The 127,166-nt window shown below is 46.2% G+C and overlaps 1 protein-coding gene across 3 annotated transcripts; it reads right to left on the bottom strand.

The window, feature by feature from the left end:
* Positions 1-11,846: 11,846 nt before the first annotated feature.
* GNG2 (G protein subunit gamma 2) lies at positions 11,847-101,982 on the bottom strand. Of its 3 annotated transcripts, none has more exons than XM_084630696.1 (4): positions 101,793-101,982; positions 21,854-21,918; positions 19,164-19,279; positions 11,847-15,530 (listed from the first exon to the last, which is right to left on the bottom strand). In XM_084630696.1, exons 3-4 carry the CDS (start codon positions 19,248-19,250, stop codon positions 15,402-15,404), a joined length of 216 nt encoding a protein of 71 aa, XP_084486822.1. In that variant the 5' UTR covers positions 19,251-19,279; positions 21,854-21,918; positions 101,793-101,982; the 3' UTR covers positions 11,847-15,401. The 3 variants fall into 3 exon arrangements, with proteins under 3 accessions (XP_084486822.1, XP_084486823.1, XP_084486824.1); XM_084630697.1 differs by lacking the exon at positions 101,793-101,982 and adding an exon at positions 101,468-101,613; XM_084630698.1 differs by lacking the exons at positions 21,854-21,918; positions 101,793-101,982 and adding an exon at positions 20,386-20,489.
* Positions 101,983-127,166: the final 25,184 nt, after the last annotated feature.

The raw sequence follows: 127,166 nt of genomic DNA on the forward strand, positions 1-127,166 counted from the left end.
AGGTGGATAGAAAGCTGGCTAGATTGTCGGGCTCAATGGGTAGTGATCAATGGCTCCATGTCTAGTTGGCAGCTGGTATCAAGTGGAGTGTCCCAGGGGTCGGTCCCGGGGCCGGTTTTGTTCAATATCTTCATTAATGTTCTGGAGGATGGCATGGATTGCACCCTCAGCAAGTTTGCAGATGACACTAAACTGGGAGAAGAGGTAGATACGCTGGAGGGTAGGGATAGAATACAGAAGGACTTAGACAAATTGGATGATTGGGCCAAAAGAAATCTGATGAGGTTCAACAAGGACAAGTGCAGAGTCCTGCACTTAGGATGGAAGAATCCCATGCACCGCTACAGGCTGGGGACCGAATAGCTAGGTAGCAGTTCTACAGAAAAGGACCTAGGGGTTACGGTGGACGAGAAGCTGGATATGAGTCAACAGTGTGCCCTTGTTGCCAAGAAGGCCAATGGCATTTTGGGATGTATAAGTAGGGGCATTGACAGCAGATCGAGGGACATGATCATTCCCCTCTGTTCAACATTGGTGAGGCCTCATCTGGAGTACTGTGTCCAGTTTTGGGCCCCACATTAGAAGAAGGATGTGAAAAAATTGGAAAGCGTCCAGTGGAGGGCAACAAAAATGATTAGGGGACTGGAACACATGAATTATGAGGAGAGGCTGAGGGAACTGGGCTTGTTTAGTCTGCGGAAGAGAAGAATGAGTCGGGATTTGATAGCTGCTTTCAACTACCTGAAAGGGGGTTCCAAAGAGGATGGATCTAGACTGTTCTCAGTGGTAGCAGATGACAGAACAAGGAGTAATGGTCTCAAGTTGCAGTGGGGGAGCTTTAGGTTGGATATTAGGAAAAACTTTTTCACTAGGAGGGTGGTGAAACACTGGAATGCGTTACCTAGGGAGGTGGTGGAATCTCCTTCCTTTGAAGTTTTTAAGGCCTGGCTTGACAAAGCCCTGGCTGGGATGGTTTAGTTGGGGATTGGTCCTGCTTTGAGCAGGGGGTTGGACTAGATGACCTCCTGAGGTCCCTTCCAACCCTGATATTCTATGATTCTATGATCAGGCATGACTTCACCGCTGCGGATCCCCAATTGTTGGGTGTTACCCCCCACCAATCTAGTGCCATAGTGCCGAGTGCCTTCTGGCGAAGGCACTCTAGAGTCCTACTCCTTCTGCAGTGATCGAGTCCAAAACAAAAAGGAAAACAGTGAACTAAAAATCAGGGTCATCTGAGGATTTGTCAACAGGACCCTGCCTTTCTGCTCTGTGTTTGTCTCCATCTGGGTAGTCCCTTCTTCTCCATCTGCCTGGGCCTAGTCATTCCCATCCACCAAATGGCTCTACAGATCTTGTGTACACCCTATTACTCTCTTCTTCCATTTCATCTGCCAGCAACTTCTCTACACCTGTCAGCGAGTATACAGGCTTCAAGCCAGTCCATCTGCTTTTACTCCTGCCATAACTGGACCAAGTCCATTTGCTTCTAATGTGGTGAAAGGCTGGAAGAGTGCTAGGCATGCATATGCAGTCGATGAAATATGAATGAAAAGTTAGAGGCAAAATTAAGACTCCTTTTAAAACAAAAAGACAGTCAAGCCTCTGAATGCATCCGATGAAGTGAGCTGTAGCTCACGAAAGCTTATGCTCAAATAAATGTGTTAGTCTCGAAGGTACCACAAGTCCTCCTTTTCTTTTTGCAGATGCAGACTAACACGGCTGCTACTCTGAAACCTTTAGTCAAGCCTCTGTTTTTTACATGGTTGTAGAAAAATCCATTTCATGAACTAGAAGGCCATGGCAGAGCTTTCCCATAGATGGCAACTGAGTAACCGAGCCCAATGCCACCTTAAGATGACTTATAATTGTTATAAAGTCAGATTTTACGCCCTGTTGTAGGCTCCCCAGGATCACCTCTGTGCTGCTGAAGTTAATGGAACATGGCACAGTGCAGGGTTTGTCGCAGCATATGCTACTACAATACTGAAGCCTTATTTTGGACACATTCTTTAAGACAAGATTTGACCTTATTCTAAATATTCATTTTAGGAGGACTGCTTCCGTCAGAGACGGATGGACTTCCTCCTCAAATATGAAGTCTAAATTACAGTAATTTAACATTTAAGGCAGCAACTGTGTAGGAGTCAAATATCACTCATTTAATATTAAGAAAGTTACCGAGTCCAGTATCTACACTCACACTTTGCATTTAAGCTAAAACGATAGTTATGATTGTAGGATAACTAAAATGTCCAGGGAAACTCCCTTCTGTAAGCACACACTGTATGTGGCTGGCATTATTAAATTATTCATGTAAAGATAATCACTTTAGATCTTCAGTCCCCAGCCAGCTCACATTTAGGAAAGATGGGCACTTCTCCCACTGCCTTTAGAGAGCAGAAGCCAAGTAACTGTAAGAGTTTTGTTCTTACTGTTTCCTTGTGCTCCCCCATCACCTGTTGGCTATCATTTTGTACTTAGATTGTAAACTATTTGGGGTAGGACCCGTGATGTTTTGGGATTCATACCAGACCAGTGAGGGGTTGTGTCACCATTTGCCCTGCAGCCCAAGGTGCTCACAGCCCAGACACCAACAGCTGGCATACATGCATGCAGATCACACCCTGGCTTCCACTGTCCAGTTGCTATTTTCAGAGTGACTCCAATACCACCCAGTCCTGAATTTCCCCAAAATTGTCTCCCTGCGACATCCAGCCCTTGGACACTCACAGAAGTAATGAAATACCCTGCTCCTTTAAAGAGCAACTTGTTATCTTGACTGGAGCTAAAAATCAGTTCAATCAAAGCATTGGATTGGTTCAGATAAAAGTAAAACAGGTTTTAAGGGAGTTCACGTGTAAGGGATAGAGATAGAAAGGGTTACAAACAAACAAAGTAAAACTACTCTTGCTAATGGCTATGACCTAACTTAAGCTGCTGTCTTTGTTCAAGGTGGTTTCTTCACCAATTTTCCTTTTCCAGCAGTGGCTGACTAGCTCTTAGTCGCCCCACAGTGTCCAAGGTGCTGCTTTTCCTTGTCTCCTTATGTGAAGGATAATGTAGGGGTTCACTCCTCCGCTCTTTGAAATGTATTCTTCTGAAATGTATCCCCAGATAGAGTTCCTTTTCCCTGCTGGGTGCGAACACCACGCTGTCTTCTTCCCACTGGTAATTTTCACAATGCAAATGATCTCTTCCTGCAACCTCCAATACAAAGGAATAACCCACTGAATTTGGTCACACCTGGTTTCAGGTGCTGGCATCTTTCCTTTGGAGAAAACCGGTTTATCAACTTCCCCCTGACTTACCTGGTTTAAACACAATTTAATCACCTATTTCCGGCATATTATCTATAAAGTCCGTTGTGGGTTTGCCATGCATGCATCATGCAAGAATATTAATGATCAGTGAGTTATTAGTTTTCCAATGATACATTACATGCCACGTTTTGGTTATAGATTATGACAACAGTGTGTTAGATGTAGTGAGTATGTCTGGCCTGAATAAAAGTTGCTTACATAGCGTAGTGAACCACCACTGGGCTTGTGCCCGTTTTGCTCTGCCAAAACTGCATGTCTAACTGCCCCTCTTGTGTCCTTTCTTATTCTTTCTTCCATATGGTCCTGTGGGTTTAGAGCAGTGGTTCTCAACCAGGGGTACATGTATGCAGACGTCTTCCAGGAGGTACATCAACAACTCATCTAGATATTCGCCTAGTTTTACAACAGGCTACATAAAAAGCACTAGCGAAGTCAGGACAAACTAAAATTTCATACAGACAATAACTTGTTTATACTGCTCTATCCACTCTACCCTGAAATGCAAGTGCAGTATTTATATTCCAGTTGATTGATTTAAGAATTATATGGTAAAAATGAGAAAGTCAGCCATTGTTCAGTACTACTGCGCTGTGATACTTCTGTATTTTTATGTCTGATTTTGTAAGCAAGTAGTTTTTAAGTGAGGTGAAACTTGGGGGTACGCAAGACAAATCGGACTCCTGAAAAGGGTACAGTCGTCTAGAAAGGTTGAGAGACACTTTTTTCGAGCCCTTTCCGAAGCTGATCTGCCTGCACATTCTTCTTGCAAACACTTTCTTCTGAGAGGCTACATGCCCAAATTATCCTCTCAAAGTATTTACAAATTATAAATATTTGGGGGGGGGAAGATACATACTTAACATCACTATTCATTCATCTGCTTTTGGTACATCCTATTTGCTGTCCCTTGTCTAGTCACTGGCTGTTTAGAGTGTGCAACCTCTAGGGCAAGGACCATCTTAACTTAGCTATATGGACAGTACCAAGCACAGTTTGGGTGGTTTTTTTATAAATAAGAAAATACATTTACATTTACGGATCTCTGGCTTTCACCGCCTTTTGAATTTGAGTTCAAATAAGACTAGAACACGTGTTTCAAAGCTGCAGCATTCTCCACAGAAGGTAAGTACTCCAGCAGTTAGGCTGTGTACAGTAGAAGTCGCAGAGATAGATGGGCAATGAGACTGTTGTGCCAGGAAACAAGAGAAAGAATTGAGTTTCCCTTACCTGCCTGCTTTAGGTGGATGAAGTTAGAATTTGCCTGCAGAAGTCCAAACTGGCCAGCAGAGGGCTTATGAGAAATGTACTAATTCCTGATTCTTTACAGTGCATTTGTAAGAAAAGCGTGATACATTTATAGTAACGTTTTTCACATTTTAATTAGATACGATATGCATCTTTTAGGTGCAAATGCAAACATCCGTTCATAAAGCTGAACTTAAACACTGCTTTCTAGCTAAATACGGAGTTTTATGACCAAAATTAAAGAAAGGAGGATGAAGATGAAAGTTAGATTTCTATCAGGCATTTAAAAAATAAATATTAAAAGGGCTACACACCGTATGATTTTGCACACCCTTTTCTTCTCTTCATACCTTTCCTGTTATTGCTACAATCCACTTCCTCCTCTCACTGTCCCTATCTTTTAGGAAAAATATGGCCATGGAGCAGTTCTGTTAAGACACTCGCCAATTGCAGTCTTGTTCCTATAATAAACTCACAAGGCCCATGGATATGAAATAAGAATTTTCCTTTTATTGGCTTTAGCTTTGCCCATCTTTTCCTTTACATTTATTTTCCTAAGATCAACTTCAGTTCAACATCCACTTTTCAGGGAGGTGCTATTTTTACAGCTAGGCAGATTAAGGTGCATGGAAGCTAAGCTACCAGATAAGGAAAATGCCATGATAGCATGTGGCTTCTAACCAAGCTTTCACTGTGAGCAAAAATTGCCTTTTTATTTGGCCATTGTTGCACCAGAGTGAATTTAAAGTAACTCCAGCTGAGTTAAAGTCTCTTTGCACCAAATTGTATTACAAAAATTGTTTAGCTCATATTGCTCCTGACTTATAAGGTAGTCTCCAGGGCATGGAGTCCAGAAATGGCCCATATGGCTTTGGAAATGCCAATATTTGCTGCCAGATGACTACCAGACCCTACTGTGTATTTTACATCATACCATAAATATTACTGCTGTGTTTCCATTCCATGCCGCTCTGGAAGCAGAAGTACCAAATGACAGTGATGTAGTTCTCAGAACGGTTCCAGTACAATTTGTAAACAAGAGACTTGGAAACTGAAACCTCATTCTTAGAGCTCATCCATTCAGGAAACTGAACCCTATTGTATATCCAATCAAAATGAACCAACATGACTTGTATTTCGAATGCTGACTACACACTGCCGCCTAAGACCTTCCTGGGTCACTTTTAAGAGTTCTTCATAAAAACATTCACCAGGTAATTTCTAACAAATGCATTCAATAAAACAGTGAAAAGTCATGACCCTTATAGAATTCAACTGGAATTCTGGAGTCTTTTTGATCCTGTTAGCTTTTCTAGAGGTTTTTGGAACTGGCATAGAATTTAAAAGAGAATTATACCCCTGCTATAGCATTCTATAGGAAGATTCAAAGCACCAGTGAAAGGGTATCCTTCTCTATTGAATTCTGCAGGTTTTTAGAGCGTGACAGGATCCCCGGGGTGCAACCTGGGGCCATGAGACTGCTGTGCCCCCTTAACTCTCCAGTCTGGGCTGTCTCTCACAACGCTTTGCTAGTGACAAGCAGCAAGCCCCTCCAGGTGCTGTTATCACTCAGCACAACCACATGTGGAGTCCCCACACCCAGCTAGATTGCATGAATGCTCCCAGAGCCAAGCACGAATCACACAGAGAAAGGCACCAGCCTAATCCCCCCAGCTCCCAACCTTGTACCTCAGGAATATAACATCTTGCACTGCTCAAGACAAGCAGTGCAAATTTATTAATTGGCTCACCACTTCATCAGTGGAACGTGGATAGATGCCTGAACTATTTGGTAAGGGTGAAGTTACAGTAAAGATAAAGAGTTAAACAAAGTTATTGACTACAAAAGATAGATTTTAAGTGATTATAAGTGATAAGCAAAAAGTCAGAGTTACTTACCAAAGAAAAAGAAAATATAAGCAGTCAGTCTAAACTCGCAACCCTATAAGACTGGGCAACATCTAGATTAAGCAGTTTTTCTCACCCCACTGGCTACTGCAGTTCATAGTACACAGGTTTCACCTCTGAAACCTGGGCCAGTCCCTTCTGTTGGAGACTTCAGTCTTCTCAGTGTCCTTGTTACTGGCAGCGTAGGTAGGGGAAAGATAAAGGCCAAGCACGGGGCCCCTGTGTTCTGTTTTATACACTTAGTCTGTGTGCTTGGAGAATACAAGTCCAGGGCCAACCATGTCTGGTGGGCATTGCTGAGTCCACATGCAAGGTTGAACAATTCCCCTGGTGTGGCCTTATGCAGGTGAGTCATTGAATTGTATCTCCCTTGCTGGATAATGGCTGTTGATGGTTGTTTGACACCTGCCCGGGCATTGGTTATTTTCCTTGCTGTTTTCTCTGGGGAGATAATATCTGGCTGATTCCCCAACTTACAGCATGTGTGACTGACAACCATACAACACAATCTCATAACTTCATGTGCACTAATGATATATATATTTAGATAGAACAGTGACTTTCTGCAGATCCTAACCTTTCCCCGATACCATACATGGCATGCTATATATGCAAGATCACAATTATATACAAATGAGGAACACGGAGGTTACAGGGTGCTCCCCCGAGGTACAGAGTGTCACACAGAGTTCCTTATATAAAATCCTGTTACATAGAACCCTGAATAATTCTCTGAAAACATCCTCTCAGTGTGCAGCAGCAGTCAAAAAAGGTAACAGAAACCATTAGAAAAGGGATAGATAATAAAACAGTGAATATCATAATGCCACTATATAAGTCCATAGTACACCCACACCTTGAATATTGCGTGCAGGTCTGGTCACCCCATCTCAAAAAAGATATTTTAGAATATATCTTGGAAAAGACAGAAAAGGGCAACAAAATAGATGAGGGGTATGTGTTAGAGAGCTTATTCCTTCACTCTCTCACTTCCCTGGTCCTTCTCACATGAACAGAGAGCAACAATACCCAAAGTCCGAAGGTGCAAACAATTCGATGTTTATTGGGGTGAACTTCCAGCAAGCTTAAATACAAGTTCCTTTTCCTTATTTCCGAATCCCAACTTACTTCCTGTTTGCCCCTAATTTATATAGTAATATTCTTAGCTATACCTTAACCAATCATTCTACTAAAATTTAACTAACCAATCCTAACATATTGTAACATGATTATGTAACCAATTATATCCCACCACCTTAATTAGTTTACACCCAGCAAAATTAATTATACAGCAGACAGGAACAATCACAGAACCAGACAGAGATTATACAGACAAACAATAGCAAAGTGGGAACTATAATGGCAAGACAATACAGAAGTGAGGATTTCACGTCCCAGTATTGATAAGTGAGTTCTTGCCAGGCAGGATGCTATCAAACTTAAGTTTTCTTTTACATTTTCTAGGCACTTCCCTTTCTCTGGAGCTGATAGGCACTATCAGGACAGGATTGTATTCCTAACAGCCCAATAGCACCTTCTTTCCATGTGACTACTTTGGAATGTGAGGATGTGACCGGTCGCTTCCCAGCTTATGGCTGCCTCTGTCGCTTAGCCAAAGGCCTTAGCCTAAGAACAGGGCCCCAGACTGTCACAGTAAGAGAAGGACCTTACATTGGCAGACAGTGATTTTGATTCTTTCTTTTATACCTCTAACTAGCCAAGTGATAAGAATACACCTAAATTCTTAAAGTACAGGCCTTTACAGACAGGCCTGAATATCTATATCCTAACAGTATGGAACAGCTTCCATACAAGGAGAGATAAAAAAGACCGGGGCTGCTCAATTTAGAAAAGAGACGCCTAAACGGGGGATATGATAGCGGGCTATAAAATCCTGAATGGTGTGGAGAAAGTGATTATCTACCCCTTCACATAACTCAAGGACCAGGGTTCACCCAATGAAATTGGTAGCAGATTTAAAACAAACAAAAGGAAGTACTTGTTCACACAATACAAAGTCAACCCGTAGAACTCGTTGCCGGGGATGTTGTGAAGGCCAATATCATATCTAATTCTTTTTTGAACCCAGATACCTTCATGTGTTGGACTAGATTGATAACTGGTATATTTCTGATATGGGAAATGTAAGAAAGAGTGACTCCACAGCAGACCCCAGAATTTGGTCTGACCATTAGAAAGAAATATGCATCGGATGAAGTGAGCTGTAGCTCACGAAAGCTTATGCTCAAATAAATTGGTTAGTCTCTAAGGTGCCACAAGTCCTCCTTTTCTTTTCGCGAATACAGATTAACACGGCTGCTACTCTGAAACCAGAAAGAAATAGGTTTCTCAGCCACCCTGCTGAGTCTATGTCGACTGAAATTGCCTGTCAGTTTTACAAGGTCACTGTGAACTGTAGAAGCACATCCAGAGACAAAGAGATTGTTCCAAAAGTAACAAGCTAACAGCTGTCCTTTTTGGTTGGTACAACTTTGTTTTCCTGACCTCTGGAATAAGATGTGTGAACCCCCCACCCTTGCATGCTTATCTTGTTCATTTCCTTTTAGATATAATAAGTGGGATGAATAGACTTATTGAAGTCTGCCACGTCCCACTGATTTTAGAATGGTTATGTTAAAGGATGGGTAGATGATAAAATGCAGATGTAACAGGATATACATTGGCGTGCGAGTGTGATTGTATCCATGTATGTATGATTGAATGAAGAATGAAAGATTAAAGGTTGAGGTGCCAGCCTTAAAATAAGACTGTTTGGCTGAAGAATACAGTGGACGAGATAGCCCGATAACCCTGAGGGCATACTTGCCCCAAGGACAGGAAGGCCAAAGAACAAGATAACAACATACTGACATTCTGTCATTGCTGTGCCATCTGCATGATTGACTATCACCTCAAACGTGAGAACAGTGATTGACTATCACTTCAAACATGAGAACAGCATGATGAAGCAAACCCTGTAAACTTGTATGATGATAAATCCCTATGAAAACAGACCCTGAAGACTTTGGGTCTGATTCTGCAAACCAACCTCCAGGAGCATTGGATGTGCATCTGACAAGGCCCTGCTCCACCCTCGTGTCCAGGCCACCTGGCCAGTGACTTGGCATGAGCAACTCCTAGGCTGGTAACTATAGCAACTTTTCAGAACTTGTGTGGCTATGTGTGTGTGAGTGAATGAGATGTTATAGTGATAACTGATTGCTTACTCTGATTCTTTCTGTATTCACAATAAATGTGGCATTTTGCCTTATTCCCTTTAATAAGATCCTGCTGTTTTTTATTTTCTTGGTATAACACATGGAGGATAGGTCCATCAATGGCTACTAGCCAAGATGGTCAGGGACAACCCTATCCTCTGGCTCTCCCTAAACCTCTGACTGCCAGAAGCTGAGACTGGACCACTGGGGATAGATCACTTGATATTTGTTCTGTTCTATTCATTCCCTCTGAAACACCTGGCATTGGCCACTGTTGGAAGACAGGATATTGGGCTAGATGGTCCACTGGCCTGACCCAGTATGGTCATTCTTATGTTCATTTCTGTGGAATGCTGTTGGATCGTTCCAATGGAATTCTACGGTTCTTTTCCATATGGGGAACAAAGATGCTAAATTAAACCAAAAACAAATAATTCACTACAAGTTAACTAGTCAGCTTTTGCGAGGTGGACATCCCCTAGGAACACCTGAGCTGAGACCAACTGAATTTCACATACATCTTCTGTATAGTAAAGACTGTTAGTTACTATTGTACTGTCCTATATCTGAGCCTATGAGCGAGAGGCGAAAGCTTTCTGTATCCTGGGCCAGTATTGATCCCCTGAGCAAGCATTTCATTTCCAGTTAGTGCTTCAATAGAGAGAGACTCAGGGGAATGCAGCACCCTTCAAGATAAATGTTGATTTAATTCCTCTTGTTAAGGAGAGGCTATTAGTTAAGTACCAGCATGCTCAGCACTGTACGGGACACAGACAGTACAAGGAGCTTACACTGACCAGCTAGAAGGTCATTGCAACAGGGAGTGGGAGCCTTTCCTTTGGACTGGGAAAGAATGCACTTATGTTGTCCGCACAGAGGAAGTAAAGCAGCCACTCATGCTGTGAAGACCTTAGGAGAAGATGGTGGGAAAACAAAGCTTCCCCAGGAAGAAGACAGCTGCACACACTGGGTGGATGTATGCTTGTATGGAAGGGGAGACAGTTTATAGGAAAAAAAGAATGGAATCTGGATTATTTCCACAGGGGCATGACCACACGCTGGGCCAGTTTAAGTGAACCTAGGTGAGTGACACTAAGCTGGTGTTTCACACAGAGCTCCCATGCAGCAACTGGGAATTTGGAGTCTCATCCTGGAAAGGCTGAGCACGTGCCCCCACAAGAGAGGAGATCTGCCTTTTTCTGGGAGACAAAAGCATCTGCCGGAGATGGGGAGGTGAACTTGGAACCCTTTGCTTCCTGGTACCTTTTACTGATGGCAGACTGGTCATTTCCTCCTGGGCTGGACTTTCTACTCTAGTTCCATTATGTGTCCCTGGGACTTTGGAACAGGGGCAAGACAGATTCTCTCCTCCTCTCAATCCTTGCTCATAGATCCAAGAATTTATCCTCCGTTTCCAAAGCCTTTGACAGTGTCGAGTAGCTGAGCCAAATCACCAGCTTCTTCCAGAGGCAGACGCTAGGATGTGGCTGACAATACCCTCTCACCTCCAGGAGGCAGCAGCTGCGGCTTTTCGTGCTTGACTCCATTTTTACGTTTAGGAGGGGCTGAGGGAGAAACAAGGGGGTGGAATGAGGATGACAACTGGCCTTCCCTGTACAGACTGAACCTTCAGCTTCCCTGCAGTGGGATATAGTCACCATCCTCTGAAGGAGGTAGGTTCTAAACATTTACAACCCACTGTGCCCTGTGTACTGGTGATTTGCACCTGTACAGATGTGCTGCACTGGCAAAAAGATAAGCTGTATTGGTGTAAACCTAAGCTGATAACATCCCAAAGTAAACTGTATCAGCATAAACTCTGGGCAGCATGTCCCCATTAGGGGGTTGCAGCAGCTAACTACATCAGTGGAAATTTCCTTAAAAGTAGACAGAGGCTTAGAGAGGGTCCTGGGAAAGCTGAGGTTCTGAAAGGCCTCTTTCCCTTTCACACCGTCACAAAAGCTGCTATTGAAACCAGCAGCCTCGTTTAATACATTGGGGAGAAATCTGTGGTTTACTGTTAGTTTGGAAAGTTCCCTAAACCAACATCATACCCCAAACACATTTGGTTCTGTCATTAGGAGCAGGAGAGTAAGCTTGTGAAAAAGACCCCCCCCCCAACACTGCTACTTTAAAAAGCAAACAGACAATATTTGAAACAAATCCAAAATTTTATTTCATACACATACATTGATCACATGGGATGAGTGTGTGCACTATATCACAACTTCAAGTTTCCCTGTTTAAAAAAAAAACAAGAACAAAAAGCGAAACAAAAAACCCCACTGACATTTACACTGACCCTCTTCCTGAGGACAGATCGCTTCTTGTGTAGGTGGATGCATCCACCTATCTGGCTGACATGATATAATGTACATGTTGCAACTCACCACTGCTATAAACAAAGTTTGTAAGGCTGGGGTGGGGGAGGGATCAGGTGCCCGCACACAGATATTTTTATTGAAAAGACCTTCAGTATGTCAAAAAAATTATGTTGAATATACAGAATCAATATATTTTCAATATTGAAATACTAATTTTACTTTTTTATGGGGGAAAATTTTCGTGGTAGGTAAAATTTCTACTTTGCTAATGAAAGCGGGTCTGTGTAAATATAAATACTAGGGTGAGATTTTCTGGTTGCCTCCCCAGTTTAAAAAAAAAATATCAGAACTATAACAAAAAAAGAGACAATGAATGTTTTGGTGTAATTTAAAAATCTCCTTATATTCATTTCATGTAGCATTCTTCTAAAGAATTTAAGCTGTAAAATATGTAAGTCATTAAAAAGTTATGACAAAACTTCATGACAAGATTGGAGTACTGTTCCAGGATTAGTGAGATTTAGGGTCTTGGCTAATTAAGATATGCTTCATTGTCAGTTATAGTAGATCTTATTAAAAAAAACAGTTGCAATTTACATTGTTTTTACCACTACAAGTGAAAACAGCTGTAGAGTTACTCATTGGTCAAATGAAACCTAAGCTAGTCAAACATACAGTATAAAGATTGAAATACAGGATCTTGTATTTGAAAGCTAGCAAGGCAAGTCGTACACCATTTAGCTACTGGTTGTATTGTATAAATATTCCCAGATGCCGAGAATCAGAAAGAGAATCCACTGTTACAATAAGTGGTTTTTGCCACAGAAACCCTTCTGCCTGTACACAAGGATGTAAGTAGAAAAGTTAGTGTAAAAAAAAAAAAAATTTCTACTTTGTTACAGGCTATACAGATTTTCTGACAGGTACCTTAAGACTCTGTCCTTTTAAATACAAAAATTTGAACTCATACCTGATTTGGAACTTCATATTAACAGGGTTGCCATGGATCTGGAATTATCCTAATTTTATAGTTGCTGGGTTTTTGAACAAAAATGAAAGTGTTCTAAGGTTTCAGAATAGCATGAAAAGCTAGAGCCGCTCTCAACCAGTGGCACAGAACCTTATGATCAGATCCTTTATTAATGAGGTTTAGGTTTGAGGCGTATCGGTGTCTTTGCAATCACAGCAGTCCCACTTCAGGCCAAAGGCCAGAACACAATTTTAACAGCAGTAGAAAGGCAAAGCTGACCTTGAGGAGATTCATGTTTTGAGTCATATACTGTAACCTGTCTCTCAGAACTCTTTATGGGGCCATTTCAGATGGCCTCAGCCTCTACCTGAAATATTAGGTATTTGTGGTGTTCAAATTGATATGTTTGAGCCTATGGGCTTGTCTTCTCACTCTCCATCTGGTTATGGCAAGTTTCCTAAAGCTTATTAAACAAATGTCAATTTCAGGCTACATGTAAGCAAAGCACTGGGTGCTGCCACCAGGACACCATTCTGACGGTTTGGCTTTGCCCCGATTGGCAGGGCTCATCCGATCGATTAGGGAGCCACTTCTACATCTTTCTTAATGCCTCATTATCCCGCTTGTAGGCTTATAAATGGAGGCACATCTGTAACAGCAGCTCAAAACATTACATGCACAAAGCAAGGAAGTTGCAAGCTTCCACCTTAAGCCGTGAGGGGTATGTTGTGTCAATATTCCATCCTGTAGTTGGGGGCTTTATTGAAAGATGCGCCTGATTTTCTTTACTCTCGTCTTGTTTCCTGCTGGGATGTTAAAGCGGTAAGAAATACATGGTGAGAGCTCAGAAAGGGCTGGATAGTTAGTGACTGGATAACAGGAGTCCAACATATTAACAAAAGTTTCAGGGGTTGATAGATCACCCTTAGTCCTTCACTATGGAGTCCTCTCACTATTATAACCATATGCACATTTGCCACCTGCATTTGCCATTGTTGGGGTACAGAGTACTATGGCCCTTCTGTTATTAAAAGCATTTTCTGAATAATCAGTGGGGGAAGAGGGGATTGAATTTAGCAGTCAGAGTCGATGGCAGAGGGAGTTTAGAGCCAACAGAGTTGGGAAAAGATACCCCTTGAGGGCAGCATAGCAGAAGCAGAGAATTGGGCAGGGGGTGGACAAGCTTGCAGTGCCTTCCAGCTGAAGCCCCCCGCTGAGTCAAGCCGTGCTTGGATCAGCCACTTAGTACAGTGGAGCAGCTGGCTTGCTGTGTGCTGGTTCTGTCACGCTGCTTAAGGGACATGGTTCAGAAAAGATGTGCTGCTGTGAAAAGTTAATACAGATAGAGGGATATTAAAAAAAAAAAAAAAATCAAGATATATGGGGAAAGAAGAGGCACCGAAGGGTATGGGACCAGAGAAAACTTGGTCAAAATAAATGTATATCATTTTAGTTCTTAGTTTTACCCTGTGACCTCCAGGGATCTGAGTGACCCTAAACTCCTGGTATAAACCATCCCAATTTCAGGAATAGGCTCCTCAATAGCTGGCAACCCTACATAACAGGAGAGGTATTTCAGGCACATCTAAGGCATTTGAGTAGTTTCTCTTTGCTGTCAGAACATCTTTTGTTTTTTCTCTACAGCTTTTCCACCAGCACGTGGCTCCAAACAATAGAAGTTTCTAAATGGAGTGAACACAGGGATATTTTCATGCACTATTACTTAAAAGTAGTCACAAAAATATGAAGCACCAATCACAACACCTGATTTACTTTTACTTGCAAAATTGAAGCTACCATATACAAGTGTGAGAAATCGTGGTAATAGGTTGCTAGAAACACAGACAGACAGCATTCACATGGCAGATGTGAAGTATCACTGACTAAGCCCTTGCTAAACGGTTTAGTTTGTTATCTTTTGAGGAATCCCATCCATCTCTGGGCTACCCTAATGCAAAAAAAACAAACAAGCACAAGACCGAACATGAATATAATAGTAATCTAGCCTGTTGTGATATTTGACAATTCAACTTAAATAAGAGTATTATTTGGAAAAACCCAACAATAATCATTCCAGTGAGGTTATACACAGCCTCAGCCTTTACCTTGCTCAGCTCAAGTGTCTTTTTTAAAGATGGGAACAATCAAACAAGGGTTTGTTTTTTGTTGGGGTTTTTTGGGAGCAGAAAAGTGACACGCTTAATCTTTACATATTTTTCTACCTCAGATCTTCAGCCTCACGATGTAGATCTTATGCCCCAAAAGGTGACCAGTTTCTTTAAACATGCACATCTCTGGAGCTTCCAGGCCTTGTTATTTTTTAAATTCCGTGGACTAGAAAGTTGTCCACGTTGCTAAAAACGCTACATCAGTGTTCAAAGCGGGCCAAGTGCATGTCAGGCTCATGGAGGGCTTACAGAATCGCACAGAAGAACTTCTTCTCTCTAAAGGGGTTTTCTGAAGCTGGCACCGGGGTCAGTAGAGGGTCTTCCTTGGCATGGGCTTCGCAGTATGCCATCAAGTCTGCCGCTGCTTTTGACACCTGAAAATAAATGCACACACTGTATAACTTGGATGAACTACACTGTCTGGAGCGCCTCCACTTCAGAGCACACAAAGGAGAGAGTACTTCAGCAGCACGGAATTAAAGGGTCTTATTTGGCCGAATGGAAGACTGAGAAGTTGCCTCAAGTTCCTACTTGCTCCTCCACTCTGCTCACTACCAATGGATGGACTTTCTAGCTAGACATTACAATAATCATAGCACTGTCCTGGTTCACTACTGGGCATTCACAGTATCCCTTAGGTAGAATGGAATAGGCTAGGAATCTGAAGTACTCCTGAACTATGAGATCCATTTTAAAATGGTGCAGAAAGAGGGGAAATCCCCCTTTAAACTGCATTACTCTTCTACTTAGAGAACAAACCCTTCTGAAGCAGCTGTAAGCATCAGCAAACTTCCGTGCAGTTGGGCTAACACTTTAACTGCAATGTAGACATACCCTAAGTGACTAGTGCCAAACACCTGCAGCTGGCCCATGCCAGCTGACTTGGGTTCAGGCTAAGGGGCTGTTTAATTGCAGTGTAGACGTTCTGGCTCAGGCTGCAGCCAAGCTCTGGGACCCTTCCACCTCCCAGGGTCACTAGAGCCTGGGCTCTAGCCCAAACTGGATGTCTACACTGCAATTAAGCAGCCCCAGCCCAAGTCAGCTGGCATGGACCAGCTGCGGGTGTCTATTTGTAGTGTAGACATAAAGGCCAAAGTGGAGATCCTCGCCCAGGCTTTATTCAGTCCTTACTCATGCAAGTGGAATTTGCCTGACGAAAGCCTGAGGGAAGACCTCCAACCAGAAAATATAATGCAAACTGAACTTCACCCTTCCTAGATGCTAGTGCTGTAACAACTGGAACTTCCATTGTTTTTCTTCCCAGTATGGAGTATTTGCATTTATCACGTCTACACTAGACACCATAAATCGATCCCAGATAGATCGATCACTACCCGCTGATCTGGCGGGTTGTGTAGACATGGCCTGAATGTTGAAGATCCTCTCCTGGCCTTATAAATGGGCTGGTCACCCCCTCAACACTGCACATGCACAAATTCAGTGTCCCAAACTTTCATCCGCTCCCTGGAGATTTCCCAATTTAGTCTAAACTTAAGAACAATCGATGTAAATCTTTGCATAAGCTTCCTTGTAGGCAGGGTGTTGCTATGGTTATTTTACCCTGCAAGACCTCCTGTCTCATCTCCTAGCTCTTGGATTCCACCAGTTATCTTCCAGGGTTGGAGGCTAGGGGGCCATCCACCTGATCTGACTAGGCCTCCGACTCCTAGAACCTGAAAAACCTACTACAGGGCCACTCTCCAGCCAACCCTCTACTGCTAGGAGCAGACACCAATATTCGCCCGTGTAATCAATTCTGAAGCCCAGTTTACTTTGTGTTTCTGGAGCCTGATGAGGTCAATAAGAGGTCAGGGCAGGCCAGCTGGGAGATCTGACCTAGTAAAGAAGATCACCTGATCAGATGGCAACTTCCACTTTCAGTATAAAGCGGAAGAATAAAACAGACCTGCATTTTTGCTGTAACATCTTTGATGTCCAAATCCGAAACAATTTCTACACAATAAAATACATTTTATCAACTATCTAAAACTTGTGTGGATTTCTTTTGATGGTTTTCATTTGCATCTCTTTCAGGCAATCCAGCCTTCTAGTTCTCTACCCCCCCCCCCACCACCACCACCACGCAGCCTCTCTTCAAGGCATTTAACAGCTAACACAAATCTATTAGCAAAGACTAAGAGAAAATCTATGCGGGCTGCAAATCTATATTTATCTCCGTTGAGTTACAGGCAGGCTTTTGATCCATCAATACCTTTGATCTGATTTGATCTTACCAAGAAAAAAAATTCACACACTGTGCAGGTCACACTAGACTGCAAATAGCTTGCAAAAATACATGCTACAATATTTATCCACGATTATAAATAAAAAAGGGATGTGGCAGGTCATCTTTATACCACGTCGACCCCTTCCAGTGGAGGGTTGTGGTTGCCACGGTAACAAATATTGGTGGATACAGTTATCTATTCAGAACAGGAAACTGGCTCAGTGGAAACTCTGGAGCAGCGAGGAGACATTACCAAGTGATGAAGTTCAGATATTGGTATGTCCCACTTGGGAATCAGCGACATTTGACTTGGAGCCAACTTGAACACAGTTTAAGCAGCAGAGTTACATTACGCCTTTCAAAACCTGCACGTATTTGGGGGACAAGATTCGGAATATATACCGGAGCATGAAAACCATGCAGTTGAATGCATCAGATTGGTACTTAAGCTGAAGAAGCAGCCGCCATAGATGCATAATTCTCCTTTTGTGCAGGCAGCTGGTTTTTTGGCACGCACCATTACGTGTCTGTGCCCACATTCAATACAGGCACCCAGTTTGGAATGCTGGCCTCTAAAAACCGAATCTGTCCATGATCACAATTGTAATGATTGTTTATAGTAGCATTCATCACGTGCTAGGGGCTTTCTGGACAAACCAAGAAGGGACAGCCCAATCCTGAGGAGCTCACCGTTTAAGGACAGAAGTTGGTAAATATTGGAGGGGCAGAGGCAGAATTGCGCCCATTTACTACAACTCAGATGAACGTTATAGGGGCTCATTATTCCAGTGTAGTAACGTACGGACCAGCACTAAGAGACCTATATGCAGCCAACGCAGAGGAAGACCTCCCCGAAAGGATCACTCTTTTCCCCCCCGCCCCATTGGGAAAAGAGACTTGAAAGGATAACTTTGCTTTTCATTTTGCTGCATTTCTCTAAGCAAGTCCAGGTAAACCACTGAGCCCAATTTCATGCATTAACATTATCTGAAGAACAAAGTGTCTGAAATACATTAAATGAGATGCTCAACTGTAGTCGTCTTCAAACAATACCAATTCATTGTGAAAGAGCATCTTCCCGTTTCCTAAAAGGCCATATAATTACCACTGGTTTAACTGAATTTCCTAAACCCTCTAGTTTGCCCATTGGGTACAGTTCATGGTCACACCAGCAAAGTATCCATCACTGAATAGGAAAGCTAGGAAACTTTCTTAATGTCACAGATTTGAAGACAGGAGGACCATTATGATCATCTAGTCTGACCTCCAAGAGAACACAGGCCAGAGATTTTTGCCCAGTGAGATTCCTGCATCTAGCCTGACATAATTTAGAAAAAACTATTCAGTCTAGATTTAAAGACTCAATGATGGAGGATTTACCGCACCCCTTGCTCATCCATTCCAGCAGTTAATTACCCTGACCGTTAAAAACAAAACATTTGAAGTACGCAAGTTCACACTGGAACTTCCAGCCATTGGATCATGCCTTTGTTCGCCAGATTAAAGAGCTCTCGAATATCAGATCTCTTCTCCCTAGGTAACTGTAGGCCGCGATCAATTCCACTTAATGTTTTGTTCAATAAGCTAAATACACAGAGCTCTAGGGCTTGGGGGACACTCTAGACCTCAAATCTCCCGCTTGTGTTTTATAAGACGGGCTACATGGCTTCGGTAATCCTACCCGGCCTTAAAAATCTATGACTTGATAGGACTTGCAGAAGACTCGTCACAGGACCACGAAGAACACGCTAGTTACCCAGTGCTTCCAACCGGGCTTTACCTTTATTCGGTCAATGTTGGCCTCCATTTTCAGCTGTTCCACCAGCTTCCTGGCTTGCGCGACGCTGGCGGTGTTGTTGCTGGCCATCCGGGCGGCGGTCGCGCTTTTCAGATGTGCTGTGGGAACCAAGTGAGTTAAGGGTTCAGGGCGGCAGCCGTGTGAGTCTGTCTCCGCAAAAGGAACAGGAGGACTTGGGGCACCTTAGAGACGGACCAATTTATTAGAGCATGAGCTCTCCTGAGCTACAGCCCACAGTACGTCAGGGAACGAATAAACTGGATTTGTCGCAAGTGCCGCAGTGCCATGGAATCTAATAAAGGGTGCCTGTGATTAACAGAGATGTCGGGGGGTGGGTGTGAAGTTTAGTGTGGTCTCAATCCATTTTTTATATGGGTAAATGGCCTCAAAAGATGTAAAGCCTGGATGTAGTAACCTTGTCATGCTTCTCGCAATGTTCCTCCTCTTTGCAGGGTCTATAGCAGTTAGGAGTCAAAAATGATAAGGGTCCCATAGCCAGAAGCGCTATTCCAGCACTGAGCAATGTTCTCTCATCACACCACTACACAGCAACGAAGTTAAATCTAGATTTGCCTGTTGGCGTTAGGTGAAAGAAGCAGGCCCACCATTTATATCCTTACTTGGACAGGGAAAGGGAAGGAGATCTGGGGTTGGAGGCAGACGGGAACATACTTTAGTTTTACAGCTCTGATGGGGCTGAGTCTCCAGTGCTGTAACCATCCATCACCTTGTTGTTCCCCATGGTAGATTTTTAAACTGCACTTAGCCTGCTCTTTAGGCTACTGCTGTTGCTCTGATGCAGACCAGCTGTAAAGCCAATGGTGTTTTCACTGTTGGCGTAATGCAGCAAGCTTTCTAGAGAGCAGATAGTTAAATCAGTAATTAGGATTTTCACTTCCAGGTGGGTAGGAGAGAGAAGTATCATTAATGGAGAAACTTTTCCCATTACCTTCCCAATCAGAACAACAGCGCTATAATTATGCGCGGAATGCAAGCAAGCATTTCCTCCAGTCCTGGAACAAAGTAGCATCTACTATAAAAGCCCCTCTCAGTTTCAACTTTACATGACAGCAAACGGATGTTTTCAACAAGGTCTCTAGTCGACAGCTTGAAGTGTCTTTCAAGCTGCCTGTAGCAGTAATATCAGTCATTATACTGTATTTAAATACCAAGCTTTACTATAAAATAATTAGGAAATACGCACCCGTGCAGTTAAGTAGTTGGCTGTAATATACCGATTTCTAGAGACAGACATGGTGCATTGGTCTAGCATTTCACTGTCCGCACAACAAGTGAGCATTTAGATGCAAAACAGGATATTGTCACTTCCTGTTTCTTTAGGGTTTCCTACAAAAGGATAACTGCAATCGTTCATTATGTTGCCAAGTCTACACGGTCTCTATAAAGCATGCTTTTTTAAGTTGGCTCTGCCTACACTGGTCAGAAAAACCAGTGTGTGCATCTTTCCAGCAAGGGCTCCATTTAAGCAGGATTAGTACTTTGCAAGCACAGACATGATCAATGTAAGACATGAGACACAGTTGAAGTACATTGGGCTATCCCAGGCGGAGCTAGGAGAATAAACGGACTTTTCAGATTTCTGGCAGTTCCGGGGTGGGGGGTGGGGGTGGGGGCGGGAAATTAGTTTGTGTCCAACTGAAACTTTTGGAGAATTGAAAGATTTTATTTCAGGTATTTTAATAAAATGAAGGGCTCAATTCATAAAAGCTGAGGAGGCAGCAGTAATGCACCCCCCATAGCCTTTAGCCTGGTGGTGAGAGCACTCACCTGGGATGTGAGAAAGCCAGGTTCGAATCTCTGCTCCTGCCCCCCCGAGGCGTGTGCCCAAAGCACCAGGCTATTGGCTATTCTGGGCTCTCTCTCAATCTCACAGGCTGAAGATGTTCCACTTTGTCCAAACAAACAGTCACTGGAGCAGGGATTGGAACCCAGATATCCCCCCCCGCTCCCAACTGGGGACAGTCAGGCGTTCTCACTCTTTCTCCCAGCCAATGACTATCCAAATATTTTATCATTTCTCCCTGGGCACATGTAAGAATTTCTGAGCTAGAAAGACCAAGCTAGAGTCAGCTCTGTATTCTCTATGGCCCATATTTTCCTTCAGAGAGATAACGAGTAAGGGGGCAGAGAGGCATTTCTTCAAAACAACCCCCCCTCAAGGGATCTCCAACTGGCTCTGAAAACCGTCAGAAGGTCTAGTTTTGGCCATTTTAACCTGAGCCAGCTTAAAGGGAAGGATCCAAGGGTGGTCACCCTACAGCGCTTGTGTTAAATCCTTCAACTCAGGAACTCATCTTGGGGACTGCTCAGAGAAAACCAGAGCCTGACATGAAGCCACTGCAGTGCAGTTCCCATTTAGGCCTGTCAGCTTAGGATATGCTGGGGTAGCAACGAGGAGCAAGTGGCAAAGAAAGCTCATAGTGGGTTCTGGGAAGTGGGCAGGCGCAAGCCCACCCATGGCTAAATGACTCTCCACCAGCCTATGGGGACGATGCACTGAGTCCGGGACTCAGGCTGGTAGGTAGGATGTGTGTTTCAAGGAGACCTTGAACTCGAAGAAGAGCTCTCCACAAAAACCCCTCCTGATCCCCATGCCTTCTCCACACCCAATGTGCCCTTTGCACTTAGAATTAAGTAACAAAGTGTTTTACCAAAATGGTCTTCTCCGTGATTTGCTTCTCTAGTGAAAGGTCTGCTGATCTTCAGTAGTCAATACCTTTAAGTGGGGAAGGGGAAAAAAAAAAGAAAAAAAAAAAGAGAAAATTTATTAGACTGACACTTTACATTAGATCAAGGTCGTTGAATGACTGCAATGGTACAGACAGTACTTGGAAAGGAAGAAGTGTCAAAACATCATTCAGAGGCTCAGCAAGCTTTAAAACTCAGTTCAGAAAGGCAGAATGTACTGGGGGGGTGGGGTTATTCCAAGATGCTTGGAGAGATGACGTATTGATTTTTAGTCTATTCACTTTTCCGTACTGCAACAGGGGTGAGACTAGGAGGGCGGAGTTTCAGGATTTCTGACAGAAATTCCTTCCACTTGTCTCATTCCTCATATAAACAGGCCCGGTCTAGTCATAAGCATCAGAGGATGACTGATAGGTACACAGACCGATCAAATACTGATTCCAATTCACTACACTAGGAAGAAAGTTACACTACGTTTACCTTATTTACAAGACTTTTTAATTCACTTGGGTCAGGAATGGACTGAGAAATGTTTCAAGAGGAAAAAACCATTTAACAATGAAGGAGATCTGTCATTACATGTGCATTTAATTTATATTACATAGAATACATGAGGGTGATATGGTATAACATTGTCAGTGGCCCTCAGTTGGAAAAGCCAAACTGGACAGTCTCTATGTAAAAGAATAAATGGACACAAATCAGATGTCAAGAACTATAACATTCATAAACCAGTTGGAGAACACTTCAATCTCTCTGGTTACTCGATTACAGACCTAAAAGTCGCAATATTACAACAAAAAGACTTCAAAAACAGACTCCAACGAGAGACTGCTGAATTGGAATTAATTTGCAAACTGGATACAATTAAGTTAGTCTTGAATAGAGACTGGGAGTGGATGGCTCATTACACAAACTATTCCCCCCCCCCCCCCAATGCTCCTCAAACGTTCTTTTTAACTGCTGGAAATGGCCCACCTTAATTATCACTACAAAAAGTTCTCTCCCCCCCGCCCCCCGCTCTCCTGCTGGTAATAGCTCATCTTAAGTGATCACTCATTACAGTGTGTATAACACCCATTTTTTCATGTTCTGTGTGTATATAAATCGCCTCACTGTATTTTCCACTGAATGCATCCGATGAAGTGAGCTGTAGCTCACGAAAGCTTATGCTCAAATAAATTGGTTAGTCTAAGGTGCCACAAGTCCTCCTTTTCTTCCTGCATAGCTCAGTTATTATGCAACCACACCACATTCCTGCTATTAGAACTGTAATATCATGCTACAGCACCCCTTCATGTATTCTATTTTATATAGATTGTGTGATATGCACACAGATTATATAGACAAACATGGAGCTGTATAAGGAAATTATAAGACGACATTTTAAGAAGCAAGCTAGAGTTCTGAGATTTAAGATAAGTTGTTAAGCCTCTTCAGACAATACTTTATACATAACTACAACAGCAGTTGACCTCTTCCTCACTGAATTGCAGAGTGCATTAAATTCTATTAGATCTGTAGCTGAAAGATGGTTTGTTGGAGATCTGCTTGGAGAAGCAAGCCCTTTAGGGACCAGTGCACCCACAATTTCACTGCTTCTTGCCAACCCCTGGAGCAAGCACTGTTTACAGTTTACCTCCTGTTGATTTAGGAGCCTGGAATGCTGGAAGGAGTTCACTGGGTTAGAGTCTGCCTTTCATACAGATGTCCGCATTTACACTAGCTAATCTACATGTAAACTGACAAACTTGTTGCTTTGTGGTTAGCAGTGAACCGCTGTGACAGAGAAATACAGACAAGAGCTGGAAGAAAACAAGATAGCTTTCCTGTGCAGCTCTCTGCATGGTTCAGAGTACAGGGTAAGTTCATTTCAACTTTAGACTTGCTCCTCCTTACACACCTGGAGCTATTTCAGAGAAGTAAATGTTTGACCAAGATCAATACATGCATGATAAAATGAACTAATTGGCTACAGATGTGTCTCCAAGTGCCATTCTCTACAGTGCAGGCTTTTTTAAGCCAGTGAAGACAGACTGGGACCTAGTTTGGGTAAATTTGCCCAGTTTCATTGTGAAAAGCTTTTCAGCAGCTGCTAACATTTGAATGCGGTGTTCCCTAGCGGAACCTGGTGGGAGGAGCGATTCCTGTCTACCCCACAGGGAAGACCAAGTCATTTCTACTGCAGTTGCATCTCGAGGTCCCAGCTAAGCTCAGGCTCCCCTTGTTCCAGATCCTGTCCAAACATGCAGCAGCAGGGTGGCCAAATTTCTAATGTCCGAAAACCAGGCCCTCCCCAGCCCATGTCTTGCCCCCAAAGCCCCACTCACCCCTCTCCTGAGGTCCCACCCCTCTCCCCGCCTCACCTCCAGCATGAATAGCCCCAAGGGACTTGTGAACCCCAGCTCCAGCAGGCTGCCAGGGAGTAAAGGTCAGAAGAGCCCTGCAGCCACACAGGAGCAGCCCCCTCCCCCTCCGCTGCCCACCCCAGAGCACAGCCAGAAAAAGCACCTGGCTGGCAGGGCAGCTCGCCTCTCTCCCTCCTGGGGAACGATCCCTGCCCGCTGAGAGCTCCTTACCCCACTCGCCATGGGCCCTGCACTCTGGCCTCTGCTGCCACCCTGCAAACCATGCTCCTCAAAGGGGCTGCCTGCGGCCCGAGCTGGTGCCTGGCGTCCTGCTGCAGGACTTGCTGCTTCAGGGCTGGGCAACAGGCTGCCACTATTCCCCTCCCCCAGTAACCAGACTTTTAGTGTCCGGTCAGTACAGCTGACTGGACGCTGTCAGGTTTCCTTTTCAAGGGGTCTTTCTGGTCAAAAACCGGACAACTCTAAGCAGGAGGAACTTCCTAGCCCAGTGAATTTACAGTCTGAAGACACAGAGGTAGGAGGAAAAAACAGAGGCACAGAGCCAGAAAGTGACTTGCCCAAGGTCATACAGCAGGTCAGCGGCAGAGTTGAAGTCAGGTCTGCTGACTCCCAGTCCAGTGATCAAGCCACTACACCTCACTACCTCAAGTGCCCTGAGAGCCACAGATGAAAAGTGTTCCTGTACATACAGAGCATTATTACAGCATTTCCTTCACAGTGAAACGGGACAGTTAGGGTTGCAAAACAGTTTCCGCTACAACCCAACTAGCTCAGAGCCCTGAAGAATTCACCTGGTGGGGTGATGTTCTCCACAGACACTTGGTCTTTGCTCAAAGGGATTTTTTTAGAAAGTCCCTTTCACCATTTTTGAGTTGGGATGGGAAATATTTCCTTTCCACACCATGAAAAACCTAGACATTCCCCCCTCCCCATAATTTAAAGAAGGGGAAAGGAGATTTGGCATGTAAATAGTCTTCATTGGGAAGCAAGCCCATAGGCAGAGATCACATCGCAGGGGGGGCCACAAAAGGCAGGCAGGTTTGATAAATCAGGCAAGTAAAACAAGCAGAAAAGCACCCTTGCCTGTATTGTCTACAGGCTGGGGACAGAACTAGAGGGAAAAATCCCTTTGCCTATGCTATCCCTTAGGGAGACCTGTACAGTCTCCCCTACTCACAGGGTGATCACTCTGTGACATCAGTCCCCTCCAGAGCTACAGTTTCCCCTTACCAGGGCAGCCTCCTCCCTTTATATCCAGGTCCCCTTTGATTATTAACTGCAGCTGGAGGACCCTCCATCCAGGTCTGATGCTTCTGGCAGGTGTTCCTGATTTAACTCCTTGTCTCCAGGTCAGATCATTAACCCCTTGCTGCCCTCACCTGAGGCGGAGCTGGTGTACCTCACCACAGTCCATAGCTAGGTACGGGATGGGGAAGAAAGGAATTAACATTTGAAGACTGCAGAGTGTACACAGACAGCAGAAAGCATTAGCAAGTCTGACAGCTCGCACTTTGAGACACACGCTCTGGAAAGTGCAAACTACTGAGAATGTGCAATAGCCACTGACTGGCGCCAGCTTGCTCTACCTTTGAATGTCTTTTCTCATTATTTTCCCCCTTTTTACCCCTTTCCTACCAGGAGCAGCCCCCAAAGTGGAGAGTCCAGGGGGTGCAGACATGCATGATCGTAAAGTTAAAGTACCTTTGTGTTTGCAAGATTGGGGGCTGCTGTCGCAAAGTCAATCAGAAAAAAATGAAGGGACCATGTTAGTTCAATTTTCCACAGCCGTGCTCATTTAGCTGTGTTGCATTTTTATTTTTCCCTCCTCCCTTCTGAAATATGCACGCGAGAATGTTACTGTTTATGTTGGTAAAGTGAAGAGCCTGACTTTGCGATGCTCTGACTGGTTTCCCTAAGAAAACAGCAACGTTAGAGGGCCGAACCCTGCTCACCATTCTCTCTGAATAGCCCCATTGGATTCAGGGCGGTTACACATGCGAAGGTGAGTAGGATTTGCTGTAGAAGGTGGTTTTTAGCTCTGTTATCTGAAAAGGGTCATAGCTCAGTGATCAAGGAGACATCAGAAGTAAAAAAAGAGTGACAGAAAATCAATGCCTTTCGTACGCTATTCAAGAGCTGTTCACCATGCATGAATGCCATTTCTCATTTGAGGACATATGAAAAAAGGCCTTGCCATTGAGCTAAAGCTCCCGTCTCCGCCTCCATCATTCCCCCTGGATCCTTCCATTTAAAATGCAGGCAGACCCCCGCTGGCTCCAGGAGGCTCAGCACTGGCTCAGCTGCCGGGAGAGGCTCCGAGGAATCCCAGGAAATGATGGCCAACCAGAGAGTGGGGCTGATAGGGAGGATGGGGATAGGAAATGCCCAGACCTATGACATGGATAAGGGATGGTGACACCTCAGGCAGAAACAGGGATTAACGTCGACTTGAAACTAAACAACATGGTTCATTTTGATTCTCTTGGCTGAAAATTCCAGACATCAACTTTTCCCAATAGAAAACTTTTATTTCAAAGAAACCCCATTTCCCAATGGGAAAATGTTTAGTTTGAAATTTTTCTTCCAGCCCCAATTGTAAATTGCAGGACTGGGGCCTCTGATAGGACACGAACATGAGCATTTACCTTAACATATTAATATTTGATATTTCCAGATAGAAAATATTCCTAAAGAACAGAACAAATATAAAATTGTGTTTTTCTTTGAGACCATTACTGACATGCCTTTCAAAGTGTATGATTAGAGATGAAATTAAAAACTTATCAGTTGGTAGAAAGGTACTTCTGAGCAGAGGCTATGAATCAGAGACTGGGGCAGAGAAGGAGAATTGCAAAGAAGTTATGTGAAAGAGCGCCCTGCTGCAGGGAGCAAAATTGTGACCTGAATTAAAAGCAAAAAGAAAAATCCACTATCTACATTCCTGGGATCTCCCAAAGCTAGCAGTGACCCTATTCCTCAATAAGGAAAATTTAAAAATTTTGCAGTGAGTGATGCTTTCGTTCACTTTTTCCTTATCAAGTATGAGTGTGTGAAAGCAGGGTGTTATATGCAATTCCCATCTTTTGCTCTTATCAAAGCTTCCTTTCTGCTTAGCTAGAGATTTACAGTTTGAAACAGCACCATCCTTGGCCATGGAAGACTCTGAATGTAGCTGAAATGATATTGCTCTGATCCTCAGGGTGGCACTCAGAAGGTCCACAGCCTTCATGTGCTATGTAGCAGGGGCTCCTTCTGCTGGGGACGTGCTGCCCAAACTACTCTCCACGGCTCTGTGGCATGTGGACTGCAGGCCAAGTAAGTAAGCCCACAAGTGAGGAAGCGTGAGGTGTAAACTACTTGCAATATTGTCATTTGGCCACTAGATGTCTCTGTATGGTGTACCGGGATTCAGCCAGGGTGCAGTCCCTGGTAAGTAGAGGAGACACAGCTAGAGCTCAAGCTGTGTGGAAGCCCATGTGTGTGTCTGTAGTTTGCAGTTGCCTTGCTCAATAAATGCATCCTGCTGAAGATGGACTATGACTCTGTGTATCTCGCCTAGAAGATTTTGGGGTGGTGCAGCAGCTAAGGAAGAAACTGCAGCTCCGAACCTCTGCACCAATTACTTCCCAGGGTGAAACTCCATCAAACACAGCACATTTACTGAAGTTGTGCACAGGGGCTAGGATTTTTCCCTCAGTAATTCATCTTCACAGCAGATTTTTAAGATTATAAATTTTGAAGTGCTGATCATATACTACCCACCGTGTTCAAATACCCATCTTTTCAACCACAATTTTAAATGCACGCTTTTCATCTTATACGACGTTGATTTAAATTGCTATTTTGACAATACCAACTCTACTTTTGCAAAGCTTTTAATTCTTCTCAGTTCAGTTTCACTGTGGAGCTTTTCTGAATGTAAGTTTGTACATTATTTTCAAACCAACCAACCACACAACTACGCACGAGCATACACCTCCAGGAAACCGTGGACAATCTTTGGTCAATAATAAGTTCAGATACAAGAGCGCTCAATGAAATTAAAAAGAAACAAAGCACAGCTGGAGAAAAGAAATGCTTTTTTACACAATGCATAATTACCCTGTGGAACTCATTATTGCTAGATATTGAGAGCAAGAGCTTAGCTGATTGAAAAAGGATAGACATTTATACAGATAACAAGAGCATCTACAGTCATATTAGACAAAGGAAAAAGCGTATAAAAAGGGCTATAAACCTCAGGTTCCAAAGAATATGCCAACACTCATGAGTGTTTGGAAGAAACTTCTCCTATTATCAGGTTATTGCATAATTATTGCATAATTATCCACTTAAGATTTTTGGCACTTTCCTCTGAAACATCTGGTGCTGGCCGCTTTCAGAGACAGGATGTTGAACTAGCTGGATGATTGGTAAGATCCAAAGATGGTCCAAATACAGTGGTATGTCAGCTGCCATTGGGTGGATTTGTGCAGAAACAATAACACAGAGATTATTATTGCAGAATATGTGTGCATGCGTGTATAGTTAGGTATCCTATTTGTGTTACTGGGATTTCCCAGTATCACTTTCCTGCTTTTTTGTTAGACAATACACGCCACCCATTATCTCGAATAAGATTCTCATAGCACAGATGTAGTAATTATGCAGGACAACATTTTCCAGTGGTAAATTGGAACCAATTTAATCAGAGCCAAAGGGAAGTCAAGAGAAAATCCAAGACCAATAGTCTACCTGAATCTTAAGAAAACATACTAAGAAGCAACTTAACTTTACAGCAGTTCCTGAATCCCAATGAGGAATGAACTTTTTTAATATCTAATATAAATAAGAAAACCACACTAAAATATAGCAATATCCATTCTATAACAAAGAAAGGAATTTTTCTTCTTTGCAGGGAAAAGAAACCTTTTAGTGAAATTCACAATGGAATACAGACAGCCTCTTCTATCTGCAGCTTAATGATGCACATGTTTCGGATAATGGGGTTCTTGCCTTGGAGACCGCAGGTTAATGAGTAAGGATACTGTTTATTTCCATGATAATGATGTTTATAAAGTATAGTATATAGGTACTATGTCCCTGGGGTATTACACTTCAGTTACAGCTGTGTATTTCTCACGATTGTTTTGTTCCTTATCCTGTGTACACAGGGACTGTGGATTATTTATGGCATTTTGTAATGGGCTGGATTCATCTGACAAGCAAAACACAAGAAACTCAGACACTTCTCCAGGCCCTAAAACTTTCCAGCTGGGTTAGCCTCCCCAGCGCCTACACTCAGAAGAGCTAACCGACTTGTCTGAATTTCCCAGTTTTTAAAAAATAAATAAGAGTGCTTTGTATACTTGAGCAACATTTTCCTCTTTGATGCTTTTTTGGCTCCAGAACTGCAGACTGGCCACTTGTGTTCAGAGGAAAAATACTTCCATTTGAACAGAAAAACTAAGACCTTCCCCCCTAAGAACTATGGTAACTGGAGATCCTAGGCCAGGCTTTATTCATCTGAATCCCGTGTTTCTGAATTTATTTCATGCCGTACTTTAGAGTTCAAAAATACATGGAATTTAAAATGGTGCTGTCTACCAAAAACACCTTTCATGTTGTTCATTATTCTCAGGGTAACACCCTTATTTGGCCATTTACACTTGTTGCCTTCAAATTTAAAAATTACATTAACATTTTGTCATTGCCCTTTAAAGCCCCGATCCTGCAAATAAGCCATGCGGAGCCCTACAGGAGTCAGTGGGCCTTAGCCCAAGTGAACGGGTCCACCTGCATGGATCCCCTAGGTCCTGACCTAGGTCTACCCAGAGGGTGCTCGACCCCCCCTTGACCTCTGCCCTAGGCCTGCCCCCACTCCACCCCTTCCTACAAGCCCCTACCCCTGCCCTGCCTCTTCCTGCCCCTGCTCCGCTCAGACCCTGCCTCCACCTCCCCCCCTCCCCACAAGGCCCCTCCCCTGCCCCACCTCTTCCTGTCCCCGCTCCACCCCCTCCCTGCTCCCACCCCTGAGTGAACCTGTCCCTGTTTCAGTCCTCCCTCTCCCTCCAAGCACCTCCTGCACGCCACAGAACAGCTGATTGCAGCGGGCAGGAGGCGCTGGGAGGGAGGGAGAGGAGTTGACCAGCGGGGTGCCGACAGGCGGGAGGCACTGGCAGGGAGGAGGGGAGCTCGCCTTGCTAATTTTTTTCTACACCCATGGAGTCGGCGTCTCTGATGGATCCTATTGCAGGATCATGACCCAATGCTTCAATTCAGCAAGGAACTTAAGCCCACGACATCATTGGCAATACTCACATGTTTAGAGTTACGTATGTACTTAAACTTAGACTCTGACCCAGCAAGTTCTTAGAACTTGGAGAGCGTTTTACCTATGGGACATGATGATTCGGGCAGCTTTCAGGGTGAACATTAAACACAGGGGCCCATCACTTACTCTGTTTATCCATCTTTGCTACGTAAGTGTTCAGTGGATCAAGCAGTTGTCCGTTTGGAAGTGCCTTGGCTTGATTCTCTCTTCCTCAGAAGACATTTGTACTCAGTCCATCATTTTAGGACTAACACAGAGAACCTATTTTCCCCCACAATTATTGTGAATTTTGTTCGTCTCTGCCTTTGTTTTGTACTGCACGGACGCCCCGTATCTTCACCCAGGTGAATGGTGGTTGTAGCCTAACGTGTCTTTTCCGAATGTTAATCAACACTATATTCCATCGTGTTCCTATGACTTCTTTCCAGTCCTGCTGCAGTCATTTAACTCATGCTAAATTTGGAAAATACCTTTTTCTAGAATGGCCCATGATGGTACCAACTAATGGGAACATACTGCATACACAGAACAGAAAGTCTAATTTCATTTTGATCCCAAACCACTGGAGACTTTTTTAAATCAATGGTAGATTAATTTACAAAGTTGCCTGCTACTCCCTATCCAATACAAGTCTGTAGAGTGTTAAGATTCACTGAGCTACTCTAGCTAATAAGAACCATGCCTTTCCCTGTATCTTCCCCTCTAGAAGAACTCAGCAATGGCAAAGAGAAATGTAAATGGGTCGTGAAGTCAATGGTGCTACGCTCATTTATATCAGTTGAGGATCAGGCCCATGTGAGGCCACCAAGTTTATAATCCGGTTTCACCAACTCCCCCGCCTCCAAGAGATGGTGCCACTTCCCTGGAGTGGGGAAGGCCACCACAGCCCACACTAGGCAGAGACCCAAGGGAATACATGCAGAAGGCAGGCCCCCAAGTGCCGAGACGCCATCTGCTTCTGTGCTCCCTCCAATCCCGCTGTAGCAATGGGGCCAGGGCTAGCAGTGACATTAACCTGCCTCCCGCTCAGCTCCCACCCATCACTCCTCTGTAGGCTCAGAGCTGCAGCCAGGTGACTTCATGGCACATTTTACAGCGCAAACCCTGCTGTTCTGACAGGTGAACATGCAACGTAGAGCAGTTATTCCTTTGACTCCTGCCCTCTTCCCCAGACCCGTAGAGCCAGATGTGCCCCAAATGAGGGCGGGGAGAGGCAGTTACCAGATGAAATGCTATCACACAGCTCCTTTTCCCCCTCCTCACAGGCTGGGAGAGCAGGCTCCCCTCCACACAGCATGAATGGGTGGGACCACATGGATCATGGGACTTGAAAGTGTCTTGGAACTGGTGAGGTTCAGACCGCGCCATATCCTGGGTACAGCCCAGAAAGGACAGGTGGCTTGGTCTCTCCCACCAAGGGACAATCACTCCAGATTGCCCTTCCTGCTCAGCACTCTGGGAGGATCTGTAGCATCCTTCCAGACAGGCCTAAGGCTGTTTCCTTTCTAGCTGATTGTTGGCCATGGGGTTATTTTTGTGGCTGAGGGTAAGTTATTCATTGTATGCAGGGGTGGGTCCTTGACAAACTTTGGCTTTATGAGTCAGCATTGGCACTCAGTTACCCTCTGGTCTGACACCTCCACTGCAACACGTAGATACACTCCAGATTTACACCTATGTAAATGGGTTCAATACCTGGCTCATACTGGATGAAGAGTCCAATAGAAACTAGGTTTGGAAGGTTTTCGCCCAGAATTCCAGGTTCCAGCCCGCATCTTCTAAGGACTGGCTCAGCTTACCCAGAAACCACCTCACCCCTTGTGATCAGGTCTACAGAGGAAGAAGCGCCCAATGGTTAGGGTGCCAGCAGGGTTCAATTTCCTACTCCTGTGTGATCCTGGCAAAGTTAATTAGAACCAGACTGATTGCAATGGGAGCGAGGAGCCTAGATGCTTTTAAAAATCTCACTAGGTCCCTGCCTGCAGCTTTCGGTGCCTAAATACCTTGGCAAACCTGGCCCTCAGACATTTCTGCACACAGAACTTTTCTATACACTGGAGGTGTTTATAGCAGCATAGCTTATTCCTGCAAGGAGGGATCCACACTCAGGGTTGTACGGGTACAACGATTTCGGTAATGGGGGAAAAACCTCCCTCCCCATTGAAATAGTTTAACCGGATATAGACCAGGCCCTGATCTCTCTGTGCCTCAGTTTCCCATCTGTAAAATGGGGATGTTACAATGTATTTAGCCTCCAGACAGTGTTAAGACTGTGAGCTACCTCAGCCATCCCACAACAGCCGCAGTCCACAGAAATAATGGCACTGTTATCCTCAAGAGGGAGTTGGTTGTTTTTTATTTTATTTTATTTTTTTTTTTTTTTTTGTGTGTGTGTGTGTGTGTGTGTGTGTGTGTGTGTGTGTGTGTGTGTGTGTGTGTGTGTGTGTGTGTGTGTGTGTGTGTGTGTGTGTGTGTGTGTGTGTGTGTGTGTGTGTGAGAGAGAGAGAGAGAGAGAGAGAGAGAGAGAGAGAGAGCGCGCGAGCAAGTGCTTTCTCAGAAACTGCCCCCCACACCCTCCGGGATCAGGCGTGACCATGAAACTCGGTAACCTCACAGCAAAAAGCAAATCCCAGTTCCCAAGCCTAGTTCACAAAACGACCACAACCACCGCCCAAAGTCCGGTCCCTGCAGACCGGAGGTGAGAAAGGTAAAGATACCGGTGAGAGGACTGAGCCTAATGTTAGGGGGTGATGAGTCTAGTGCAAGAACACAGACCCACAGATCTGATAGGACAGCTGTAAATAAGTAACTATTTTTCCCCCCATCTACATAATTCCCCCCACTATTATCTCTCTCTGCCGTGGGAATCCCTCAGGCTAAGCTGTGAAAGCTGGTTGGGGTATTTTTTTTCAGTATTATTGTTGCTTCTGAAAAGGTTTCCCTCTAAAATAAGCTGCTCATAGTTTGAAAACAATTTTTATTAACCCCACCTTCAACACCCTACACTGATCAAAATAATAAAGCCAGGGGCCAAATCTCCAGCAGGAGTAATTTGATGCAGTTCTATTCACTTCAACACAGCTGATGATCCAGCCCAAAGGTATGAAAGATTTAATGATGCCCAAGTGACACGTATTTCATTATTTTCTTAACAAAGGGAAAAAAAATGAAACATTAAAATCGGGCGGAGGGGTTTCCTTAACTGGAACAAAGGTTTTGATTCATAAATCATGGTTAGTGTTCATACACTTAAGGATGCTTTCTTTTTAATGCAGTCTGTATTTGTGTGTGATTTATGAGGCGGTCTTTCAATTTTGAAAAGCAGTTCACAAATTGGAGGGGAGCCAGCAAAAAAGAGTGGTAACGAGGGAGTTTCCATAGAAATGGGTTCATTATCATGCTAGCATCGGATACCTTCTGAGAGCAGGAGCGGGGGAGGGTCCCAGGAAAAGTTCAGTTTATCATCATAGAGGTCTTTAAAAACAATGTTGGTTTGTTGCTGAGCCTTGTTCCTGGACAAGTCTCCCACTTGGGCTGGGTTTTTTGGCATGTTTGGCATGGTGATTGTGCGAACAATTGCTTAAAGCAGGCCAAAGGGCACTTGATGGGACATTTTGGTCCACTGAGCCCCCCTGCAAATAAGGACTTGCAGTGATTTCAGAGCAATCTGGGATTTGTGACAGTTTGGTAAGCAGTCCCAGAGTTTCACTGAACGTCACTGAAAAGGCAAGCTATCAAAGCGAGTCCAGGTGGATTGTTTTTAAAGGGCACAAAAAGCATTTCGGGGTACACTCCATGGTAGGGTTTAATAAAGAAGACTGAATAAACCTTCGGCATTTCGATTGAAAGTGTAGTACACCATCCAAAGAGAGATTTGCTTGTCCAGGTTGGGACTGGTATCATCCAAGTTAGAAAATGATGATTTGGGTTTGGGAGAGAGACAAACTCAGACAGCTGGGTTAACTTCAGCACTGCTGGTTCATAGTATGCAGCCCACTGGGCCCCAGGAGAAATGCATCCCTAAGGAAGGCGGATGGTGTTTCTGTCTCTGCTCTACCCCAGGGATGTGCTGTGGGATTGGGCAGGTGAAGTATCTCCTCCTTTAGACTGGGGCCACCCAGGAGGGTCACTGGCGGAGAAACTCCTTCACTGGGACAGCAACGGAAGTTTCTTCCGCCCCTGCAATGCCCCTTTTTGCATCAGCGACACCCACTTAGGCTGCTATCCATAAAGAGGGAGAGAGAGACACTTCCCCTGGATGCCAACATCCTCAGATGGCGTTCCTATTTGCAAGACCTCCATGTACACTGTGTACGGCAGCATAATTCCTTCCAGTGGCATTTATGCAGCAGTGACTTAGTGTTTGTCTACAGCCAAAGGTTGCACCACTTTGATTATAGATAAAGCAGTACAATCACCATAGCATAGACACAGTTATATTGGTATAAAGGGGCTTATTCCCATATGTGAAGGGGAATGAGCTATCCCAGCATATGCCACCTTCACACTGGTAGAACTGCACCCACTAGGGATTGTACTGGTAACTATTTTGGTAAAAAAATAATCACGCCCCTAATTGATAGTCACACTGGTACAAATATTGTGTCAAAAACAGGCCGTGGGGCTGTTAATAGAAGCAGCAGCCAGAGTTCTCAAGGGGTATTACAGAAATGGTGGGGGGCTGAAAGTGGAAATAACCAAGGATAGTTTGATACTTTGTTCCAGCACATAGAGAGACGAGAGCTGGCGTTTTTCAAAGAGTCTAAAGGAGTTAAGCACCTAAATCCCATTGAAAGTCAATGGAAGTTGGGCATGAAGGGTATGTCTACACGGAGATAAAAGACCCATAGCATGGCCGTGGCAGATAAGCTCCGATTCCGTGGGTGCTCTGGGGCTTGAGCACCCATGGGGAAAAAACAGTGGGTTCTCCAAACGCACCGGCAGCCCCAGCAATCAGCTCCTCCCCCTCCAGCGCCTCCCACCCGCTGGTGGGTCCCAGCAATCAGCTCCTCCCCCTCCCCACCCAGCGCCTCCCAGCCGCCAGTGATCAGCTGTACAGTGGCATGCAGGTGGTGCTGGGGGGGGGGTAGGGGGAGGAACAGGGTGGGAAGGGGTGGGGTAGAGAAGGGGTCGAGCACCCCCAGGAACTCAGGAACTCGGTGCCTCTGGTGGCTGGCCCGGGTCAGCTGACTGGGCTTGCAGGCTCAGGCTCCTGGTTTTAGTATTGCAATGCAGACAGACCCTGCGCCGGCATTTTTTTTTTCAACTTGATCAATTAAAACGGTCACAGTTGCATAAAATTATGGGTTTTAATTTTTACTGATTTAAATTTTCATAGTTGCAGGAAATTATGGGGGGGGAGGGAAGGTGTCAGACAATAATTATTTAATAACCACAGACATTAAGATTCAAAAAATGAAAGTGTTATAGCCATTAAAACACACAATTGTCAACATCACCTGTCAACATGTACAAAGTAAGTATCACTAAATCAAGCTCTACTAAGTTCTCAAGCTGCATTTTTCTTATGTTGCTTATCTGTAAATTTTGATGATTATCAATGGAAATATTTTTTTGGTGGTTTGGGGGTGTGTCTGTGTATAGTGAAATTGACATTCACCGACATTTACTGATCATAATCTAATCCTTCCAAGCCTAGTCATATGTAGGTACCCAGTATTAGAACAAACTACCAATGAAAAAGAGTCCTTTTTATTTTAAGGAATTCACATATTTTCCCTCAAGTGTTGGCAAGAAGCAAAGATTTCAGCAAGCACAACAGTAACAACATCCTTCCTGGAGTCACACCATCAAAGGCATAAAAATGGCAGTGCTATTAAAACAATCAAGTAACAATGCGTGTTTTTTATTTACGCTCAAGTAGCACCGACTGGCACCAATCACTTTGCAAGGTGTTAAACAAAAGACAGTCCCAGACCCGAATTATCAATGAGCTGCAATATACAAGTCTATAGAATACTCTATCTTTCCACTTTTGAAAGTACCTTCACAAGCAGAAGATATCTGATTTTAGGAGGTTCTTAATCTAGCAGCTAAAGGCAGAAAAAAGGTCTAATGGTTAGAAGTTGAAGTTAGGACATATCTAACGGCAAATAAAAGATCTACGTTTCAAATGGTGAAGCAAAATGAAAGGTGCATTTGGAGTCTTTAAATCCAGATGGGATGAATAGGCTCCAAGCTACAGCCATGCTCCAATTCAACCACAAGTTATTGGGCTTGATATTGTTCCTTTATGTCATGGGGAAGAATAAATAATTCCTTCCCCTACAGCGATTGCTGGGTGACATTCTGTAACCTGGGTTATGCAGGAAGTCAGGCTAGATGATCAGCGTCGTCCCTTTTGGCTGAAAATATCTATGAATTTATACGGCCCCGAGAGGCAGAGTGGAAAAATTCTGAGGAAATCAAGAAGTTCTGGGAGCTCTCTCGTATGGCAGAGCCAGAATATATGGAACACGGCTCCCGGAGGGGACACAGGCCACTATGAAATATACAAACAAATCAGGTCAGAGGAATCAACGGTATAAAGACCTGAAAAAGAATGAAAGAAAACAAGGCATACAAATTGAACAAAAACCCAACAATAATTCTAATATAGTTATATGGTGCCATAGGTGTGCATGGGACTTTTGAGATGAAATAGAAAGACAAGGACTCTGAGGTGGAGAGTTTACAATCTCCAGGGTGCAAATGTCACGATTTTGTTTTCTTAAAGCCCCAGCTCCTGGAGTCATGTGAAGGTGAGAGAAAAGCTTGTGTGACCTGAATCCTCCAAAAGGCAAAACAGAACCCCCCATTTATTTAATTTTTAAAATCCGCCGATTTCTCAGCCAGTCTCATGGTTCCAGGGCAGGCCTAACACATGATGTTTTAAACACTCAAGGTGGGCAACAGTCCAATCTCAAGTTAGATGAAAGGCAGAAAACAAACTGACGACACACACAGGGAGTTGTGGATTGGGAAAGTAAAAACCTTAGAATCAGAGGATACAGTTAAGCCCTTGGAGACATACAGACCCACAGTGCTGGAGACACGGTAACTGGTTACAGCTTGAATTTCAGCTATACTCAAACTGCCTTGGGCCTCAGATAAAATTATCAAAAGTGCCAAACTGATTTAGAAGCCTGCCTCCCGTTTTCAAAACTGATTCCAGTCCCTAGGAGTCTAAGTCTCATTGACAATGAATGGGATTTACGCTCCCCCCTGTCTTTGTCTGCACACCGAAGTTTCACCAGTTTAACTTAATTTGGTTAGTTTGCACATTCTTATTTCAGTTTAGCTTACACTGGTTCCCAGTTGCCATAAGCTAAATACATATAGATCAGGTTTCTATCAATGTAAAGGCATGTGTACCTTTGGGCAGCGTGTCAAGTACATACCCATGTAGCCCCCCAGCAGGGGTATGAAGAGCAGGAGAGGGTGAGGCGTGGTTTTACGCACCCAAGCCATGCCTCCCCATCTGCAGTGCCACAAGGAGCAGTGTAGTGTCTTGCTGCCCCTCTGCTACCGGAGCCTTTTCCCTCCTTGGGAAAACACTCCCCCGGGGAGGAAAGGCTCTCGCAGGAGGCGGGAGCTTTCCCCACTCCTTCCCCTGCCAGAGCTTTTCACGGACACGTGTAGCTACACAACGCAGTTTGGATGTAGCAGGCTTTTCACTGCGGCGTGTAGCTACATGGACCCAACATGCCGCCACCACGGGCGCATAGTGTGGACGTCGGCCAAGGGTGTCCAGGCTGCCTTTGGCACCAGTTTGACTAAAATCAATTTTACCTCGCACCTTTAGTTAAACCAGTGCAACTTTACATCTAGAGAAGTTGCTAGACTCGCACCCACCTACTCAGCTCCTCCAGATTTGGTCCAGGGAACCACACGTAAATGGTCACAAGACGAGTGTAGCAGGAAAAGCCACTAATGAGATGGGAAAGTAAAAGGTAATATAAAGCAGGGAGTGGAGAGGAAGAATGGCTCAGTGGCTACAGCACTAGCTTGGGACTTGGGAGATCAGAGTTCAATTCCCCGTCCCTCCCCCAAACACCACCATCATTAGGCTAATGGAAGTTGGGCAGCTAAAAGAATTAACAGCGCACATGATACAATAATGTTTGTAGAATCTTTGTTTGCCTTATAAATGCAAGGTTATAAAAATACGGACCCAGCGGAGATGTCAACTGTGATTGCACTCAGATGGAGTGGGGCTGACACATCTGCCTGCAGTCTGACTCTGAACTCACAGATGAGAGTGAGCTGTAGCATCCGATGAAGTGAGCTGTAGCTCACGAAAGCTTATGCTCAAAGAAATTTGTTAGTCTCTAAGGTGTCACAAGTACTCCTTTTCTCATTATAGTGTGTCTGGCAATACCCAATCTTTTCATGTTCTCTGTGTATATATATATATATATATATATCTTCCTACTGTATTTTCCACTGCATGCATCTGATGAAGTGGGTTTTAGCCGGCGAAAGCTAATGCTCAAATAAAGTTGTGAATCTCTAAGGTGCCACAAGTACTCCTCATTCTTTTTGCTGATACAGACTAACACGGCTACCACTCTGAAACCTGCCACAGTGGTGGTGTTTTAGGACATTGACACGTTTGTGAAATTAACTGAACTAAGCCGAGCCTCATTCTAGTCTCCATTTTGTCTGATGGGCTGGACAGAGAATAAAAATAACCAGAATTTCTTAATCTCACTCTCCCTTAGTGCCTTTGTCCTCTGGTCTAAAGCTCTGGGAACAAAGGACACCCCCCCAAACACAAGGTCGTTGACAATTTCATTGAGGACACCACTGATTTAGGGGAGGAAAAGAAATCACCCCGATCCTTTCTTAATGGAAAATGAAAAATAACTTAAGGGACTGGTTTAAACCTAATCAAATGTTAAAACTTACCCAGAGGCAAACCAGTAACTGAAGTGCTGAAATTCTACTATTTGTTTCTCGCAGAATGAAGAGGTAAGAATTAAGCCTCCCACCCCAAAGGTTCCCAAATGGGAACCATGGCTCCTGTATTTAAATAAAAAGCTACGAGTACTTCTGAAGTTAGCTGGTTGCAAAAAAGAAGAGAAAAGGCAAATGAATACGAGACTCATGAATGTTATCTGCTTGCTGGAAGCTTTCCGTTGTTACTTGATGCTCTTTAAGCAGTTACTCTGTACACCACAGTAGAGTACATCAGTGATTATCTCAAGGGAACAGGTCTTGGGTAAAACAGTATCTAGCTCTCTGGTGACCGAAAACTCACATTAAGGGATATCTGCAAGGTTTACAGGACTAAGATTAAACCTCTCCTCCGGGTTTTGGGTTTGCTATTAAGTACTTCCATTCCTCTACTCCATTCTTGTATGAAACAAACAAGGATTCTGATTTTAGGACATACGGCTAAGAAACCCAGCGCCCAGGTTTGTTGGTGGGTCATGCAACAGAGAAGGCAGGTTGTCAGAGTGTTGCAACCTTGGCTTTGGGGAGCTTGGAAGACACTTCAGGATCAGGATGGGGTTGGGTTTCTTTTCATTATTTTTTGAGGCTTATTAAATCGCAGTAACCTTAGCAGCACCCCTATAAAAAGGGAGAAATGTCTGGTTTTAGGCCTAGTACAGATGTACCGAGGACGGTGAGACTCGCACACTAGCTTTCTCAGAATGGGCTGTCCCACTTCATGCCTTAGTGAGCACCCAACGTTTCTCACGGAGATCAAGGAGATTGGAGGGAACTTTACAGCTTCCCAGAATACTCTAGTACCTGGCAGAGCTGAGCTCCTCTGCCGTCACACAATGGGCTTACCTTGTTCGGCCCTCAGTGGGACCCACATGTGCCCACTGACAGCAGAACATCACCCCTCAGTACTCAAGCAGAATTTTCCTTTCCTTAACAACCAAAAATATTCCTCAAAAAGTCCCCAGATTTAGTATTTACTCTTAAGAGAGAATTTTTTGGAGTATCAAACATACCATGAGATATTAATTCCTGCCATCCTCCTGCAGAATTACACAAATGGTAGGAAACAGACAAAAACTTTAGTTTAGACACCAGTGTTCTCACCGGCACTGAAAACACGCCCGGACTGTCCACACTACACAGCTGCATACTCGGCCTCAAAATGCAGCGGGGCATGTACAAACAGCTTCAGGGCTGCCCTCCTGGTTGATATTGTCCTCAGAATACTTGCTAACACCACAGCCTTATCTCTGGAGCATGCTTTTTTAAAAAGTTAATCACTGTTTAGAACTTAAAGGGGCCACTAAAATTTTGCCCAACTGAAGGCCACGCTAACAGCTAGCCAAAATCTTGTGTGTGGGAGAGTTGCTACTTTTTTGTAGGTGTAAGACCAAGTGTCTCCTTCCTCACTGGCTGCCATGATTTTGGCAAATCGTTAAATAGTAAACAATAGGGAAGGTCACATAGATTAAGTCCAAATGCATATGAATGTTTTCCTAACCCAGGGATAGCTGACAGGTTCCTTTCCTGCTCTGTGCCCTTCTACTACTTTAATAAAAGACCGCACGCATGATACCGGGTTTAGCTTTTTACATCGACAAAAAACACCATCTCAACCTGAGAGGCATTCCCTGCAGATCCAGGCTCAAGGACACTAGTGGGGCAGTTTGGGGAAGGAGCATGATCTAGCTGTTAGATCACGGAACTGAGAGCCAGGCCTCTTGACTCTGATTCTCAGCTCTGCTGCTGGCGCACCGCATATCCTGGGCCAAGTCACTTAGGCCCTGGTCCTGCAATGAGTGTCACACGGGCAGCCTGCTGCCCACTGTAGGCTCTGTCCGTGCCTGCAGATTGAGTCCTTCAGCCTAGACTGTCAAAAAAGTAGCAACTGATTTTGGATGCCTCTCTTCTATTCTATAGACATTTTTATACCAGGCCCATCCCCATTGTATCTGAGCACGCGACTGAAGTCGCCCATGCTATGGGATAGAAACAATAAAGGAAAGCCAGATGGACGGATGACAGGAGAGGAAATTTTTTTTCCAGGATTTATCACCTTTTTAAGCTTGTGCCTTAGAATAGGTCGAGACTAAAGCCGGTGGAAACTTGTCCATCAAACATATTTTTGATAAAAGGCAGCTTTTCAACAGTCATGGAAATTTCCTGTGGAGATTTTCATTTTGGTCAAAATTTTCTGGTTTTTCAGTGAAAGAATGAAAAATGTTCAATTTTGAGTTCTCTCACTCTTCTTTTCTCAGGGTGGAGATAGCTGAAAACAGATTTTTGTTCTTTCGTTTTGTTTTCATTTAGGCAAAAAAGCAAAAGTTCACGTTAAACCATTTTTTGTTTGTTTGTTTCATCTGAAACATTTGCAGAAAATATATGTGACCAGCTCCAGTCCTGACCTTTTTCCATGTGGCTATTTGTGCCGCTAAGGTAGTTCAGAAGACTCAACTGAAGTTGCAGCCACACTAGGTTCTGAGGATATTACAGAGAAAATGCAATGCCGGGGGATCCGGTGTGTAGGATGTCTTGATTTAAAAAATCAATCAATTTTCTATATCCAACTGTTTTAAAAAGTGAAAGCCCATAATTTTGTTAGCCATGATAGGAACACTTGTGCAAATAACTGTCAGAATACTGAACGTATGGGAATGTAAATGGTGTGTTCAACACCTCGCACAAGGAGTCCCCTGACTGGGGACTCTAAGCACTCTCCAGTACAAAGCCACAACAGCATCTGAACGATCTCCAGATCTTCCAAATGCCAAATTACACACTGAAATAAAACACACTGCTCTGGAATTTTTCTGTCATTTTTACAGCTCTTGAGCAGCATGTCTGCTGATGTAGAACTGTGCTAAACAGAGTGGATGTAACGTGTCGAGCTTGCAGATCAAGGTGCATGCCTGTTTCTGATGAAGTAGTCATTTTCCTTGCCCTGCTGGCTCCATTTTCATACCCAGGGTATCCTGGCCAATATTCATTTCAGTCAATGTTTTCCCTCCTTTTGCTACATAAGATGCAGTCGACTGTCAGGGAAAATAGTTAGCTTATTTTATTAGCCCTTGATAGAAAAAAAAAAAGGGGGGGGAAGGTGCTAAGTCCAGGACAAAGTAAGTGTTATACAGGGAAGGCTAGGATCCAATGAACACCCCCCCACACATACACATTTTATTGCTGTTGGAAAAGCCTTCCATGGAGATGGGGTACACTGTACATATTGTACTCACCTAATGTGATCACACCATGAAATTCAGTAGTATTTACTTACTTCGTAACATGTCATAATTGGGTGAATAAAACGAGCGTGTTCTCTCATGGGCCCATTTGTCACTGGTTGATCTGGAATACTGAATTGGGCGTCCCCTCTCCCTCCTTTTGAAACAAACATTGGTAGTCAACACCCAGAGCTGCTCTGCCAACAAAAGGTTATGACTTAACATTGGAATGTGTTCTTGAACGTTGCCCATCAAAAAAAAAAAAAAGTGTTTCTGGGACACTGCTCCCCCCTCAGTCCCATATCTCCCCAGGCTTATTATCAAACAGCTGCGGTTTTCCTTATTGTCCTGACGACTTTACCATCTTGCTGTGACTGGCTGTTGGTTAGGAAATAGTTGGGTGGAGTGTGTGTGTGTGGGGGGCTTTCCTTCACAAGACAAAAAAACAAACCAGCTTTGCTGCCTTCTGTGTATTGGTGGAGAAGTGATCTTGTTTTCCAATGCCCAAGAGCAAACAACGCCTTCTTCACTAATCTTTAATATTCACACTTCAGGGGAAATGATTAATTGCACTCTTAAACAATAATAGAAAGCTGAACTTACAAATGTAGAATTATGTACAGAAAACAACAGCATTCAAAAATAAAACCATGTAAAACTTTAGAGCCCACAGGTCCACTCAGTCCTACTTCTTGTTCAGCTAATTGTTCAGACAAACAAGTTTGTTTACATTTGCAGGAAATAAGCCTGCCCACTTCTTGTTTACAATGTCACCTGAAAGTGAGAAGAGGCATTCACATGGCACTATTATAAGCCAGTGTCACAAGATATTTACATGCCAGTGCACTAGATTCATAAGTCCCTTCATGTTTCAACCACCATTCCAGAGGACATGTGTCCATGCAGATGATGGGTTTTGCTCGATAACAATCCAAAGCAGAGCGGATCGACGTATGTTTATTTTCATCATCTGAGTCAGATGCCACCATCAGAGGGTTGATTTTCTTTTTTTTCGTGGTTCGGGTTCTGTAGTTTCTGCATCGGAGTGTTGCTCTTTTAAGACTTCTGAAAGCACGCTTCACACCCCGTCCCTCTCAGATATTGGAAGGCGATTCAGATTCTTAAACTGTGGGTTGAGTGCTGTAGCTATTTTTAGAAATCTCACACTGGTACCTTCTTTGCATTTTGTCAAATCTGCTGCGAAAGTGTTCTTAAAATGAACACGTGCTGAGTCATCACTTGAGACTGCTATAACATGAAATATATGGCAGAATGTGGGTAAAACAGAACAGGAGACATACAGTTCTCCCCCAAGGACTTCAGTCACAAATTTAATGAACACATTTTTTTAATGAGCACCGTCAGCATGGAAGCACATCCTCTGGAATGGTGGCCGAAGCATGAAGGGGCACACAAATGTTTAGCATATCTGGCACATAAATACCTTGGAAATAAGAAGCAGGCAGCAGTATCTCCCGTAAATGTAAACCAACTTGTTTGTCTTAGGAATTGGCTGAACAAGAAGTAGGACTGAGTGGACTTGAAGGCACTAAAGTTTTACATTGTTTTGTTTTTGAATGCAATTATGTAACAACAACAAAAATCTACATTTGTAAGGTACACTTTCACAATAAAGAGATTTCACCTCGTACACGTACTGTAGTGCATTGAAAAATACTAGTTCTTTTGTTTATCATGTTTACAGTGCAAATATTTGTAATAAAAAATAAGATAAAGTGAGCACTGTACACTTTGTATTCTGTGTTGTAATAGAAATAAATATATTTGAAAATGTAGAAAAACATCCAAATATATTTAATAAATTTCAACTGGCATTCTATTGTTTAACACTGCGATTAATCGCAATTAAATTATTGTAATCGTGATTAATTTTTTTAACTGCGACTAATTGATAATCCTAAAAAAAAAGCAATCCAGTACAGTACAGTTAAATGAAAACTACTTAAATAATAAAGGGAAAGTTTAAAAAAAGATTTGATAAGGTAAATAAACTGTTTCTGTGCTTGCTTCATTTATATTAAGATGGTAAAAAGCAGCATTTTATTTCTGCATAGTAACGTTTCAAAGCTGTATGAAGTCAATGTTCAGTTGTAAAACTTTTGAAAGACCAACCAGAACATTTTGTTCAGAGTTACGAACATTTCAGAGTTATCAACAACCTCCATTCCCGAGGTGTTTTTCTCAGGTTCTACTGTACATAAATCCATGGTACATCCACACCTTGCATACGGCATGCAGTTCTGGTCACCCCATCTCAAAAAAGATCTATTAAAATTGGAAAACATAGCGGCCAGGGCAACAAGACTGATCAGGGGTATGGAGCAACTTCCATATGAGGAGAGATTAAAAAGACTGGCGGTGGTCATCTTAGAAAAGAGACAACTAAGGGGTGATATGATAGACGTTTATAAAATCATGACTGGTGAGGAGTAGGTGATTAAGAACAAGTTATCTACCCCATCGCATAACACAAGAACCAATGAAATTAAAAGGCAGCATGTTTAAAACAAACCAAAGGAAGTACTTTTTCACACAACGCACAGTCAACCTGTGGAACTTGTTGCCAAGGGATGTTGTAAAGGCCAAAACTATAACTGGAGGATCAGTCCATCAGTGGGTATAAGGGATGATCAGGGATGCAATCCGTGCTCTGCCTAAGCCTCTGAGTGCCAGAAGCTGGGACTGAACAGCAGGGGATGGATGGATCACTCAATAATGTTCATTCCCTCTGGGGCAGCTGGCACTTGCCACTGCCGAAGACAGGATACTGGGCAAGATGGACCAGTGGTCTGACCCATTGTGGCTGCTCTTATGCCTCAGTTTCCCCATCTGTAAAATGGGGATAATGATACCGACCGCCTTTGTAAAAGCTTTAATGAAAAGCGCTGTAGGAGAATTTGCTGCTGTTATTACTCCAACGTGCCAAACACAGGGCAGAGAGAGAAATTCCCTCTCACTACTGGGAATCACAAAAGACGTGGCATCAAAAAGCAATCAGGGGAAACTGTGCCTGACCTGAGGAGAAAGGTGAGAGATGGCACCACGCTCCATTGCAAATCTTGCACTGGCTCGGGAGTGGACACTGCTGACAAACGCACACAGAGGTTGACACCCCAAATATTGTGTGGCCCTTCCCTATAACACAAACTCGCAGGGTCTTTCGCTCTTATTCTCCGGCACCACTAGCCGAGACTGTCATGTCAACAACATTGTATTGTACTGGAAGCAGCTTTAAACCTCTTGAAAAACAGTGCCTGAAAGATTGCAAAAGCTGATTGTGCATGAGCTTAATGGTACATGCACATGCAAGGGTCTGTCGGCCTGGCTTGTGCGCACGATCTTGGCGTGCACTATTTAACAATCTGCCCCCCTTGAATCTCCTGGTAGGAGTGGTCAGGGGCATGGACACCACCCAATTGAGCTAGAAGCACAAGCTGCTGTGTTATCACGGGCTTCCCCACCACAGCCTTTCAAGGTTTCAATTTCTCCTTTTGCAAACAGTGGTTTTATGAAGAGATGACCAGGCATTTCAGGTCCCAGTGACATTTCGTCTTTGTGGTGGTTAGACACAAGGCCGAAGGCAGCATGATCATCAGACCAAAAAAAACCACACAGGCCGGAACATCTTGTGATTCGAAGAAATGAACGGCTAAAAAAAAAAAATACGCATGACATGAGAAGCAGTGTAAGAAACCGATTTGGAAATAGTTAGGTGTAAGATTACACGGGAAAATGGTCGCCATTAACATTTAAGACAATGTTTGTCAAAGAGTACAGAGCACAGATCCTGGGGAAAACATGGAGGGCTTGGCTGGGAGCGTGTGGAAGATGTTTAACTACATGTGTTCATCGTTAGCACCACATAGCAAGGTCGACATGGGGGCGGGAGCAGGGGAGGAGAATCGGACACAAATGGTTTCATTTTCCTGAAAAGGGTTTAAACTGCCAGGAGTTTGGGAAATGCTGATCGTACACATTGGAATGACTCATTTTTAAAGAGGAGCTTTACTATCAGGGGAGGATGTCAGAACCTGGGGTCCTGAAGCTGTTCCTGCTTGTCAGCCTCCTTTCTCACGGCTGCCAGGCGGCAAGGTGGACCACGGGGGGGAATACATCCACTTCTGCATTCCAGCTCAAATGTCGCCCGATCCCGCCTGCCTTCTCCATCCACTGGGATGCTTTTGAGAAGTCAGTGGAGGCCAGATAGAATAAGGAAAATTCAGTTCACAGTAAAAACATGAGCACAAAACTCAAGATCAGCTGAGTGCAGGAGAGTCGGGGGGGGGGAGAGTCGGGGCAAGTTACACCTCCCTGATTCTCATGGTGCATTTGTGCCTGCCGGGGCCCTATGTCTGAAATGAGAGCAGTTTCGGGGCTGATCTAACTTATGCCAACTGATGAGCACACACCATTTGTGAATTGGCATAGTGCAGGCGTCTTCCGTCCAGTACACCAGAGTGTGCATGGGGAGGGGGGATGGGGTGGAGGAGGGGCAACTGACACAGGAGCCAACTATGCCACTTTATACCAGATGGGAACTCCTGGGCCAAGGGACCTCTCAGCTGGCCAGTTAGGCTGAAATTCTGGAACAGGAGGGGAGAATCTGGGCCACCTTTGGAAGCCAATTATCTCACAACGAAAGTCAAACACTGGAATCTTTCAACAGAATTAAGAACTGTTGGCATGGTAACCGAACAGGAACGCACAGGGAAAATAGCTTGGGAACCTCGAGCTGAAGAGAACCTTGGATCCCTGCACAGCTGACAGCTGTGGACACGGAAATCAAACGCAAACTGAGATGCTCCTCACTCTTGTCCCATCACACTGGGATCGGTTAAGTTATATTTACAGCAGCTGAGAAAAAGGAGGTAAAAAGCAGGCAAAATCTGGGGGATAAATGGTTATTTTTTAGTTTATAATTTTCGTTCACTACTAAATGCACAGATCAGCAAGGAGATAAACGCAGGCACGGCACATTCACGTCCCGTCGATGTGCAATAGCCTTTCAGAAAGAAGTGAACAGTTCCTGGTAGCAGAAGCAATAGCTCAGATGCTAAGATGTCTAATCACACCATATCCCCCTGACAAAAACTATTTCCATAGGACAAAGTGCCTGAGACCAACTAAAGGGAAATAAATGCAAAAACCACAAAAGGGGAATGTTTCACAGCATCTAAATAGTACTGGGGGATTATTAAACCCTACTGCAGATGGAATTTTTCAGTATATAATTTCAGCATACCCAGGACACGGAAGTCCAAGTATCTGAATGATGGATGTAAGTTTCCTTCCCTGGGACAGGCAGTGTTTGTGCCCAGTAACTCCAGGGTTTGGCCTATCTATCTTAGGCCCCCAGCACCACAGTATCTGAGCAGCTTGCAGTCTTTATGTATTTAGCCTCACAACCCCCCAGGAAGGCTCAGTGACTTGCCCAAGGTCACACGGGAAGCCTGTGGTAGAGTAAGGACCTGAACCCTGCTCTCCCAAGTCCTAGAGGAGTGCCCTAAGCACTGGACCAGCCTGCTCTGATAACCACATTTTGCTGCATCACAGTAAAGGTGAGTGGTGTTTCCTGCAATCTACCATCACCTGGGGGTCAGTTGCAAATGAAGGTCCAGATTGAGTCTCCTGCCTGCACAGGTGTAAGAGCTGCATCTTTTGCAGGGAGGCGAGAAAGAGGGTGCAAGGAGCCTTCCTTTCCCTTCCAAGCAGGTAGAGAGCAACACAATCTGTCCTGGATGCTAGTACGCACAGGAGGGAAAGGGACAAAAATAAGGTCATGGCCCCACCCAACAAAGCTGACCCATGGGTCGGGGGGTTGGGGCCACTGTAGCTTGTGCTTCCTCAGAGCTGCTGCAGGAGCCGTTCCTACTTCATGCACAACAGGAAAACGTATCTATGCTTATCTGAGAATGTCCTTTCTTTGAGTAAGGATGTCCACAGATCCGTTACAATGGGAGTGTCAGTCGACTTGCAGCTTGGGGCAGGTTGAGAGCAGACCTGTCAGTCAAGGGCAGATTCCCTGAAATTCCCTCCAGCTGAGATCAATCCAAAGTGAGATTCAGATCAGTGTGCTTTCCTACATTACAGATTGTGTTACTATTACTCCTGCTGCAGAGCACGGGAAATTCCCCTCCAGTGACAACAAACCCAAATCCTGGGATATCCATTTCTATCTGTATTCTGGATCACGCATGGTGTCTTCAGGAAGAGCTAGATCGGTGGATCTTATTACTCATAGAATGGACATTTTCAGGTGAGCCCAGGTCATTTTTCCTATTCTTCACTGCGCCTAAGGCCACGGATCGATTACAATGGATGTTTGCAGCAGTGTGCCTCCGGGCACCACAATCCTTTAAATATGGACATCCAAACCCAGGTATATTATATAGCGTTCATCTTCCCCTGGGCACCAAAGTGTGGAGAAGACTTCTGCCAAAAAACCAGCATTGGCTGACCATGTGGTGATCTAGGAAATACATACTTCTGACCTGAGATTGTCAATGTTCCTTAGGACCAGACTAGCCTGCTTAGCAGATAGAAGTCTTTACTTTGGGAATGATTGTATGACAGTTGTGAGGATTACCTGTCTGCATTAAAATCCTGGGTCTCATTAGAGAAAGCTCCCAACTTCAAAATGTGCCTGATAGTAGCTATCAAGAGGTTAACTTTCGTGGATAAACACCTAGCACCCAAATAGCTCCCTTCAAAATCTGATTTTAATTACAGCTTTCATCATATACCCAATAGAAAGCACCAATATGTTTTACTGTGCAATAAATTCACAAGTACACAGCTGGATCAGCAACCCCATTTTCCCCTCCCCAGTGTCCCTGGGGGAAAACAAGAGTCTTGGCTTGGAAGCAACAAGTTCCTATAATCGCAAAATTATTACAGTGTCTCTTTGTACAACTCTGGACTGCTGACCCTTAATGGGAGCAGCCAAGAGCACTTATTTCATGTTAATTAGCAGATCCTTTTTTGGGTTTTGTTTACAACAGCTTACTCTTAAATACTTGCTAGTCTAAAAGTATAGAAGTTTGGGGAAGGTGTTCATTAAGAAAAAATAAAATGAATATGTTTTATGAAGAGAGCCATTTTGTTAGGAGTTGAAACTGGTGAAAGGAAATGGGTGTTCTTGATTATGTAAAGACCTACGGCTAGTTTTGTGACATGTACACTGCTTCCCAGTGCAACTAGCTCAAGGCAGGTCTACACGCAAAGTTGCACTGGTTTTAACCAAATCAGTGTGACATCAGTCCTTCAGGCCAGGTCTACATGTGCCAGGCTTTGCCGGTATCATTCTACCAGCACAGAACTCCTTGTGTGGACGCAGCTGCACGGGCAGAATACCGTGCTTTTGCCGGTCTAGGTTATTCCTCTCCCACCCCCACACCTGAAGCAAAATCAGCGATACCAGCAAAGATGCAGTTCTGCTGGTAGAACCAAGTCTACACTAGGGGCTTTCGCTGGCATAGCTACGTCTGTCACAAGCCACAGCCCGTCACACCCCGACCGACACGGTACGCTAGCAAAAGTCTGTAGCGTAAACCTGGCCGGAGTTAAAACGGCGCAACTCTGTATGGGAACTAAGTCTAAAGCTTGTGTATCACCTTGGGGCACTGGGGCCGGCGTTTCCCCTCTCACAAGGGTACAAATCACAAGTGCCTGCAGTCAAATTCTCTCTCAAATTCATTTCTCTTTTTCTTCTATTATCTGCCCTGGTAAGTGATGCTTCAAGCAAAATGGAACCCCCTAGTGTAAGTATCATTAATTGCGCTAAACGTACAACTGTTACGCAGATACTCTTACGCCACTCAGATACTTCAGGTCCTTTCCCTGGTGAGCAAAGGTTACTTTCCGTATCTAACCGAGAACCGGTCGCTTGATCATTAACCCTGTTTATCAAAAAGTTGATCCATGGCACATGCTCTTTGAAAGGGCTGCCAACATTTGCCTCCACAATCGCCCACTGCTGGGCGATTTCTTCTGCTTCTGTGAGCATGTTTTCTTTTTCCAGATCAATGAAAATCAAAACCGTTCCCTTTCTGCTCATAGGTGAGGCTTCTTGCTTCTCCCTCTTACAGCAAGTCACTTACACATCGTATCACATTTAGAATTACGGCCTGATCTTTCTTTTTCCCTAATGGAGTTTTCTCTTCTCAAATGATACCACCCAACTCACACCTTCACCGGCGTCTCATTTTAAGTAACGTTCAAACAAAGCCTAATAAACCGGCCCAGCCTGTGGGAATCAATCCAACAAGTTACATCAGCAAAGAAACAACCCTGTTAGCAGTCCCATTAGTTTAAGGCCTCAGAGGAGTTCTCTTAGACTGTTTTAATTAGGTATCCATCATACAAATGAATTAATTAATTAGTGATAAGCACCTGAAGTGCATTACTCATAAGAATCTATTTTAAGCTTCAAATACACCAAACAGGTCACACCCCATTACTACATCAAAGCAGAACAAAGCTTCAGTATCTCAGGCCTGGTTTACACTAGAAAATTAAGTTGGGTTCACTACAACGCTCAGGGGTGTGAAAAATCCACGCTGCAGTTTGGCCACCCCTGCTCTGTACTGTTCTGGTGTCTACATTTTAAAAAGGATAATGAAAAATTAGAGGAGGCGGAAAAGAGCCAGAAAAACAACACACCGGGACTGGAGAAAATCCCCTATAACCTGATGCCAATGCGCACACACCTTCCTGGGGAGAAAATATCGGTTACTAAAAGGCTCTTTTATCTAGCAGAGAAAGGCAGAAAAAGAACACTGGGCGGGAAGCTGCAGCCAAATTCAAATCAGAAATAAGGCCCACATATTTAAGGGTTAATCACCTTCACCACTGGAACAAACTCCCAAGGGAAGTGATGATTCTCCATCTCTCGATGTCTTCAGATCACCCCTGGATGCGACACACAGGTCACTGGGCTCAATCCAGGGGTAACTGGATGAAATGTAAGAGCCTGCGATCTATAGGAGGGACTGCGATCCTTTTTGCCTTAGAATCTATGCATAGAGAGTCATGCTATTTTATTTTATTCTACACAGGTTCTTATTCAGCCCTCATCACTGGAGTATCCAAGCACCTGGCAGACGTGCACTAAGCGACGTGACTAACATCTGTCACGTGCGGTTTGTTCATTTTCTCATCCATTATCTGATTATCATAATGGTCCCCGAGTTGGCCATAAAAATCACTGAGTTTATGAAACCAAGGGACTTCTGGCCACTTTAGTTAAAAGAACATGCTTCCTGGAATTAGTCAGTACATTGTTTAAATCAATACCTTGAGGGTAAAATGCTCGGTGCACTAACCGAGACAGTGTGTTCCAAGTTTTAATCGGAGGACAGGCTCTGTTAGGAGTGGGAGTTATCACAGCACTGTGATGCATAATGCAGTCTCTGGTCGGTGGAAAGGCACAACAAGCAGAACAGAGGGCACAAAATAAAGCCACGGTTGCTTTCCCCCACGCCCCCTCCACAAAACCATTAATACAAACGGAAAGTGGCACATTCCCATAACCATTTTCTGATCAGTGTCTGAAGGCCCTTCCTCAAATGAGTTAGCCGCTGTTACAATCTGCAGGACTGAGCCATCTCTGTCCACACTGAACGTGATCCCAGCCCTCTAATTCAGAATCAAAGCTCTGGGAGCAGCACACATGCCCTAGCTCCAATTCACAGCACGGCTGTGAAGAATGAATATGGGCCCAGGGAAAGCAGCTTTGCCCTGCTTCGCACGCTGGCCTTGGATACAGAAGGCAGAGCAATACCGAAGAGAATAGGCAAGAAAAGGGCTGCACCAAAGGCAGAAGGGGCAATTCCCCATCTATTTTAACGCTCTTCTCAACTGCAAATTCTCCTAAGCATCACACAGAGGCCTAGTTCCTACATGGAGAAAGATCATTAGGGGCCACAATGGGATTGACTGGGAACCCCCACTGCAGCCCTCCTGGAAAATGGGAGGGCCACCCACATACATGTTCTTCTGGTGGCCCCCACGGGTGAGCACCCCAGGCACCCATTTGCTTCTTTCTGGGTGGGTGCTCCACCCCCACTCTGCCCTGGGGCTCTGACCCTTCCCCTAAGGCCCCACTCTCGCTCTGCCTCTTCCCACCCCCACTCTGCCCCCTCCCCCGAGCATGCCCTGCCCCTGCTTTGCCCCTCCTCCCCAATGCCCCACCCTCACGCCGCCTCTTCTCACCCCGCTCCCTCCCCCCAGCCCTCTTGCCCGCTGCCAAACAGCTGATAGGCAGGGCCCGCTATTTTCTTTCCCCGTGGGTGCTCCAGCCCCAGAGCACCCACGGAGTCGGCGCCTATGGTCAGCACCAATCAAGGCAGCCACCTGCTAGCAAAATAAAATAAAATAAAAATCCTTGGCCGTTGAAACATAATCCAGTTTACTCATCAGTCTGGTGGTAAAGTACCAGCAGTAGGCATGAGGGCGTGTTTGTTAATGCCTCTGAGAATTAAGTGGCTTTGAGGCGATGTCATCATCACTGGGAGCTACACGCCCATATCTACTGAACTGTATCATTTCAGGAAACAGTGCCTCTGTCCACATCTAAACTACACAACCCCCAGTCCACTGTAAACAACGGTAAGACTGCATCTTATGCAAGATGCCGGTAATATTACAATTAGAGCCACGCAGATCATTGATAGTGCGGTTCAGTGGACATACAGTAAATAAATACAATTCATTTCAGGTTGAGCGGAAATGAAATGGTTTTGAAATTTTCGGCTAACTGGGAAAGAAAAATTCGTTTTGAATCAAACTGTTGAGCTCTCAAACTTCTTAAAAGCTTTCAAAAATAAAATTGAAGTCAATTTCAAAACAAGTCATTTAGAATCAAAAATGTCAAAAAGTTTTGATTTTTTTCTGATTATTTTTACAGGTCCTCTGCCCCCCGCTGCCCTCAACAGAAAGAATTGGATGAATTCGACCGAAGTTCGTGAAATGTTCCCATCGACCCAGTCTGCGTTTTTTGACAAAAAAGGTTCAGCCAAAGGTCTCCCAACTCTGGTCACAGTTCTAGGGAGAAGCAAAGCCCTGCGCTCACATGCCAACGTCATCCTGCCTGCCATGCAGGGTGCAGATGGGTGCTGCTCTCCCGTCCCCAAATTCTCTAACCAATGATTTTCAAACATTATCCTTCTTACCCTGCATTTGACTGGAAGGGCAGCGCTTAAATGAGCAAAACGTTCTGTATATTTAACGGGACTGATTTTACAGCCAATTAGTAGTGATTCAAGGGCCACAGACACAAAATGAACTATACTATACAAAATGGGAAATGACTGCCTAGGAAGGAGTACTAGAAGGTAGTTGTAGCTGTGTCATAGAATCATAGAATATCAGGGTTGGAAGGGACCCCAGAAGGTCATCTAGTCCAACCCCCTGCTCGAAGCAGGACCAATTCCCAGTTAAATCATCCCAGCCAGGGCTTTGTCAAGCCTGACCTTAAAAACCTCTAAGGAAGGAGATTCTACCACCTCCCTAGGTAACGCATTCCAGTGTTTCACCACCCTCATAGTGAAAAAGTTTTTCCTAATATCCAATCTAAACCTCCCCCACTGCAACTTGAGACCATTGCTCCTTGTTCTGTCATCTGCTACCATTGAGAACAGTCTAGAGCCATCCTCTTTGGAACCCCCTTTCAGGTAGTTGAAAGCAGCTATCAAATCCCCCCTCATTCTTCTCTTCTGCAGACTAAACAATCCCAGTTCCCTCAGCCTCTCCTCATAAGTCATGTGTTCCAGACCCCTAATCATTTTTGTTGCCCTTCGCTGGACTCTCTCCAATTTATCCACAGTCAGTCCCAGGATATTAGAGAGACAAGTCGGGTGAGGTCATATCTTCTGTGTGGCTCGAAAGCTTGTCCCTCTCACCAATAGAAGTTGGTCCAGCAAAAGATTAAATTACTTCACCCACCTCGTCTCTCTAGGAAGGAGTACTGCAGTAAAGGATCTGGGCGTTATAGTGGATTGCAAACTAAATATGAGTCAACAGTGTAACACTGTTGCCAAAAAAAAAAAGAAAAGGAAAGGAAAAAAAAGAGCAAACATCATTCTGGGATGTATTAGCAGGAGTGTTGTGAGTAAGACACGACAAGTAATTCTTCCATTCTACTCAGCACCGATAAGGCCTCAGCTGGAGCATTGTGTCTAGTTCTGGTTGCCGCACTTCGTGCAAGAGATAGACAAATTGGAGAAAGTCCAGAGGAGTGCAACAAAAATGATAACATCTAGAAAACATGAAATACAAAGAAAGACTGAAAATACTGGGTTTGTTTAGTCTGGAGAATAGAAGACTGAGGGGGTACATGAAGACACTCTTCAAGTACATAAAAGGTTGTTATAAAGAGGAGAGTGATAAATTATTCTTCTTATTCACTGCGAGCAGCACACGAAGCAATGGGCTTAAAACTGCAGCAAGGGAGGTGTTGGTTAGATGTCAGGAAAAACTTCCTAACAATAAGGGTGGTTAAGCACTGGAACAAACTGCCTAGGGAGGTTGTGGTATCTCCGTCATTGGAGGTATTAAAGAACGGGTTAGACATACATCTAACAGGGATGGTCAAGATAACAGTTTGTCCTGCCTCAATGCAGGGGAACAGACTAGATGACCTACAGAGGTCCCTTCTAGTCCAAAATTTCCACGCTTCTATGATGGATAGATGGGTTTTCTGGAGGAGGGGGGAAGATGCAAATAAAAATGCAAATCAGGATAGTCTGTCAATGATCTAGACCAGGAAGAGCTCATATTATCCTGACCTCCTATTATGTATTCATCTTACAGAAGTGCCTAGAACCCACCCAAAGATCAGGACCTCATTGTAGTAGGTGCTGTTCAGACAAGTAGCAAAGACGACAGTCCTTGTCCAGCTCACAGTCCAGGTGTTGGACAAGACGATCCTTCACAGATTTCAAAAGACACTGCCCATCATCCACGCGGTTCAGCTCTTGGCAAGGACAGTTGTCCAGCCACCCCTCAGGGCCAGGAAGGCAAGAGCTATTTAGCTTCTCACATGCCTGCATGGGGTTAACTGAAAGCACAATGGAGTCGAGTTAACGGTGGGAACCAAGTTAACTTGTTTCTGGTTGTACCTACCAGGAACGATCACTGCTGGAGGGCAGCCAGCAGCCGGAGGTGAAGGTTTGGGGAGCAGAACACAGTGGGGGACTTGGGGAGAAAAGGATGTGAGAGGGAAAGGAGCAGGGGAAAGGAGTGGATCGGGAGCAGAACATACCCGAAACTCGGGAAGGGGTCCATGTCTGCAGCTGCCCCTAGTCAAGAAAGTAAGAAAGAAAGAAAAGGAGAAAGAAATGCAGCAGCAAAAAGGAGACTAAAGGGTAGGTCTACACTGCAATGTAAGCCCAGGGTTAATGAGACTCGAGTCAGCTCCCCTATATTAGGGAACTTGGACTCGAGCGTCCACACTGTATTTTAACCCTAGATTAAGAACTTTCTAACTGGTGCTCGAAACTGTACCGTGCACACCGAGTCAGAGTCCCTAGCGCCTCGCCCTCCTGCCAAAATGCGGCCGCTCTAGTCCTAGGAACATGGTGCACTGTGGGAAAACTTTACTGTCCACCCTGCATGTTACCAAGAAAGCAGCTCGCTTTGCAAAAGACTTCGTCAGTTCAGTCTCCATTGAAAGCTCTGATACTGTCGTGGCGAATCGGTGATCAGCAGAGAATGATGGGTTAATGCTGACCTGAGCTACTGCTTTGCCAAGAGGGTGCAGGATGGTTATCGTTTTCCATACAGTGGATTGCAGATTGTTAGGAGAGAGAAAGTGAGAGACTGACTAAGGAAGTTGTCCCACAGAATTGTGGGATACTCCCAGATTACTCCCAGGACCTGAGTCAAGCCGGGCTGCGTCTACACTGGGAAGCAATAGGGCTTGGACCCTGGGTTCTGGCTTGACTCGAGCTCAGACTCTCCAGCTGTGCAGGGTCCTGGGACCCTGGGTCTGAGCTCTGGGATAGACACAAAGGGGGTTAGCCTTAAGCCCAGGCTCATGCTGCAGTGTAGACATACCCTAAGATTATACACTGCTCAGGTCACTGTAGCGTCCTAAGAGCCCCAAGAGGCATTGCTAATGCCAAGTAAAGATCACATTTAGGCTTTCATAAAACGTGGCTGCAAGGGGCACTGACTTGGATTTTCCTAATACTCTGCAGGTAACATGCTGGAAGAGTTGTAAGGCCTAGAACAGGGTGCGTTTGCCTCAGGCTACTCCCCCAGATCTACCTTTTATAATTTCTTAAAAAGTTACTTCCCTTTGTAAAATCCTGGAACAGCGGTGCAGCAAGCCAATTTTGGGAGGGCTGGGTAAAGGGAAGTAGGTTGCTCACACAAGCCTCCCTGCTAATTCTCTGTAGGTGGGGTGACCCATATTATGTCAATTAAATTTTACTTCTGAGCCCCACGGCTGTGTTCTTTTTCAGTGAAAGCCTTTTAGTTTAACGAAGAAACAGGTTAAGGTGGCAGTTGGTGTACCTTGGGTCTTTCCTAATGCAATTAAGAGAACTGGGTGCTGACTTCTGCTGCAATTCTCACAGGCCCGGGCCACCAAATTGGGACAAGTAACTTTCAGCCACATGAAGTGTCTAGAAGGGCTCAGGCCTGGTCCATACTTAGCATTAGCCCCAATACAGCCGTCAGCAGCCAGCAATCAGCACAGCTGCACCAGTGCTAAGCCCAAGCATAGACAAGGAAAACAGGGATGTGCATTGGTTGAACTAATCCGGGTTTCAAAACCAGGATCCGTTCAGACGGCGCCCAACCACGGCTTTCTGCGGTGAAGCCAGGGACTTGCATTAGTGCACCTACACCAGTCGCTGGCCACTGAAGGACGAAACACGGATCCAGACAAGGCCTAGCCTGCCTAGTCAACCACATGCTGCTTCCGACGCCGCCCACCAAGCTCTTTGCCCCTTCAGGCCCGGCCAGTCAGGCTCGTAAACCTCTCTCACTACTCCCCACAAGCACAGTGGCTCATTGGGTAGCAGCCTGGTGGTCAGGGGCGGTAAAGGGAGTCCTGGGGCACTCCCGCTCCTCCTGGTGGTGGCGCTCTCATGAGAAAGGCTCCTCTGCGGTGGTTACCATTAAGCAGCTGGAGACAATCCAAGTGGGAACCGGTGGAGATTTTCCCCGTGCCGGGCCCAGAGGAGTAGCTTACCAGGACCTACTTCCCAGTTCGCACACAGAGGCAGATCATCCGTGTGTCTTAATCAACACTTCATCTGCTTCCACTAGGCTAGGCAGCCCCTAAAACAGGGCCTGCCGCGCCCCTCCCAAGTCAGCTCCTTGTCCTATCTAGAACGCCCGGTACGGTATATTGAACAGGTTGGTCCACTCTAATTAAACATCCCAGGGCAGCATTCTTGAAGTCCTTAATAACAGGACGGGACCACAAAGCACCGTAAAGCTGATGTGGGGGAATTTCCATCCCCCTGCCCCCCACCTAAGCTTGGCCTCTCATGTTGCGGCTATGGTACAGTCTCCTTTCATTTTCACAAATACTTTTCACGCTCTGTAGGGATGAATCCTTTTTCTGTGTCACTCTCGTAAAGCAACATCTGTGTTCTCATTAGACAGCTCAGTTTTAAAACTTCCCCTGCTGTTGCCTTAGACAAACATATAGGACTTGATTTATCGGGAGTGGAATGATTTAGGAGGCAGGCAAAGCATAACCAGCTGGGGCATGTGGTTTGCAGGCTAGCGACACCCATTGATAGCAAGACTAACAGTAACTACAGTAGTTCCTCATCCACCGTTACGCTCAGTGCTTAATTTGTAATGGAAGAGGTGCCAGGGCTCAAGCAATTTTTTTACATTCATAACGGATGCAGAAAGCCCAGAGGGGCCAGAGTTATGAACTGCAGAGTCTAGAGGTGCCCCGCGGGGCTCAACCCTGGCACAAATGAAGCACCGAGTACGCTGTATGTTGCATTCTAGTTACAATTTGGAGTTCGTGCAATAGAGGAGCAATCGTATGGGCTGGCTAGCCTTTGATTTAACTGCACAGTACTGCCTCTGAGGCAATATTGAATCGGCCCCTGGCTCAGACACCCAGATTCGTAGCAGGCGCTCATGGAATTCTGCTTGCTTGCCTGATGACACCCCATTTCCTCCTCTCATTACTCATAGCTGTTACTCTTCCAAAGGTACCATCTACCCCGGTGGTCAACGGCAAGCCCCTCAGGCATCCTTCATAAACTCCTTTTTGCCCCATCATATGCCCACTAAGGGACACTGTTTGTACAGGGCTGCATCACAATCACTGGCTCCCCAGGAGGCATGGTCCTCGGGCAGTCTTGCATTGTGTGGGTACGTTATGCACATCAGGTCCTGCCCAGCCTTGGATGCACAGCACTAGACTTAACTTAGGTTGCACTGACCCAGGTTTTTAATGACCATTTCATAGGTGTCCTTTACAGAGAGATGTGAACTTCAATGGCAGTTTTATACCAGCCACGGTATAGCACCCAAAACTCTACCATTATACGCACAACCTATTAACAGAATATCTGTTCATTCACCCCTGCAGGCAACAGAGGTCGGGTAACATACTATCAGACCACATTCAGGACAAAAACATTAACTCCTCTGACACCATTTCAGTTCCACTTACTGCGTATCAAATAGGAGTGACACACTCATTGGAGGGCTGGGGAGGTTTAAAGGATTTATAACCCACTTACAAGCCTTTGGTCCAGGCTGAAGCTCAACATTTAAGGTATTTTGACTTTTCACTGAGCAGTGATTTGCCTCTCCCCAACCCACAACTCTCATAAAAGATGGTGTGGATCTCATAGTTCCTAAAAAGTGAGTCTGACAGCACTGTCAGATGGCCCAGGCTTCCTCAGACAGCTCTGCCGGTACACCTCGTGGTAATCTGCAATACCCTGGTTATGCCTCTGCTAGATATTTCCTCAGTCAAACTCGGCTGTGTTGACAGGTGCTGTAATAGGGTGAAATACCTCCGAAGGACAAGGCAAGTTGTTCTGCTTTTGACATCAACCCAGGTCTCCAGAGAGACAATAACCACCCCACCACACCATCTGATCAACTGTACATTATTTTAATACAGTGCCATCTAGTCAACACTATAGCATTCCCATGCTAGGCTTGGCAAGCCAATCAACTGACCAGTCAATTGTCTCTACCTATTATTTGACCAAGGTCAAATACTGTCAAATACTCCAGGAAGAATACCCTGATGTAGGTGATGGCCTATCTTTTTTGACTGCATCATGGTGCTGTTAACAAGTCTGCTAAAACGTCTCGATCAATCACTTTACTCTATGCAAAGTGGAAAAAAGATGAACTAACTGAAAGTTGAGCAACATGATTCACTTGTTGAGTACACTTCAAGTTTGCAGACGATACCAAGCTGGGAGGGGTTGCCAGTGCTTTGGAGGATAGGATTAAAATTCAAAATGATCTGGACAAACTGGAGAAATGGTCTGAAGTAAACAGGATGAAATTCAATAAGGACAAATGAAAAGTACTCCACTTAGGAAGGAACCGTCAGTTGCACACACATACAAAATGGGAAACGACTGCCTAGGAAGGAGTACTGCGGAAAGGGATCGGGGGGTCATAGTGGATCACAAGCTAAATATGAGTCAACAGCGTAACACTGTTGCAAAAAAAAAAAAAAGGGCAAGCATCATTCTGGGATGTATTAGCAGGAGTATTGTAGGCAAGACACAAGTAGTAATTCTTCCGCTCTGTGCTGATTAGGCCGCAACTGGAGTAGTGTGTCCAGTTCTGGGTGCCACATTTCAGGAAAGATGTGGACAAATTGGAGAAAGTCCAGAGAAGGGCAACAAAAATTATTAAAGGTCTAGAAAACATGACCTATGAGGAAAGATTTAAAAAATTGGGTTTGTTTAGTCTGGAGAAGAGAAGGCCGAGAGGGGACATAATAGTTTTCAAGTACATAAAAGGTTGTTACAAGGAGGAGGGAGAAAAATTGTTCTTCTTAACCTCTGAGGATAGGACAAGAAGCAATGGGCTTAAATTGCAGCAAGGGAGGTTTAGGTTGGACATTAGGAAAAACTTCCTAACTGTCAGGGTGGTTAAGCACTGGAATAACTTGCCTAGGGAGGTTGTGGAATCTCCATCATTGGGAATTTTTAAGAGCAGGTTGGACGAACACCTGTCAGGGATGGTCTAGATAATACTTAGTCCGGCCTTGAGTGCAGGGGACTGGACTAGATGACCTCTCGAGGTCCCTTCCAGTTCTATGATTCACTGCCATCTTCCAGAACAAACACTGTCTATAGATCTTTATTTAGATACCAGGCCAGCAACATACAGGGTGGTTTACAAGGCTAAAACAAGCTAAAAATCCCTGCTCTGAAGAGCACAGGACCTAATCTGACTAGACAAACATACAGAAATTAACTCAGAAGGGAGTGAGCGAAGGAGAGAAAGGTTCACAGTCTGTAAACCTCCTCCTGCAACACAAAGAATAAGTGCACAGCCATTAACATGCTAGCAGAGGTGGTCTGCTGCCTACCTAGTATACGCACATTTTAAAATGTTTTTTTTTCTTTTATAGTGGCAATGTTTGTTTTATTGCTATTTAATTTAATTCTTTCCTTTTGTAACTGTTCCGTCTTGAAGAAAGCTTACATTTAAATGCCAACCTAACATTGCAAAAAAAAGTAATAATAAAATAAAATAATCATCCTCCTCCTCCTCCTTTCATTTTTTAGAATCATCCTTTCATTTTTCATTTCATTGGGTTTTGCATTTTACTGAGTTAAAGTAACTCAGTTATTTGTTGTGGTTTTTAATTAGGCATAAGTATCTACCTTTAGGCTAAGCCTATTGGCGACCATAAAGTCTTACTCTTTTTTATTACTATTGTCACTGTTCTAATAAATTAGTGCTTTAAAAATATTTGACTATTTTTGACAATATTTGACCCCTCACTTGACTAGTTATTTTTGGACTAGTCAAATGCCCAGCTCCATTCCATACAAAATGTACGTAGGTCTGTATGCTGTAACAGTCCTCATTACAGACCAATGTGATATTAAATAAGAATTTATATAGCTAAAACTAAAATGGATCTATCAGAACAATAATCTATACTGCTTATGTTAGCCATTTTGTTAGATAGATAGCTAGATACTTTCTTTATCTAAGGCCAAAACCAACCTTAGGTAACTTTAAAGTGCAGTCAAAGTATTTTTCCATACTTTTTATAACAAGTTCTTCCAAACCCACAAACAGTTACTTAGAATAACCCAGTGGAAGTATACTAAAGTCTACAGCAGTGGATTTAAAAATAAAAATAAAAATTGGATTTTTATTTAAAAATTGGATTTTTATTGTTATTTAAATTGCAACAACTTTTTCGTTTTAAAAATAAACTTGTTTAAAATGAAATCTGAATTTAATACAAAATACGTTAAGGCCCAAACATATTATAATCTTTTAAAACATTTAAATAAAAACTAACTATGCTGAATCCATGAGGCTCTATCGAAAACATTGAGTTAAAGGCTGCTTTTCTAGATAAAGAAAAAAATCGGGAGGGGATGGGGGGGACATCTAACTTAAGGTTAAGCTTTATAAATATGACAAAAAAAGTCAAATACTGTATTAAGGGCTTGATCCTGTGGGGGACTCACAGGCTGTACTATGGGTACAGGATTGTTCAATAAACATAAATTTTATATGCTGTTTTGTGTGTTTAATTAAATTCCTTCTACCATGTTACTGCAGCTTGACACAAATCATGACAAAAAATTAATTATCTCGTTAATAAGCAGCATATCATTCACTATTTTCTAACATTCTAAAAAGTGTACAATTAATAAGAAAACTTCAAGCAATATAAATAATAATACAGTTATTAGTGTACCTTCCTAGGTAGCAAAAATATGTTCCACATATAATGTCAAGGCTCTACTTAGTTGTAAAACAACATGTTTTAATGGTTATATCAACCAATGGGGACGCACCTTTCTTAGAAAACAACAAGTACAAATGGAAAAGTTGACATATCGAAGATTTAAATCGAGGCTTTCAACTTGGTGATTTAAATCAATCTACCTTGAGTAGTTCCTTCCCATAGTTCCTGCTGAGTTGATAATGAATTTAACTCTCTAAGCAATAGTTTTAGAGTTAGTAATTGAGCAAAGAAACAAGGTGGTATTAAGAGGAACAGAAAATGGAAAATCGCTGTACAGATGGCACAGCACAGTTGGCTGATTCAGAAGAAGGGTCTGATGAAGTTAGTGGAGATTATATCTAAATATGGCAAAGAATATGGTCTAGAGCTAAATATGGATGAGACAAAAAATATTGTCGTGTTAACAAGGATCCTAGGAAAACATGTAAGGTTCCAGTGAATGACACAGCCATAATTTCTACTTAGGAGCCATCATTACAGAAGATGCATGATCAGATACTGAAGTCAACACCAGAATAGCAAGAGCAAAGGAGACATTCTGAAAGAACAAACATCTGATGACAAAGGACATAAATTTAAATTCTGAGACTTAAAAACTTACATTTGGTCTATGTGAAATTATGGCTATGAAACATGGGACATTCAATCAATAAAAAAAACCCACAGTCCTTCAAATGATAGTGTTATAGAATAATTCTCAAAATACTATGGTAGACTGCATAACCAAGGAAAAAGAATTGGAAATGATGGGATCTCTAGCAAAAGCTAGTCAGAGATCTTATGTAAAGGGCACATTTTAGGGGGCTCAGTGGGTGATACTTGTTTATGGGCACTGGAAGGGAAAGTTGATGGCAGAAGAACATGAGGCAGAAAAAAAAAAAAATCTTGGATGGATAATGTTTTAGCCTGGGTGGATCAAAAGGACAATATTCATCCACAAAGAGATTAGCAGATGACCGTACAGAATAGGCTGCCAGGGTTGCAAACCTCTAGTCGTGGAGATGTCTCATCAGAAGAAAAAGCAAATAGTGTTAAATGACCTGGACTTTGCAAACAGACAGGAGGAGGAAAATATTTGAACCTACCAGCCTCAACACCGTCTTTACAGTTGCGATACAAACGACAAGAGCAAAGAAATACACATGTAAGGACAACGTGCCATACTTAAATCTCAATCCATAGTGCCGAATTACCAGCCTAGGAGGACATTTCCAAATCCAATTCACTTTTCTCTACAATGATGCAATTACCATCCTGTTAAAGTTAGTTAGTTCATTCTAGGATCATGTCTTTCATGCAGCATTAAGGAACATTAAGCACTGTGGGTTGCTCAGGAGTGCTTTTTGCCAGCTAAGATGGATATAAATGGACCACTAGAGCACAGCCTCCAATATCTCAATGCCACGAGACTTGACAATTTCATCTATTCTCCCTCTTCCCCCACCCCATCTTTGATTTCTAACTCTAATTGTATTGAAACGGAACATTGTAAACAGTTTTTCCTTCTGTAGACACAGTTCCTTACCCATACAACTATCAAACACCAGAGGTGATTAAAATTGAAAGCCTACTAATGCCGTTTGCTCACTGCATTCCTCTGAACTGCAACTATGAAAATCACTCAAGTCAGTTGTACTTCTGGGTGCAAGGGGTGGATTTAAAAAACCACGGTCTACTGGTGTTTTTAAAAAATGAATGGAAACGTTTCTATTGGACTTAAGAGTCTGTGGAACCCCTCCCCCATCCTAAAAAAAAAATCTAAATTTATCATTCGCTATTCTCTCTCTCTGTTCTAGGTTTCTGCTTTAAGAGCAGCCTTCTCTCTCTCTACCATGATCTTGAGAGATTAGTCTTTTCATTGCGAGCTGATGCATCCACAGCAACAGTCAGCACATCAACAAAGGAGAAGGATTCAAGAACGAAGGAAAGCTGGAAGGAGAGGGAGGAAAAAATCCTCCTTACAGGCATTTATCTCGAAGCATCAGCCAGGAAGGGAGAGAAATAATGGACATAAATTAAGAATAGGATCCTCTAAGAATAATGTATGAGTGACAATTATAATAGTCTTCTAATAAATATTGCATTTTATTTTTATGGTACCAGCATCTCACAAACCCCTTGTGTCTCTACAACAGTGAGCCAGACAATGGATGAAACATGACACAAAAATCATTCAAATAATTGAAATAAAAGCTTGGCTGAAAACTGGCAAACGGCAAGATCTATGCTCTTCTCTTAGAACGAGCAAAGCCCCCAGTTCTCCAACTGGATCCCTGCTGGCAGACCCCTCCACCAGTATGATGTCCAGCTGATGTCAAACGGATTCAATGGCAGGGCCTAAAATCTGTGGTAATTCCCGACTCCAGTAAGAAGGGACTGCACTGACCCTGGCTGCTGAGTCAGATGTGAGCTATGTCTATTCTTCGACCCATGAGTCCGCAGGACCACCTCTCTCACCTCACACCTGCCTTAGAAGGCAGAAGTAACACAGGACATTAGAACCTCAGCTGGATACTTGGGACTCAGCCTGTTTAAGGTTTTGTGAATTGTAACAAAAGCCTAACAATCTGCTTCCCGAAAGGCAGCGGCGCAGAACCCTCTGCACCCGATGCCCACTGCCCTGCACTGAGGCCAGTCATTTGTGCAAACGAGCACGCAGGACACAAGGCAGACGAGCATCAGTTCCAGCCGTTTAAGGTTCTGCAGACTTGAGAATGGCACCATTTCAGAAAAAACATCGGGTCCTTTGTTCTGGAAGGTTTTATTTCAAACCACTGAGCTTGAGCCGATGGGAATTCTGCTGATCCCTCTGGGCACTGCCAATGCAGAAGCCACAGTTGCCCCAGCAAGCTTTCTGCATATAATCCAGTGCCTTTGTATGTCTGAGCTTTTTGATACTGTGGATTTTGCCACTGCATTTGCCTTTCATATGCCTCCCCTACCATCCTGGAGCCCACTTCCTATCCAGGATCACCTACCTCTGTGGTCTTCTCTTTCACGTCCTTCCTTAAAACACACCCTTCTCCCCAGAGACCCATAAACCTCTGCTCTCCCTTCAAAGACAAATTCTTTTCCTGTCCATTTGCTCACGTCTAACAGCTCTGGAATGAATAAGGCACATGACACACATCACTGGCCATGCACGTTACTTCCTATGCCATCCCATCCTTCAATCTTCACCAACAAAGTATCTACTCGGGGCATCTCGCACAAAGACAGGAGATCATTTGGCAAGTACTTTGGGCAAGCTGCTTTCTGGTTTGTCTGGTCTTTTGGCGCGGTCTACACTGCAATCCGCGGTGTGACTGCGGCACGGGAAGACAATCCTGTGTTAGCTTTACCAGCTAAAGATAGAACCATGGCAGCCAGTGCCACGGTGTCTACATTGCTATATTAATTCATGCCGCAATCACCCCTCAGACTGCAGTGTAGACACAGTGTAGACACTGCAGTGTAGACATACCCCTGTGGAAGTATAAGGTTGTATAAGGGGACATGCTGGATACACTGTATACGAGAGGGCATGCCAAAACATGTTACAAAGTATCTGAGGGAGCACACGTAGGGACAGTTAGCTTTTGAATGGAGAAGCAATTAAGATAGAGCCAGCACGTCGAAGAAGCAGGCATCAGAATGGAAGGTGTGAAGGGCAATTAGTTAAGTTAACTGGAAGCTGCTAAAGGAGATTGTTAAGGGTGGCAGGTAATTGAAGATACGTGACTGGTCTCAGGGATCTCGAAGGGTGGTGACTAAAATCTTTTTCTTCTTTTGTCTGTAACTTCTCTGTAACTTGTTCTCCAGCAAGCTGTATAAAATTAAGAGACACAAGCCCCACTCGGGGGGCTCACTTCTAAATGTATTAGCAGAGCAGCTTTGCTAATAAAACAGAGTGGTCTGATAAATTGTGAGTCTGAGTCAAACTTTGACACCCCTTAAATATTAAGCTCTTTGGAACAGGGACACAGTTTTCTGTAGAGTACGCTTCACAATGGGGTATCTAGATGCTAGTGGCATAGAAATAATAGAAAATCATTGGGAACCTGAGCATCACGAATGTTACGCATATAAGGGTTTGCAGGATCTGGCTCTGCAATAGCCAGCTTTTTGGGTGAAGGACCTAGTCTGCAGACCTGTTAGCACAGTGCCTGACACGCTGTGGGAATTATACAAATAATATATTAAAAAAAAAACCAAACATACGTATTATGTTTGGGGAAATAGACAGCAGACAAGCAAATCAGGAAATTAAGAATAAACTGATGCAGGGGGAGATGCAGCTTAAATTGGGCTTTCAATGTCTCAGCAGGCAAAGTTCTCAAATTAGCATTACATAGGTCATGACTTAAGTAAAGCTTCCCCCTCTGCTTGTGTCTTCTGTCCGGATCAGCTGGTGGGACTATATCCCAGGTATGTAAGACTAGCAAATGCGTCAGCAATTCAAATCAGCTGTAATACAGTGAAGTGACCACCCTGCCTAAATCCTACAGGGCTCTCCCTTGGGGGTGGGGGGTTTTCAACAATTTCCCTCGTTTGGGTTCCCAGTTTTTAAGTATTAGAAAGTAGATTGGGCCCGATTCTTAGATATGACAAGGCCTGGCCCCTTTCCCCACTCTGGCTGCTAAATTAAGGCCCTAAATGGGGTAGAAACTATCCCAACTCACTGCCCTACCTTTCTAATCTCCTTTTCCACCTTCTGCTGCGATGGGCCAAGTTCAGATTGGATATAAGCAGATGCAACTCCCATGGAAGTCTCTGGGACAAATGCAACCATACCATGTCCAAGGGTTGCCAGGTGTTTCCTTTGCGCTGAGTTGTTGAGGTAACCTTGATGGAACTCCATGGAAATGTATCCTGGATGTAACTCCATGGAGGACGTGCCATACCATTGTAAGAATGTGGCTCAGTGTTTTTGAGGAAATAAGGTGACACTCAACAGCCAGCTTCTTCCAGCTGTTAGCCACGGGTGGATTTCAGCTTGTGCTGCAGGAGGTTTGCTGCAGGATTTAAGTCTCGTGGCAAGCCTAGTGGAGTGGGGATGGCAACACGTAGAGTAGCTGAGCAGTGCGGCTTGGTCCAGTGTGAAATTCATGGCCAGATTTACAATGACCAGATCATAATCATTTAGCTGGATCTCCAGCATAATACAGGCCAAAGAACCTCACCTTGCAACTTCTGTATCAAGCGTATAACTTCTGTTTGAACTATGGTCCAGGATGCAGAGCCTAGTAATTGTGCTAAGTTTTTCCAATGGCTACCACTGTACGATCACATTTACCCACAATTTGAATGGTTTGTTTTCCAATAGGTTTCACCAGTAAAATTCAATCAAATGCCAGAAATCTTTAATATACTGAATGTGTCTTTAAATTACATACGGTGTCTGGATTACCTACAGGGCAATTTGAATAATTATTCAATCACTATTGGAGGTAGACAAATCAATCTTAGGAATTGCTTCTGTGGATTCAGACAGGTCTGAATTATGGACCAAAAAGTGTACAGCCTGTTATTTACCACCAGGCACTACAGTGCATTTAATGCATGTCTACCAAACAGCGATGTTTGTCTAATGAAACACTTGTCAGCCTCAGTTTACTTTACATTAACGCTCCCATGGGTAGCACTAGACTATTTGACAGGTTTGTAAATTACATTGTCCACACCACCACAATGAATAGTAATTGTGAAGGTGGGTTTTTTCCCCTCTCCTATAACCGACACCTGCCTGTTCCTTCAAAGACCTAATCAAAAAGGGAATAAACTTGTCTAATTACAGGACTGAGCCAATATAACGGCTAGTTTCAAGATAAGTTGCTCATAACGTGCAATTCCACAAAATGGGCCACAGTGTTACACCAATGGGGCATCTAATTCCCACCCCAACCTTTGCTGTCTCTGGCATCCAAAAACTAATGACCAGTGGATCTATGTACTGGGTATTTACCACAGTATCTGAGAGCTTGACAATCTTTGAGGTGTTGATTCTCCTGGGAGGTAAGGAAATGCCATTTTACAGTTGGAGACCTTAAGCCCAGAGAGTAAATGATTTGCCCCTGGTTACCCAAAGAGTCTGTGGCAAAATAGGGACTTGAACTCAAGTCTTCCAAGTCCCATGCTAGTGCACTAACCACAGGCCTGTTCCGACCCAGTTCTAGTGTTAACTTCACTTCTGCCCTCCTCCCCCTCTCAGGGCTCTGGTCTCTGACTGTCACCTTGCTCAGGGAAGGAACTCACACTCCCCTCCCCCAAGATTAGGGATTTAGGCTGCAATCTCCTCTTGCAGGTCACTGTTATCACCTTAGTACTGGGAGTTTAGTTAAGCATCTGCCATCCTGCTCTCTCTCCAAGGCAAGGAGAGAGTTAACCAGCGGCCAGTCAGCTTTCATAAAGCTTTGTATTAATTCAGAACAAAAAGCATTACAGAGAAAATGTCTCTTGAAAACAACGAGGAGCTTATCTGTGGCCTGCTGTCCCTGGTGTTCTCCATCTTCCACCCTGGGGACTCCAGTAGATTGCAAAATCTTTCAAACCCTTCCAGCAGGGCTCTCCTGTTAGTTCTTGGATGCAGGAGAACCCTGAGTCAGATCAGTTTGTGGCCTTGGCCTCCCAAAACAGGTAACAGTCAATGCCACTTCCCCCAGGAGGCAACGCTTCAAAGCGCAGGGTATCAGCTTAACCGGCGTCAGGACTCTGCATTAATCACCCTCCAGCGAGTCCAGATTCCATAGGAAATCCACCCAGCGAGCCAGGAACATGCAGATACATTGGTACAATAGTCTACGAATATCCCATGCGCACACAGCATCTGGTACATCTCAGTCGAACAGTCTTTGAAGTTTCCCGGCTCCCAAGGTCTCACATCTGTGAGACATCCTTCCTCATAATCTAGCATTCCTGTTTTTGCATTTTGCCACCTATCAAAAGGGCTACAATGTGTTTGAGAATCAGAGGGCATCGCAGCTTCTTTGACCAGTGAGCTGCATTCACAACTGCTAAGCCATAGCCGATATATTTGTGAAAGGCCCTGCACCTGCTAAGAAAACATGCCGTGTACATGCCTGGCTAGGGCAATTTAATCACAAATTATGGTAACTGTCTTATTAAAACTCATACCACTGGAATATAAAATGAAGTCCAGACTTTTCTTCCATCCATTCTCTTTTCTGGCCTGTTTGGCAATTAGGATTCTGCTATTCCCGGACACGCTCCATTGGGAGGAGTAATTCACAATGGAAGGTTTGAGAGCCTGGTTTGTGTGCCGTTTAACGTGGGTGTGTTTCACTGACGTTTCACTTGCTGACAATCAAGTTCTACATTTAACGCCAAGAAACTTATTAGCGTAGGTGGTTGCATTGCTTCTTTTTTAAGAACGCCAGATTGAAGGTCAAATGTGAAGCTCTGTAAAGGAAACCGATTTCAGATTGATATGAAACAGTGCTGGGGGGCTGCCTAGCCATTCGGAAAACGGATATGGCAAGAATGGGGCTGTCTGGTTAAAAGTGATAAACATCAGTCTGAAATTTTCAGTTAGCTCTGCCTTGGTAGCATTAGGGTTTATTTCAGGAATATGCGGAGATTGCTCGGAAGGGTAACAGCAACTGCATGGAGGTTTAATTTACATAGTTACGTCTTGCCAGACTATTACAGCACACCCCAGCAGAGCAACAAGAGCGTCAGCTAACAGCATGCAGCAACGAGCAAATGTGAAGGCAATAAACGTCCAATGCCACCTTGATAACATTCAATACTCTCTAGAGTGGGCATAGGATGGGGCATCAAAGTATGGGGCCAGAGTCACTCCTCTGGCAAGGATATGCCACACATGAGCCTACAGGTTTATTATTTGCAATGTGATAACTCCCAGAGGCTGCCTCTGCCCTTCACTCCAGGTGCTGTACAAACATAGTAAAGAAAAATCCCTGCCCCAAAGAGCTTACAGGCTAAGTAAACCAATGGGATTCCCCCAAGCCTAGCCTCCCTGGGAATAGAAGAAACAATCAAATCCCTTTCTTCAGCGTGAATGGGCTCTCTTGTCTACTGTAGTTGTCTCCTGCTCCAAGTGTCCTTGAAAAGCTGATGAGTAACTCTTTATAAGGCACAGATCCCACAGCTTGGTGCTTGGAGAAGACCATGGCTTGTTAAGTTAGTTTAGTTGGGGGCCAGGATGACTCCCTACCTTAACGCTGACTTGCCTGGCTTTGAGCTGTATTTTAGTTTGCCACCTGTGAGCTTGTTTTCACTGCAGAGTTAATTCGGATGTTACCCTCACACAAGTCCTTGTCCACACACAAAAACCCCTACGTGCAGTGGTGCTTTTAATTCCCATTGTGGGCCCAAGAGGAGCGACAGGCTAAAACTTGAGTTAGCACAAGTTGTCAGCGGCTAATATGACCACTCTGTAGTGCGGCCACAAGCTAGCACCATGCGAGTGCTCCTAAGGCTCCAATGCCTTCCCACAATTCCCCCATGTGCCCTAAACGGACGGACAAGTACTCCCACAACTCCGTGGGAAAGAATTCCTAGAAGGGCTCAGCGGACGGCCCTTCTAAGAACCCTGGGCTGTGCTCCCGGAAGACTCAGCACCACGCACGCACAAGCGAGGGCAGCAGCGGTGTGGACACAGCAACCCAGGCGTCAGAGCTAGGCTCGGAAGGGTTAGATTTGTACTGTGAAGCGTCAGTCAATGCCAATTTCACGGAGGGCAACTGCACCTGTATTTCCTCCTCCGCGGCCCAGCAGGGCACCCTCTCTGAGCTCCTCTCTTGGGTAGAGACATGTGTCTCTCTCCCTCCTGACTGGGGTTTTTCCAGGCTTCACAGTTCCCTGCCTAGACTGTGATATTCCCAGTAGGCCAGACTGCCTAAGCAGGCCTGCCTCTGCGCTTTGCTGTCTCTTCAGAGGCTATGTACAGCTGTGATCACCCATGGTTTTCAGGTATCACACAGCTTTTTCTAAGCTAGCACATTTATTCTTAAGGTAAAAGCGCTACAGAGAAAACATTAAACACACTAAAAGAACCTACACACATACTAATGAGCTTACCAGAGATCACCCCATACCCCCAGTCTCCCAAAAGGGTTCTGGTCCTTCCAGCCCTTCCTCAAAGATTAGGGCTTCCCATGGACAGAGAGTCCTGCCCACTTGCTGGATCAGACAGCCTGTGTTTAAAGGGCCTGCTGTCTATCCAGAAGTCCTTTCTTTGTCTTTGCCCCTGGAGAATCCAGTTTGAACCAGTTTATGCGAGCCTCTCCAGGGGGTGGTACCTCTCTGGAGGTGTTACATCCTGAGCAAATTTGCCTAATCACACCCCTTTATTCTTAGTCCCTGGAGGGACTCTGGACACCCTCCCCCAAATTACATACAATCCCTGGCCCACAATTGGTACATAAACTCAATACAAGAAGATATCCCACAGAGATTGCAGGAAATTGCTAATCTGTCACACACACACCAACCGATGAAAAACATATTTCCATAGATGATGATAAAGATTTACAAAGCAAGAAAGTAAGAAAAATGCTACTTAAGAATTTATTGGGGTTTGATTTAAGGATATTTACTTTGTAAGTTTTGACATGTAATGTTGACAATTTGTGGTTTTTTGAACCTCAATATCGGCTGTCATTAAATCCTTCTGTTGTCTCCCACCCAGGATTTCCTGCAACTTTGAAAGCTTAAATATATAAAAATAGGGGGAAACAATGCTTAAAAACAAACATAGAAACTATAATAAAATTCAGAGGGGCAGCCGTGTTAGTCCGTATCCGCAAAAAACTGAGGAGTCCTTGTGGACCTTAGAGACTAACAAATTTATTTCAGCATAAATTTGTTAGTCTCTAAGGTGCCACAAGGACCCCTCGTTGTTTATAATAAAATTAAAACTCAATTCTACTGAACCTAATTATACCCCAGTGCAGCTGCTCTGACTCGAGTTAAATCTGCAGTGAAGACTCATACTGCCAGTCCGAGCATATTCACCTATTCTCCTTCAATAAGCACATCCTTCCTCTCTAAATGATGCACCTCGCTGAAGGGTCTCGGAGTAAGGAGACAGTTTGCACCTGACTGGGGGAGGCTCGAATGGGGGGGATTCTGGGAAACAGTCTTAAACTGAAAGCTAAATCCTGGGAAAGAGACATGAGGGCTCAGAGGCAGTTCTGGGAAACTGAGCTACTATAAATGGCCTGGGGTTTTGCAATATTCCTTCCATTCCAGCATGAAAACTTCTGTAGTACTGGTTGGACTCACCATTACCACACTGTGTTTTGTTTGTATTTCAGCTTCTCAAGCTTTAGTCTTTTCACTAGCGTGTTATCTGGGCTTTCAAAGGAAAATCTCAATTTATACTGACATATGAAAATACCACGTCTAGGCAATTTCCCCATGAACCCCTTAGTGAGGGCCTTTTCAAAAATCATCTGAGTGTAACTGAAGAGATCAGCTCCCTAATGCTGGCAATCAGAGGCAACTGCATAAAGCAGGACCACCTTTGACTTTGAAATCGGTATTTGCCCCTGGCTCTTGAGAGCTATACCAGAGTTTCCTCAGACGGAGGGTTACGACCCAGGAGATGGCTCTATGTAAAAATTCAAGAAGCATTTTCTCTCTCTTGTATGCAAAGGCTGCACTGAAGATGGGTTAGCCCTTCAATCTATTGGCTGCCTCTCTGCCCCTAGTTTTGGCCAGCAGTTTTACCCCCTCATCTCTGAGGCACACTGTGTCTTTGTCCAAACCGTTTTAAGGCCAGGCTTCATTTGCAGTATCCAGATTTCCAATCGAAATGCAAATATTCACTCCCTTCACTGCTTCTGCAGTCTGCTGGCTCTGGCTGTATCATCCCACTGCCAAGTCTTCCAGTGGTTTCAAAATGCAAGTGAATTTCTTCTATTCAGGCTTCAATGTTGTTCTTAAATAGGGCTCGGCTAGTGGAAAAATCCATTTGGGCCCAGCCCTTGTAGGCCTTATTCAGGAAAAACTCCCACCGATTGCAATGAGATAGGACACCAGGATCACGCTCTTTATTTGGAACCAGTTGTCAGAGCTGGACGTAACGGGGCTGAGGAAAGAGCAACTACATCCAAATGCAGGGACTGAGTTCTTGGCTTCGAGCAGGAATTGGGTCCACTTCAGCCAGGCATCAAACTGCAGAGGAAAAAAATAAGTGCTGGTAGCCCCCCAGGCTCCACCCCCGACTAAAGACCCACCCACCAATGATGCCAAAAGACATTGCCTCTCATAATAGGCTACACAAATCTTCATACTATGACCATCCCTTTTCTTCCTTGCATGCCTGGGTCAGCAGTGAAACAGACAACATTTAGATTTACATTGTACTCATTAGGCTTCAGAGTCAACCACCCAATGTGATAAATGAAGCAGTCACATCTTTTAAAGCTAGTCTTTCAAGCTGCCTGAAGACTCATGCAACGTTACTGCCTGGGTCCATATTCAGTAGATTATTTCTGCAACTATAAGGGCTAGACATTTGTATTTTTAAAACAAAATAAATACACAGATTCTGGAGCACAAGAGCTCTTTTACCAGGGAAAAGTACAGGATCACCAGGGGGGCCCAATCTGACCCCTGATGTGACCTAAACCTGGGCATTGCAGTCTTGCATTTAGCGCTTTACATCACACAGAGTTCACTTCAGGTAAAGACTGCATGGCAATCTTCTGATATTATGAATCTTAAAACATGTTTCTTTGGACCTCTGACACGTATTCGATTTTCGGCACAGAACAGATTGTACATTTCATTATCGCACTCCTCTTCCCTTATCTTTGACTAATACAAGGTAAAGGCAAAGAATTTGGACCAGAAAGGAATTAAATGAACACTGAATATCTTATACTGGGCTATGACGGATACATTTAACTAGAGCAAGGCAAGAAGCATAACCCAAAACACTTAGTGCTGGCAAAATGAATCAGATTGGCAGCCCGTGCAAACCAACTCATAGAAACATAGATTCTAAGGCCAGAAGGGATGCTTAGGATCAACATGTCTGCTCTGCATAGAACACAGATCATGAATTTCACCACGTGGTTCACGTACCAAGCCCATTACTCCTGTTGAAGCTAGAGCCTGCCTTTGAGAAATACACCCAACCTTGATTTAAAAATTTCCTGCAACACAGAATCCACCACATCCCTAGGAAAGCTGTTCCAATGGTTAATTACCCTCACAGTTAAAACTTGCCTCTTTTTTCTAGCCTCAGTTTGTCTAGCTGCACTCTGTATGGTGACCACATAGGTTTGAAAAAAAAAATTACAAGGGGATTGTACAAAAGACAAACGATGTGTATTTTTACAGGGAAAGCAACCCATAATGTTTAATGCGAGACACCAAATCACACCGTGGAATCAGCGTGTGTGAATCTTTGTCCAATTGCTCCTGAAATACTTGTACAAGATGCACCGGACAACGGCCATCACTTCAAACAAGGCACGCAGCATCAGCGTTAAGGGAACAGCTGTAGGGGTGTGTGACGTTATGAGTGTAATATAGTATCTTATTGAAAGATGACAGAATGAGTTGCATCCGATGAAGTGAGCTGTAGCTCACGAAAGCTCATGCTCAAATAAATGTTAGTCTCTAAGGTGCCACAAGTCCTCCTTTTCTTTTTGCGAATACAGACTAACAGAGCTGCTACTCTGAAACCAATTAACTCACAGACTTACCAGACCCATGGCCAAACTTGAGAGACTGGTTAGGAAGATATGTAAATTAAGAAAGCTTTGAAATGCAAGCCTGTATTGTTAGAGATAGAAGGGTAGATGTTTGTTCAGGTCTTGTGATGTAAGCCAACAAATCTTGTCTATAGTTTTGATTCAAAGATCAAAAGAAGTATTAGTATTTAGGAAGACACTTGAGGGAAACTGTATTATTGTCTATATATTGAAGGTTGTGGTAACCTGTATCAGAACTGTTTAATGGATAAATTACCCTGTGCTAATTGCCATGATGTTTGGAAGAAGGAAAGTTATGCCTATTGTTTTCTGAGGCCAAAAGGCTGCAGGAAATGTATAAAAACCCTGGGACACGATCCTTCTTTATCTCAGATCAGCTGTGGTTTTCAAGAGGGGGGAAACCTTAAGCCATAAGGATTGAGATCCCCAGTCACGGACTGGAGTCACCTTGAATCCGTACGGACACTGGACTATAACCTGTGGACTATTTCTAAAAGGACTTTTGGCAACTACAAACTCAGCTCTGCTATGTATCTGAACCTCAAGAATTGAATTCAAGTCTGTATGTATATTGATCTTTTAACCAACACACACTCTTTTTTCTTTTTAAATAAATTTTAGTTTAGTTAATAAGAATTGACTATAAGCATGTATTTTGGGTAAGATCTGAGTTACCATTTGACCTGGGTCTGGGGCTTGGTCCTTTGGGGTCAGGAGAACCTTTTCTTTTCTATGAAGAAATAACATTTTCAGAATTTATCATCATATGTTTGACATGTGTGTCTGGATGGAGGCCGGAAGCTGGGTACTTTAGGGGAACTTTAGGGGAATTGGAGGATTGGGCCAAAAGAAATCTGATGAGGTTCAATAAGGATAAGTGCAGAGTCCTGCACTTAGGACGGAAGAACCCAATGCACCGCTACAGACTAGGGACCGAATGGCTAGGCAGCAGTTCTGCGGAAAAGGACCTAGGGGTGACAGTGGACGAGAAGCTGGATATGAGTCAGCAGTGTGCCCTTGTTGCCAAGAAGGCCAATGGCATTTTGGGATGTATAAGTAGGGGCATAGCGAGCAGATCGAGGGACGTGATCGTCCCCCTCTATTCGACATTGGTGAGGCCTCATCTGGAGTACTGTGTCCAGTTTTGGGCCCCACACTTCAAGAAGGATGTGGATAAATTGGAGAGAGTCCAGCGAAGGGCAACAAAAATGATTAGGGGTCTGGAACACATGACTTATGAGGAGAGGCTGAGGGAACTGGGATTGTTTAGCCTGCAGAAGAGAAGAATGAGGGGGGATTTGATAGCTGCTTTCAACTACCTGAAAGGGGGTTCCAAAGAGGATGGCTCTAGACTGTTCTCAATGGTAGCAGATGACAGAACGAGGAGTAATGGTCTCAAGTTGCAGTGGGGGAGGTTTAGATTGGATATTAGGAAAAACTTTTTCACTAAGAGGGTGGTGAAACACTGGAATGCGTTACCTAGGGAGGTGGTAGAATCTCCTTCCTTAGAGGTTTTTAAGGTCAGGCTTGACAAAGCCCTGGCTGGGATAATTTAACTGGGAATTGGTCCTGCTTCGAGCAGGGGGTTGGACTAGATGACCTTCTGGGGTCCCTTCCAACCCTGATATTCTATGATTCTATGATTCTAACTGCATTATTCAGACTTCTGAGTAACCAGGGAGGTGCTATAGAAGCTGTTTGGGGCTGCCTTGGTAAATCTAATTATTGGAATATCCACCAGCGTTTGGGGTTTGTTTGCCGTCTGTTTGCAAAGTTCACCCTGACTGAGTGACTGCAGCTGGCTCCCACAGGCACCACTGTCACAGGGTGGTAGGGTGAGCTAGCTTCCATGCCCATCTAACCCTTGCCTTCTCTGAGATTTCCAGCAAGACTCTCATGTGCGAGGAGGCCACTCCAACAAGAACTGGAGCGAAACTCATTTCACACCAGTCGCGTAGCAGTGGTTGCTATTTTATTGAGGCTCCTATATTTTTCACAGCATCACCATGGTACCTGAGCGGCTTCCAGGGTTATGAATAAACAAGTGAAATGACTAAGCCTAGTGACTACAGACCTGGGCCAGAATAAGCCAATAACCTGGAGGTGAAAGGTTGCTATCTCGTTACCCATCTCCCCACATCCACATCCCCTCCTCCCACAAGCAATCTAGCCTGAGATTCAAGAGAACCTGGATGGGTCAGTCCTTACGGTTTTTAATAGCTACCCCTACATTTAGATAAAAATGGCAAATCCCGGCTCCGTTATTCACCCCTGTTTTTTCCCAAATTGTCACAGTAAGTACAATGTGATACTGCCCCTTCCCACATCACGGGTCTCTTTGCCCAAGTGCTGTTCCCTTGCTACTCTTTTCTCAGTACAATCCACGGTTGCCTTGCCTGAGCCAGGCACTGAACCCACATAATATCAAGCTGCTGGTCCAAAAATGTAGCAGCAGCTGCTTTGCAAATGTGAGTAGCTGCTTGTTCTTATTCAGTCCTGGCTAGGGAGCCAAGAAACACATATTGGGTGGCACAACAGTTGGATTTAGCATCCAGGACACAATTCTCACATTGCAGCGATGAAACTGGAGCAACTGGAGGAGATGCACAAGCAACGCCTCTGCAACTTAACGTTACGCTTCACGCAAGATCCAAACGAAGTGGCCAGAAGTTGTGTTCAAGCCCCTTATTAAAGGGTGAGAGAAGCTACAGAAATCTATCCCCATTATGACCTCAAATCACATTCCTGCAATGGCACTAGGCTTTGGTGCCGACTTTTAGTTTTCCTGGGGGAGGGGGCTCCACCCTGAGGCCCTGCCCCCACTCCGCCCTTTCCCCCCCAAGGCCCTGCCCCTCGCTTCACCTCTTCCTGCCCCTGTTCTGCCCCTTCCCCCAAGGCTTCACTCCGCCCCCCTCCCCTGAGGCTCCACCCACACTCCGCCTCCTCCAGCCCCCTCCCCGAAGCCCCCACCCACCGCTGCTCTCTACCTTCCCTCAAACCCCTCCCCGAGCTGCCAAGCAGCTGGTCGGGGGTGCCACCAAACAGCTGCGGCTGGTGGGTGCTGAGAACTCACTATTTTTTTCCCCGTTGGTGCTTCTGCCCCAGAGCACCCATGGAGTCGGTGCCTACGCCAGGCTTTGATGCCTCTTCCATTTGCTTCAGAGCATCAACAGCTCAACCTAGTGAAAGACAATGGACCTCTCTGTTGACTACTTATTTCCACAAGGGTGTGAGATAATTGAATGCTTCACTACAGCTTGCTTTAGGAGCACAGAATCATCTTCCTCCCCTCGTTTCACTTGAATAATAAAACATCTCATCTATGATGCTCATCCATGGTGAGTTTCCATTTTTTCCCCCACTATAAACTCTATTTTTCAGGAGGTTTAGGCATTTTGCCTTGCGCAAAATGACAGACCCCTCTTGTCAGCTGACAGGATCGAACCTGGGACTTCTGATGCTTAATGTACGAGCAGCTACTGCGTGAGCTAAAAGCTGCATGACTATTAGCCATGGTTGTAGCAGACTCATCAATCGGTAGCTGGGCTAAGTGCCACTAGAGGGGGACAGAGCGCCAAGCAGGCATAGGTTACACAAGGTTTACTCGAGTGCATTCCGCACCAAAAATTTTAAAATTCTGCGCACAATATATTAAAATTTACAGAATTTTGCAGACATTTTTCACATAAATGTGGAGGCTCCAGCATGGCATTGGGGAAACACAGGCTACTGGCTGCACAGAGGTGGGAGATCACTCTGCAGCTGCTCCCCCTCTGCCCCCAGGACATGGACTCAGAGGTGAGACTGCACCCAATCCTGACACAGTGCAAGGACCGGGCCTGCCCCAGAAACACCCCAGGGTCCTGCCCCTCCATGCCAGGTGCACCAGGTGTGGGCAGGCAGGCTCAGCCCTGCAGGATCCAAGTGTGGAGGGCTTTAGTGTGGGGGGGATCCAGATGTGGGTTGAGAGGGTTCTGTGTGGGGTAAGCTGGATGCGGGCAGCTCAGTGGGGGATCTGGATGCACAGGGGCTTGCTGAGGGGTTCTGGGTGCAACAGTAATGGGACTCTGCAGTGGGGGTCCAGGAGAAGGTCGTTGGGGGTTCAGTGGGGTTGGGGGGCACCTGGGGAGGGATAGAGCTCGGCAGGGGGGTCTGAGTATGGGGGGTCCAGATGCGGGTGGCTCATCGGGCTGATCCAGGTGCAGAGGAGGTGGGGCTCATGAGGGGGGTTCACAGTGCAAGAGGGTGGTGAGGCTTGGTGGGAGGGTCTGGGTATGAGAGGGTCTGGATGCAAAGGGGTTGGGCGGATGGGGGAGCAGCTCCCTGTACAGAGATCCCTCCCCCTGCAGCTGAGGAGCGATGGGTGCAGGAAGCGGGGAGTAGTTTGCAGAGCTTCCTCATGCCTGGGGAGAAATCTGGGGGTGGGTCTGATCCAGCCCTGGATGCTGTGCAGGGGAAGAGGAAGTTCTGTCTTCCTCAGCCCCGCTGGGACTAGCAGCTGAGCCTGGCGCAGGGTAGGAGCCACCAGTTGGGTCTTCCCCAGTCCCGCCCCCTGCCCCACAGTGATTTACATCTCTGCCTGCTGCCCTGGGCACCAAAAGCCTACTGCCAGTGAGGGTTGCATAGCCGCTCTTGTGGCTTCCCTTTGCTTCCCCATCAGAAAGTCATTTTTCTGCAGTGAAGCAAAGAAATCTGTGGAGGGACATGAATTCTGAGCATGTCCAGAATTCCCCCAGGAGTAAGGGTTGAAATACAGTGTAGAAATTTAACATTTTTTAAAAAAATTATTATTTAAATCACTGTGGGCTTTACTTTGAAAGCAGTAAGACCCAGCTTTGATAGATAACATTGGGCACTTAGAATCTGAAATTCTTTTTTTGACCCTTAGAATCTGTCAACAAATCAACAAATTCCAACAAAGGAATCAATTCTGAAGCACTTAGACTAGAGGAAAGTGATCAGGAACTGTCAGCATGGATTCACCAAGGGAAAGTCATGCCTGACTAATCTAATTGCCTTCTATGATGAGATAACTGGTTCTGTGGATGAAGGGAAAGCAGTGGACCTGTTATTTCTTGACTTTAGCAAAGCTTTTGACACGGTCTCCCACAGTATTCTTGTCAGCAAGTTAAAGAAGTATGGGCTGGATGGATGCACTACAAGGTGGGTAGAAAGTTGGTTAGATTGTCAGGCTCAACGGGTAGTGATCAATGGCTCCATGTCTAGTTGGCAGCCGGTATCTAGCGGACTGCCCCAAGGGTCGGTTCTGGGGCCGGTTTTGTTCAATATCTTCATTAATGATCTGGAGGATGGTGTGGACTGCACCCTCAGCAAGTTTGTGGATGACACTAAACTGGGAGGAGTGGTAGATACGCTGGAGGGTAGGGATAGGATACAGAGGGACCTAGACAAATTGGAGGATTGGGACAAAAGAAATCTGATGAGGTTCAACAAGGACAAGTACAGAGTCCTGCACTTAGGACGGAAGAATCCAATGCACCACTACAGACTAGGGACCGAATGGCTCGGCAGCAGTTCTGCAGAGAAGGACCTAGTGGTGACAGTGGACAAGAAGCTGGATATGAGTCAACAGTGTGCCCTTGTTGCCAAGAAGGCCAATGGCATTTTGGGGTGTATAAGTAGGGGCATTGCCAGCAGATCGAGGGATGTGATCGTTCCCCTCTATTCGACATTGGTGAGGCCTCATCTGGAGTACTGTGTCTAGTTTTGGGCCCCACACTACAAGAAGGATGTGGAGAAATTGGAGAGAGTCCAGCGAAGGGCAACAAAAATGATTAGGGGTCTGGAACACATGACTTATGAGGAGAGGCTGAGGGAACTGGGATTGTTTAGTCTGCGGAAGAGAAGAATGAGGGGGGATTTGATAGCTGCTTTTAACTAACTGAAAGGTGGATCCAGAAGAGGATGGATCTAGACTATTCTCAGGTGATAGCAGATGACAGGACAAGGAGTAATGGTCTCAAGTTGCGGTGGGAGAAATTTAGGTTGGATATTAGGAAAAAAACTTTTTCACTGGGAGGGTGGTGAAACACTGGAATGCGTTACCGAGGGAGGTGGTGGAATCCCCTTCCTTAGAGGTTTTTAAGGTCAGGCTTCACAAAGCCCTGGCTGGGATGATTTAGTTGGGGATTGGTCCTGCTCTGGGCAGCGGGTTGGACTAGATGACCTCCAGAGGTCCCTTCCAACTCTGATATTCTATGATTCTATGAAATCTATCCCCAGCCAGGGCATTCTTAAGAGCTAGATAAATCTGCACCCACAGTTTTTTAAAATGCTAGACTATAATATACAGAGTAGAGAGAAGGTTAAAAAAAACAAAAACAACAAATTGTGATATTTTAAAATTTGAAATTTGTGGTGGGGGTGGGGAGGAAAAAAAATTAAACATTTTTGGTAAATTTTCCCCCTCAACCAGCTCTACCTAATTGTTCTGTCCCCCTTCCCTTCTTAAGCATAGTTCCCACAAGTCCCAGTGCATAAGGCCTATGCATCACTAAATGCCACAAAGGTTCAAAACATGCTTTTGGGACATAGTAATTTATATTAGTATATATTATAGTTTGCAATGAATTACAGTCAAGCCAGAAGGGCGTATCAAGAGGGGCTCTGCAGGGATCTGCTTTGAGTCTGGTTCTCTTCAATATCTCCATAAAATGATTTGGATTACAGCAGAGAGAGTTCATTTATAAAGTTTGCGGACAATAAGCTGAGAGGGGTTGCAAGCACTACAATTCAAAATGATCGTGACAAACCAGAGAAATCGTCTGATATAAAGAGGATGAAATTCAACACTGACAAATGCAAAATACTACATTTAGGATGGAATAATCAGTTGCACAAACACAAAATGGGAAATGACTGCCTAGGAAGAAGTACTGCAGAACAGGATCTGGGGGTTACAGTGGATCGCAAACTAAATATGAGTCAACAATGTAACACTGTCACAAGAAAGCGAACATCATTCTAGGATGTATTAGGAGGATTGTTGTAAGAAAGACAAGTAGTAATTCTTCTACTCTACTCAGTGGAGCCCATATCAGTACTGGAGTATTGTGTCCAGTTCTGGGCATCACAATTCAGGAAAGATGTGGACAAATTGGAGAAAGTCCAGAGGAGAGCAACAAAAATGATTAAATATCTGGAAAACATGACATGGTTTAGTCTGGAGAACAGAAGACTGAGGCGGGACATGAAGACACTCTTCAAGTACGTAAAAGGTTATTATAAAGAGGAGGTTGATAAATTGTTCTCCTTAACCACTGAGGATAGGACAAGAAGCAATGGGCTTAAATTGCAGCAAGGGAGCTTTAGATTGGACATTAAGAAAAACTTCTGTCAGGGTGGTTAAGCACAGGAACAAATTGCCAAGGGAGGTTGTGGAATCTCATCATTGGAAGTTTTCAAGAACAGGTTGGACAAACACCTGTCAGGGATGGTCTTAACACTCAGCCATGCCTCAGTGCACAGGACTGGACTAGATGATTTATCATGTTCCTTTCCAATCCTACATTCCTACGATTGCTATGATATTGTTTCTACAGACCTCGACCAGATCAGGGTCCCAACGTACTAGACACTGGACACTCATACAGTAAATCACCAACAGACTCAGAACTGCCACCCACAAGTATTCAAAAAGCATGAGTCAGGCTCCCAAAAAACAGGATATTGGCTTAAAAATCTGAGTGATTTGGGGGTTATTTTATTTGCCTCTGTTTTACAGCATTTGGGGTGCAGCAGGGCCACATTTTCAAGCTTTTCTCCCCAACCATGGTGGCTAAAAACTTACTTAAGAAAAAAAACAGAAGCTTAGATTCTTTCCTAATCACGTGCCTCCAGGAGTTGGGGCTTTAAGAAAGCCTCCAAGTATCACAAGACATGCGATAAAATCGCAACAGTTGGCATCGCTAGGGACTTAGCGGTGCATAGGACTTTGCAGGCTTTCTGCGGAAGGGTAGAGAATGGCAGTTACACACATTCCCTATTGCAGGTGGTTAAGAGGAAAATATGTCCTCGTCATTCCCAATTTTAAAATTCTCCGTTCTTTAGCACGGTCCTCCTTATAAGAATGCCCTTTTTTTTTAAACGCAGAAGAAGCTAGCTTCCCAAGAACAGTGCTATGATACTGTCGGAGGAGTGTATATATGACAGAGCTGGAAGGACCTTGCTATAATTAGCACAAATATACTCTTAACCATGCCACTATTTTTCTGGAGTCAGTCAGTCATCAGGAAAATGCTACGTGTCGCCTAGCTCCATCTGTGTGGGAGGTTAAGAGTAGCAGCTCTTGTCTCTTACTGATCTCTAGAAGTGTTGTAAACACCAGAGATTCCATAATTAAATGTCTGTGTCTATTTGCAGAGGCGCTTTGTGCGAACAGCTGCTCTGGCAGTGAGCACTAACCGCTCCCTGCACATGGGGATGATCTCTGTGGGTAATAAACGGGGGTTTACAATGAACCTTAGATTTCTCTAACCTGCACTCTGCCCACTAAAGCGTACATCTACACTGCAATTAGACACCTGTGGCTGGCCCATGCCAGCTGACTTGATCTCAGGGGCTGTTTAACCTCGGTGTAGACATTCAGGCTCGGGCTAGAGCCCAAGCTCCGGGACCCTCCCACCTCGCAGGGTCCTAGAGCCCAGGCTCTAGCCTGAGCTGGAACGTCTACACTAGTGGTTCTCAACCAGGGCTACAGGTACCCCTGGGGGTACACAGTGGTCTTCCAGGGGGTACATCAACACTTCTAGATATTTGCCTAGTTTTACAACAACATAAAAAGCACTTAGCAAAGTCAGTACAAACTCTAAAATTTCATACAATGACTTGTTTATACTAAACACTGAGAAGTAAGTACAATATTTATATTCCCATTAATTTATTTTATAATTATATGTTTTTTTCAGGACTAGTGGGCTGCGACACTTCTGTATTTTTATGTCTGATTTTTGTAAGCAAGCAGTTTTTTCAGTGAGGTGCATCTTGGAGATACACACAACAAATCAGACTCCGGAAAGGAGTACAGTGCCCTGTGAAGGTTGAGAACCACTGGTCTACACCGCAGTTAAACAGCCCCTTAGCCCGAGTCAGCTGGCAGGGGCCAGCTGTGGGTGTCTAATTGCACACAGACATATCCTAAAGACTTCCTTTAACATACCAAACCTCTGAGCAGCTTCATACAGCCACCATTCAGAAAAATACTAGCAGCCTGGCGCATAAATAGTCCCCCCATCTCCCGCAGTGTGGAACTTCCCCTCCCCCCAGTATCACACCCCCTCTGAAGACCTGAGCTAGTGATTGGTTGAAGGTTTGGTATCTAGCACTGCCACAGAGCTAGAAACAGGAACTTAAATCACTTTAAGGGGAGGTTCCCAGCAAACCCCTGAACAACTGGGTTTCTTTAAGCTCAGATGTTGCAAAGTGCAGAAGAGCTATTTCAGGGGACATATAGAGATTTTCAATTTATTAATTTACATTTCTCTCCCCGACCCCTCTGGTTTCACAGGTGGAGGGACACAAGCAATAGCCCCAGTAAAAGTTTTAAGAAGTCTAACATTTCGAAAGTGGGTTTTCTGTAATATCCCTGGGTATACACGAACTCCCTGGCGGTGCGGTATGGAGGTTTTAGCAGCATGCGTTTGGAACAACCTGCATAACCTCACTCATGGCTTTGCACACCCAGCTAATACCAGTATTGCTATTTCATGCAGCTAGAAGTTTTATGCCACACCCCCTCACCGTGCATTGCTTATTCTGTAGAATACCATGTTAAAGGAACATTGCAAAGCCAAGCACTGAACATGTAGGAAATGCGACAATTAAGGATGCCTGTGCAGCTTAATTTGGCCCCTTAATTTGACAGTCTTTAATTACATGATCACACATTATTTTATTCACAGGACCCCTGCCTCATTCAGTGCACAGGATGGACAGTGCTCGGGAATGAGCATCTATCCAGTTTGGTTCTCTCTTCTTAAGCACATAGCATACCTAATCATGGAATATCAGGGTTGGAAGGGACCTCAGGAGGTCATCTAGTCCAACCCCTGCTCAAAGCAGGACCAATCCCTAATTTTTGCCCCAGTTCCCTAAGTGGCCCCCTCAAGGATTGAACTCACAACCCTGGGTTTCGCAGGCCAATGCTCAAACCACTGAGCTATCCCTCCCCCCCTTGCGTCCCAAGGCCTCGTTCACTGCATGCTACTCAAACCTTGCTCTGAAATCAGAATGATTAGTTTGCCCCCGGGCTTGTCTGTGGTCCTCATCACAACATTATCTGAGTGCTTCACAAATACAGAACGGATTTATTTTCATAGCACCCCTATGAGATGAGAGGGTATTTGCCCCATTTTATGGATGGGGAACTGAGGTATAAAGTTACATGGCACTGAAAACAGGGTCTTATAATGGGAAGTGTTGGACAACCTTAATAGCAATGCTACCAGCTGTCATTATTACAGTGAGCTGTCATGGGACGTGAAACAGTTACCCCTTAAGCTCAGGTGGTAGAGGTACATGCTGGGGAACCTGAATGTCCAATGTTTGAACCTTTCTGATAGCCCATAATCCTTAAACTTACACATGACAGAACTCCAGCTTGCAGCAACGTAGTCCATGGGATGAGGCAGTAGGCTGGGAATTAGGAGAATTGGGTTCAAATCCCAATGCCACCCTGGCCTGCTGCATGACCTTGACAATCTATTTCTGTGTCTGTTTCCCATCCCACCCTTTATCCGTTTACACTGCAAGATCTTTGGGACAGGGACTGCCTCTTACTGGGTGTCTGTACACAGCCGAGCATTTTGCAAGCTAAATTCTATGGTGAGTGTGTCAATTTCCTCTGGGGGGATATATTCCAAACTGGAGGCTCACCGGTCAGATTTTTAACATATACTCAATGACTCAAAAAACAGGGGTAACACAAGATAGCAAGACACGCAATCGCTGGACACTTGCAAATGCTGGACAGCATAGTGCATCTGTTCATGGCTTGTGGGAACGTCTCCTCCCTGGGTGAAGAGAAACTAACGCCCAGGCTGCAGACAATACACACTCTATAGGGAAGTGAAAGGTGCACATGGCATTGCCATCTAGTGGCCGGACCACAGAGAGGATGAGGGCCTTTCTATTACTGGGTTCTCAACTTTTTCTTTTTGAGGCCTCTGCCAGCCCCAGAGCCTGGGCAGCTCTGATCAGCTGCGCAAGCAGGCAAAGGGGGGTAGGAGCTGAGGAGCAGCCGCAACCCGGGCACCAGCAGCAGACAGGGGAATGCCACAGCTGCCCACTCCATGGCACCACCGCAGCCAGAGGAGCAGCTGCCTGGCTCCAGCTTCCCACCCAGACCTGACCAGAGGTGGGGGCCTGAGGGAGAGGAGGAGGGATGTGGTGGGGGTGGAGCTGCCCCCAGGACAGGCCCATTCTGGGCAAGGCACTACAGTTTGGGGGTGGCAACACCCTTGTGCCCCTTTAACTTTGCCTATGGACTCAAGGCTTCAGCCCCATTCCTTGCTTCAGTGGGGGGTGGGAGGGAAGGTTGGGGTTTCAGCCCCGCCATTCCCAGCTTCAGCGGAGAGGGAAGCTCAGGGTTTCAGCCTCATGCTGCTCCTGGCTTAAGTGGGGAGAGGGAAGGGGAACTCAGGGCTTCAGCCCCACACCGCGCCGTTTCAGTTCCATAGGGGGGCGCCAGGGCTCAGGGTTTCAGCAGGGGGCCCCCAGGCCCCCCACCGAAAGGACTGCTGGTCTAGTGGACAGAGCACTGGCCTGGGACTCAGGAGACCTGGGTTCTATTCCTAGCTCCTCTACTGGCCTGCTGGGTGACAATGGGCAAGTCACTCCACGGCCCAGTGCCTCAGTTTCCCCATGTATAAAATGGAGAGAATACTGACCTCCTTTGTAAAGCGTTTTGAGATCTCCTGATGAAGAGGGGTTACATAAAAGCTAGGTATTATTACTACCAGTAGTAGCTGCAGGAATTCTCCCTTAGCTCAACTTGCAGACGCCTATATTAATGGGGCTTAAACATAAGGGCTCTAGTCCTGTTTACCCACATGTGCAGTGGGTGAAATCATAGGCCCATTTAAGTCAATGGGCGTTTTTCCATGGACTTCAATGGAGGGACAGGATTTCATCTTGTCCATTGCTTGCAATAGAACAGATCCTCTAGTGCAGGAAGGAAGATTTTTGTGGGGTGTAAGATGAGCAGCTTCAAAGAGAAACAAGAATCCCAATCATTTTAGTGGCCTTATATTGCTCAGTCTCCCCTAGGCCCCAGAAACTATCAGAGACCATTAGGGTGACATCATGGAGCACCTCAGCGGGAGCTAAAAGTGGAAGAAGACATACAGAGAAGCAATGCAAACAGGTTCCTGGTTAGCCGTTGAGCTGACACCAGCAAACTGGTTGAGTCCGTTTGGTTTTTTTGGTCTTAATGGTGGTTTACTTCCTCACAGACATGCTGCGTTAGCCACCTGAAACTTAAGGGACACCAACAAGCTAAGAACTCCTTCTTCTCTCCAGACGTTTTTAAACACCCGAGATGGCAATACGTGAAAAATGAGAAAATAAGTTTTCTTTCCCCATTTCCCACCCCCGCCCCCCTCCAGTTTGTTCATTCTGCATTTGACAGCACTTTCGGTGTAGACAGATTCCCTCATTCAGGGCTTCCCCTGCAGAATCCATCAGCTGGCTCTGCACAGATCTTTCCCAAAGCAACAGACTAAACAAAAGCACTTTAAAATAGGAAAATGTGATTGTATGCCACAAGCCCTGGGAGGGGGACCCAGGGGTAGGAGTAGTGTCTGACACCACTTCTTACTTAGGTTTTATTTGTTGTTGTTTTTCGTTTGTTGTTTTTCTTTTTAAAACTGACTAAATTTCCAGTTGATGACTAACGGGGTCAACCGCCTCCCGAGACCCGACCTTACGGCTACTCTGCTTCAGCTGCCTTCTGCTCAGTTCCCAGGAATAATCCACAAAGGCTTTTTGTTCAGAGACACCATTCCTGGGGGCTGAGTTTATTAACAAAACAGTTTAAAACAATCCTGAAAGTCAAGTCTCAAAATAAGCTACACCCAGCCCCCATAGGCACCGACTTCCACGGTTTTTGGTGGGTGCTTGACCCCCAGCCCTAGCCCTGCCCTCACTCCACCCCCATTCCACCCCCTTCCCCCAAGTTCCCGCCCCTGCCCTTCTCAGTCTCCTCCCCTGAGCGCGCCACGTCCCCGCTCCTCCACCCTCTTGGAAAGTCCTAAGTGCCGCCAAACAGCTGTTTGGTGGCGGGAAGTGCTGGGAGGTAGGCAGAGAAACAGGGATGCGGCAGGCTCAGGGTGGGAAAGGAGGTGATGGGAGCATGGCTGCTGGTGGGTGCAGAGCACCCACGAATTTTTCCCCATGGGTGCTCCAGCCCCGTAGTACCCATGGAGCCAGTGTCTATGCCTAGCCCTATCCTGTCAGAATTCTCCACAGGCCTCCACCTGCCTTTTCCAGCCATCTGGCTCCACATGGTCAGCAAACCAGCCGCCTCTGCTGCTCTCCCCCTGGTTTTCCAGGGTTCCTGCAGGAGCCTTGCTACTTCCCGCTTTTTCCATCAGCTGCTCCCAGGCTTCCGTCCTGCCTGGTGGGAAAGTTAAACCCCCTGCCCCAAGAACTAGCCCAGGAATTTGTCTCTTCCTCCCTTCTCTCTCCAGGCCTGGCCCAAGTTAGTCACACGGCCTCATTCATTATTACCCACCTGGGGAGGTGAGCACATCTAGTCACAGGTGGGGCTGAGGCCCCATTTCCCCTTAAAGGGCCAGCCACCCTAGGACTGTGACCCCTAAAACTACTTTGATTCCCATCTCTTTGCACCCAATCCCTCTTAGATTCCACAGCTGACAGACCACAGCAGCGATTAAAACTCACGTTCCTTAGGTGCTACTGAATAATCTTGGCATTTTAAAGAGACTGAAGCACACTTTCCGGGACTGGCTTTGCTCCAAAGGGCACAGCAGTTTCCTGAGAGGGCATAGTTTAATTTCAATGGTATAGCAATAAGCCTCTCTTTGTCTAAATGCTCTACACACAGGGAAAACCTGGGAGAGGGAGATTCTCTCCTACTTCTGAGCAAACCTAAATTACCTACAAATTACCATTTAAAAAAACCTCATCCTCTTTGGACATCCAATCCCCCTATTGCAACTGAAGTGAATTTCCATTCATTTTAACCTTGTGTGGGAGGTCCTTATGGGATCTGGAATCCAGATCCCATAGACGGCTGTGAAAATCTTACCCACAATGTCACATAGACATATTCCTCCTTCCTTTTACTTATCCATTGGATTTCGTGCACTGGGTGTTTTATCACAATGAGTAATGCAGAGCAATGCTCTGCTAGTCCATTCTCATCTCTGCTTCAAAACCATAAGAAAAACTCCCCCAAAATCTTCCTGGTGTCTGGCCCTGCATGACCTTGCCCTGCACCTTTGGTGAACAACACTGATTTCTACAGGACTCAGCCTGGACACACAAGTGCATCCACCCCCATCACACTGAAAGATTGGGGCTTGAGTGTGCCTAACTCCCTAGGAAATCAAGTGAGCATTCTGCTGCACGGAGACAGGAGGATCCAACGATTGGGGTAAAATAACACTTCCTTAACTGATGTTCAGACATCTTACTTGAATTTGGTAGTTGGCTTATATCCTCCTATTATCTCTTGGACTAGGTTTACTCTATCAGAACCTAGCTGTGGCCAGCAATTTTTCCAGCAAGAAAAACTGCTTTTAGTAACAATTATGGGAAATGTTCTTCCCTAAGGCTGTTGTGGTAGGACTACAGGACTGCTTGATAAACCTATTTTACCAAGATCAAGATCCCACCCACCAGCTAGAAGAGCTTATCTAACAAGTGTGAAAAGTTAGTACAGTATCTCTCTCATTTGTCTGCTTCCCAGTCCTGCAACACCCATTCATGTTGCAGTCACACCGAGTAAGTGGATCACAATAACCCATTTAAAGCTATACAGTTAAATCAATTAGGGTGACTAGTGTAGCTGGATTGCTGTAACTTCAGCCAGAGTTGCAAAGGGCGTCGCTTTCACCATGAGCTGCTCCAAGCCTGATTTCACTTTCAACTTCTCTGAGTAATCTAATCACTAGACAGTCAGTTGTTTGCTCCTGGCACCAGGAAGATATTGACATTTACATACAAGTCTGACGCTAGTTATGACCGAGAGAACACTTCATTATAAGAGTCCCATTTCCAAGCACTTGTAATTGGGGGAGAAAAAAACGCTCAGGCTTATACTTGTCTCAGTCTATCTTTACTCAGCGCACAGTCAACCTGTGGAACTCCTTGCCTGAGGAGGTTGTGAAGGCTAGGACTATAACAGGGCTTAAAAGAGAACTGGATAAAGTTCATTAATGGCTATTAGCCAGGATGGGTAAGGAATGGTGTCCCTAGCCTCTGTTTGTCAGAAGGTGGAGATGGATGGCAGGAAAGAGATCACTAGATCATTATCTGTTAGGTTCACGCTCTCTTGGGCAGCTGGTGTTGGCCACTGTCAGTAGACAGGATACTGGGCTGGATAGACCTTTGGTCTGACCCAGTCTGGCCATTCTTATGTTCTTAATTATAATTATTTATTTGTATTGCTGTCGCACATAAAGGCCCCAGTCAGGGATCTGGGTTCCATTGTGCAGAGTGAGGTACCTGTGTAATAAAGAGACATACCCTTCCTCAAAGAGCTGACCACCTTACCAGAGGATTCATGGATTTTAAGGCCAGAAGGGATTGTTATGATCATCAAGTCCGATCTCCTGCATCATACAGGCCAGAGAACCTCAGCCAGTAACATCTGCATTAAGCCCATGACTTCAGTTTGAACTAGAGCATCTCTTTTAGAAAGACATCCGGCCTTAATTTAAAGACTGCGAGAGCTGGACAATCCACCATCCCCCTAGATAAATTGAACAATGCTTAATTACCCACCAACCACACTTAAAAATTTGCACCTTATTCCTACTCTGAATTTGTCTCTCTTCAGCTTCCAACTGCTGGATTTCGTTACACTTTTTCCTACTAGATTAAAGAGCCATCTTCTATCAGAAATCTCCTCCCCATGTAGGTACTTGTAGACCATAGTCAAGTCACCTCTTGATCCTCTCTCAGACAAACTACATAGACTGAGCGACAATGATGGTGAGAGATAACAAGTGAAGAAAATTAATGAGTGAGGAGCAAGGGGAGGACAAGATAAGGATGAAAACTAGTTTGATTTGGCTTAAGCAGCAGTCACAGTACATCCATTGTCCAGTCACCATGGAGTGTTCTGCAGGCAGAGGATTCATTTGTTTGTAAAGCTTGGAACAATTCCATTTGCTCATTTCTTCACTGGGCGGGAGGAAGCGGGGAGAAATGTGTTTTTTCCTGGCTAAAGTCAATCTTGAGAGACTTTCTTTGAATTCAGATATCTCCAAATATAGATCTATTTTAAACTTGCCGTGGGACGACACATGACCTGGACATGTCTGAAGTAGTATGGTTAATAAAACAAAAGTGATGGAGCTGTCCAAGACTCGGACCATGCTGCACACTGTTGGACACTAACTGCTTTACAGTGCAGCAAGCTGGGGAGCTCTGGATGGAACAGTGAACAAAACCAAAGTGGCTTTGGGTTTTTCAGACTTCGTCAATTGGGCTTTGGCCTCGTAACCCAAACCCAGGAGGGTTTGCCTCAGGCTCCTGCTCTCTCCAAACCCTCAAAGCTTTGGAGAGAGCTCCACTTTCAAACAGCCTTAATCTACAAATTATGGGCTTCGACCAAAGCCCATGGAAATGCTCCCAAGGACTTCAATGGATCAGACCCCCTATGCAGCTGGAGCCAGACCCTAGCTGCAGTCAATTAAGAGTTGCAATAAGTGTTTGGTGCATACATTTGAAGCTCACATCACCCATCACAGATTGGCCTTTAGAAAAGGTAAGCGCCATAAACTGTTAATGCAAAATGATGAGTGAGGTTTTCTGCACACCAGTCAGGAAATTCAAAGTCTTGGTTCCCACAGCAACCATCACCTGGTTCCCCTGGGTATATAGAGTATTTGCATTAATAGTCATATTTTTATATAAAGCCAGGCAAGTTAACAGCATATGAAGCAACACAAGGCCCCGGTTACGGCTGGCGTGGGAACCGTAACACTGTATTTACTGATGCTTTGCTCACCACAATGTTGCACAAACTTAACTTTCCTCCCACGTTGAGTATTACGTTTCTTGGTCTTAAATAAAAGACCATTTTGGCTGGCAGACCACAGATTCTGGCTGGAGCTGTCTTGACCGACTTGAACCCCAATCATTGTTGCTTTAGTACAGCCACAGAGCACTTGCCTGTGAAGCAGTAGTTCCCCCTCGGACTTCTGCCAGTGAATTAGATTTGTACGTACAGCTGCTGCTGCAAGATGGCCAATTTAAGGGGCATCCCATGCCCTGTGCGTTGCCCTTAGGAGGGAAGCAATTGTGTATTTAAGCTGTCAGGCCTGGCTCTCCGCGGAGGTGACAGGGATAGATTTCAAACATCCAGATTCTCAGGGCCCCCCCCCTCAGTCACAGGTTCTACACCCAAAGCGATGCATGCTCATTAGATCTGGCCACAGCATTCACTGGTGACATCTCACCGTTTCCCTAGGACTACTCCAGCTGTTATTGTAGATGGGGACAAGAAGAAACGGACATGAATAAGGAACCAAAAAGAAGAAACAGCAGCAGCTAGAAAAGAGGAAAGGGTCTGAACAACATAAGTAACTCCCAGACGCCTATTGCTACTCCTGCTTCCATCAAAGCTCATGTGAGTTTAAACTTTTACCTGACCTCCTGCTTCCTGCTATAAGTTAGGCTAAGAGCGGAAAGCTGGCCGGCTTTTTGTAAGTGCTGGAATGTTTCCTTCGGTGAGTGGTGCTCCGTCTGCAAAAGTCGAGCTGAAGGCAGGGTGCAAGATGCAGCCGAAATGGAACTGTTCCCCACTCCATTGTAATGCCCCCCCTCCTTGCCAGTGCATCATATTTGTAATCATTTGAAACAGTTACATGAGTGGTGTCAAACTCTTTCAGGGGAGAGGGTCAAATCCCATGTTTAACTATGGCCCATGAGCAGGGGTATCAATTTAGCGCTATATCCTAAATCCCCAGCAGATCTCCCATGGATGTCAATGAGATGCTTGCCCAGAGATCACAGCCTTCCTGTGGCAAATGAAATTTTAGTCTTCATCACCTGGAATTAATTTTTCAAGTTCATGCGATTAGTGTGAGTGAGGAGCTCACAGCCTGAAACACTGGCTTTGAGAGGTATCTTCCAAATCTGGCAGAGAACACCGTACCAGTGACATTCAAACAGGAACTTTCTTCACAATGCTGATGATTAAAAATAGCGAGGGTTTTAAAATGAAAGCTTAGATTCCCCAGAATTGGACACAATGCAAGCCACATACAGATATCAAACAGGCCGGGGATCCAGCCCATAGACTAGGTGTATGAGAGTTCTAGCCTACACAGATCCACTCTGCGAAGAAGCCATTCTTTGCCTACATTCAAAGCATTAAAGCACGTCTCCCTCCATTGCTACAATACAAGATCTTGTCCATCTTAGGAGAGCCAGTAGAGGGAGGAGGACTTCAAAATCTGATTTGCCCGCACTTCGGCAAAGCAACACGCTGAAGCAGAAGCCAGTAATGAGAAAACATCTGACGAGGTTTTAGAAAGGGGAGGGGGGGATACATCAAAGCAAGCTTCACCGAACTGATGAGCCAATCAGCAAAAAGTAAAAAGATGAGACAAGTGGAAGCAAGGAAGTGAAACGGACCCCATAAGAATGTAGCGAAAGAAACAGAAGTAAGAATGAGCATTAGCCATGGCAGGAGAATCGCAGTCGGGCCCGAGGCACCATGTCCGCATATTGTTTTGGCTTTTTAACCAAGCTCAGGGAATAGCCCTGAAAAACGTTCAAAGTGAGGGTGGCAGCAAGCAGCAGTATCAGAGGGAAAATCCCTCCGACGTGAGGTTGTGTCTGGGGTGGATGGATACAGGCAAGGTAGCCCCGATCCCCTTCCAATCCTCTGGACATTCGCTGCTGTGTCCCACAGACATCAAGGCATTGCACTTCCAGATTTCCCAGCTTTGTGGCTTAGAAACAAAGTGGGCCCCCCCGCATCAGCCTCACCCGCTGACCAACATGCTGCTCTGGAACGGGGAGGGAAGAGCCAGAGCATAGCACACAGGCCCTGCCCCGCTGCACTCATGACTTGGGAGGTGTTGTCTCGGCATCCTTGTGGCGCTCATCTGCCCTCTGAAGAAGAGGAACCCGCTCCCCCAGCCTGTCTCCTTGCTTCAGCGTTTCAACTCCCTTAGTAACAGACGCTCTCCCGAGGGGCGGGGGATGAAAGGGGGCCTGTCTTCTTGAAAACCTTGGACAACCAGCTCCAGGGCCCCGTGTGCGAGGAGACTTCAGGCAACGGTGGCTTTTGCAGCTGTGGAGTCGAGGGCAAAATTTACAATCATTCAGGTCTAATTTTGCGCTCTTCAAAAAAGGCAAAATTCCCACTACCTTCCTTGGGGACTTTCACCTGGGTGGGGCATACAGGATCAGGCCCCAAAACTCTTGAGGGTCTCTCCTAGAGTCCACACAGGTCTACAGGTCTCTCCTGGTGAGAGACTTCAACAGGGATTTAACATCGCACAATCCGCCATCTTGCCAGGGCTAATTACTATGGTAACCACATGTACTGGAGGTGGTTGTCCCTTAAAATGACTCACGGATTTTTAAAAAGAAAAAAAGCTTTGCCTCTGAAACACCGTTTTTAGGCTGAAGACGGCATGCACGCACACACGCGCCTTGCAGGAATACTGTCCCCTCAGTTATCGTGGAACACAGCTGCTGTGATCTTTGGAGACAGAATCGGCTCTGCCTTCCTCTTGGTGTGAGCAGAGAAAAAAAAAACAACCCCTTGTATGCTTCAGCCATCTAAAATAAATCCATGCAAGTCCCAGCACTATAATCCACTAATGGGACTTTGTCAATTGTTTAGAGATAACATACGTGCTTCTGTTGCAAATGGTTTGCAATCTCGTGGCCCTATTTTAAAAGGTAGAACTAAAACAAGCAAGAGAAGCAAGGACATGATATTTGCTAGTGGATTAGAGAATACAATGGAAGGAATTCTAACTTGATGGGGCAGATTCTCCGCCCCAAACAAACTCAGCCAAGTAGAGGGCGAACACAGAAGGAACCTGGTTACAGTTCTCTAACCCTGAGCCAAAGGGCCTAGGCACAAGTTAAAGTTGCAGGTCAGCAGCTCTAACTTATGCCAGTGGAGGATCAGGGCTAGCAGAGTTCCCCTCCCTGCTCCCAAAACCATCCCCTCCTCCCACCCAGTATGAGGAGTGAACGGGGCGCACAAAACTGCTACACGGACTCTGCCAGCTTTTGGCAAGCAGCGTTCCCCTGCACAGAGCAAATGCTCCACAGGCCATCTCTGGTTGCTTTAAAGCCACTTTCCACTGCTTAGGGCCTCAGCAGCCCTGAGAACCCAGCCCCCAGCATGCAAGGAGCATCCTCCAGGCCACTTGGCTTGGCTTGGCTTATGGTCACACTGGCTCTCACTAGCCTCTTTTCAGCACTGTTCGGTGGAAGCTCAAAGCTCTGTTCACCCGGCACTCAGTCCATTTTACTTGCTTCTAATTCTATCTTCCCCAAGGCTAGAGTCAGCTGTTCTCCAATGCATCTGCCAATTACTGTCCTCTGCTAACAAGAGCCAAGGCTAATTGTCAGCTGTCATCTATGGAAAGCAGATTTCATTGGCAAATTAGGAAATACGGAGCAGAAATCATGAATCATTCACCTAGACACACACTATGGAAAGCTCTGCTGATCTTAAGTTACTGCAGGACCAAGTATGATTTAGAGCTTGCCAGAAAACAAACCAACCCTTTTCTTCTCTCACAGCCTAACATCATCACCTTTCAAAACGAGAGCAGAACGTCACCTTGGCCTGAATCCAGCCAGAATGGCTAATTCTTCTTCTTCCTCTGCATTACATCTTCCACGTCTTTGAAATCGGCCTTTTCTTGGCAGCTAACTGGCTGATTCCTTCTAGGCAAACAACTCGCAAACAAAAAACCCTGTGGATTCTGCTCACTCTTCATGGTAAGCCAGCTCACTGGCCAGAAGCCAAGCAGATAAAGGTACTGAGCTAGATCCTAAGCTCTAGCCAAGGAGTTCTCGGTGCAGCTGAGGAGAGGGTTTGCACAAGCAGGGGTTGCCCTTCACCAGGCCAGTCCCTGGCTATGGGTTAGGCTACTCTAACCTGCACCAGTGGGCGGGGACCCCAAGGAGTGGTTATGATGGCTAGGGATCACTGGAGTGAAGGGGAGGCCTGACCGCCCCTCTATCTTCTGAGCACACATCCTAGGTTAGCAGCTGAGTGGGCAGAGTGGTTGGCCTAAGAGCAGATATGGTGACCCTACAGTACCCCAGGTTCCCCCACCAGGGGAGAGATTTGCCAGATTTTGGCCACATTGCGGTGGCATGGGCATGTAAGCGAGGGCAGAATCTGACTCATCATCCAGAAGAGGTTAAGATGGTATTGGCTCCTCGCATCGTCACTCACACACCCAGAGGTAGTGCCGTGCCACCAGGAAATGCACACACCGAAGTATTCAACAACAGGGAGGAAACTAGGTTTATAACTTTCCCTGAAATCAAAATCCAGTTGCGAGCCAATTTCTCAAAGGCCAGCATGAGAAATAGATGACTAGAGAAGGCACCAAGATGGATGCTTGGGCACTGGCTGAGCCCATCTGAAGTTAGCTACTTCGGTTGAATGGGAAGCCAAGGCAGCTCCCAAGGTTTCCTTTAACGTATGTCTCTGCAGACTGCCTGAGACAGAGCAGCACTTTAAGTGCAGCCCTGTCTGGTCTGAACTGTGTTTTACAGTCGCTTTCTAATGGGACAGAGGTTTTCATTAACCAGGACTGACCCCTCCCTGGAGCTTCCAGCTGGCACGGGGCGGAGGCTCCCAGACTCCCTGAACTTGGAACACGCACCCTGCAGCGGCAGCCCACTAGGGCAGTGCTTGCTCATGCCAAGATTTCAGGTGAGCCGATTTCTGCTGCTTGTTCTGCGTCTGGAGAGCTAGTCTCAATATGTTCCGAATAAACTGCTGGCCCCGGTGAGATTGGGGAGTAAGAGCTGTGCCAGCGGGATTCCCTAGAGGTACCACACCAGACTCACTAGGGTATGGAAACAACCTCACTGCTGCACCTGCTCTCCCACATTTCAAGATTAGTTCCCAAGCTGCAGGCAACAAAATCCAAGACACTTTTTTTTTTTGGGGGGGGGGGGGGCAGGAGGGGATCCTCAATTCTGTACTGCTTATAGTCCCAGATATTTTCTGGTTGAACTCGCTCTGTTCATCACTCCTGCTCAAGATATATACCATACCACTTTCCATAGGGGGGAGGGATAGCTCAGTGGTTTGAGCATTGTCCTGCTAAATCCAGGGTTGTGAGTTCAATCCGTGAGGGGGCCATTTAGGGATCTGGGGCAAAAATTGAGGATTGGTCCTGCTTTGAGCAGGGGGTTGGACTAGATGACCTCCTGAGGTCCCTTCCAACCCTGATATTCCATGATCCTATGATAGGATTGCCACTGGGTGTACAGCACCTACACTGCCCCCAAAGGAGTAGGGAAAAGGCTTCCCAAACAAAGAGACAGGACCACAAATATTTCTCACCTCCTGTGCATTGCCTGAAGACACATCCCCATCACATAGGGGGAGGCTGAGTTGGCAGATATGGGAAATTAAATACACCATTGACGACCAAAAGCAGAAGGTACACACTGCAACTCCCACAAGTAAAGTGGACACTCCCTCCTTTAACACTCAGTCACAAGGATAACTGGGATGGAAAAGCACAGCGGCACGAAGCATGCCTTGGAGAGAAGCAGTCCAGCAAGAAACTCACAGTGCTAGCCAAGTCGTTCCTGAATGCTGCTTAGAAACCTTCCTCATGCAGCATTTAAAAGCAATTAGCAGCTCCAGAAAAGAAAATGGATCATTCTGTATCCAGTTCAAATCCTTCTCCAAGACTGTGCACAGCCTGGCTCCTCCCTAACTCTCCAGCCTGGTTTCCCACTATCCCCCCACCCATGAACTACAATTGCCAACTCCTCCCGCATTCTGAATGCCCTCCTTTCACTCCCACGCGATGTGGATGCACCATATTCCAGGACGCTCCTTATACCCAGAACGCCCTCCCTAAATCAGGGCACCCTGCCTGCCCTTTCTTCCATCCCCTCCTTGCCTAAAGCAAAAACAGAAAATGCATCTGTGCAAGGGAAAAAATATATTAAAGAACCAACAGGACATGGGATCCCATGACCTGATTCCCCATTCTGGAAACACTCATCGGTTCCACACTTGTTTCTGATAGGCTCCTGGTACAGTAACTAATACTGTAATGAGAAGAAAAAATGTGTTTAGTATGTAGACATGACTCCTTATGTAGTTTGCAGTGTTGTTGTAGCCATGTTTGTTCCAGGAGATAAGAGCGACAACGTGGGTGAGGTAATCTTTTATTGGACCAACTTCTGTTGGTGAAAGAGAGAAGCTTTCAAGCTGACACAGAGCTCTTCTTAAGGCCAGCTTTAAAAGAGGGGGGAGGGGAAGTTTATTTTCTGGGGAAAACATAACAAAAGCAAAACAAAAAAACTAATATATTTTGGTCCCTTCTTGGTTCCGGGCAGGGTGATGGGGAGGAATCTCATCCAAACAGTACTATGACTGAGGCAGAATAGATCAGCAGCCTAGTGGTACTGATTTATGTCCATATTCATGGTGAACAATGGGGTAGGGAACGGACGGTACCAACTGCAATGCTGTGCTGAATTGAGAAATGCTATAATCAAAAGATTTGTGGTGTATTAGAAAAGACCTATTATAATCCTCTGAATAAGTGCTTCAACAGCACATGGGGCCTGCATTCAGAGCACTGCCTTAAATTAAACTGATCAAGAATCTCCGCGTGGCTCTTTTACAGCATTAGAGACAGGCTTTTGCACTGAGTGCTTCTAACACACCACATCTACTCAGGAGATGCAGGCAATTTAAAAAACACAAGCGCTTCACCCTAGTGCTTTCTATGGGATAATTAATGGAGTCTCATTTCAGTTCATCCACTGGCCATATGGCAGAAAAGAGGATTAAAAATTTCAGTCTCAAAATGTATTCAGTGAAATCCAGTTAATACAGCCAAACTATAAGCAAAAAAAAAAAAAAACCCCAAAACAACCAAAAATAAAACCCATTATTGCACTGGACATATCATGCTGCCAGTATACATGGAAACCTTTTCCCTTATACAGCATAGAAATACAGGTTAATCTTCTGGTCCAAGCTATCTGACAATTCAGAGGTTTGTTTACTGGGCAGAGAACTACAAGCTGTGCTTCGGTGTTGTCTTAGGGAGAGCAGTGGGAGGATCCTGATTGGGAGTTGGCCAGAAAAATCAGTTTTATGCCAGTCTCTGGTTCCTTAAATAAAATATGGAAACAATAAACTGAATTTTAAATTACTACAGTGAGCTAAATACAACAGGTATCACAGTATGAAAATTACTTCTGTCCTACAAGTTAACCTTTTAGTTGATTATTCTCTAACTTTAATAATATCTTGGGGGTGGTGTGAGAGAGATGGGGATTTTTGTATACACAAAGCCGTTTTCAATCAAGGTAGCAAGAAAGACTTACATTTCAAGTGATTCTCCTCTATCAAGTCCCTTATTTGAAAACAAACCCAGGGAATTAAGTTTCCCAAGTTCGTTTCCACCTGCATCTGTATATCATTTATATAGTTTTGCATATATTTCTAACAGCAATGTAGACAAAATACTCCTCTGCCATGGTTACTCCTCATTAAACAGTTACAGATCACCAGTATTTCCTGTTAAATCCCAGTAATAAAAATAATAATCTGAACTCAAATCCTTTGTACAGATGCTCCTTTGTGCTTTGTCCAAATGCTTCTGTATGAGGAGGTGGAGTAAGGGTGTGGATAATACTTTGGTATTCCATCTTTGGTATAAAATGATAACTTTAAGGGGTGGAAAGATTCTAATCCAAAGAGACTGGGAATTAGACATTTATGTATGATTGAAATGCTGGAGTTTGGTTTTATACTGACTATTTCGGGGAGGAAGGTTGATTTCAGTTAAATGAAAATTCCTCCCCTCCCCTTCCCTTCCCCAAACAAATAAATAAATGGAACACTAGACCTTATTCATCCATGAAAAAGCTTTTCCTACAATGGTAAATCAATTGATTAACTGAGGATCAAAAATTCTAAATTAAATCTTTGTTGAGGAGACTGGACTCTTTGTAAAAGGTCCCATTTTTATGGACAGTCTAATCCCCAATCTGTTTTTCCATGCAAAATTTTTACAATCTGAATTCCCAAAACAGTCCCTTCCCTGTATTCCGATTTGTGAATGGCACTGCAAAGGGGAGTAGGAGACACTGATATTTTAAAATTAAAACGGACTTATCATAGGATCTCTCCAGGGGAAAGCATTCTGCACCTTGTTTATTGGCCACCATTCTGCTAAGAGACCAGCAATCTGCACTTCCACTTTTTGGTGCTCCATCTCACCATCATCAGGTTGAATGCCACGGCCCATTTTGTCGAGAAAGCTGAAGTGAACACTTTGGAAATGCTTCCTAAAGCGGAGCATTTCCAGCTGAAACGAACGCACGGTTACGGGTTCGAACGAATCCGTTTCTTCCTTTGCTTTAGAGTAAACAACTTCAAATATACCTAACACCTCCCAGCGGAGCGTGGGCGGTTTCCCTGGCTATCTGAGCAGGGTATGCATGTCTAGCGGCCACTTTCCTGCGACCCTCAGTCCCTACGACCAGACCGTTTGCAAACGGCAGCCACGCAAGGCGGATCTCTGGAGCCCAGCTGCACCTATGGCTGTCAAGCAAAGCAATTTCCGCGCACGCTTTTACCCGTGATGATTGCAATTCACATCCTCCAGCGGCAGCCTCACTCCACAACCATGTAGCGTGTGTGAGCAGGCGGGTTTAAACGAGCGACCGTACCAAGCCCCCGCGCCGGCTCACGGGGAGCGATGCACACGCGCCGCCCGGCTCCGGCTCCGGCTCGCGGGGAACTGGGTGGAAACAGCGTCGCGCCGCTTGCCTGCCCCGGTGTAAATGGGTCGGTTTAACAAAAGGACCCGGCGGCTGAGACTCGCCCAGCCCGCCCCCGTCGCTAGCCAGCCGGGGCCGGAGCCGGAGCTGAACGGAGCCGCCCTGAGATCGGTGCTTTTACCTTCTAGCGCCCTTCGCGGCTCGCCCGAGGGGGAACAGCTGGAGCTCGCCTTCTCCGGCAGGGGCGGCGGGCTCAGCGGCGTCCCCACCCAGCCTTGTCTGCGATCATCCTCCGGGGGGCAGGAAGCAGCGCGGCTCCGACTTCCTCCTCCCCGCCGCTGGCTCCGCGCTCGCCCCGCGCCCGCTGCGGCCCCCGCCCCGGCCCGGCCCCGCGCAGCCGCCTCCGCCCACGGGCCGCCCCCCGCCCGCCAGACCGCCCGTCCGCCCGCCCCCAGGCGGCCGGTGCCCGCAGCTCCGGACCCCGCAGAGCCGGCGCGCCCCGCTGCCTCCCCGGCCCCCTCCTCTGCCCCACGGATATCCCCCCCCCCGCCACACGCCGCCACCCCCTCCTCTGCCCCACGGATATCCCCCCCGCCGCACCCCTCCACACACCGCCACCCCCTCCTCTGCCCCACGGATATCCCCCCCCGCCGCACCCCTCCACACACCGCCACCCCCCCGCCCCAGGGATATCCCCCCCCGCCACACGCCGCCACCCCCTCCTCTGCCCCACGGATATCCCCCCCCGCCGCACCCCTCCACACACCGCCACCCCCTCCTCTGCCCCACGGATATCCCCCCCCGCCGCACCCCTCCACACACCGCCACCCCCCCGCCCCAGGGATATCCCCCCCCGCCACACACCGCCACCCCCTCCTCTGCCCCACGGATATCCCCCCCCGCCACACCCCTCCACACACCGCCACCCCCCCGGCCCCGGCCGCACCCCTCTGCCCCCCCCGGCCCCGGCCGAACCCCTCCACACACTCCTCTGACCGACGGATATCCCCCCCGCCACACCCCTCCACACACCGCCACCCCCCCGCCCCACGGATATCCCCCCCGCCACACCCCTCCACACACCGCCACCCCCCCACCCCACGGATATCCCCCCCGCCACACCCCTCCACACACCGCCACCCCCCCACCCCACGGATATCCCCCCCCGCCGCACCCCTCCACACGCCGCCACCCCCCCGCCCCACGGATATCCCCCCCCGCCGCACCCCTCCACACGCCGCCACCCCCTCCTCGGCCCCACGGATATCCCCCCCCGCCGCACCCCTCCACACACCGCCACCCCCCCGCCCCACGGATATCCCCCCCCGCCGCACCCCTCCACACACCGCCACCCCCTCCTCTGCCCCACGGATATCCCCCCCCGCCACACCCCTCCACACACCGCCACCCCCCCGCCCCACGGATATCCCCCCCGCCACACCCCTCCACACACTGCCACCCCCCCCCCCGGCCCCGGCCACACCCCTCCACACACTGCCACTCCTTCCTCTGCCCCACGGATATCCCCCCCCCGGCCGCACTCCCTCCACACACTGCCCCCCTTCCTCTGCCCCACGGATATCCCCCCCGCCACACCCCTCCACACACCGCCACCCCCCCGCCCCACGGATATCCCCCCCCGCCGCACCCCTCCACACACCGCCACCCTCCCGGCCCCGGCCGCACCCCTCCACACGCCGCCACCCCCTCCTCTGCCCCACGGATATCCCCCCCCGCCGCACCCCTCCACACACCGCCACCCTCCCGCCCCACGGATATCCCCCCCCGCCGCACCCCTCCACACACCGCCACCCCTCCGTCCCCGACCGCCCCCCTCCACACACTCCTCTGACCCACGGATATCCCCCCCCACCACACCCCTCCACACGCCGCCACCCCCTCCTCTGCCCCACGGATATCCCCCCCCGCCGCACCCCTCCACACACCGCCACCCTCCCGCCCCACGGATATCCCCCCCCGCTGCACCCCTCCACACACCGCCACCCCTCCGTCCCCGACCGCCCCCCTCCACACACTCCTCTGACCCACGGATATCCCCCCCCGCCACACCCCTCCACACACTGCCACCCCCCCCGCCCCACGGATATCCCCCCCCGCCACACCCCTCCACACACTGCCACCCCCCCCGCCCCACGGATATCCCCCCCAGCCGCACCCCTACACACACCACCCCCCCCCAGGCCGCGGCCACACCCCTCCACACACTGCCACTCCCTCCTCTGCCCCACGGATATCCCCCCCGCCGCATCCCTCCACACACCGCCACCCCCCCCCGGCCCCGGCCGCATCCCTCCACACACTGCCACCCCTTCCTCTGCCCCACGGATATCCCCCCCCCCCGGCCGCACTCCCTCCACACACTGCCCCCCCTCTGCCCCACGGATATCCCTCCCCGGCCGCACCCCCTCCACACACCACTGCCACCCCCCCCTCTGCCCCACGGCCGCACCCCCTCCACACACCACTGCCACCCCCCCCTCTGCCCCACGGCCGCACCCCCTCCACACACCACTGCCACCCCCCCCTCTGCCCCACGGCCGCACCCCCTCCACACACCACTGCCACCCCCCCCTCTGCCCCACGGCCGCACCCCCTCCACACACCACTGCCACCCCCCCCTCTGCCCCACGGCCGCACCCCCTCCACACACCACTGCCACCCCCCCCCTGCCCCACGGCCGCACCCCCTCCACACACCACTGCCACCCCCCCCTCTGCCCCACGGCCGCACCCCCTCCACACACCACTGCCACCCCCCCCTCTGCCCCACAGATATCCCCCCCCGGCCACACCCCCTCCCCACACTGTCGCCCCCCAGCCGCACCCCCCCGGATATCCCCCCGGCCGCACTCCCTCCACACACTGCCCCCCCCGCTGTCCCACGGATATCCCCCCCCGCCGCACTCCCTCCACACACTACTGCCACCCCCCTCTGCCCCACGGATATCCCCGCCCGCACCCCCTCCACACACTGCCACGCCCCCTACGGATATCTCCCCCCAGCCGCAACCCCTACACACACTGCCATCCCCCTGCTGCCCCACTGATATCCCCCTGGCCGCACCCCCTGCAAACACTGCCTCCTGCTGCCCCATGGATATCCCCCCAGCCTCACCCCCTACACACACTTCCACCCCCCCACTGCGCCCCCGTATCCCCCAGCTGTCCCTACACACACTCCCCCTCTGCCTCATCCCCTACACACACTGTCCCCGTATCCCCTAGCCTGACCCGCAACACACTCTGCCCCACTGATATCCCCCCCAGGCCAGCCTGTCCCCCCATATCCCCCGGCTGCCGCTACACACACTGCCCGCCAGCATCCCGCAGCCTGACCCCCAACACACACTGCACCCTGTATCCCCCAGCCTGACCCCCAACACTCTGCCCCTCTGATATCCCCCCCCAGGCCGGTCTGACCCCTACACACACTGTCCCTCCTCCACGGATATCCCTCTGGCCTGACCCCCTACACACACTGCCCCCACCTCCATCTCCTCCCCATCCCGTACCCACCCTACCACTCCCAGCTCATGCTGGCCCTCCCCACACACTACTACCCCCCACGCTGACCCCCCCACTTCCCCACCTGCTGGTCTCCCCTCTACACACACTGCTACCCGGCACCCCCCGCCCCGGACTGATTCCTCTATACACACTGCTACCCCCTCTGCTATTCCCCACCCCCTTCTACACACACTGCTTCCCCCCCCCCCCAATTTGGTAGCCTGACCCCCCTACACACTACTACCTCCCCCACCACTGTCCCCACTCTGCTCCCCCCACCTCTCGGGCCTGACCTCCCCAAACATACTGCAGCCCCGCTCCCCTGCCTCCCTATCCCTCCCCCCCCCCCCATACACACTGTCAGCCTGCTCCACCAGTCCCCACCCCCTTCACAGGGCTGGCCCTGACCCACCACCATGCTGCCTGTAGGAGCTAATCAAAGTGTTTTGCTTCTAAGCAAACCTTTCCAAAGGGAGCAGTGACTCCTCTGGGGCGAGGTAACTGCAGGCCGGGCAGGTTTGTCCCCATCTCCCTCTCCCCTAGCATTGCTGAGCTGGAATAGAACCCAGATCTTCTCAGCCCCCCAGTCCAGGGCACCGTCCACTTAGCTGCACTGCCTTGGGCGGTGACACTACATCTGTAAGGAGGCTATTTAAATATTTGGTCCCTCCTATTTTCTTTGATGTTGTAAGAACAAATATAACTCCGTTTCTAGTCATTTAATCTAAAGTGTCCTGTAACAAGTCTGAAAGCTCTAAAGGGGAACATGTGGGAAGAAATCTACCATAGGGAAGCACTGAGGTAGGGTTTATTGCTGGGTTTTTGGTTTTTTTGTTTTTTTTTTTTTAAGATGGCTTCCTTTTTTGCCCCCAGTATTTGCACCCAAAAATAACCAGACACAATTTAGCTCATTTAGCTGTCAGCACCTGATTAGAGACTTTTAAATATCTGATTTGTAGGTGTAAATAGCCCAAATTGTACACCAGGATAATTATTTGCACCTGCAAAATTACAGGCACAGAGAGCAAAAGAAGTCTACAGTTGTTCTTTGCAGGAAACTATACACACTGAAGATGGAATGAAATGCTTTATAGATGTAAAATGTTTAGATTTTTGCAGGTTTGGCAAGTTCAAAATGCTAGTCTGAGCTGCTAAATACCAGCTCACCCAGGGGATCGGGTGGGTCCAAGTGTGGGTGGCCAGCCTGACCCTCTGCCAGTGCAGCAAGGTCCACACTGCTGGTTTTATTGAGTTAGCTTGAGCCCCGTTAGTGCGAGTCTGACTACCCAGGCTGGGCAGCTCGCTCCCTGCTGCAGTGTAGACATGCCCCTGGGGGCTGTGAAGCAAGAATCTCCGTGGAATCAGGTGGCATTTTACATGATGCTGCTTTATTAAAATTCTTAATGAAAGCTGTAATATTTTAATGGGCTCATTGTCTGGCTTGGCTCAAGCAGCTTAACGGAGCTGATTGTGTTTCTGACTAGCAGAAAAGATTGCAAAGAGAAGGAATGATATGAGGGATTTGAAATCTTCAATCTACTGAAAAGTATCATGAATCTTTTAGCAAGAACCAGAGCTCTTTGAGTCAGAGACTCCTTTTATATGAATGTAAAAGTATATGGCCATACTGAGTCAAACCAATTGTCCATCTAGCCCAATATCCTGTCTTCCGACAATAGCCAATGCCAGATGCTTCAGAGGGAATGAACTGAACATGGCAATTATCCATCCCGTCCCAACTTCTGGCAATCAGAGGTTTAGGGGCACCCAGAGAATGGGGGTTGCATCCTTGACCATCTTGGCTAATTGATTAATCTATCCCAGTTATAACTTTGGCCTTCACAGTGTCCCCTGGCAATGAGTTCCACAGGTTGACTGTGTGAAAAAAAATACTTCCTTTTGTTTATTTTAAACCTGCTGCCTATTAATTTCTATGGCTGACCCATGGTTTTTGTGTTACGTGAAAGGGTAAACAACACTTCCTTGTTCACTTTCTCCCCCCTGCCCATTCATGATTGTATAGACCTCGGTCATATCCCTCCTTAGTCCTCTCTTCTAAGCTGACCAGTCCTGGTCTTTTTAATCACTCCTCATCTGGAAGCTGCTCCATCTCCCTGATCAAGTGCATAGTGCTTAGCACAACGGAGTCCTGGTCGGGACCTCTAGGTGTTCTGGCAACACCCATCCATAATGATAATACGCATTTTACAAGAGACACCCTTTATTAGCAGGATAAAGAGACAGCAATGTTCAGAAGTGGTCACTGGTTTTGGGGAGGGGGGGGCGCCTCATTTGGGACACTTTGAGCCTGATTTTCAGAGGCGCTCTGAGAGCCGTGAGGACTGTTTAGCTGCATGAAATCATTTGGAGAGATGTTTACTAATAAGGGGACTTTCTAAGCCTGGATGCATGGGTGGACCCATGACCAGTATCCTGTATCACCCTTAAGCTTGAGCCTGGGTCTCTGAGGACACGCAGCAACGTCTCCCACCGGGATCAGAGCCTACCTCTGTAACCAAGCTAATGGCTTCAGTTTATACACACTCAGAATAGCCCAGTGTAATGCGCTGGTTTATTGCATGTCTATCACGCGTGGCTACCTACTGTGGCTACATCAACCTCCTGCTTACTCACAGCTAACAATCGCTCCTTGATCATAAGTAGCAGGGCCCTGGGCCGTTTGGTACAGCAGATCACAAATGCGATCCTTGTTGACAGCCGGTATGCATGCACGCAGCCACAGCTTGCTACACAGGATCACCCGCGGAGACGTCCTTCTAGTTAGCGTCTTTTAGTTGACTTGTGATGAACATCATGTATCATTTAGTAATTGTTAGTACAACACACCTATCTAAAGCATCCTTCTCAGACCTATGCCACAGAGCTGTCAGACTACATCTATCCACCTTATGTACAATCTTAATGAAATAATGGCAACATTTAGCTTTTCTGATAGAGCTTTTCCCTCACAGACCTTAAAGCACTTTACAAGCTTAATGGAAGAAGGCTCATAAAGCCTCACGGAAGTGGGTGAGCGTAATCATCCCACTCTTACAGATGGGGACACGATGGTCCAGGGATGTTAAATAGTGTGCACAAAGGAATACAAGGGGCAGAGACAGGAATTGAACCCTGGTCTACTCCCACTCCATCTCCTTAACCACAAGACTTTCCTTTCATGATTTCTGGAAATTCTCACCGACCAGCAAACAGACATCTCATACGAGCACAGATCTGAATAAAGAACAAGTAGCAATGTGGCAGGGGACTGATTTTGTAGTTGGTCTAATGGAAAAGTTCTGACGTTTTTCAACGCTCACAGGACCATATCCTCCAACTGTGGGGAAAATCATTGTCGTGCCATTGAAGTCAATGGTGGTATGAAAAGTTACACCATTGTTTTTATTCTCTATCTGCTGCACTGCCGGGGTTACACACATGGCTGCTGTGACTTTTGCATCCTGTGCCTTTGCCTGAGCATGGACCGGAAACAGGCCCCTTTTCAATTCAGTTCGAAACATTGTAACGGAGTATTCGAAATTAGACCATCTGGGCCTGATATTGCGTCATGGGTTTAGGAGACAAACCTTTGATGGAGAGCTATCATTTGCAATACCATTGATTAACTCTTGCATAAACACAGGCTACAATCAGCTTGTCTTGCTAGGGCATGTCATAAGAACTTCTGAGCTTCCCCTCCCTTTTGCTTCTTGCATTCATCTAGAATTTCTGTAGATTTCCTGGAAAGGATGCAATGGACTGTGATAACATGGGTTTCCCCTCTAGTTACCAAGGCAACACTGAATGACTGATTTCCTATGTTGCCATGCAAATGCAGTGGATGATGTCGGCCTTTGTGCAACACAAGGCAGGCAGTAATTAAAAAACAAAAAATCCACAAAAAACCTCTCCAACAACCTGTAATCCTATTTCCTCACACCCAAGAGAGGGGAAAAACATTTTCACTGTAAATCTTTTTCTGTCCCAGATGGGGAGTGGAAGTCCTTTTCAATGATCATGAGCCTGCATAGGAGGGGGGGGAGGAAGTGTGTGTGGGGGGAATACCTTTTGCCAGGCATATTGAACAGATGACAGGAGAATTACACAGATGCCTTTTTTTTTGGTGACTAATTCCACCAAACTGGAAGTCTTGAACATCCACTTTACTTATAGCCACAATGTGGCTCTCGTGATTTTTCCTTTCATCTGATCGTGTGGGGCTTCATTTTAATAGCAGTTGAAAGGATTCACAAGTTTTCATTTTTAATTCAGTGCACACGCACACAGCTCATCTGGGTCATAGGTCCTGTACTGCCAACATCTAATGGATACTCTCCCTTAGCCCAGGAGGGAGGGGCTTGTGCTTCTGAAGCCGGAGGAGCTGTACGCCATCCCCAACGTTGCCACGAGGCCTGGTACCAACTGAGAATTTTGTAACTGGATTTGTTACAACATTTAATGGACCGAGCGTGACGACCGTTGCTGGCCATCAGGAGGTCAAAGGATGGCTACATATAACTGCTGCACAGAGGACTTTCATAAACGCTTTCTCAGCGCCCTACTCAACAGCATTCGCAGATGCCAATAATCTAACCGAGGAACAGCACCTCCGATGCCAGAATCCCAGCCAGTCACGAGAGCGGCTTTGAAATCAAACTCTACATTGTCAAATGATCTAAACTTGGGTTGCTTCCCCCCCGCCCCCCACCGTTTTCCTTTGCGCCTCTCCAACCGACTGTATAAAAAACAAACAAACAAACAAACAGCAGGAACGAGGGACTCATGACGTGACTGAAGTCCCACGGACCAGTGTCCCTTCCCACAGCACTTCCCTTCCCCCCTGCGGCACCCCACTCACAGTGGTTGTCCTTGATCAGCGAAGACCCAGAGTTCGGAGGTGCGGCTGCAGCCTCACCTCTGCCACTGGCTTGCTGCTGCTGTTCTCTCTGCCACCGCTGACCGCCGCCTCGGCTACTGCTTGCCACTCACGGCCACGCCTGCAATGCCACGCTCCGAGGCTCCACCCTTTAGCCCACTTCTTAGTGATTCCGCCGGGGAGTGGGGGGACTTCAGCTGCCGCTGCGTCTTCGTGGCAATGCTGGTCCCACACCTGGTCTAAGGCTGAGCCCCTAAACTGGTGAGATTTCAGCTCTAGTCATCGCAGATAACTCTCAATTGAGTCCAACTGGTTCGGTCTTTAAACACCAGGGAGGGTCAAATGGGACTCAGGGACTTGGCTGCACTTCAGTGTAGACGCTACCTGTACTGAGAGGGGGGTTCTCCCATCAGCACAGGTAATCCCCCTCCCCGACAGGCAGCAGCTAGAAAAACAGAATTCTTCCAGCAACCTAGGGCTGTCTACACCAGGGGTTAGGCTGGCTTAACTGGGACTGGCAAGGTGGGGTGGCATTCAGGACTGTTTATTGGTTTCCATAGATCAGTGACTCTCTTGTGCTCGGAGAGTAAAGTGTCTGTGGCTAAGAAATTCCTTTGCTAAGCCCATGTTCCTGGCTTTACCGCCACATTGTCCCTGAAAGGGTTAACTGGCAAACCAGAGCTCCCACAGCCAGGTGGGCTTTGGGAAAACGCACTAAGCAACAGGAGGCCAGGGAGGGCCCTGGTTCTGGTTCCAGGGTCTAGGCAGCTGGACTGCAGGGTCCCACTGCCCAAGGAGGGTGTCGGACACAGGGGCCACACCTGGGAGTGTGTCTGAGAGATCCAGAGCTACGACCAGTGTTCAACCACTACCCATTGTACCACCCTGGCAACCCCCTTATTCATGGGGTGACCATATTTCCCTATGCTGAATACGGGACACCTGGTAAAATTACTCCTATTCAAGTGAGTTCAACGGCAATCAGAACTATGCGGTACAAACCTTCAAATGAACATTAAGCTGACTGAGCCCCTGTTAAAAAGAAATACTGCCTAGGTTCTTTTTATTTACCTTCTTGGCTTTAGGGTTCACAGGGGGAGGGGTGACAAACACACCCCTACGCCATGCCCCGCCCCCTGCTCACACACACTCCCATACACCTCTCTCACACAGGGGGAAGGGGGTGGGGGTGTGTGACTGAGCAACATGACCCTCCCTTCCCGGTGCTCTCTGCCTTCCAGGATGGACCCACCTCTCCTGGTACCATGTCTTCCCGAGGCAACACATGCAGGGATATGGGTTTGGGTGTGCATGCGCAAGGTCACATGCCCCGTTTCCTCAGATTTCTGCCAGGGTTCACACCAGGATGTGGCCAGCAGCAGCCTTTCGGCACTGTGCGGGAGGGAAAGGGGAGTTGGGGAAGGGAAGACCTGGCCCGTGTCTTAGATTCATAGAAGGGACCATTACGATCAACTAGTCTGACCTCCTGCACAATGCAGGCCACAGAATCTCACCTACCCACTCCTGCGAAAAACCTCTCAGCTATGTCTGAGCTACTGAACTCCTCAAATCGTGGTTTAAAGACTTCAAGGAGCAGAGAATCCTCCAGCAAGTGACCCGTGCCCCACACTGCAGAGGAAGGTGAAAAACCTGCAGGGCCTCTTCTAATCTGCCCTGGAGGAAAATTCCTTCCCGACCCCAAATATGGCGATCAGCTAAACCCTGAGCATATGGGCAAGACTCACCAGCCAGATACCCAGGAAAGAATTCTCTGTAGTAACTCAGATCCCACCCCATCTGACATTCCATCACAGGCCATTGGGCCTATTTACCATGAATATTTAAAGATCAATTAATTGCCAAAATAATGTTATCCCATCATACCAGCTCCTCCATAAACTTATCGAGTCTAATCTTAAATCCAGATAGGTCTTTTGCCCCCACTGCTTCCCTTGGAAGGCTATTCCAAAACTTCACTCCTCTGATGGTTAGAAACCTTTGTCTAATTTCAAGTCTAAACTTCCTGATGGCCAGTTTATATCCATTTGTTCTTGTGTCCACATTGGTACTGAGCTTAAATATTTCCTCTCCCTCTCCAGTATTTATCCCTCTGATATATTTATAGAGAGCAATCATATCTCCCCTCAACCTTCTTTTAGTTAGGCTAAACAAGCCAAGCTCCTTGAGTCTCCTTTCATAAGGCAGGTTTTCCATTCCTCGGATCATCCTAGTAGCCCTTCTCTGTACCTGTTCCAGTTTGAATTCATCCTTCTTAAAGATGGGAGACCAGAACTGCATACAGCATTCCAGGTGAGGTCTCACCAGTGCCTTGTATAATGGTACTAAAACCTGCTTATCCCTACTGGAAATACCTTGCCTGATGCATCCCAAGACCACATTAGCTTTTTTCACGGCTATATCACATTGGCGGCTCACAGTCATCCTTTTCTTTTTGGGTCATCCTATGATCAACCAAGACTCCAAGGTCCTTTTCCTCCTCCGTTACTTCTAATTGATGCGTCCGCAGCTTATAACTAAAATTCCTGTTATTAATCCCTACATGCATGACCTTGCACTTCTCACTATTAAATTTCATCCTATTACTATTACTCCAGATTACAAGGTCATCCAAATCTTCCTGTAGGATATCCCAGTCTCTCTCTAAACTGGCAATACCTCCCAGCTTTGTATCATCTGCAAACTTTATTAGCACACTCCCACCTTTTGTGCCGAGGTCAGTAATAAAAAGATTAAATAAGATTGGTCCCAAAACCGATCCTTGAGGAACTCCACTGGTAACCTCCCTCCAGCCTGACAGTTCACCTTTCAGTAGGACCCCTTGTAGTCTCCCCTTTAACCAATTCCTTATCCACCTTTCAATTTTCATATTGATCCCCATCTTTTCCAATTTAACTAATAATTCCCCATGTGGCATGGTATCAAACGCCTTACTGAAATCTAGGTACATTAGATCCACTGCATTTCCTTTGTCTAAAAAAATCTGTTAATTTCTCAAAGAAGGAGATCAGGTTGGTTTGGCACGATCTACCTTTTGTAAAACCATGTTGTATTTTGTCCCATTTACCATTGACCTCAATGTCCTTAACTACTTTCTCCTTCAATTTTTTTTCCCCCCCAAGACCTTGCATACTTCAGATGTCAAACTAACAGGCCTGTAGTTACCTGGATCACTTTTTTTCCCTCCTTTCTTAAAAATAGGAACTATGTTAGCAATTCTCCAATCATACGGTGCAACCTCTGAGTTTACAGATTCATTAAAAATTCTTGCTAATGGGCTTGCAATTTCATGTGCCAATTCCTTTAATATTCTTGGATGAAGATTATCTGGGCCCCCCGATTTAGTCCCATTAAGCTGTTTGAGTTTCACTGCTACCTCAGATGTGGTAATATCTACCTTCATATCCTCATTCCCATTTGTCATGCTACCATTATCCCTAAGATCCTCTTTAGCCTTATTAAAGACTGAGGCAAAGTATTTGTTTAGATATTGGGCCATGCCTAGATTATCCTTGAGCTCCACTCCATCCTCAGTGTTTAGCGGTCCCACTTCTTCTTTCTCTGTTTTCTACTTATTTATATGGCTATAGAACCTTTTACCAATTGGTTTTAGTTCCCTTTGCAAGCTCCAACTCTACTTGACTTTTAGCCTGTCTCACTTTATCCCTACATGTTCTGACCTCAGTAAGGTAGCTTTCCTTGCTGATCCCTCCCATCTTCCACTCCCTGTATGCTGTCTGCTTTTTCTTAATCACCTCTGAGATGCTTGCTCATCCAGCTTGGTCTACAACTCCTGCCTATGAATTTTTTCCCCTTTCTTGGGATGCAGGCTTCCGATAGCTTCTGCAGCTTTGATTTAAAGTAATCCCAGGCCTCCTCTGCCTTTAGATCCATAAGTTCTTCAGTCCAATCCATTTCCCTAACTAATTTCCTTAATTTTTGAAAGTCAGCCCTTTTGAAATCAAAAACCCTAGTTGCAGATTTATTTATTAATCCTTCCGTTCAGTTTGAACTGAATTAGCTCATGATCACTTGAGCCAAGACTGTCCCCTACAACCATTTCTTCTGAGGTCCTCACTACTCACCAAAACCAAATCTAAAATGGCATCCCCTCTAGTCGGTTCAGCAACTACTTGATGAAGGAATCCATCAGCTATCGCATCGAGGAAAATCTGAGCCCTATTATTATTACTAGCACTCGTCCTCCAGTCTATATCTGGGAAGTTAAAGTCTCCCATGATCACGCAGTTTCCATTAGTATTTACTTCATTAAAAACACGAAAGAGGGCTCTATCCATATCCAAATTAGATCCCGGCGGTCTATAGCACGCCCCAAGCACTATCCCAGGGGAGGCTCTAATAGTTTTCTTCCCCAATGTAATTTTTGCCCAGACGGACTCTGTCTGATCCATTCCATCGCTTCTTATTTCTTTACATTCTACCTCATCATTGATATACAATGCTACTCCACCACCTTTACCTTTATTTCTGTCTTTCCTAAACAGCACATGCCCTTCAATACCCGTAGTCCAGTCATGACGACTATTCCACCCTGTTTCTGTCATCCCTAGAATATCCGGTTTCACTTCCTGCACCAGTAGCTCTAGTTCCTCCATTTTGTTACCTGGGCTCCTCGCATTGGTGTACAAACATCTTCATTTTTGCTGTTTGGCCTCGCTCACATTCTGTACCCTATTAGGCACGGGCATTCTACAGCCAGTAGAACCTATTAGACTGGTATCCACACTGCCCTTCCTCCTTATAGCCATTCTCCTACCCAAGACTGTATTCTTTCTTACTTCGTTTTCTTCCCTCTCAATGCTAAAATCCGGCGTGGAGATTACCGGGACATCTCCCAACCATCTCCCCCAGATTCCTAGTTTAAAGCTCTCTTAATCTGTTGTGCCAGCCTCCATCCTAGAAGTCTATTTCCTTCCCTACTCAGATGAAGTCCATCCCGAGAGATCTGTCCTCTGTCCATGAATGCCTCCCAGTGGCCATACATCCCAAATATCTCCTTATAGCACCATTGTCTAAGCCATCTGTTGATAGTCATAATCTTGTCAACTTTGTTGCCCTTCTCTAGGAACAGCCAGAATCCCACTGAAGATCACCTGAGCCTCGATTTCCTTAAGCGTCTTCCCCAGCCTAGCACAGTCTCCCTGAATACTTTCTAGCGAGAATCTAGCCGTATCATTTGTTCCCATATGAAGGATATTTAGGGGATTCTTTCCCGCTCCCTTTAGGATCCTTTTCAACCTCAGGTCTACATCCCATATCTTAGCACCTGGAAGACAGCACACCCTTCTATTCTCTGGATCAGCTCTGGTTACAGGCCTGTCTATTTTTCTCAGTAAAGAGTCCCTGATCACATAGCTTTGCCTTTTCCTGGTGACGGTGCTATTCTCCAGTCTATCCCCTGTTCCCTCTGGCTGCAAGTTCTTTCCATTCCTATTCTCCCTTGTAATCTTCTTCAACCCATCCTGTATCCTCCTGGGGCTCATTTTTGGTGTAGTCTCCATTGACTTTTCTCCTTTTCCTATAGGACTAGCCGCTCTTCTTTTCTTCCTTACCCTTCCACCTTCAGTGACTACCTGCTGAGCCCCTTCTTCATTTGCCAACTCTACAAACCTATTCTTGAGCTCTATTTCTCCTTCACTAGCCCATCTTTTCCTCTGCTGGGTTCTTTTAGTCACATGCTTCCACTGACCACTTTCCTCACCCAGTCTCCCCTCAGAATTCCTCAGTTCTGCTTCCATCTGCAAGTCTGAGCTTTTCCCTTCAGATACCTCATGTCTTTGCTCCATAATCTGCTCGAACCCCTTTCTAAACTCAGACTTTCCACCTGCATCTCCAAATCTCGGATCTTTTCCTCCATCAGCTCTATCAGACAGCATTTCATGCAGACAAAACTCCTACCAGGTACCCCCTCCAGGATCATGTACATACCACAGCTTCCACATCTAGTCATCTTCATTGTGTCTTCCACTACACGGGTCACTCCCACTGCTGCCTCTGTATCTGTAATAGCCTTCCCCCCTAAATCCTGTTAATCTGGGAAACAGGAAACACACCAAAACACCACCCCCCACAGCAAAAACAAATCCCAAACAAGCACCACAATACAAACTCCCCTTACAAACTCCCACTGAAACTCCCCCGTTTACAGCTCTGTTTCCTGGCTCCTGGGCCGCTACAGCTCATCTATTCTCTCCTCCCGCACCTGCCCTCCTCACTTGTCCCTTCCTGCCCGCACAGTGCCAAAAGACAGCTAACACCTCCAGGCTGCTGTAGGCCACCAACATAGCCCAGCCACCTCTGTCTACAGCATGGGCAGGAAGGAGTTAAGCCCTAAGGATGCCTTGTGCACCAGGGAACCTAACTGCAGGGGCTTCAGGGAACCTGGCCAAAGAGGTGGCTCAGCAGGGGAAAGTGCCTAGGGGACGCAGCAGCCCCATGCTCTCTGGGGGCAGGGCCCAGGGCAGGGCGGGAGGGCAGTTAAAGAGGGTGCTAAGCCCCTGCTGCGGGGGCTGCTGCGGAGCCTGCATGTTCGGGGCATGAAGAGGCTGGAAATTGCTTCCTCCCCCATCCCCAACCCCACCCCCACCCCAGAGCTTAGCTGAGGGACAGAGAGCCTTCCCCATGCCAGCAGAGTGCAGGACTTTGGCACATGCAGGGCTTGACTCTTCCTGGCCAGCACCCCAGGCCGGAGGGTTTGGGGCTTTCCTAGGGCACCAGCCCAGCCAGAGGCAGTGGGGGAAGGAAGGAGCTGTTGGCTAGGCTGTTGGTGAGCTGAGCGCTCTGACCAGGGGCTGGTTCTCCACATAGCACTGGGAAACGGGACGCACTCTGCTGTGTGTGTGTGGGGGGTAAATGCAAGAGCAGTGGTGCTGGGGGGCAAAGGGGCAAAGCAGGGAGAGGACAGTGAGGGGGAGAACATAAAGGGACGATGGATGGCAGCAGAGGCAACAGGTAACCATTCGCCACCTGCCCACACTCACCGGCTGCTGCAGAGTGCAGCCATTGCTGCCCAGAAACGGGGCGGGGCCCGACTGGCTGAGAGCCAGCACGCAGCCCCCGCGCACTGCATCTTCGCCCCGCCACCAGCCTTGCACACCCACCCCCATTGCTGGCCACTAGATATCCCCACTTAACACTGGTGGGCGGGCAGCTGGCGAACAGGGATCCAGCTGGCAGCAGGACCCACCAGTACCGATGTGGGGGAGAGATAAAATATGGGACAATTTGCCAGTTTTTAAGAAAACGTGAGGACACCTGCAGGAGGGCTTAAATACAGGTCTATCCCTTTAAAAACAGGACGTCTGTTCACCACTGCCACGTAATTAGGAAATGTTTTGAACAAAGTGTGTCTTGTGAGGTATCATTCTAAAAGTCTTGATCTGCTAGACAGTAACATCCCATTGGATTGTGTGTGCTATCGGCGTATGTGAAGTTACGAAGTTTGGCTACGTATGTGATATTGAAACATGTAGTGAGGTTGAACACACCCACACACAGCCTTTCAGGTACGACAGTAAAAAGGTCAAACAATGTGAATGGCTCATTGAGGAAATGCCACAAGCACCAGGATTCCCCAGGAACTGTGAACAACAGAAACCTCTCTGAGATAGCACTGCGCCATGGGAACGGTTTGACCCAGGTCACAGCAAAAGAGCTTTCCAACAAGTGGGAAGACTATATAAAAACGGGAAATGACATCATGATGGGACCTCACTCTCCCAACAACAACACACCTGGAAACACCTGAGGAACAAAGACTGAACGAGGGGGAAGTGATGGTATCCTGTGTATGTAAACCTGGGAAACCCAAGCTGCAAAGCAAAAGCAGCTTGTGACTTAAGACCAGCCTGTTTATCACTCAGGGTGAGAATTTGCTAATTCATATCCTACCTATCTAGTATGTTAAGCTCAGTTTGTGGTTTTTGTTTATTTACTAGGTAATCTGCTTTGATCTGTTTCCTATCACTTATAATCACTGAAAATCTAATTTATTTTATGTTTTAATCCAAACCAGTGTGCATTTGACTAAGGTGTCTGGGAAAAATCTCAGCTTGGTTACCACAAGTGTGCATGGTCCTCTTCACATACAGGTGGACTTGGTATTAAACCCATGTACTGGCCAGATTTGACCAGGGCAGGATGGTCCTGCTCTGGGGTCCTAGGCTGGGAGGCTGGTGATTAGAGAGCCTGCATGTAACTGCAGCAGGGTATGTCCCTACCTGTGTGAATACTGGTGAAAGTGCAAGCTTGGAGGGCTTTGCAGCTTGTCACAGCAGTTCAATGTGAGAGAGGGTCCAGGCTGGTGGTTCACAGGGCTCAGTGGTACCCCAGTTCCAGGTGGAACCACAGTGGGAACCAGGATCCGATCACAACAGTCTGGTGTTTGAACAGAGAGGGGGCTTGGACCAGGCTGCAACAATGACCCGTCACAGGAATCCATGAATACAGTTATACATGCATCTTCAGATTCCAATAGCATTGCACATCATTTCAGCTGTACCCCGGGGGTTACTAGATTAGTACCAGGTGCCATGGTCAGACACACTTGGGGCACTGTTGAAATGAATACCCAAGGAGAACTCTCCCTGAACCATCTTATCCAGAGACTCTTCAGGGCAGCCATGGATTTGTTAGTCTCTTTGCAGAAATACCAAGAGCACCCTTGGGTGAAACATAGAATCATTTGAGAGGAGAAAATATTTTTGTGGCAGCTTGTTTTTAAATATCTTAAGTGGTTGAAGCTGCTCAGTGGCTGGGAACACCAGAATAAATCCTGGAGGAGAGAAACTAGTGGGCAGAGTGCAGGTGAGTGGGTCAAAGGAACATGTATATAAAAACTATTTTTCTATCATCCTGCTACAGGACATCAGGACTGGAATTATTTTTGTATTAACACTATCATAAAACCCCTTGCAGTAGAAACCAGCTTTAACCCTTGTCTCTACTAATGATGTCACATCATTACAAAAATGTATCTTATACTCCACACTTACTGTAGTTTTGCAGGAGAAAACTATCCACCATAAACGTTGTGTTCTTTAGAAATCTAATTTTTAATAGCTGAAAAAAATGGAAATGCTTCTAAGGGGGGGGGAAGTTGTGTTTGAAACAGAGCTGGGGAGAAAATTTAAAATTTTGATGAAATTTCAAAATTTTATAAAGAAAATCGGGAATAATGTTGATGAGTTTCAATAATTCTGTTCCATTTCTAAAAACCACCTCTATAGCTAGCTGAAGTTTTTCAAATTTTAAATATTTAAATTTTGGAAAGGGGGGGGGTTTAAAAATAATTGTAAAATTCCCAGCTCCTGCCTCTTAATTTTGCCCAGCTCTATTTCAAACCAATGGTTTCTTTATGATGTATATAGAAATTGTAGCGTTTTCTTTAAGAGTGGGTGAGGGCTGCTTGTTGCCACGGTAGAAAAAGCCAGTCCAATTTACTGTGATTTTGCCAAGAGTCTCTATGGAATTTTGACATCACACGTACAAGAGACTGAAGCTTGAACGGAGAGAGGGAAGGCGTTTGGGGGTAACAAAAACCAAAGAGTTTGTTTAACTTCTATGTACTTCAAACTCCTGACAGCCAGTTGGGAGAAAAGCTCTTTGTTTAAGATTCAAACACAAGTGAAGGCTGAGACAAGTCTTGCTTCAGTTCTCTAGTCCCCAGCAGTGTCCAATAGAAATTCGATGCTAGCCACACTGCTAGCCAGACTTGTGGTTTTGAATTTTTCTTATTAGCCACATTATAAAAAAGCCACATGCATTAGCCACAATTCAATAGCCTATTAGCCACATGTGGCTAGTGGCAAACGTATTGGACATCGCTGTCATAGGAGTTCTCCAGTAACAAACAGGGAATATGACTGTTAATATTCCTGCTATTCCTAAAGTATAAAAACCAAACAAAATTAATTTTTTCCAGGCTCTCTTCTCACAATCATAAAGCAGCAAAAGCAGAAACAGACTTCTTTTCCATGTCACTTGTAAAGCATTAATATTTTTATCAGCCAGCTCCAAGACCCCTTCAGCAGCTGCTCTGCGGTTTCCTTACTCCAATGACGTTTTTACATTTATCTTCAGAGAACTTTTGTTCTTAACTGAGCATGCCCACATGCTTTCAGTTTATGCTTTACTGGCCTGAAGTGGCTAGCCTCATCTTCTGCTTTATATGGGCAAGTCCTTTGCCATCATGCCGCTGGCAGCTAATATAAGCAAAGCAGCAAGGGAAGAACTATGCAGTGGTCTGGAGAAATCAAGAATACGTCGATACATTGTCTCATAAGTTAAAGGTATCGGTAATGGAAAGAGTCACTTGCTATACCAAATGATACCAGTTCTAACTGCAGTTTCGGTGGTTCAGTTTCCAACAGGTTTCGGTGTCAGCTGCCCGTTGCAGAACCTGGAAAGGGGTCCTCAGGGTATTTGAAGCAACAGTTAACCCAGCAGGAAGAGATTTGTATAATTGCTCCCCACCCCTGCCAAATCAGTTCGGAGCTAGAATTCTTTTCTATTTTTAAGAACAAAGTAATACGTTCACCATGCACTGTGGTTGTAATAGCAAAGTAAGGTCAAAGAAGAGCTCCTAGCCAGTCCTGGTTTTACAGGGCATACGACCTACCCCAGACAAATGTACACTGACATATTAGCCCAAACAGAAACCACAGCTCACATCAAGAGTAGGGCCCGTTTCTGATCTTACTCAGATTTTTCACCAGTAGACCTTCACTGAGTTCAACAGCTTTACTGCTGATTCACACCAGGTGTGACCCCGGTCCCAGGCAATAGGCTCGCAGTGCCCAGAGCATCTCTTCAGTGCAGACCAGGAAGGGGAGGGGGGTGTCACTACCTGCCCTGAAACTCAGCCTTCAATGCTAGGCTACTGAGGTTCACAGCCTGGGCACCAACCGCCAGCATACATGTATGCAGGTCCCACCTTCACTTCCACTGCCCAGTTACTCCTTGCAGGGTGATCCCAATCCCCTCCCAGGCCCGAATTTCCCCAACACTGTCTGCCAATGTGACAATCTGCTGAGGCACCCAGAACTGTGAGTAACCGGGTTATCCCTCAGCCTCAGCAAGTGAGAGTTTTGCTATTGCTCAGCTGCATGACACCAGCCTGTCTGCCCTACCAGCAAACTTTTCAGGGCTCGGCCGGCCTAAACCTTGCCTTTTGGGTAACAAATCGTGAACCCCAATTCCCAAGTTCCCCAGAGATATCCCCCTGCAGTGTCTAGCCCTCTCCTGGAACACTCTCAGAAGTTACTGAGTTTGTTTTTCCTTTAAAGAGACCACACACTGCAGGCTCATCAATTTAACTGGCATCAAACACACTCTTATTTCAAGCACCAAAAACTCATTTAATAGTAAAAGTATATTTAACAAAAGAACATAGGATTAAGGGATACCTAGAATAAAGAATAAAGATAGAAAGGGCGACAAGCAAACAGAACTTTTAAGACTAAAACTTAATTTCTGCAAGTTCTGAAAATTTTTGCTTTTCCTAAGCAGGTTTCTCACCTATAGTCATTTCCCAGAGACTTCAGCCCCCTTGGTTGAAGAATAAGTTCATGGAGGAAGGTCCATCAATGGCTATTAGCCAGGATGGGCACAGATGCAAAAACCATGCTCTGAAGTGTTCCTAGCTTCTGATTGAGGGAAGCTGGAAATGGACAACAGGGGATGCATCACTCAATGATTGTCTGTTCTGTTCATTCCCTCTGAAGCACCTGGCATTTGCTACTGTTAGATACTTATCCAGTGTTCTGTGATTTGAAGAGCTCTGGCCCTTTGAATCTCCCATGTGATGGATACCAAAATGCTTTTCTATTTCTGCTTATATCTCCCAAAGTTTATTCACCTTGTTATCAGAGGAAGGAAGATTTCCTGCTGTTCTCCCCTTCCTGTTGACTTCCCATCACCATGCTGATTCATGTGTAAATGGGATTTCCATTTTTGTGATCCCATGATGTTTAATTTACACTGGAGATGTTAGATAGCTGCTTTCACTCCTGTCTGGGAGCAAACATGTTTCTCCTTGTGTTTGGTCACAGACTTTAAAGCAGAATATCAGTGAGTATCCATAATTCCTCATACAGTGTTAACAGAGATATTTCACAATGAGATGAATCACCGGTGCATCGCAGAAAAAACTTTACTTGATACACTTTTATAATACAGTGATATTGCATACAAGCAGCTGATTCAGTTGCTTATCATTTGAGGTTCAGCCCCCCTCTCATTATAGCCCAGTAAACATTTGCAATGTATTCTTCTGAGGCGTATCCCCAGATGAAGTTTTTCTCTCCAGCTGGGATACAGAAGCCAGGCTGTTTTCTCTCCTGCTCGTTAGCTTTGTTTTACCTTACATGTAAACGTACCTTCCTTGTCTCTGCCTGCCAGCCAGCCTGGCCAGACAAGCAAATACACATTCCTTTGTCCAGGACAGACTGGACTTAGGTCTTGCTTGCCAAACATACTTTATCCATAACTCTTTGTATGCACCCTGTACATACACCACCCAAGAATATTAATGATCAGTGAGTTATTAGCTTTCCAGTGAGATATTACGTGTCACCTTTTGGGTATATATCACGACAACAGTGTGTTAGGTGCAGCGAGTTTGTCAGATTTGAGCAGAATTGCTAACATAGAATCATAGAATCTCAGGGTTGGAAGGGACCCCAGAAGGTCATCTAGTCCAACCCCCTGCTCAAAGCAGGACCAATTCCCAGTTAAATCATCCCAGCCAGGGCTTTGTCAAGCCTGACCTTAAAAACCTCTAAGGAAGGAGATTCTACCACCTCCCTAGGTAACGCATTCCAGTGTTTCACCACCCTCTTAGTGAAAAAGTTTTTCCTAATATCCAATCTAAACCTCCCCCACATAGAGTAGTGAACCACCAATGTGCCTCTGTGTCACAGGATCCGGAGCTGGCATTTGTTCCATGAAGCACCACCCCATAGCACAGCCTGATCAAGCAACTGTGCAGAATTCCACTCACCCATTTGCCGAGGGGGATCACTGAGATTAAAGTAACAGTTTTCTCATTACAGTGAAGGGTGAACGTATAGATTTTGTGGCTGACCTGGCAAATTTTCCATGATGGTTTGGCCAGGCCAGGGGGATATTACAAACAGTCACAGAGCTAAAGCAAAGAGGCCATGTGGGATGAAGAGGAGCTGGGAGGGTGCCTGGCTCATGGTGTCTGTAATGGGGTTGGCACCCACATCTCACAAATGCCCCCCCAGTTGGGTGTGTCCACAGTCTTTAAACAGTCCCAGCCCTGCCATTGGGCTGTACCACCAGAGCTTCCTTCCTGTAGGCAGTGGTTTTGCCCTCAGTCTTCAGCTGGGCCTCCTGACAGTTCAGTCCCCTTCTAGGGGTTTACTGACATCCAATTGTAGGCCTTTCCCCAGTGACCTATGTGGGGGGGGGGGGGAACCCTGGGTCATCCACTACTCCAGGTCCCAGCCCAGGAACCCTAAGAATAGCAGCCACTCACCGCTTTAGTAAAACTGTCTTCAGTTCCCTGAGCCACTTCCTTGCGGCCCCAGCCCTTACCAATGTCTTACCCTTAGCACTGGGCTCTTCTAACCTGAGGCCCAGTAGCCAGCCAGGAGCTCTTCCTTGCTTCCCTGGTCCCTAGGAGCATTGGGCTGGCCATTGTGCCACAGTTCCATCAGCCATCCACCCTCCACCAGTTCAAACAAAGAACTGCTCCCTCTCCCCAGCGCTGTAGATCCTTTTTATAGTGCCCTCCTGGGTCCTGATTGGCTGTTTCCCCTGCAGCCCCTCTAGCCTGCTTGGAGGACCTCTCCACTGCTGCTTTTCCAAGACAAGTGTGGCAGGACCCTGAGGCCTCCAGCCTAACCTACCTCTGGGCCTAATCCACCCTGTCACAGTGTCCATGCAAGGACCGCTTGTGTTAAACAAATATTTTTAATGCCATTTGTAACTTTGCGGCCACATAACAGCACCCAAGCGAAAGCCCGTCCCTGGCTGTGGCCAGCTCTCTGCTCTGGGCAGCGTTCACAGAGCTCCTGCTGCGTGACCAGGGGAAGGGTGACCCTTAGAATTGCCCACACCCTTATACAGCACTAGCCGCTGCAACCAGAGGTGTGACTGCAGCATGTCGAGAGGTACCCAAGCCAGCTTCGATCTAGCTCACTCGCTCGCTAAATATAGTGGTGAAGATACAGCAGCATGGGCTTCAGCATGGGCTAGTGATGGGAGTTCGAACCCAGGAGTACCAGGTGGGCGAATACAGTCCACACTGTTGTGTCTTCACGGCTATTTTTAGCCAGGCTAGCTGGATCAAAGGTAACATGGTTTGTGTCTACACAAACTGCAAATCACACCTCTGCATACCCAGAGGGGGGTTTAAAAGATTCTCAACAAGACACTGCAGAGCGTGCAGTGCTCCTCAGGACAGCACAATCAGGGATCATTAAAGACTGACTGTATAGGACAAGCTGAGGATTTTATCCCCCCTTGTGGCCTTCTGTGGCCCTGCAGGCACACTGTATACAGTCCCCATTGGGGACTGGTTTATTTACTCATTCTGCAGAGGGAAACTCCAGTTCACACCCACTCTAGGTCCATATAAGAATCCTGGCGAGTTGCCGCCCCTGTTCAGGAGGTCCCAGCTCTTCTCCTGGAGCTGGGCTGCGTTTCACACAGGACTTTTGCCCCTCTCCTTAAGACAGGGGCCTCCTAACTCTCCTTCCATAGCAGGTGTTGTACTTTAAGCCAACTGTAGAGGCACGTGCAGCTGGCCCTTTCCCCAATCCATCCTTCTACCCTCAGGTTGGGTGGGTTCAGTGACCAGACCTTCCCCGGCTTCTGGCTTCTCCCAGCTAACGCAGGGCCCTGCAGCTGTCCTCTTACTCCCATGAGTGTCTACAGGCATCTGTCCGGATACGACGGAGGGTGAGAGGGAAGCCCTGCCTCACCCTCTCTGCAAGACTCCAAGGTACGGTAACAGGAGTCCATCTAAATGCTACATCTGCCCAGGACCTCTATGCCCATATCTCCTCAGACCACCTCCACCTCTTAAAGAGCCATGCCATGGGATGGAGAGGACTGACCTTAAGGGCCAGATGACCAGGTCACAGACCTCAATGCACATTTTGAAAGACTTGCTCTATCACCATCATATGTCTCTTGGGCCAGCGGGGCAGGGAGGGGGGAGAACCATAGGCCAGATCCACAGCCTCCACTGAAGTCAATAGAAAGATTCCCTTCGACTTCAGCTGGCAGGGGACTGAGCTCTTGGGCACCATGACGGTGAACAATGGACCATTTTCCTAGGGCCGCGGAGCCCAAGAGAAGGTCCTTGAACATTGATGCTCCCAGTGCTTCACACGAGGGCCGTGTCAGGCCACTTCTAAGTCAGGATGCTGTATAGTGCCCCCCTTTGGCTGGGCAGCAGCGTGAGATGCTGGTGAGCGCAGGACTGGCTGGGCTAGGGCTAGAGCCATTCCTTGCATGGTGGGGATTTTCAGAAGCATTCAGCACTGGCCTACCTACTTCTGCCACCACTGAGGTCAATGGGAGGTTTACCACCGGCTTCACTGGGAGCAGAATTGGGCCATTGCTGAGCTCTCTGAAACACCCTAACTTACCTTTCTTTTCCCCAGCCCTCAGAGGTGGCTCCCGGTGGTTGGGAAAAGGAGGCAGAACAGGGCTGAAGGTCTGTGCGCAGGGAACTATCAGATCATAATTTGAAACCATCTAAGTTTTCATCTGACTATAATAAAATCTGGAGGATATTCTTAGTAACAAACAACAATAAAAAAACCCTCTGAGTCTGTTTCTCTCTCTCTCTCTCCTCCTGCCTTTGCCTCCTGAGTGATGCAATTAGCTACACTTGGTATTTCCTGTTGCACTGGCAAATAGCAAGGAACTACTGTGGGCCGTATGCCAACCCCTGAAGCCCACCTGTAACAGCTAGTGCCTCAACTGTCCGTCTTTGGGCACAGCTCTTCTCAGGGCCAGTTCTAGTCTTGGGGCACAAAAGGAAAGCTCGTCAGCGGCAATTGTTTTAGGAAATCATAAATGAGGTGCACATCATTCTATGAAGCTCAGCACGGCAGTCCGGGGTCGGTGGGGGGGATCGTCCTTAACACTAGTGGGTTACAGAATTCCCAGGGGGTCAATTGTAAATCCAGAGGGGTTGGGTGGTGGGTGGCGTTTCCAATCGGCCTCTGTTTTGCAGAGTGGATTTGTTTGTAGTCTTAGAATTGCACAAATGTAGATGAAGGAACAGAAAGATCCTATTGTGGAATGCTCCAGCTTCCACTCAACCCCATTAAAGGGCAGGGTAGGAAAGTCAACTGCTGTCGCGTTTGCATCCTGGTAACTAGAGTTGCTAAACAGCACATGCCCTCCACTGGACTGTGTTATTGTCTTACGAGAGAGCGCCAAGATCCCAATCAAGAGTCAAGCCCCCTTTGTGCCTGGTGCTGACATGGAACAAAGCCAACAGTCCTTGTCTCAGCGAGCTCACAGGCTACACATCAGCTTGGCCACAACAGGGGTGTGAAACAGACCAACAGGGTGGGCTGGATGGGAGGCCAGGGGAAAGCTAAAACAAAGTTTAGCAGAGAGGTCACAGCTCACCCCCTGCCTTGCCAATGGCAGACGGGGAGGGACCCAGGCTTCGTGACAGTGACAGCTTTATGGATCTTGACAGGGCTTCCCCCCATATCTGTAGCGGTTTTGTGGGAGACGGAGATCGTCAGAAAGGTGCTAGAGGAGAAGTGGACAGGCAGGTGGTTGAGGCCACCATCATGGGCAGAACAAAGGCCAGCACTGACAGCTTAGTAAACTAGTAGATGGTATGGAGAAGGTGGGGTTGAATGATAAGGGTTTCGTAGGCAAGGAGCCTATGTTTGCTCTAGCTGATGAGGGGGAGCCAGTGGAAGGACATAGGTGATGTGGCCAGAGCAATGAGCCAGGGCTTGGATCCTGGCAGCAGCATTGTCAATGGACTTGGGGTGGGTGGGAGGAGGGGGCACCGTGGCTGGCGACAAGGCCAGGGACGAAGTGAGCATAGTAGTCAAAGAGCATGATGAGGATGATGATGAACATAAGTAGCAACTGGAGATGGGCT

Source organism: Lepidochelys olivacea (genome assembly GCF_965140295.1).
Source record: "Lepidochelys olivacea isolate rLepOli2 genome assembly, chromosome: 6".
Taxonomy (NCBI): Eukaryota; Metazoa; Chordata; order Testudines; family Cheloniidae; genus Lepidochelys; species Lepidochelys olivacea.

Coding starts and splice junctions, on each gene's coding strand:
- GNG2 (XM_084630696.1), bottom strand. CDS start 19,250: ATGGCCAGCAACAACACCGCCAGCGTCGCGCAAGCCAGGAAGCTGGTG. Junction 15,531..19,163: donor CCAACATTGACCGAATAAAG/GTAAAGCCCGGT, acceptor ATTTATTTTCAG/GTGTCAAAAGCAGCGGCAGA.